Source organism: Blennius ocellaris (assembly GCF_963422515.1).
Source record: "Blennius ocellaris genome assembly, chromosome: 19".
NCBI classification, from domain to species: Eukaryota; Metazoa; Chordata; class Actinopteri; order Blenniiformes; family Blenniidae; genus Blennius; species Blennius ocellaris.
The window spans coordinates 20,984,630-21,128,808 of NC_137668.1; the positions used below are offsets into that span (position 1 = coordinate 20,984,630).

At 40.0% G+C, this 144,179-nt stretch overlaps 2 protein-coding genes across 11 annotated transcripts; one reads left to right on the plus strand and one right to left on the minus strand.

Moving 5' to 3' along the window:
* Nucleotides 1-2,668: 2,668 nt before the first annotated feature.
* rnpc3 (RNA-binding region (RNP1, RRM) containing 3) lies at nucleotides 2,669-33,371 on the minus strand. Of its 4 annotated transcripts, none has more exons than XM_080514775.1 (16): nucleotides 18,993-19,055; nucleotides 17,810-17,972; nucleotides 17,682-17,729; nucleotides 17,452-17,561; nucleotides 17,278-17,364; nucleotides 15,548-15,659; nucleotides 14,842-14,910; nucleotides 13,580-13,716; nucleotides 13,283-13,408; nucleotides 12,788-12,930; nucleotides 9,762-9,932; nucleotides 8,066-8,160; nucleotides 7,910-7,968; nucleotides 4,515-4,647; nucleotides 3,074-3,151; nucleotides 2,669-2,684 (listed from the first exon to the last, which is right to left on the minus strand). In XM_080514775.1, the coding sequence occupies exons 2-15, from the start codon at nucleotides 17,966-17,968 to the stop codon at nucleotides 3,083-3,085; spliced, it is 1,518 nt and encodes a 505-aa protein (XP_080370901.1). In that variant the 5' UTR covers nucleotides 17,969-17,972; nucleotides 18,993-19,055; the 3' UTR covers nucleotides 2,669-2,684; nucleotides 3,074-3,082. The 4 variants fall into 4 exon arrangements, with proteins under 4 accessions (XP_080370901.1, XP_080370902.1, XP_080370903.1 ...); XM_080514776.1 differs by lacking the exons at nucleotides 2,669-2,684; nucleotides 18,993-19,055 and adding exons at nucleotides 2,715-2,956; nucleotides 33,275-33,371; XM_080514777.1 differs by lacking the exons at nucleotides 2,669-2,684; nucleotides 18,993-19,055 and adding exons at nucleotides 2,715-2,956; nucleotides 20,013-20,103.
* Nucleotides 33,372-34,998: 1,627 nt separating this feature from the next.
* col11a1a (collagen, type XI, alpha 1a) lies at nucleotides 34,999-116,999 on the plus strand. Of its 7 annotated transcripts, none has more exons than XM_080515001.1 (67): nucleotides 34,999-35,394; nucleotides 39,988-40,152; nucleotides 40,418-40,631; nucleotides 42,734-42,896; nucleotides 52,491-52,616; nucleotides 54,370-54,462; nucleotides 55,621-55,716; nucleotides 57,439-57,723; nucleotides 58,912-58,977; nucleotides 59,174-59,215; nucleotides 59,340-59,402; nucleotides 60,735-60,809; nucleotides 60,920-61,003; nucleotides 61,860-61,916; nucleotides 62,986-63,039; nucleotides 63,120-63,173; nucleotides 64,349-64,402; nucleotides 64,489-64,542; nucleotides 65,536-65,589; nucleotides 66,032-66,076; nucleotides 66,256-66,309; nucleotides 66,412-66,456; nucleotides 67,139-67,192; nucleotides 68,098-68,142; nucleotides 68,552-68,605; nucleotides 70,019-70,063; nucleotides 70,380-70,433; nucleotides 70,530-70,574; nucleotides 72,287-72,340; nucleotides 72,418-72,525; nucleotides 72,608-72,661; nucleotides 73,557-73,610; nucleotides 74,439-74,483; nucleotides 74,612-74,665; nucleotides 74,798-74,842; nucleotides 77,485-77,538; nucleotides 78,166-78,219; nucleotides 82,025-82,078; nucleotides 82,768-82,875; nucleotides 85,896-85,985; nucleotides 87,148-87,201; nucleotides 90,309-90,416; nucleotides 90,495-90,602; nucleotides 91,082-91,135; nucleotides 91,296-91,349; nucleotides 91,718-91,825; nucleotides 96,271-96,324; nucleotides 96,404-96,457; nucleotides 96,623-96,676; nucleotides 97,205-97,258; nucleotides 100,389-100,496; nucleotides 100,895-100,948; nucleotides 101,036-101,089; nucleotides 102,951-103,004; nucleotides 105,309-105,362; nucleotides 107,590-107,697; nucleotides 108,025-108,078; nucleotides 108,496-108,549; nucleotides 109,133-109,240; nucleotides 110,574-110,627; nucleotides 110,762-110,797; nucleotides 110,895-110,948; nucleotides 111,036-111,282; nucleotides 111,817-111,929; nucleotides 112,371-112,439; nucleotides 114,003-114,236; nucleotides 115,572-116,999. In XM_080515001.1, exons 1-67 carry the CDS (start codon nucleotides 35,280-35,282, stop codon nucleotides 115,716-115,718), a joined length of 5,433 nt encoding a protein of 1,810 aa, XP_080371127.1. In that variant the 5' UTR covers nucleotides 34,999-35,279; the 3' UTR covers nucleotides 115,719-116,999. The 7 variants fall into 7 exon arrangements, with proteins under 7 accessions (XP_080371127.1, XP_080371128.1, XP_080371129.1 ...); XM_080515002.1 differs by having other exon boundaries at nucleotides 39,991-40,152; XM_080515003.1 differs by lacking the exon at nucleotides 54,370-54,462.
* The last annotated feature ends 27,180 nt before the right edge of the window (nucleotides 117,000-144,179 follow it).

A 144,179-nucleotide genomic window follows, 5' to 3' on the forward strand; every position in this document is an offset into this window, starting at 1 on the left:
CTTGTCACCTTTAAAATGTACAACATCAGACAAGGCTTTTTTTTTATTTTATCAAAACCATGGAGGGAAACACAGCCAGACAAAAAGTGCTCAACCAAAAGAGGAAAATATTAAAAATTAGACAACTTTTGTGAGGACGTTTACAGCCAAAGAAAGGCTGCTCACTTCCTTCCTGCAAATTGCCAAATGGACATTCATAAATTTTATATTTACATCGTCTTCCCAGCTAAAGTCTTAGTGAAAGCTGTATATAACATAGTATTAATTCTCAAACAAAACTGAACTGCAGTAAAAGTACAAAGTAAGTAGTAAAAGCAATTGAAGCTTGAGTAAATAGTAAAAAATACTCAATATCAAAGGGACTGCTTTCTAAACAAATTGGTATTATCAAAAGCAGGCATTGAAGTTGCATTTCCCTGTATACAATATTATTTATTGGACAATTCTCAGGCAAAACTATATATATATATATATATATATATATATATAAAATGGTAGTTGTCCCAGCAAACAAATGTTGACATGAAGCATGGAATTACCCATTTTAAAAGGACTTAAACTTCTAAAATTGGCAGCATGTTCGGGAGCAACTTATGATTTTTAAATCTTTTGTACATTTCCTTCAGGATGACATGCATTTCCCTCATAACCATTTAAAAAGGCCTTTTCAAATTTGAGTTCAATCCATGTTTTGCATCAAATATGGGTTTGACTGCTCGAGAGAAATCATGTTCTAAAACATACACCAGGCAAAGGTACAACACTGACAGCCTTATAAATTAAATTAAAAAACTTATCAATTGTTAATAAGTTATTTACCATTGGATTATTTTCAGGAGACTTTAAAAAAAAAAAATAGGGTATTAAGTAGAATTCATTACATATGACTGTCATGATTTTATATACAGAAGTTGGCAACATTACTTGTTATTTACAAAAACAAGAAATATAATAAAATATATTTATTGTATTGTTGGTATGAGTGGAGTAGACAATGGAATGTCTCTACAGTTTAACATTAAAACTTTAATAAAATAACTTTATTATGGCACTAGTAGATTTGAACGACCAATCAGGTGTCTGGTTTGTTTTTACCTCCACGACTGGGCGTCTTCCAGCGGGTCTTCCCTCCTTCCACGAGTGACTCGACAATGTCAATAAACATCACTTTTCTTTTCTTTTGGTCCAGAACGAGAGATAGAAACTTCTTTTCTGTGAGAAAAGTCTAGAAATTTCCAGGAAACAATCCAAATCTGGTCCAGTTTCTCTTCTCATCGTGTTTATCAGCGTGGAATCCACTGGACAAGAAGGTGGAGCTGCATTGCTCCGTCCTGTTCCTGCTGCACACCTGAATCCAATCATCATCATCAAGCTACATTAAGAATGCAGCAGGAAGTATTCTTGAAGGGAAAGGACTCCACACTAAAATTCATCGAGTTAATTTAGAAAAAAATAAAAAAATCCAAAAAATAGTCCACAGGTGGCATAGATACACCACGTGCACAGGTTTCTAAATCACAATTATTTAGTTTTTTGGGGGGTTTTCAAAGGACTGTTCGAACACATAAGCCTATTGTAGTCAGTCGATTGTAAAAAGACAATAGAAAAGGCAAAAACAGAAATCAATCAAACAGCACCCACACACAGAAAAAAATCAGCAAACAAAAGTCTACATCAGTCAGTAATACATATCAAAAGAAAAGACCCAAAATATTTAGGAATTTATTGGATAAATTAATGTCAAATATTTACCAGACGTATAAAATATAAGATGCTTCTTACCAAGCCAGTGTCTTAATCGTATTCTTAACAAGCATTGATCACTGAATTATGTTAATCTATTCTGTAATATATGTACATTCTATGAGGTTCAAATGTGGTTAAATTCTCCTTCTCATGAGGTCAGATGCCAATATTGTTTGAATTTGGCTTGCAGGTTGAAGTAAATAATGCTCCAACATGTGATATCATGGATTTTCTCACACTTTCATCCATCTTCTATATTTATTCCAACAGGGTTGAAAGGTCCTGGAGCCGAACCCAGCTGATGGTGGATGAAGGTAGGACACACCCAGAACCGGTCACAGGTCAAACACAGATATCAACACACACAGTTGTAGGCAATCGAGTTACCAACTCATGTCAAACGTGTTTTAAAACACTTCCAGTGAGTTCAACTAAAATACCCTACAATGTTGTAAGGACTCAATGAAGTGTGAGAACATGGGCCACTGCTCATATGTGAAGACTAAACTCCTTTTAATTTCCAAGTGTTCAGACAGCTGAGCTGCTGAGGGGAGTTCATCCTGTGAGTTTACTCGCTATACTCACACAGAAGGGGACAGCCAGGGATTGTAAAGGTAAGCTAACCCACACCCAGTAATTTCCCACAGACTGCAGACTGTTTGGTTTGTTTGCCGTCTCTTCAGAGCTGTGTGTGTTTTTTTTCCCTCCCCGTTTTGAAAGCGTACCATCTGCCCAGAGAGCCAAGCTCAATTTCATACCTTCAAATAGTCTGTATTTACTCAGCAGGACTAAAAGTTTGGGACGAGAAGCAATCAGTTCGGACGATTTAGCTGAAGACATCGTGTTTGAGTATTAAAAAAAAAATCACACAAGTGGTTATTTTAATAAAACAATTTATTAGTAAAGAATGGATGAAGACAATCTCCGGTGACCACCATCTGAAATTCAGTCAAACAAGGTAGACATCAATGCAAAGAGTTTTTTTTTTAAAAAGGCACTAAAATAGCACATAAAGATGCAGGAACAAAGCAAAATCCTGACTTGAGACTACAATACATGTCAAATTGCTTCAAGTTCCACTAGTTCCACAATAACTACAATTACACCGTCCTATTTGCTTTCATTCGTTTTGTTATTTTTTTCCCCCAAAGGATATGCCACAACAAGGATACAAATGGTTCAGCTGGGTCACAATATCAAGCCTTGGCATCTTGAATAAAGTGTAAACACAGTTGTGAAGAGAAAACAGCATTAAAACAGTTTGACCTCCTCATACAGTTATAGTGAGAGACAGGTATCAGGTTCAATCCATCAGTGTTCCGCTCACCTGTCAGCTTCATCGTTGTTTGGCTCCTCTCTTGGCATCCGAGTTATCTGCTTTTGGCCGTGCAGACCTGGCAAATTGCTGTGAGGCTGCAGTTAAGGTATGTAGGTGGAAATAGTGACACGAATGCTTCATCAAAAATAAATAAAAGAAAAAAGAAAATCAGCTAATCTCCATCTGGTTTCATTACTAAATTCCACATACCATCAGTATATTAGACAAAAACACTCCAAAAAAAAAAAAGTGTATTCCTGCAGAATTACATCCTTCACATTTATAGCAAACTGATTTAGTGTCATTTTATTTTATTCCTAATCTAGCACAAAAGCAGCTTTGAGCCACAAAGGCCCAATTCCTGATGACACTCGCTGCTTCATACCGATTTAATATGAGAAAAAGGTCACAGCTGTTTGTTCATAAATGCCAGAAGACTACTGGCCTAAAAATTGACCTTATAAGAGCCCGAGCCTCCAGCTTTTCCTGCGGTCGGCTCACATACTCAGTGACAGCTCCTGCCAATCACGGACTGATGGAAGTGCTCGGGATAAATAAAGGGGGAGGAGCCTGTTCGTTAATAAACCTCACACTTTACAGAGTCATTTTTCCATTATTTCATTTACGACTTGTAAATGACTCACAGCGGCGGCAGGTTTTAACCCGGGATCGGGCTGCACTGAAAATACAACAGTTTCATAGTTTAGCAGATCCCAAAATGCTCTATATGTGAAATTTATTCAACAGACATATTTTCTTCTATTAATTAGAAAACGCCTTGCATGTTGTAATTGCTGGGTGAGCTTTTCTAATAAAAAATGCTTAAAAAAAAGTGAACATACATCAGAAAAAGAATCGCCTTATTGAGATTCCAACTGCTTAAATTGTATAAATATGACTGCAACGGTAGCGTTTGTGGACATAACGTAATTGAGCAGCTGGTGATAAAGTAAAGATGTTCAAAACGGCTCCGTCACTTTAATCTCACCTGGATCGGAGCGAGACGCTGGACAATACCCCGAGTAAACTCCACCGCAGACGTCTCTGTTCATTCGCCAGAGCTGGAAGACTAATATGCTGCCGGCGAGCTAATTGGCTCTGGGATGCACATTAAAAGAGCGTCAAAATCAATAAGCTTGTTCCATTAGACAGGTTCGAAAGTTGATGCACAATTATCTGTGTTGGGTGAGAGGAAGAGCAGGTGGCGGCTCAGGGCTGCCAGGAATTAGTCCACTTCCTCATGAGGTCCGGAGCCAGCGATGCGTGAGCGGACGGGAGCGTCCAAGTGACGCACAGCGCCACCTAACTGTCGCATTGTCACGGCTGCTGCCGACGATTTTCTTACTGTCTTTTACAACCTATTAAAGAAAAAGTAAATAAAAAAAAACCTCACTGCCTGTATTTACACTGCTTATCAATCCTCGTCTCGTGAGACGGGATGAAAGGATACGACGACGAGGGGTTTGTCGTAGAGAACGTAGCCGTTGGTTTCCCGCAGGGCCTTCTCTGCACTCCGCTCGCTGGGGAGTCCCACGAAGGCCTGGCCTTTCATCCGCCCCTCCTTCATCAACACGACGTCAAACCTGGGGAACGAAGCAGAGCGGGGGACTCGTCGTTATCGCCGCCGGCTCTTTCCGCCCCGCTGCCCGTCGCGTGTTACAAGCGGGGTGAGAGGACAGCCGCCCCCGCCAGCGCGTAAAGCAGCAGCTGTCAATCGTGCGTCTCGGTGAAACCCGACGACCTGCAAGTGGCCGATTTCACCGAGCAGCAATCCAAGTCCAAGACGAGCAGCAGGGGAGCCTGATGGTGCTTTTTATCATTCAGCTGCCCGACTTGCAACTTGTGCACGTCGTCGTGTTTGGGAAAGAGCTCTGCACACACACTTTTTCAACAATCATAAAGGAAACATACAATATGGAGCTGCCATTTCTCTTTCTTCATTCCATCATTTGCAGGAAGGTTTGTTTGTTTTTTTATTTTCCCTGCTTTGCAGGACATTTTATATTCCAAATCTCATCACATGAAGTCTTTATTCTGATGTCCGGTTGAGTTTCACTTTGAACATCTTCACCTGTCTATCATTGTAAATGTGAGAAAACAGAACGGAGCTTTATCTGTTTCATCTGCAATTGCAGCTAACGTGAGCTGGGTTTGTATTCAAATCGATGCCCAGGTTCTGCATGATTTCATTGAGAATATTCTTATTCTTAAAGATGTGATTGAGGAAATAACAAAATATATGTGCAAAACTCCTCCATAAACAACCGTGACGAGTTACTGATTTTCAAAGTAATATTTGAACTCCTCTTTTACTTTCCACATTGTTCATCTGTTATTATAATCCACTCTTTTCTTTTACACCCATATGAATGCAATCAGATTCATATTGCAACGCTTTATAAATCTGTTTTTTTGTTGTTGTTCATGCCTATTTAAATTACATTTTACCATATGTTTAAATATCCCTTATGTTTCTGAAGTGAAGAGATCACAGTGGCTTAAATTAATTTCTAAATTGAAATTCAAATCACATCACAGTTTGGCTCCAAGTATGAATCTCTTTGATTTTTTTGTGTGTGTTGCACAGAACAATAACTGGGACTTTTTGTTTTGTTTTTTTAACTCCCATTGTTTGAAATATTAATTTCCTGTCTTTACTGTCCCATATTCCTCCCCAAAAAAGAATATTCAATTGCTGTAGGCTGCAGCCATCAGGTTCCTTATTGTTATTTTGGCGGCTCTTCTAATTCAGCTAAATAAATAGTATTTTTCCACTTTTCATGAGTTATCTTATCCACTCATCCTCAATGCTGAGTCCTTTCTGCGTTTATAATTCTATAATTATAGGAACTTTGTTTCATTTCAAGCCAAATTGCATCAGTTTCTTTTATCACCCACATTAATATCTGTTTTCATTGAGCAGGCCAATAGTAATATATAATGCATCTCTTTCTCGTTAATTTAAGCTCTTTTCACGAACGTGGGATTTGAACTCGAGTCAATGTGCCTCTGATCTGTTCGCGTCGCAGTGCTTTCCAGATGTGGAGCTAATTTTTAACAAGTTGGTCAATTTGTGGTGGAAAAAACCCACAACAAAACACCAACACATGTTCATGACAACAGCTGCACGATGAGCCACTTAAGGCAGATTTGTGATCACAGAAATCTAATGATCAAACAAAGGCCGTCTTTAATGTCACACAGCTGTCTGTGGCTACACAGCGACTGAGGTTGAAAAACGACAGCGCGAGCAGGTCTCGTCCATGCAAACCGGCTCCCGCTCTCAAATATCAGTGGGAATGAGCAGCGGCCGAGCGAGCGCTGCATTAAATGAGATCTATGCAAAGGACGGTTCGATGTGGCAGGAACATCTTTAGTTTTACGCCGCACCGATCGACTGCCCTCCGTACACGAGCTGCTGTTCAAAGATTCATCCGTTCTGGGGACGCCTTGGGTAAAGCTACTCAAGATGTGAGGAATCTGCTGGTTTAGTGTGAACAGAGAGCTGAAACAAAAGTGAAATTTGACTGTGCTCATGTACAACCCACTCACTGCATGGAATGTTGGACAGAATCAGAATGTGTCAAGTTGCTCCCTGGTGGCTGATATCTGCTCAGGCATTTAATTTTTACACACACAAAAAAAAACCCCATAAAAGATTAATGATAAAATATTGTATTGTTCTAAACTGCTTTAACTTGTATATTGTTCTAACTTGTCTTTTTTCCTGCAAGTTTAAATTGTCTGTCAAAAACCAAAACATCCCTAATCACTGATATGGATTAATGAGGGTACAGAATTACTGAAGCAGAGCCACATTTCTTGCGAAACGAACATTAGATCAATTATCTGCAACACTTTCAAGCTCGAGACGTAAACTGCCTGCTGTACAAATTCCATTTTAGTTAAAAACTTATGTTAAGCTGAGGCTGTTAGAGGGAGAAAAGGATGATCATTACGTGGCTGCATCCAACAGGTGTTTAATAGGATTATCGTCTGGGGTTTTGGTTTCTAATCAGTTATCCGAACGTGATAAAAATAGGATGCGATGCTGTGATTGGCAGCTGCTGGAGTCACACCGAAGCGTGTCAGGCGTCAGGGGTACGAGTGATACTCCCATAGTGGAAGGTGGCCGTGGAAAGTTTGAATGCAGTCGTGTGCATTTATTTCACCATGTATGAGAAACCTTAGCTACTAAAAGTGTGTTAAAAAACAATGACATTTAATTCTTTGTTTTTTCGACACTCCACTGGAAGCCATCGACCACGAAAATGTATGGAAGCATAAATCCACCACATTATTGCGCCTCCATCAGGAGCGGGTGGGTGAAATGCGCAGTTATGTTCCGAGTCACAATGGGATCTTGAGGAATTTTCTGGGAGTATTTATCTGCATGGCCACGAGCGATCCGCTAACAAACTGTAAAAACTCATAAACAACCGTTTCCACCAAAAAAAAATGCAATTAAAGGAGCAGGTCACAAAAGGATAAACTCGTCCTCTGGCACCTTTTCCTGTTTATCACCTGCATCTGTGTTCAGAGTCTGGCCTCCGCATCAACTCGGTTTGATGACTCAGGTGGAATATTTTATTTTGAAGTGCTGCTGATGCGCAAACATTAAAAAAAAAAAGAAAAAAAAAGGAAACGTCCCTCCTGATCTCTCGCATCAGTTTGGATACTTATTAATAACACAAGGCAGAGTCAGCATGAATTACTAAAAACTCTCAGGAGAAAGTGACAAAATTAAAAGTGACAGAAATAGCTGGCGAGAGACGCGGCGACCCCATCAGTAAAAAAAAAAAAAAAAAAACAGAGCCGAGATTGACAAGGAGAGCGTTTACATACATGTTTCTCTCGGCTTCAGACGAAGGGTCGATGTAGCGCCCGTAGATGTACTTCAAATCCTGAAGGACAAATGAGTATTATAATCAAACACACTTCTACGACACCTGGATTCACACAAACACGCAGAAAGGGGTCAAAGGCTATAAATGGACCTACCTTCTCCCCCACTTGCTTTGCGATGTTCTTCACATACAATCTGCAGGTCGGCTCCCCCGGTTCGTAATTTTTGAACACAGACATCCTTTTTATCTCTGTTTTAAAGGAGAGTGAGAGAGAAGAACATTTTTTTGATGCAAGCTGAATTTAAAAAATAAAAACAGTGACAAAGGACCGCTGGCTTGCCGACGCCAACATTTAAATAAATTCAAAGTCACTGCGGCTCAATGCGCGACGCCCAATGTTTTATTTAAGATGGAAGAATGAAGCTGAGAGATGCACCGAGATCTTACAGCAGTGATTACACACCCGATCCCGGCACCTGCAGCTCAGTTTATTCTACCATATTACTTGTATATATCACGTCTGGGCGGTGGCGGGCTGCATTGGTATGGAAAACATGAGCGAGATACAAGCCGCTTCCACCGAGGGAACTATAAAGTAAAGAGAAGGAGGCCTTTTCAGTCGTGTTTGCTGCTATTCCAAAGGAGACACCCCAACCCCCCCATCCTACCCCCCCCAACTCTCATGGTGCACGTTTTGCTGACATCTAAGTTGTAAAACCATGAAACTCCTAGTAGTAACCTGGCAGTTAAATGCTCTGAAGTCTTAGAAGTGTCATACCTGTTATGCCTTTTAACCCCCCCCGCCCTTCATTTCAATGTTGTTGTTTTTTAAACATGCAAAAGAAATAAGAAAATGTTTGCATTTTGATGATTTATTGAATTATAAAAATGTATTCCATTTATCTTGAATGCATTTTGGTCCAAAAAAGTCAACGTCTCTATATCTAATAATTTTTTTTATTAAAGTTCAGATTTACCAAGATTAAGTGGATTCTACAGTGAAACGTTGATTCTTTGAGAGTTTTGCAATGTTGCACATCTTGTTTTATAATTATTCAACTCAGTTCTAAAAATATGTATTAAAATGACTATTAAACGAATAACGTCACACTACAAAAGGGCGTGCTCAGAATATTTGTTACATGGCCAATTGTTTTTCATTATATAGACAAAAAAAAGTTGCCGTCGATATTGTAGTTCTGTGATAAAAGCCCCATATTACCACTTTCATATTTACTGTTTGCAACTCTATTGTCTTTTTTGTCATTTGTGTTTTGTTACACTATTTCACAACCTACATTTTTCTCTTTTCTTTTCTCTTCTCCAGATTAACAATTGAGAACTAGCAGGACCTAAGTTACCTTTACTTAAGTTCATGAAAACTCTGTCATGTTTATTGGCTTATTGGAATAAACTTATGTGGTTGAGGAGTCTAATGCTGCCTTCAGCATGGATGTTTTCATAAAACACACCCTTGCAATATGACATTTAATGGTATTTCAGAAGCAACAAGGGAGCTCGATTTTACTGATCTGGAGGCTATGAGCATCTTCGTTATCAGACGTTTCATTATTTATGGAAACAGTGCAACCTAGTGGACAATTTAAGAGCAGCGGTTACTTTCAATCACAAAAACAGCAATTAATGTTATTTGTATACTTTGTAAGGCCTTTCCGACCCGGACTGAACCCTCATGCAGCCCAGTTTAGGCCCACAGGCCTCGATTTCACACCTAAAAAAACCCAGCTTTTTCTCGAGAATCACCACTTTTTGATGAGTTCTGCTCCTTGCTCAACCCCAAGAGCTTTCTGGTAGCACCCACAAAGCGCCACCTCGCAGGTCATATTCACCATCTCTTGACAGCCGCCCTTTCTCCAGCTCCTTCCTGGAGACGACGTCGGACGGGAGATCGTCGTCGTCGCTGCGCTCCTCCTCCTGCTGCGGTGCCTGGGCGCTGGGGTAAAGCTTCCCGAAGCCGTCCGGCTCTGCCGCGCCGCCGGGGGCCACCTCCGTGACGCCCGCTTGGAGAGAAGATGAGACGGCGTTAAAAGACGCAAAACAACAACGCTTTATTCATTTTGAGTGCGTTTCACAGTGAGGAGACGCTGGATATAAAACGGGAAGCGGATGATCTCCCTCCAGCGTAGAAGTTTTCAAAGTGTCCACCGATAGCAGATGGTGAAATAATCACTTCCAAAATGTTTATCCTCTTTGGTAAATAACGCACGCCGGAGACGGGAGAGTGGAATCAAATCCTCTTAGTCCCAACTTGTTTAACATCTTGATATTCATAAACTTCTCGCTGTGGCACCACTTCTGATCGGACTAAATAATGATGATTTCTTTGTCGGGTTTTGGTACGATAAATAGGTAATGAAAGAGTGGAATGGCGGCGTCTCCGGATTGAACCGGTGGCGCCTTCAGTCCGTCTCAAAGAGCTGCAATCAAAACCTGCGGCTGCTCAGAAAACATGAGTTTGAAAGGCGGTGGGAAGGATAACTCTTGAGTGCACGCACACACATGCACGCACACACACACACACACACACACACGTTGCAGATGGAATTACTAAGAGCAGTGAGCCTCTACAAATCCAAAGAGGAGGGGGGAAAAAAAAAAACAAGCTTGTCATCCACATGAGGTGTGTGTGTGTGTGTGTGTGTGTATATATATGTGTGTGCAGTGGAGCAAGAAGCTTTGCTGATACACTCTGCAGAGAACTAGATCACTGCTTTCAAAATTATCCTCCTTCTTATCTGCCCCACTACCACCAGCAGCACCAGCAGCACCCCTTTTCATTTAAATAGGTTGTTTATCGGACCCCCCTCCCCCCACCTTCCACCCGACGTCCCCAAAACAAGACTAATCCAAAAAGCCACCTGTCATAGTTTATCTTCCCACCGCCTTTAGGAAATCTTTTGTGTTTGACTTTGAGATCTATTTTACTTCTCCGGGACTTGCCGGGGAGTGAAGTTGTAGCGAGGGAGAAGGGAGATAAGGCCAACTGACAAGTAACACAGGCTGTGCCCTCAATGACATTTGCTGGTAAAGATAATGGGAAAAGCTTTTTCTGGTGCAAGTTTCTCCTGTGATATACAACCGTGTGACACTTGGCTCTGACTTCGCCCATGTTGAGGGCTCTAACTTATGTCAATAGGAGCATCAAGCCACCTCCTGCGAGAACGTGATAATAAACATGATGTATAGTAATAATCAGACCCTTTAGTGCCTGTCTAGCACAGGGGGGAGTAGGTGAGCCCCGTTTTTATGCATTTTACAGGGATTCCCCAAATATATCAGGAGAATATAGCACTGGTTGGATTACCTTTTCTTTTTTTTTTTTTTTAAGTTAAATGCATTTTCTATTAAATTAAGTCTATTCTGTGAATGAGCATATTAAAGACTTACCTGTGTGGAAATAATGAAATAACATATTTTTTAGACGATATGAATCTAAAAAGATAAGACAACATCTTTCAGTGCATCCATATTTACGATTGACTAGGTGAGGTAACATTTCTCAAATCTGACACCTGTGGAATTTGTTGAACTTTTTCATAAAATGACTCATTGCTAATACTTAATTTTCTTTGTGTTGAGTTATCAGATAAAATTGAGAAGGAAATTAGTTTTTTTTTGATCAATTGTTCCAATTAGTTTGAGATAAAATAATAATAATAATAATAATAATAATACAGTGCATCTGCTAATTCTTTAATATTACGGTTTTTAAGAGTGCTGAGAAGATAATGTTAAAAATATGACACATTGATGAATCTGTGATTGGATGTTATAAATGTTTTAACTACAGAAGATCTGGGAGCAGCATTGATGACTAAATGAGCTCCTTTCTATGTTGTCTGGTATTTTTTTTAATAATTTTCTAGACATCATAAATTATATAGGAATCTATTTACTACAGACTTTCACTGTTGCACGGTATCTAAAACTTTTCTACCTGTGTGGGGGTTTTTTTGTGTTTTTTTGTTTTCGTCTATTGTGCCAAAGTCATTATCAGTGCAAATTTTTAATCCTCTTTACATGTTAATCTGAAACACTGTGTCACATTGTCACTGAAATTTGCTGTACAAATACCTTGAAGCACCATCTCAGTCATCCACTTTACTTGTAGTTTCACGGGCATTACTTCAGTCTTTAAGTACATTACATATTGTTATGAGTCCGCTGTGTGGCTGGTGAGCCTCTTCTGACTTGGAAAAGTTCTCCTTTTTCGATAATATATCGAAATGTTGGGTTTTACTGGCCTCCAGCAGTTGGAGTGACTCCTGAGCTTGAAAATTGAGAAAGACGTTTGTGTTGCAAAGTAATGCAAGTTAAAGTTATGAATATAGCAGGAATCTGCACTGGTATTTCTAATAAACATAGTTTATTATAAGTGGGTTTTGCACTTGATTTTCTTGTATATTGTGTAATGTTCTGGCCTGAACTCACTTGTTCTTGCCAGGACGCAACGTCCCTGGTCTTTCGAAGAGTGTGTCCACCTTTGCAGGTAAGTATGTTGGAAATAAAACATTTTTAATCAAGGCTTTAATTCCAAGCAGCCGAAAACAATTGATGGAACTGGAGGTGAATTTAAAATTATTAGTTTTATTTAAACATCGATGGAGATTTGTTTAATTTTTTTTTTTAATTCTTCCAGCGCTCAGCTTTCTTTGTCCCTTTACATTATGCATTATGACTAATCACAAGAGAAGCAATTAGTGCGAGTTCTTTAGTTTCTCTCTGTGATATCATCGTATAGCTGAATATTTTTAAAGTTTTGATGAACGAGTTCCTTCGATTATGAAGCATCACCTGGAGGTGAGCAGATCTGCGGCAGACTGAAGTGAAGCGATGTGCAGATTGATGCCCTCACCTGTGCCTTCGCCCTCATGCCGGCCTGGCTCGCTCTCCTCCGCGACAGCTGCCACTTCTGGAACGGAGATGTTGAACTCGATTTTGCGTGGGCCAGCGGCGCCGGGCTGCTCGAACACGTCGGAGGGCTGCAGCACCGGAGCGCTGAGGACGAGACACAATCACTGATCTGCTCCACACAGGCCCTAAAAAAAAAAGAGACCCCCTCGCTAGAACCCGGCTTATAGTTTGGGATACTCGGCACTTGCCAGCAGGAGATATTGCCCAGTCTGACACTCTGGGTGTGTGTTTATAGCTCAGACCCAGAGTTTGTGGGTTGTCATTAAGGGAGCCTGACGCCGAGACAATAAGTCTCTGAGCCACACCGGGCTGTCTTTATGAGGAAGGACTTATTGTCTGGAGGGTTTTTGTCCTCCGTTTTTAGCCGCCTATGAATACTGTCTTGAGATGAGCTGTGCGTGAGGACTGTTGACATGCATGGATGCCTTCGGTGTACCTCTGAGAGTCTGGTTTGGGAGCGAAGAGTAGATCCTTGATCTTGGGCTTCTTTCTCTTTGAAGCAGTTTTTGGTCTCAGGGGTCTCTTGCATGCTTGGTTGACCAGGCCCATCAGACGAGCAATCCTGAAATAAAGCAAGCACGGGGAATAAGAGGGGGAACGTCTGACTCATACACAAAAATAAATTCACAGGCAATTTCGCCACTTTTTCCTTATTACTGAAGAATATTGAAATGAACTATAACTACATGGGTGAAGTCTACTCTAACGAGCGGGATCATCTCCTCTTCCTCACCTCTCTTTGTCTTCGTCGTCTCCACTCTCGTACTCGGACTCTTCCCCGCTGGACAGCTCCATCTCCTCCTCTGGCAGCGGGGGGTAGTCGGGAGGGAAGGGAGGAGGCATGGGGACGGGCGGCAGCAGCTCAGACTGCTGAAAACACCAAGAAAACAAGCTGCGTTGCATCTCCTTCGTTCACGCTGGAATTCGCAGTCACGTATGCTTCACATATTGTGGGACTGACACTTTGCATTGCACTTGGTGAGGTGAGGTTTGGATGCAGATGCTTGGCCAAGCAAACCCTCCACGACACTCTCTAATTGGCACCACATTTGATCGAGGCCTGGGTCTGGTGTGAAAAAAAAAAAAAATCGGAATTGCGGCTTTCACACGGCCACAAAACAGGTCAGATAAGTGTTGCTTGTGAGCAAAAGAAGCGAACTGGGTTGTATTTCCCTGCAGTGTGAGCGAGGCCCTAGTCTGCATCCATGGAAGGAGATTGTACGGAAAATATTTTTGGTAATATAAAACATTTTAGGATGAAGTTGCATTAAGTCTTCAATGCTGATCTTTCCTCACAAGGCTCGATTACTTTATCACCTCAATATCAAACTTTGTTAAAATATATATTCTCATTTTATGAGTGCGTTTGGATTACATTTCATTGTTTGAACACTATTTGGCAAGTATGGGTGAAAGTGTCCATGAAGGCCTCTGATTTGCTCCGATATATTAAAGTGTAAAAAAAAAAGGACAGAACGAGAGTGTGACTCCCCACAAAAGGTCTCTGTAAACAAGGTTTGGGTCTGTTTCGAGTTACATGAGGACACAGAGGTTTTATCTGCCTTTAAATCCACAGAAGGTCTCTGGTTTGCTCTACTACAAAAAAACTATGTCTGAGTCTCTAACAAAGGAAGGCAAAGGTCATGAAATGCAGCTCTTTTGATCCCTTTCTTTGCATTTTGTGATTTCATTGAAAGAAAAATGACAAACCGTAGACCTGAAGGCATTCTTGCTTTACAGCATTTCTGCACAACTGCCGCAAACCTTTGCAAACTTATTGGATGAATATCTGCTGATTGTAGCTTTGCTTCTGCACAATAATTGTGATAAAGCAAAAAGTAGAAAACCAGTGTTCTGTGGGAGTATTTCAACAATATACTTCTTAAAAAAAAAAAAAATGGAATGCAAACAATTTATATCTGAATCATCAATGAGGTATTTAAGTCTTTTATGCTTCTTTTTTTTTTAATATACCACGTTAGTAGAGAAGCTTACCATGGGTGGTCTGGCGGTGATTGGGCCAAAAGGACAGGGTAAATTCATCTTGTTCATCAGATGAAGTACCTGTATAATTCAAGATATGAATATGTAAGCAGTGCTCGTCATATTGGAAAATTCACACTGCAAGCCGGGCGGGAGCCGCTAATATAAACATACTGCTGCTCTCAAAGAGGAAGCCTGTAACTTGGGCTCCATATGTAAAGCAGACTGCCAGGGCTTTTGCATACAAATTCCGAGGATGAAGGTGAGATCGAGGCTGTAGCGAGATACCTACGGCGAGGCTGAGCACCGGCCCCGGCTCCTTCACGGCACACCAGCACCACCAAGATGCTGCCGGTGGAAGTTGCAGCAATGAAAAGCCCGGCTCCCAGGGAAATGTTAAACCCATAACTCATGCCTCCCACTTACGGTTTATTAGTAATACCCGCTCCTCAAATTGTAATTTAAAAAAGGCAAATGTTTGCTGTTTGATCTTTAAGAGCTTGGACGCGGTTCAAAAAAACCTGTGGGGACGCTTAACTCCCGAATCACAGTCACAATACGAGTGTGGAGGCTCAAGGTGCCGCCACATGTGCATCTGTTGGTCTGAATTTCCGCCTTCCCATAGTAAACACAAGAACGGCGAAGAGACAAAAATACAAACGTCTGCAAATGGAGATAATTAATGGAACGTGAAAATGAGAGAAAAGAAGCTACTCACTTGCACATAAAACTTTGGCACGCCAATGAGAGCGTGTGTTATGTTTGTCAGGATGCCATGAGAGGGTGGTGGGTATAAATATTTCAAAGTGGGATTTAATTGAAATTTCAACCTGCAGAAAAGAGAGAGAGAGAGAGAGAGAGAGAGAGAGAGTTATTTAAAAGCTGGAGCAGCAATTCCCATCCCTAAATATAAAATAACCTCCATGGAAGTGGAAATGAGTGCCGTACAATAAAACATCCTTTTTGAAAATAATAGATTAACATGTGTCATTGTTACCATGTTAAATCGATAGAGAATTCAAATAGATTAAGTAACGTTGGTTGGAGCCTGCTTTGGAAGTCAGGTGGAACCGATCTGACCGACACAGATCACATAAAGTCCAGTGAGAAAATGGTTTTAACTTATTTATCACACATACACTGTATCATAACCATATAAGCGACAGCCATTGTTGCTAGTAATTCCTTCTAGAGCGTCTTTCGGTGACTCACTTAAATATATTGTGCTGCACGATATCAGGTGAAACTGCAATATTCAATAATGTGTTGAGAAAATGCTGATTCCACCAGGGCTTCATCAAAAAGCGAGCCTCAAATGTATCGTTAAGGAAAGAAAAAGTAGCACTAAAGAGGTGCAAAAAACTAAGATTGGCATTGTTTAGGCCAAACGTCCACTGTATCGAGACCATTCCGTGTTAGCGCATAAAAAAAAAAAAAAAAAAACTAAAAAGAAGGGAAAACACATTTCATAAGGACATGCAGAAACAATGTAGACACATCAGAGTGTGGTTCGGCTGCTGAGTTCAGCTTGTAGGCTTTTTCTTTATCTGACAAGCCAGCAAAATGTAAAATCTAACCATTAAGGGAGTCTGGGACCGACATGCCATGTCAGCACGGCAAAGCTTGTCCTCAAATAATAACAACCTTCATAAGGCACCAACCTGCACAGCATGAGAGAACAAATCAGGCCTAATAAGCAAAGACTGAAGGCTGGGCTACGGAGCAGGTTATTTAATCTGCTACTCGGCAAGATGGTGATAAAAATCTGTTTGCTGCTGGGACAGAAACACTTGCGTTGGTTCGGACACTGAAATACAGGATATATATAGGAGCTATCTGGTTCACATAACATCACATTCAGATTCCTATTTAGAGTTTCGATATCAGATTGTGTACGTCGATTGGTAGAGTTATTTGGCAACCTGAACAGTCTCTGGTCCAAGCAATCAGGCAATCTCGGATAAAGTCTCAGTCTTGTTTAGCTTGTTTAGACCAATATGAAATGTACGCACTTCTTAAGTCTTGGAGAAAAAAAAGAGACGTTGTCGATGTAGCGGCAGCGAGACAGGCTGTCAGTACGAGAGCGAGAGGTATCAAAGACCACCTGGTGCCACCAACTGGCAGGACAGACGGCCTGTCAAGACGCTCGGCGGCGGCCCGGCCATCTAATTGGACGCGAGGCCTCGTGACAGCTCCCAGATCTCGGATTCTCAACCAGGTTTACTGTCTGCAAGCATCAAGGCAGTTCCTACACAGCGAAGCTGACAATAACCGCCGCCAGGGCTGGGAAACATGTGCCACTCTTCTCATACAACATAAATGGTGAACAAAATATGTAACAAGAAAGTAGACTGTGATCTGTGTCTTTTTTTCACCTGTAGAAGTCAGGGTATTAATGCATTGAATAAAAACATCAGGACATCACAGTGACAAGTACTAAAAGCCTACCCGAGGCTTGGGGCAACGCCAGTTTCTATGAGGGGAATGTTTGGTATTTTGGGCTCCGGTTTCTTCTTCACTTGTTTGACGTCTGCACTGTTGAGGAAAAGCAGAAGAGAGTTGACGTTTCTGCTTCCAGGTTTAACTTTCCACTTGAAAATAACTGACGTGAAATGACATTACCTGTCTGACACCGGTGGGTCTTTCAATACTGTGATGTGATCTTGTCCTTTTGCAAACTCAACAACAAGCGTCTGATTGAGGACTTCTAGCTGATGGAGCCTGCCGAGAGCCTACAGGGTGTGTGGTGAGGAGAAAATCACACCAGAGGACAAATTAAGAATAAATCACATAAACCTAAATACATCTGAAATTCAAGATTTTTCCAATCATTGAGAACTGAGCATGCTCACCTTTGCTGCCGATTTCACACTCCTGAATGTTGCAAACGCTGCATGTTTCTGCAGAGATGGACAAATCTGTTCAGACTGCGTAGCAGCTCACATGAGATCTTTATAAACACTGGCGAGGTGCAACCTACCAACCGACCCCTGGTTGAGAGAATCCGGACTGACTCGGCTCCAAAGTATTTCAAGAGGTCCTCTTTCTCTTCCACACTGAGCTCAGCCGGTAAGTGACGGACAAGCAGCGTTTTACTGACATATGCCGGGTCTTTGTCTGGATCTTCATTATTGTCCATATCTCTGTGAAGAAGACAGAAAAATGTGTGCAACACAGTCAAGCTCAATAGAAGCAATCAACTGTTAAAAGTTAAAACTGTAGGGAGACCTACACTATTTTTTATTTTTTTTTACATGGAACTGGAAGTTTGTGGTCTCAGCCTCCTGCCTCAACCTGACAACAGTGAGTGGATCTATGTGTTTGCTTCTTGCTCTCTGTCCTCTCTTTTTCCTCTTTCTATCCCCTAACTCCAACCGGAACAACAGAAAGTCTTCCCTTGAGCCTGGTTGTGCAGGTTTATTCCTGTTAAAATTTAGTTTTTCCTTTCTACCGTCGTCTATGCTTGCTGATGTGGAGTTATTGGGTTTTTCTTTCTAAGTGCCTTAGGATGCAAGAGAAAAAAACAGAATTGAACTTCTAACCCTGCTTTTGTTGACACAATTGAATAACATTTCAATGCCTATTCTTGCATTTTCTTTTGTTGCTCAATTATTATTACGAGCTGATATTATATGGTGTCTAAAAAAAAAATTTAAGCTCTTTGAACTGTTATATCCGTAAATAAATTATTATGTCATATGAAGAGTAGCATCCTGACGACTTCGCGGAACTGAGAACAGTGAAGTGTCTGAATGTCTTTGCTTTTTTCGACTGAATGTTACACAATACACTGGCTGATATAAAACAAAAAAACGACACATACTGAGGAAGTTCATTCCACAGCCCAGCCTGAATATCACCACAACATAAATGGTACGAAACATCGCGAAACACGCGAAATCCAAATAAAAAATACCAATACTTCAATAACTACAAGAGCTACAGTACAGTGAATTAATCTTTAACATTAAATTGATAAATCTGTAACCAGAAGCCACGCTGCTTATCAATGAGCTAATGACAACATTTTCGAACTGCTGCTAAAGGTAAGTGGCTACACGCTGTTATGGCACTTCTTTAACCATATTACCTCTTCAGGAAGATGGAGAAAATACATATTTTTCTGATTAGTACAAAGGAAAGTTAATAAATAGATAAATTACCTCAGTGGGTATGTTGTTGCAGCGTCGCTATCTAACGGAAGCCTGCAGTGACCATTCTCTTCTTCTTCGTCTCATCACTATGAGTCGAGGGGGCGAACAGCAGCAGCATGACCTCTACTGCCATCGCGTGGACTGGAGTGGTAGCCATGCTTCATGCACGTTTTGATTTGCTTGATATTACTTATTGACGTTTATTAAATTGAATTTACAAGGGAGTGATTATTTACAAAGATGTACTGTTCATTTTGATTAAGTTGTATTTAATCAGAATACTCATACTTGAAAAAAAAACACAACTGAACTGAACTTGAACGGTTTTTCATTCACTAACAAATTTATTGTATTAACAGATGAAATCCCTGGTGGTTTTCAGCATTTGTTCCTCAAACAGGTTATCAGGTAATCTTTATATATTTTATTGTTTGTCAGACAAACATGCTTTGAACATAGATCATTCTTGCAGAGGAATTGAGTAAAATATTGAATATGTCATTATAAATAAGATTAATAATAATAATAATAATAATAATAATAATAATAATAATAATAATAATAATAATAATAATAATAATAATAATAATAATTCCAGACACCTATTAACCTGAATAGGTGCACAGGAGAGCATGCAAACTCCTGATCCCTAAGACCAGACTTCAAATGGGCATATCCCTACTTTGAGGCATGAGTGCTAACTAATACATCTATAAATAAAATAAACAGGAACGTGTCCATGAACAAGGTAGTCTAAAAACCACTCACACATGAAGGGTGTAGCTGTTATTTTTCACCAGCAGATGTCAACCTATCCATGTTAAAATAGAGCCACTGCAGCAACGAGAAGTGTGACTTGTCAAACTACTGGATGTAAGTTCAGAAAGGTCAATGTCTTTGTCTTCCCTTCAACCACCTCCATGTAATTCCAGGTTCACAAATATAACTTTGAGTTCATACCCATAAAACTCATTTGCTTTCCACATTTGGATGTGATTGATATGAATATAAAGTGTAGATTTCTCTGACCTTTAACTTTGCGTTGCTGTTTCATCTCAGGGTTTAATCATTAGCTGAGGAAAGCCTTTCCACCCCATGAAGGCCCTCGGCGTCCGGTCCCCGCGGCCCCCCTGAGAGAATCTCCCCTGCACTTCTCGAGATGCCTCCAAATTCCTGGCCAAATGAAGCCTTTTCTTTGACGAGCAACGCGAGGGCATTCCTCATCAGGGGGACACAATACCCCCTTTCACCATGGCCTGGCTCTGAAATTTCACAGGTGATGGGAGGAACCGTGGACACTCGATCCTCCGTCCTCCCGCTGACGTAACACGTCAGGCCCAGGGCAGAGGGAAAGAGGGAGCGATGCTGACGGAAAGAATTTGATGGAAAAGTGACTCGGTTTTATGCATTTTGGGGGCAAATAAAGCCACACAATGGTCACAAGAAATGTGAGGAGGCTGACAGTATCTCCCCCTATTTCATGAAATCCTCGATCCTGTGAACCTATGGGGCTGAATAAAAAGATGTAAAATATAGATTGGACTATGGAGTGCTGGAGGAGTGGCAAAATAGATAGATGTTAGTGCCTCTATAGGCGGCTTTAGGAACTAAATCTAACTTAAATATCTTGACCTGTCTTGTCTTCTGGTGGCGAGACTTCATGGAGTTCAAGCAGCCACCATAATGGCTGTTGTTTTATTTCCTGCTTCACTGATGCTCTCATGCAGGGACATTTAATTGGCCTCAGAATAAGTGTCTTATTCCGGCCAATCCTCTTTAGAAAAGCTCAGCAGCCTTTAAATAATTCATTAGAAAAACAAACTTGAGTTATTAGACAGAGGCCAACACATAATGTAAGAACAACATGCACCATTCAAACGCAGCAGGCTGTGAATGCTGAGGGTAAGCTCTTTTGCTTTTAATTTTTGTATTCTTCTCCTTGATGCGCACTATGTTTGTAAGAGCATCACACATATAAGACATTAACGTGTGTTTTATTTTTTTTATTTTACCCTACAGTTTGTTATTAAAGACAGAAGGCAAAAATATCGTGAAGAAACCTGAAACAACACAATCTGATATAATGGAAGACCTGTCAGGTGAACTCACAGTGTATAAAAATAATAATTTTTTTTGGACATACATCAAAAGCGAGAACAAATAAAATCTTCATATATTTCTTGGTGGACCAAATGAATGTGATTACGGACACCATCAAATGTTTATTGCAAAAAACAAACCTCAAGCCTCGAGCCCATGTCATCAGTGCCAGATTTATCAGATTTCTAGTACATGGATTAGAATAAACTTTGGCGAAAAAGTGGCTATGTTGGATCCAATAAACCCCCGATGGGGCCACACAGTCGTGTTTTCTCCTCTGAGCATGTGCTGGTTTGCTCCAGCTTCCTACAACAAACTAAAAACATGCACTTTGGGCTAATTGGTCACTCTAAATTGCTCGTAGGTGTGAATGTGTGCTTTTTGTCTGTCGCCTTGTGTTTGCCCTGTGTTGGATTGTGATGGATGGCTCCAGGGTGTATCCTGCCTTCACCCATAACCAGCCAGCATCAGGACAGAAGTTTATGTGTGGAGACACCTGATCAATAGAATTGTCTGGTTGTACTTGCTATATACCGGGAAATACCAGAATTTTTACTTACTGGATGCTCAAATACGTATGTCCACCTACTAGTTGCTATTGTGTCTGTGTCTTTGTGCTGGGAAGTCGTGTAAATATGTCGAACATCCTGCTGTTGCAGAAAACGACCTTTGTGAGAGCAGTGAGAAAGAGACTGAAACCAGTAAAGCTGTGGACCCTAAAACAGAAACAATGATTTTAAAAACACATTAAAATACTCAGCAGGGAGGAGAGGACCTCATCCTGCTGTCTCACCACCACAAGCATCACTTCTGCTATCACACATACACATTTAATGCAGCGTTACAGTAACAGAAGTCGATGAATGGAGTTCTGAAGAAGCATCTCAATGAAAAGTGATTATAGAAAATAGTTGAAACTCCCTCAGTGTTTTTTTTCTGACTGAATAAAGAGGTCCAAAAGTGATCATACAAGACCATTTGAATTTCTGATAAAGGACCGCTGTCGGGCCCTGGGGTCACATGTTTCTATAACTCTTAGTTGTTGTTGTATTTTCTGTAAATTTTATCTGTTCATCTTCATAAAGCCTGTAGATATTTAGATTTAATATCATATTGCTTATTTAATTTTATCCTGTCTTATTCTATATTTAACTTTATTTTCTATTTATTCTGTGTTCTGTGGAGTAATGCTGTAAATGAACATGGAACAATCAACTCAACTCACTCATACACTGCTTTCTAATAGAAAGTTCCTCTTGAGATTTGAGGATTCCGTTTTTTTCTGTCTTCTCAGATCAAGTTTCTTCTTTTTAATGGGACTTATTTTGGTACACATAATCTTCAATAAATTTATAACAATTTGCCATTCTTGATGTTGTTTTGCATGAACTTTTTATAGTAGACTTTGTTTCTCACATGGCTGATCTGGGTGGGAAACCCTGGAATTTACTAATTTAGTCATGCATTTCATTTGTGAGTTTTTACAGTTTGTTTTTACCCCCCAAAATAAACTATATACATTAAAGTGTGACCTAAAACAGCATATCGAAGTTTACTGCATATATATTGACACAGAAAAAACAATAACACATATTTATTAATAAACTATTACCTGCACACAAGTTGTTTATGCTCTGATAGTAAAACTTAAATATCTGAATATGCACATTTTGTAGCATTAAATATCTCCAGCAGGGTCCTATACGTCTCTTCCAGCTCTCCACAGCCTGTGTGAGGCTAACACAACCGAGACAGTAAATTCAGGTGAAGTCCAGCCTCCAGAGCTGTAAATGGACTCATTCATGGTTGGGGCACCGGCTGAGGCAGTGAGGGCCTCTGTGGTGAGATTGTGTGTGTTTCCAAAAGCTCGCATGGAAACTGCATTGAAAACATAGGTTGTGAATATATCATTCTCCCCATTGTGCCTCCATAAATACATCACAGCCAAGCCAGAAACCAGCCTGGATTTGTGGAACTATATATATAGTGGAACTATATATATGTTATTTTTTGCTTTTACATTAACATTCCTGCGCTGCAAAGCCACGTGACACTGCTTTTAGATGCACTATGTGCAGACCAGCCTCGTCAACATCTGGAGCCGGAGCGTCATATTACACTCTTACACAAGATATAACATGTGGATTATATGAGAAAAGGAGAAGAGAAGATTGTCCTCAAAGTTCCAATTTGATCATCCCACCAACCTCCGGTCCCAGCATTACCGTCACTGTGCACATGCTTTATCACTCCTCGTATCTAACGATAACAACACCTAATGTACCCGTTACCACTATGAGCCAGCAGCTACATCCCTTCCTCATCCTGTCTGGCTGTTTCCAACTGTGCAAAACTGTGTGTTTGACAAAGTCCACTTCTCAGATCGGTGTGAAATGCCAATACAAAAGTGACCTGGGATTCAAGCCTGTACTTTCCTTTCTCTTAGAGCACTGATGCTTGTAATCCGTCAGTCTGGGCATTTATTATTGCAGTACTGTGCAAGAATAGACTACTTATATATTAGCACTTAGTAAGGAGTAACTTCCACGGTTACTTTGAGAAAGTCTGAGACCCTCCTGAAACATCGGTCACTGGGAGGTCTGGCTTTTATTGGATTTCTACTGTGGACTTTATTGTTGTGCTAATTGTCTTGATGGGCTCCTGTGACCTCATTTGAATTAAATCCCAGAAAGTAGAACAGGAAATGTGTGCTGTACGTCTTCAAATGGGTGTAAAAATTCCCCTAAAATATACAAACAAACGTCATCAAAACTTCTGGGTCAAAGTCTGGATTTTAAAAAAAGAGTGTGAGAGAGTGTAGCACTTTTCTTACCAGTTGAAAAAAAAAAAAAATGTTATCTCTTAAGTATTGAATATTACAAAGATGCATGTGCAGCTTCATGCTTTCTTCCTTTGCAAGCCTTTTTTAAAATTTAAGTTAAGGGAAATAAATAAGATAAAATACAAACTCTGCTGTTTATTTTAGTAAAGGAAATTTTCAGAACTAAATGCAATATAATATGTATTAAATATGTATTAAATGTGGATATTTTTAACTCACAAGCTTGATTACAAAACAATTAAGTTTGATTTGATTCAGTAATCTCTATGTTGATTGAGCATATATGCTGTTTGCATTATGTTTCATTCTGATTAAATAGATTAGAAAACCATGGGACAGATACTGCATGAAGCCATTTGAAACATCAGAACAGTCACACTCATTTTGCCATCATAGCCTCTGCAATAGTTTATACTGATCTGGCTTCTAAAGAAGAGAGAAGAGGTTAAAGGAGACCACTCATAGACCTTGGGGAACAATAAAATCTAATTTCTGTTTTGCCTTTAAACCTAACCAATGCTTATAAAATGAAGATGTGGTGCAGATACGTGGAGCTGCACATTCTGGATAACACAGGTTGGTAATCATGGCATGGTGGATCCCAGGCATCGAACTAACCACTAATTCTCAGCTGATCTGAGCGCAGGCAAAGGCAGAAATAATATGAATTGGTGCAGCCTTTGTTTAGTTAGCATTTTCCGACAAGCATTTGATAGTCTGTGATATAGAGGAAATGGCTAAGTTCAGTCTGTCGGGTTTTTTGTGATTAGTAGGTTTCCAAACCGACCCAAACAGGCAGTGAAGTAGATTCTCACACCGTTAAAGGTGTGTGTCAAAGCAGCTTTTGAAACTGACCGGACATTGGAGATCTCAAAAAGGTGAAAAACTGCAGTTGCAATCACAATGCTACAAGAAGTTTCCCTGTGATGAAGCTGAATCAGGAAAAAAAGTCGTTATAGGTTTCTGAAATTCTCCACGTAAAGGCGACTTTGATCTGTGGGGCGACGTCTTTGATGGTGACTTACAATCTGTATTCACACGGTGAGAAGGGTTGTCACATATGACCACTACTAGCCTGAAATAATCCTCTCATGTTGTGATAAATTTCACGACCGCACAGCGCAACTGCTGCGAGAAGATGCCAACAGCCAATAGAAATTTAGCAGAAATTGACGCGGTGATCAAAGCGACACCAGCGATTCACCAAAACAGTCGTTTGCAGGGTTGATTTCCATGGAGCTACAAAAGCTGGCACACTTCCACATTCTCCATCGACTTCCATACTTTCCCCTGTACATTACGCTATGAGAACAATAGCTCAGTTCAAACTATAGCTGACTGATATTTTGGCAGTGCTTTTAAACCAGTTCACAGGTTTCCCTTTTTTTGCGAGGCCAGGTATAATGGACAGAAGGTAGGAAGTGTGCAGGGATCAAACATGGTGTCACCCACTCCGGAGGGAGAGAGCTGAGGGTGAGGGGAGGTCAGGATTCCCGGGGTTGAGGCAGAAATGTGAGGAATGTTGCCTCCAGAACTGAACAGTGAGAACCAGTGACCACAGAGCGATACCATCGCCGGATTTGCAGAATAATTGCTCAGGGTCAAAGTTAAAGGATGAGTTGTCTTAAAAAGAGTCCAAAACTGAACTGAAGCCACCTTGTACTTTATCTCTTTGATATTGACAGCAGCTAAGATGCAACTGATCCATCCACGTAATATTCCTCCATATCCTGTTCAGATCCTCCACACAGGCCAGGATTGGAACCCACAACCTTCTGACTATGAGGTTAGACCATCCTTGCAAGCATCTAGCTTGCAAAGCTCATTGAAACACAAATATATACTCAGACACAGCTCTTGTGTTTCACCTCAAAGATCCTTTTTTTTTTTTTTTTTTTTAATTTCCACCATTTTGACATCTTCATTAAAGAGTCTTGTACTCTGTATTCAGTGTCGCCAACCTGTTTGATTTTGATTTCCCAGCATCATCCCGATCCACTGGCACTGCCAGACTCCCCAAACTGCTCATTATCTCTCTAATGCCGGGGTGCCTCCCTGCGCTCCACTGGGCCACGTGGTGAACGAAGGCACACAGCTGGATTACAGCATTACAGCTTCTTTTTTTTTTTCTGGAGCAGAAACTACCCTTTCTGGGGGGTGGGTGGGTGGGGGGGTGTATTTCAAATCCTTTGAAGGCTGTTTTACAAAGAGAGCACTTAGCAGATACAGTTGCATGCATGTGGCCTTCTTTATGTTCCTTTTTCAAGGTAGTTAGAGCACCAGAGATCTAAAACGGCCAATAATTGTCAATCAGGCATAATCTTTTTCTTGTCCAAATATTTGTTTGCAATATCTAAAGTTATTGTCAAACTCTGTGCTGCTGAGGTGAAATTTGAAGGGGCAAAATGATATACCAGACAAAATTGCAATGGCACGGGCAACAAAAGACGGCACATACGGAGGTGATCACGACTCTAATAGGTTCCAGCTCCGCTCAAAACCTGCATCGTGCACAGCGGCTTCGCAATGAGCATCTCATCTTCCGTGGCGATCATTTATATCTTAGCATATGGAGTTATGGCTGAGCTTCAAATAGGCTTTTGTATCATCTCCTTATATACGCCCTTTTCTCACTGGAGCCTCATGTGGCCTTCAAGACAGCCCGCTGTGGTCCGATTAGTATGAAGAGACCTGATGTTAAACTGCCGTTTAAGCTCAGTCCTGTGATTCTGATGCAGGAAGGATTCAGGTAACTGACATTAAGATTAGCACGATGTCTTAACTGCTGGTTTCCACCACGTCTCCTGGCTGCTGGCTACAGTTTGTTTAATTGTAGAGACCTGGCTCAGAGGGAGGGCAAGGTGACACTAAAATTAGTTCAGAAAAACAATTTACTTGCTCATGTTCCTCCATGTGTAAGTTGGACGTTGGTCATATATATAGATATATTTAGGCAGCACAAGTTAGTTATTGAAAAATCTGGCAGACCATGCATGAATGCCTTCTTCCAGATGGTAGAAATAATGCGAGGCATGATGAAGTCAGCCATTATTTTGGATGCGGTCCCATCCAAATATTTTTTTTTTGTTGTATATTTGACAGTTGGGACCATGCTTTAGAGTTTCTATACCATGATTTTACACAGAGTCCTGTGTGTGTGGATGGTTTCTTTGTAGAATGGTGTCATGATGCATTTGGGAAATATCGTTGGAGATAACTCAGTTAGAGAAGTTATGGGTCAGCAGGGAAGACAGAAGTGAGCTGAGCAGACCTCTTGCTGGCTTGTTACAACAGGAAAAAGTATGCAGTAAAGAAAATGAACAATGGCTCCATTGCATTCAAGTATGCAGTATGCGAGCTACAGGTAAGCTGGCATCAGTGGACACTTCACAAGACAGAAGTTTTTGACTTATTTGATACAGAAATCAGTGTTTCCAATGACTTTAACAATTGGTATCTGCCTGAAGATAGCAATAAGTTTAATAGCTTGTCACACCAGTATTGTCTGCACTAATTAAAGATGAGTTTGCACTATGCTCCCTCTCCATTTTACTTATTTTGACCTGCTTCCTCTATAGTATACCTGAACACCGAGGGTCTGTACTGGAAGCCTCGGGGGCCGGTGTTGGCTATCTTGCTTGAGCCTGACAGGGTAAGGGAAGTATAGGCAGCAGCGGAGGGACAGCTCTGGCCAGAGGTGAGAGGATCTGTGACTGGTCTTGAGCTGCACTGTGACCTCTCCACCAAACTCTCTTTTGGTGTCAAAGGTCAAACAGGGCAGCTGCACACAGAAGCACCATGGTACCTCGCCCTTTTTTTACTCACTGAACTGACAGGGAGATAATGAGCTTGGACCAGAGCGGGTTATGTAACTGTTGATTTATAATCAAATTCTGTTCTCGGCATAAAAAAAAGCTGTTATAATAAGTCATGACCAATAAATTTTATTTGAATCTTTCTGAGGGGGTGGAGAAGTAAATATCTCCATTTAAAACTCATATGATGTATTTTAATTTTGATGTATTACAACATGTAATGATTTGACTATTATGACTTAAATATATTTTGCTTCAAGCTAATCTTCTCTTCTCTCTCATGGCAAACTGTTTCTGCATCTTTTCACGAGTCATACTGAGATGACTTTGATGAAGCAGCACTGATCTTTCATTCTGGTCTCGGTGTTGTGTCATGTCCACCACTCCTACTAAAACAGTAAATAAATCAGAAGCTATAGGTCAGAATAGACCTTGTTTGATACCCTATTAGGTTCAAATAGGAATGCAATTAAGCTTCCTTATTCATGTATATTTCTATTTTCTTTCCACAGTTTTGTAATGTTTTGAGAATATATTTACCATTGTGTTAAGGGAATAAAATGTGTATTTGCTGTATTTGATAATATGCAAATTGCATGTACTAAACACCTTTTATATCATGTGTTAATTTGCATCAAATCTAAAAGAAACAAAAACTCAGCTGGCATATGTTTTCATACAGCTGCTGGTCACAAGCTTTGACTGAGTGGTATGAACATCAACTTGCAGAAACATGTAAGCTGCTTGACTTACAGTAAGTAATCCATCAAAGTGAAGCACTGTGAATACTTGGGTTTATATTTACCTTTAGTATCATCACTGCATGGGAAAGAATTGTTTGAGACCATCAAGGACCTCTGGGGATTACAAATAAAATGTTAAACGCCTGTTGCAACAATGAAAAATTGTTATTTTTTGAGAAAATTGTATTATCCTCCATATTGCAGCTCAACTGCCCCTTCACTGTGGACACAGACAGGCCTTAAGTAGACGTGGGCAACTGTTCAACTGTGGGCCATTTGTGGCCCCCTTCCTAGCCTCTGTGGCCCATGAGCCCATTTAGAAAAAATGACTATATTTCTGGTGTCTTAGGTTATGGGAGATTTAGGTCATTTTAACCACACTTCAGCACTCTGGACATGACTAAGAAATTTCTATGGTTCTTCTGTGTCACCCTTCTAAGGTTAGCAATTCATTGAATGCCATGAATGTACTCATAATTTTCTCCAGAATTGGATGTGCTTTGAGAAAATGCTGCCTTTTTGTTAGATGTATTGCATTTATATATATATATAAACGCTGAGTAGCTTACTACTCAAGCCCTTGTGCATTTGGACGCGACCCAAGCCATCATGTATAATGACGGCTTGGGTTTTAAACAGAGCTGTATAAAATGCGCCTTTTGGGCTCTTTTTAATTTGGACTGATCTTAAAAAAGGTTTTTGGAACAGGTGCCGTGTGGCACATGTGACTCAGTACCAGTGGCTTACCGCGCAGACGCCTGTATACACCCTAAATATTGAACGAGACTAGAGGAGATCATGGAGGGCACCGAAACGAGGAGGATCTAGATGAGACGTAGAAATAGCATTTTGAAATGCTTATTTCATCCTGTATGATCATACGCTATGTGGCAGTCGCAGTCAGCCTGGGATCAAACATGCATCCAAACCCTCCCACATCAAAAGGAGCACACACCCTCCCATTTTACAAGGAGAACGGCGAAATACAGTTTACCTCCTACAGTGCATCACTCAGCCCTTCTGCTGTCTTACGGCCCTCCAGTTAGAGGTATTTCATTTCTGCCCCTGTGGGTGCGCACAGTGCGTGCCGTTACAGGACAGTTCTCAACAACCCGGTGACAGGGTGGGAGGAGAAAGACATATGAAAAGGGGCTCTATGAATGAGGCTTGGACTCCTGCTGCCCACAGAGCAAACCAGGAAATGTGTGAAAGAATATTTTAGTCAGCGCTTAGGAGAGCAAACCTCTGCTCTATATTTATAACGTGTGCTTCAAAAGCACCTCACAGCCATCTTAAAGTCAATTATGACTGTGAATAAAATGGCTAAGAAAGGTATTTGCCCCTTCGATCTGCTTCATTTCAAAGGCAGCATTCAAGTGACTCGAAAAAAAAAAAAAAAAAAAAACTGTTTTTGGGATTAAATATAACTACACTGACTTCCAGAGGCCCTCTCTGGTTCTACTTTTGTGAAACCCTAAGTTAAGCTGTGACAGATACAGTAACTCCCTCACTGACATATCAGAGGTGGCCTGGATCTATGGAGACCTGACGGCCACCCACCTGCGTTTCACAGACGCTCCTCTATTTTCCCTTTCAGCCTCCTTTTCCCTGCTTTCTTCACCTCTGCTGCAGCACCAACCTGAGCAGATCTCTGCGTGACCTTGACTCAACCTTTCTCCTGTGTTCAACAACAAATCAGGGTCACGGCCGACGCTGCTCCCAGTATTGACCTCCAGCTTTGACCTCGTGCGCAACATATTTGTTCCAGAATACGTTTGCCCACCCTCGTCTTTTACACAGCCGCGGTTTTACATACCGACTTCATGCAACTCTCTTAAACTTGACATTTTTGTCCCGAGGGCTCATCGGAGATCCGCCCTGACCAGGTGGTGCGAACACAGAGCTTCACCTCTAGCTCTTTTATGATTGACTTTAAGGCAGTGCTGCACACTCAGCGATAACTTCCTCCATTAAGGGAGAGGAAATTGGTGTTGCAGTCAGGTAGCATTATGATACTTCGCTCCACAATCTTCACTTACAAAATCTTTATGATATGGTTGAAAATTGCCACGTCGGAAACTTTTACTGTGGCTGCCTGTGATTTATGAGCAGAAAGTGGACGTCCTGGAGCTCCAAAAACAAACTATACCAATATTTGTTATCTTCTAAAGTAAAAACGATCATTGTCACCGATATGGGGGTCTGCGCCACAGACAATTTAAATAATCAAGTCATCTCACACAGAGGCCTCATAACGACTTTGAAGTTGTACTTTTATCAACTGAAGGCACAAGTTTAGATGCTTCTCGGCCAAAGTGCTCTCAGACAGAAGGACATTCCTGACTTTCTAGGACATATAGTATAAACGGCTTGTTGCATGTCTGGTTGCAATATCACTGCTTTGTCTCATGCGCTAGCCAGACCAACCTGCTTCCCATTATAAACACCTGTATCGCAGGCCATGCTGACTTCAGGCTGACTTCAATTCATGACATAAGATTTTTTTTTTTAACTCTTCTACTCGGTTTTTAACAACAAAAACATACATGGGAAAGTAGTTATGTGTGCACCATACAGCAATCTTATATCTGGATGCGAAATTGTAATTTTATAGCTATGACAGTTGAAATAGTAGTTTGGTAATCTCACCTCACAGTGAGAATATTCTTGGCTTGATTCTCATTAGAGTTTGTTTTTTTTGGACTTTATTGTATTGCCATATTCATCTCAATTTTATCTTGAGTATACCGGGCTGGTGAGATAGTGCCATAATCACCTCTCAATCTAAACTTGAAAGGTTTTTTGTTGTTGTGGTGCAGCGTATACATGATGAAAATGTGTATACTTTCATGAAATCAAACAATTATTGTGAGGAAATGATAATAGTCTCATCAACATGAAATAAATTGTAATGAAACCTTCCAGTTAAAAATACCATGAAAAGTCCCATAGAATGTTCTTATAAAGCTGTTGCATTATGCATGTTTTTACAAACTCTCCCTGACAAGCATGGCTTTAAGGCTCATGCTAGTTTACTATCTTTGGCAGCATCACCGGTATCTCAGCTCGGGTCTCAGTGTTGTGTTGTGTCAATGACACTTAAGAAATTTGTTTTTTTGATTTTTGTTTTTCTAAATAAAAGTTTTTTTTACAATTTGCTTGGTGGTTTGGTTGAATTGGAGGCTGGTTTTGACCCACAGACCTTATATTTCATTGCTGTGATGAATAATTTTAAACTGAACCTTAAAAATGCTGCAGGTGAAGTCTTTCTGTGCTTTGATTCAACTTTAGAAAGAACACCCTCACATCCACTTACTCAAAACCAGCATAATTGAAAATTTCAGGATTGGACAAACCCTTCAAAACGGGAGACAACCAGATGTTATTTCTGATGTTCTACATGGCTGACCACACTGAAAATACATGGTTACCACTGGCAGTGTACAACAATGAAGAGTCATTCGAAGGTTAAAATACATTCCCCCAAAAGAGAAACCTTGGCTTAGAGATTTTTATCCAAATAAGGCAAAGGCTTTCCACCGGTTACCGACAAGTGGGTTGAGCTACTAAAAAAAACCCGATTTCAGTCCAATTCTGCGAACTAAACTCACCAAGTGACACAAGATCACAAGTGTATTAATTCTTATGGAAAATTGAGACCGCCAAAAATAATATCAGTGAAGTGATGGAGCTTTTTCTTGTTTGTATTAAACAGACAGACCGGGTGAGTTTAAAGAAAGACTTCTTTATACTCGGTGTAGTGTGTGTAAACAGTGACAGACAGTTGCTGGTAGTGAGCTCAAGTTTGCCCCTGAGTACTGTTTGTCTTTCAATAGCACGTCATGTAAAACTCACTCTCAGTAAAAGAACGATTTAGATTTCACCACAGCAAGCAGCAAGTCTGCATGTGCTGTCCTGGGATCTTGCCAAGGTGGAATAAAAAAACGATTCTTATTTTAATTTTTGTAGGATTCGTGACTGTAGTTGAGCAGATATGTTTCACAAATGATTTACTTTTGACTCGCCCACTCAGATCTAATTCATTGTTGTGATAGATAGAGACGTCATTAAGATGTTATCTTGGGCGTGGTAGAAAAATAGATATTTTTAGTTTCAAAATCCTTAATTGTCAGCATCTAGATAGAAATGGCTGACAGTACGATGTGCATGGTGCACTTATTCTTGTTTTGTCAGGTGTATTACTGATGGCTGCATTCCACTTTGCGAGGTCCCGTGTTTGCTTGAAGAAAATCCACCTGTTCTTTCCTCTGCATAGTATTAGTGAGGGGAGTATCCAGTAAGCAGCAAATACATTTTGACCCACAGGATGCATTATTGATACACCTGGACTATACAAATCAGAAAATGCTTCTTGGCCTAGGGAATCATAGCAAGAAGGTTCAGATCCGTTTGTCTGCGAGTTTTCTCTCAGTACACTCGTTTCCTCCACGGTCCAAGAACACGTAGGTTAATTGGTGGCTGTAAACTGCTTCTAAATCTGAATATGAGTTCATATGATGTAGACATATCCAGGGTGTATCTGACTTCACAAGCACAAGGCCTTGAGCCTGTAAAAATACAATTTGATAGATGGACATGTATGTTTATTTCATCTTTATTTCCAGCTTTCATTGTCAGTGTTGGGGCTTTGCTGACCTTTGAGATTTCCCTCCAGCCTCAAGGAAATCAAGCCAGCAAACTTCCTGTCATATGCACGCTTTACTAACCCCGAGGCTACCATCTGCTGTCAACTTAGCAGCTTCCAGCATCACCCATTGCTGACTGACTCACCACAACTAATATCTTCTTTGAAGTCCTGTCTGAAGAAAGATCTGGGAATCGTCTCGTGGATCAGTGTGATGGAGATAACTGGAGGAGCAGTGCAACCATCTTGAACCTGAGAAACTCAAACAAGAATGTCTTACTGTAATTATTCATTTTTGGACTGACTTCCCATTACATTAAACATGCAAATCTGCCACAGAAGCCAAATGGCAGAGTAACAGCCCCTGCTTTATGAACCATGCAGGAGAGAGTTGTAGTGTGAAACCCCTTCTGCCCCGACATCACTTCTTCCTAGGGAAACGGCTCTGCTTTCTGCCACCGGGCATCCAAGAGCAGCATCTGATACTATTTGGCAGGAATCAGCTGAGTCGGGCTGGCTGGAAGGGATGAGCTGGCTGACAGACAGATCCTGGTCCGGATCCATGCCTTCACAGGAGTGAGCCAAGAGATATGAAGATCTGACCCATGCTGCTCAAAGGGCATTAGATGAGGGACCCTGAAATCCTGCAGCTCCCCTCAGTTGCTTTGGGTTGTTGACCTACACCAGGAACAAGATAGGATGATTGATTCTTCCATTTGCTCATGCAATTAACTTTAAAGTGCATATGACTAAATTAAACTCAAGTTTCTACTATAACTTGAATCAATATAAATCAAATCAAATCAAATCAAATCATGGACGATTATTATGTACACCTACAGTGTAAATCTTTAGATTCAGTTAGATTTATGTGTAAAGTTTGTATGTTCTTTCTATGTGTATTTGTTCTTGGTCCTGGTCCTGGTCCTGTGTAATGTGTAATTATATACATCTTGTGAGAATTTGTGACTAAAGTGGATGTACTTGTTTATCCCTTTTTGTGCTGTCTTTATCCGAAGTGGGATTAATTAGGAATGAAAAATGGACTGAGGAAAAGATTATAAACACTTATGATACAATAAATCACAGTATGGGGAGTTTCTCACAAACTTCAGTAATAGCTGAAACATGCTTGCAATTTAGTGTTGGCAGAAAATGTTTGCCTCACATTTTCTTGTTTATGGTCATTAGACAGAGCTTTCATCATGTCTATAACAAAATGCACTTGTTATACCTTGATGAGTATCTTAGTATGTCATTTTGCTCCAACATAAGTACAATTTACATCACGTGATTTAGCATGTTAGGTTTAAAATCAGAACCGCTTCACAGTTCATCCATCCATCCATCCATCCATCCATCCATCCATCCATCCATCCATCCATCCATAACTGACTCCTCTCAGTATTAAGAGCTATAATCACCATCTTTGGACGGTGGAAGGATGGAAATTCCACACAGAATTGTAAGATGAGGAGGTTGAGGTAAATGATTAAATAATAATAAAAAAAATACATGTATGTGTCATAAATAATTATTTAATAATAATATGCAATTGAATGTAATTAACGCATAGTTACAGTATGACTACATTCCAGTGCCCACGTTGCATTTGAGTGATTTACTAAATTAAATGACTGTGTTCACAATGAACTGTGCCAGTCCATCGGTGGACCAGGTAGTTATTCGCGTTCTCATAGTTTTATTCATCCACTTTTCCTCTCCTTTCCTCAGGTGCACTCTGGGGAGACTCTACAGGCGCATTGCAAAGCTAATGGGTGGACCCGAAGGAGAATTTCCAGCCCCGTGATTTGCTAATCGGGGGCTGGTTCCCTTGTCAGTTCCCTGTAATCGTGGCTGCGGTTTGTGGAGCTCGCCCAGCCCTCCTGTCCGCGGACGCACCGAGTGTACCGACTGCGCTCTGTGCGTATTTGGTTAAAGCCCGACTACCTTCACTGTGAAGGCTGGGCGCTGGGAAGGAGGACCGGGGCCTCGTTGTGGCAGAGAGAAGAGGCTGAAACACATATGGCTTTTTTGTAGGACCGTTTCCTTCGTGATTTTGGATTGTGGAAGGGACGCCGTTAAAAAAAAAGAAAGAAAATCACCTGAAGTCGCCCAGAAGTTTTGAAGCACTTGTGGGCGCCCAGCACGATGGAGATGCAAAGGTGGTCCACAAGGTGGAAAACGAAACGGTGGCTTATGGATTCCTCTGTAACCGCATTCATCACTTTAACCCTGGTTCTGCAGGCTGCTAATGTCAGAGCAGGTAAGATTTCAGGGACCAGGTATCTCGAATGAACTGTTGTTTGGACAAAAAAGTGGACGGAGCGCAAACCGGATGGGAAATCTCTGTGACTGGTGATGGAGATTGGGGGTGGGAAACTTACCTGGACACGGCAGCCGTATGTTGACATCACAGCCAGATGTATTCTCCCTGGTTTACACACTAAATCCCGGAGATTACCCCGTATAATTCACTTAAATAAGGAAACCATTAAACATGAAACTTAACTACGGGCGCAACTTTAGTATAACGAGCAAGCAAATAATATCATCAACCTAAACATCTCATGCATTCAAGATGTTCATGCAGTTTAGTTACTTGAAGTTCAATATTCTTCTAAACGCTGGTCACCGCGGGTTGCTTTTACGCATGAATGGGAAGCGTCTGCTCCGAAGATGAAACACTTCGACTAATTAAATTCATCCTAAGCCGCTGGTATGTGCTTATAAAGATCAGGAAATAGAGCAGCATTCACCGCATTTTAAGATTCACTCAGGCTGAAAGAGCCCTCTTTGTTATGAAAGGTGGACCAATAGGTGGACATGAGCAGGATGGCTTTCCTCAGCCAGGTGACACTGGACGTGGAGTGAATCTGGCAGGTTGCTTGAAAATGTGAACGCACAACCCATTAAGCCACTCATTTTTTCTTGTTGTTATGCTGTATTTCGCTTTTTGTCTGTCTGTGGAGTGGTGTAGTGATATTTAACTGCGCTGATTGTCAGCACACATACACATCCTCCATCTCCCAGTAGATCTGGGACTCCTTTGTGACAAATTGAAGGCTCTGAGAAGCCCAACATTTTTGGGTTTTTTTCTCTCTTCCAGACAGGATAATGTTCAGTTGTAGCACGGTGATGATAAATACACTCAATTCCAAACGTCTCCGCCTGTCTTGGACCTGTCGTTGCAGAGTGTGAAGCCCGAGTGCGCCTGGCAGCTAAAAGTGGTCAGGCAGGTTCACCCTATCTCCAGACTGCCCTGGTCCACACCAAAGCCCAAAAGCTGACTTGTGCACCCCCCCCCCCCCCCTTCCCCCACTCCACCACCACTGCCACCACCTCACAACTTTGCACTTCCAACTTTGCACTTAGATGTTTGGTCGGCTGCAGGACAAGGCTGTGTTGTATGAGTGGTGGGAATGCTTCCCCTCTAAGTACTGACCCGTTATTTGATGATGGTGCTTGTTGCACTTCCCTATGATTTCAGAGCCTTCAAAGAGCAGGCCTACGTATAGGCCTAGCCTGCAGCTATAATAGCCACAAGTCACAGGGTTAAGGATTACATAGGCCCGACACTCTAGCATATAGACAACTCTGAATGATTTACTATTGTGTACAGGTACAGTTTAGGATTTTTGGATATCCATAGTTTCCACAATAATTTTTTTCTGGTTTTCTTTTCTTTAAAAAATGAGATGTAAAGATTACTTTTTGGAGTGTATAATCAGATATTGCCATTGTTTATTCAAATACTTGTGATTTAAAATTTGAAATTGAACATAGGCACAGTTAGCTCAGTTTTTAATGCATGTTTTGTTATTTTTTTTCCCATTTTGAATTAATTTTCTTTCACATGGCCTAAATCTCCCCTCTTGCATGTCACCTAGTTTAAGCAATCAGCTCCAGCATCGATGTTCCAGCCCTCAGTCAGCTTCTTCTGAACTACGTATGGCAGCTGAAGCTATTTCTGCAGGGTGCCCTCTCCATACAGCACTGTACAGACACGTTTTCTCAGCCCCCGGGGTGCAGGCTCAGATGTGCATTCCAGCAGACAAAGCTAGCATTTTCAAAGTCCTCTCCTTAATAAGCTCAACCGGGAAGATCCGCTCATCAGCTCCTCGCTGGACCTTTGTCTGCAGACGTTTGTCACTGATCACTGGATCATTTACAGACCGTCTTACTGTCCTCCAAACAGTGACTTGTTGTGAAATTGTGCTTGAATTGTGGATTAACAGTCAACTTTTGACATTACCACCGCTGCTGTTCTTAAATGAGCCATTTGGCATTGGAAGAAGGTTAATGCTGTCTGGCATGGTATGCCCTGTATTCCATATGGAGGCATCTGAAAGAGTTAATAAGAGGAAAAACAAGGTGGGGTAGAGTGAAGGGGAAAAAATGCTTTGAAAAACTGGGTAGGTCTCAGTGAAGTTTCCTTGGTATGACACCAGCATAAAGCCGTCTTGTTTTAGCCGGCAGCGTGGTGGAAGTTGAAGGAAGGAGAGAGGGAGAGTGGGAGAGAGAGAGAGAGGGGGGGGGATGTATGGAGAGAGACACACTCTGACTGAAGATGTTATTAGAGTCTCAGGGAGCTGCAGGTGAAAAGGTCCCGCTCCTGTTTCCAGTCAATTTTACCTTTCTGTAAACCTGCAGGGACTGAAAAATGACACAGGTGGAGTGGCATTTATCACACAGGTCTACATAAATCGTATGCGCTCTGTAATAAAGGAAGCGCTCAGACAAAGCTCATTCCTAACAATAGTGTGAGCTTCTCTTGGAACATGTGGTTTACACTGATGCACATCTGTGAACTTGACCCACATCACATCACATGACATGATCTATGTTATATGCTAATGTGTGATGATGCTCCACCCATCCTCCCACGCCTCGCCAGTTAGTATAAAGACGTATTCAAGGAATGAGCCGTCGCCGCTCCCTCCTGCAGACTAAAGGTAGTCCATCCTTCCTCGCCACCCATGTTCCACCGCTCACCCCGCGGACTGTTTGCTCAGCGCGGAGGACAAACACGGGCTCATCAGATGCCCTCTTTTAAAACCTGCACACACTCATTTTGTCCACCTTAACAGACTGGCCGGTGTTGACGTTTTCTCAGCACCTCTGTGTGAGGGTCGCAGCCTGGCCAAACTGCCACATCTGGAACATATGAGTCCCGGAGTTTGGACTGAAAGCAACTCTGCGGGAACTCACAATGAAGTTCTCAGTTCTCTCTCCAAAACAAGTAGCTGGTTCATCCTCATGAGCTGCAGAAATGGTCACGTTGTCCTCAGTGATGGTATTCTGACACAATACCAGATTATATTTGCTCTCTGCTTCATTTATTTTTTGTTTTTTTGTTTTTGGAAAACTTTACTCTTAATCCTCTGGATCTCGTGTTAAAATGTGAGTGCATTAGCTCTTCTTGGTGGTTTGTTCTCCTGGGAAATGGTTCAGAGAAAGGTCTTCATTTCACTCTGGATTGATCCACTTTGCTTGAATTGTGCAGGATGTTTTGTCCATGGTTACCTAAACCCATCCTTTAAATGTCTTTAAGCTTGCTTTCTGTTATAACAACATCCTTCAATGCCACAATGACAGAGAAAGAATATTTGCCAACTATGTTTCAATAAATGCTCAAATAGCTTTGAGGATCCCGTACAAACCATCTGTGTGAGCGATGTTTGCAGCATCTTTATTAGATTCATATGTTAAAACGGGGGATCTGTCCCAAACCCACATGCTTTTCTCAACAAAATCAATGAGGATTTTCATTTTCTTTTCCTCACCATTGCAGGAACACTGACCAGAAAGTGTTGAGATCAACATCAGGCTTTTTTTTCCGACATCCTTTTGTATTAAGACGTTAAATAAATAGAGGAGTTATTTGACCTCTACATGCCAACCAAAACAATGGCTTTAGAACCATCAGAAAAGGCTCACTGATGCTGTCAGGCACCTTGGCATGCTTTTTACCCCTACAAAAACAGATTAGTGTTATTACATCTAACAGACTGCCATTGTATTCCTCGCTCTTGCCAGATATTGCAGTACTCTGAATTGAGGCAAGCCCCAAATTCCCATTTAGATGCACAATCTTTTGACATTAGAGCTTTATTTATAAAACAAACTAACTGTAAAGTGACTGAAAATGAAAGATTTATTTCTTTTATTGGGAGCTTGGGTGGTATAATTTGATACACAATGTCCTGTGATTAGAAGGTCAAAATGTGGCCATGCCTCAGGCTTCCCCCCTAAACTAACGCTTGGTACTGAGAGGTTGTTCTGGTTAGAAGGCATAATTATAATGTTTTCCCATGGGCACCCACACAGGCTCCTTTATGTAAACTACATCAGATTGAAAAGGCTTATCAAGGTAAACCTATCCAGGTGTTAAAAAACGAGACCTCAGATGGCTCACTGTTCATTATTATAGTCGTTGCTATTGGAGCCTGGACATGGTGGCATATCCCAATTTAACCATTGAAATACATGGGAAACTTCCCCAGTCTTGACCTGCAGTTCATATGATAGTTTCACTTCATATAACATTAATTAAGCCCTGCAATGATCTGTTGTCATTTTAATCAAGCAGAGGTGTGTGTTTACCTGAGCAGCAGCTCATATTATCCACTAAAATTAAAACCCAAGTCAAGTCTTCTCTTATTGTTTTTTCCAGCATCTTGAGACCACACGAGAAATAAGAGTCTTTACTTCTACGTAGTGTCTTTCAGATTTTTTTCCCCCCTCCATCTGGGATCAATAAAATCATGTGATGTTGGATGATGCACAAAGTGTAACTATATGATTTTCACCAAATGTTTCTCACACTAACAGTTTATTCCATTTGCTCTTTGAACAGCAGAACCAGTGGATGTCCTAAAAGTATTAGCATTTCAAAATTACCCCGAAGGAGTGACAAAAACGCCCGGACTTTGTGCACAACGAAGAGCATCAAACCCCGACTCAGCATACAGAGTTGCCAAGCAGGTCCAGATCAGTGCCCCCACCACGCAGTTATTCCCTGGTAAGAGCAACCAATCAGCCACAAACTTTAATGTCACCTGGACATTGTTGTGTGTTTTTTTTCATGCTTTAGAAAATGGCTACTCATGACTGCTTACTCAAATCCATACATCTAATATGTTCATCTCAAGGTTTTATGTATTACATTTAACCGAAATTAAAATGAAGAATTCCTTCAATTGATTCCATTTTCATGATTGTTGTATTCAGTGTCCTCAGTCGCATCAAGTCTGACCTGCTTTTTTTTCACCTGATGTTCCTCTCAGGTGGTGTTTTTCCTGAGGACTTCTCCATCCTGACCACAGTGCGCCCCAAATCTGGCCTCCAGTCCTTCTTACTGTCCATTTACAATGAGCAGGGAGTCCAGCAGCTGGGCGTGGAAGTGGGACGCTCACCTGTCTTCCTGTATGAGGATCAGACGGGCAAGCCAGCCCCAGAGGACTACCCCCTGTTCCGTACTCTCAACCTTGCCGATGGAAAGTATGTCAAATCTCAGACGTAACCACAAACCGAGGCACGCAAACTAAATCCCAGAGTCGCAGTTTGAACTGCTTTAAGTGAAACATAGGAAACCACGGCGGGTCTTTGATCATTTGAAACACTGAATGATTGCAATTCGGGCTCAATATCTTGTGTCGTGATCAGCTTTCCAGTAGATTAGGAGTGCTTCTACCTTTTTTTTTATTTCACTAACTTGTTCGTCTTAATAAAAAGCAAGAAAACAGCCCAGATATTTCCCTTGTTGCACCACAGGTGCTCATCACCGGATTATCCACCTCATCAGGGGTCCCTGGACATAGAGACAGGTCAGAGACAGGGAGACACTGGATTATTGGGGCACAGCAGGGCTGCTATGAGCAACCTGACCTCATCCATGAACTCACTGCCTCTGTTATTTTAGAGAGGGGGGGGAGAGGAAGGAGGGGATAGAGGCAGTCCTAAACTTACATTTTACCCCCTTGGATTACCTCACCCAACCAGGAACTGTGCTCCTAACCTTTTAGCATGAACCTGATTATCTGCTCTCAGGTCTTCCAACATGAGTCAAGTGCAGGGCCGACGAGGGGATTAATATACACACACAGGCCGTAGAAAAGTGCAGCTTTTGATGAATCGTTCAATATATATACAGTAGTTATTAAAAGTCTTGCCTTGCCAAATGCGCCGAGTTTGTTTTTTGAACTTTTAAAGATCGTCAGAACCAGGTCACAATGTTTCCTGACCCAAAATAGGCTTAAGATGAGATTTAGGGTGCACACTATTATCACGACAGAAGAAAGGCTGTGAAATCCTTTGAAAGTCTCATGTCAACAATAACTCCGCTCTATGAGTGTTTCTTTTCCAAGGAAGACGCTCTCAGCCAGTTTTGTCTTGTCTTAGTCTTGTCGGCTGCTTCGTCCGGTATGTAGTCTTTGTGAGCCGCTGTCTGAGGAACAATGTTTTCCATGGGGGATTTTTAACACTTGTTGATCTGGATGCATTCCAACTCCGAGTCTTGTTTGAACCTCCAGCCACTAAAGCCCAGGCTGTGTACAGTCTACAATCCCTGTGGATGTATTCAGGACTGCTCAGAAGCACACACAGCTTGAAGGGAGAGGCATCGTGACGATGGTGAATAGGTGAAAAAGAGCATTGTTCTCTTTTTAAATTGAAGATTAATCGTGAGCTGACACATCGCATGCCACATTTCTTCAAACATTTCTACTCCACAGGCATGCCTGTCAATTTTTTTCCATGATATATACATCCTTTTTGAGTGCTTCAGCTCTGACAAATTCTTCAAACTCAACATTTGCTTGTCCGCCACACGAGGTGACAAATAGTCCTTTGTACCGTAGTGCTAAGCTCAGATATTGTCGCAGGTTTATGTTCCTCTGAGCTTCATTGGCCTGGAATGTGTCAGTGTGATCTGGATGTGTTCAAATATCTTTTCACACATTTCCCTCCTCCACCCCATCAATTACTAGAACTTCCAAAACAGATACATGCGATATACTTATAATAATATCCATGATAAACGGTTCTTATATTGCCATCTTGAACTGCAGCGTTGCCAGGTCTCTTCTTCCACCTCAGTACAATGTTTTGACTGTGTGTCTCCTGCTCTGGCAAGGCAGGCCTTCCTGGATCTTGACACACACTTTCTACAATGTTCACCATGTCTGTCATGCCGAGTAACCCAGAAGGAGGATTAAGTTTGGAGTTTAATGAGTGTAATCCCGTGTTAAACAGGGCCAAAGTGTGGGGGTAAGAATGTGGTCCACTGCTGCCTGGTATGCAATAGCCTTTAAGTGCAGTGGCAAATGGTCCATAAGCGAGGGAGGTGTCAGACTCACGTGTGACCCCGGTTAACCCTTTACATCTGTGGCAGTTGTCGATCAAAATATATCAGACGTAATGCGGGTGTTCACGGGGCATTTGCTTATGTTGAGAATTTGTATCATACAAATACCCTTGGGGGTATTTATGAAATGCTATTTGCACACGTGTCGTTTCTGTTTCATGCAATAGCAAAGCTTAACGACGCGGAAGGATTTTATGATACACACCGTCTCCCTCTGTTTTCTGTGTCTTTGAACCAGGTGGCACCGGGTGGCCATCAGTGTGGAGCAGAAGACGGTCACGATCATTGTCGACTGTAAGAAGAAAATCACCAAGCCTCTCCTCCGGAGTGACCACGCCTCCATCAACACCAATGGCATCACAGTGTTTGGCACCAGGATCCTGGATGAGGAGGTTTTCCAGGTTAGTTTCCCGTGGAATACCTGAGCCACTTAATTCCGCTGCCCGGCTGCAACCAGGTATGTTTTATCTTGTAGTGTTTATCCATGCAGATAAAGCAACCAGCTGACTTGAATATATCAGACTGTTGGAGAGACTTGACCACATGAAGCCAAATTAATTAGCAGGAAGAGGAAGGTAATTTCAACCACATTTAAAGCTAATATTACAGTGTTTGATGATTTTTTTCAGCAAAAATTTCAAACATCCATGTAATAGACACGCTCGGTCACTATAAATTTGTGTGGCCGTGGCAGTGATCACAGTTTCCCTGTTGAGAATGTAGAAGTTTTTAATTCTGTTTTCAACATATTCATTCAAAAAACATTATATTTGTATCCACTTGTCTCTGTCCGTTTATCAGATATTATCAAATATTGCTCCATGTACTTCTGTCTAAAGGGGATTATTTTAAATCCTATTGACGCAGCTCTTGAATCCTTTTAAAGGAATGTGGAGTTGATAGAAACCAGAGCATACAGAAAAATCTCCAATTCTTTTGATGTAATGGGTGACTTCATGCAGAAACCATACATCAGACCCACATCATAGAAATATTTTGGACTTTCATCCTGACTCGTGACACTATAGTGTAGTTTTATGACAAATTTGAGGAGTATTAGTACCATTCTTGTTTTTGACCTACCACTTGACCAGCTTTGTGATTGAGTTGTTGCAGCTATTTAGGTGTTAAAAGCAAAGATTGGAAACAATAGTTATGTTAGGTTCAATAATTAAAAGGGCTGTAGAAATCTAGTGGTCAAACCAGCGACTTGTGAATGTTGAATGTCGAGCATCATTGTCATTATCACCAGCTAATGTTTTAAAACTGATTTTAGATATAATTATCACCAGGATCCTTATATATATTAACTTTAAACACATGGTGATGCAGGAGTTCCAATTTTAATATGTTGTTGGAACTTATTGCTATAGGTCGCATACAAAGCCTGAGTACAAAAATGTAGTTAATAATTAAGGTTATCCAATAACCAGTTTACCCCCTTGCTCATCAAAGACTGTCGATATTGGGAGAAAATAAATAATTTATAATGCATATGTTACCCATTTGTGGAATATGTCTTAAACAAGAAAGGAAAAAGAACGGTTGTTGCTGTTCTCATATGGCAGTTTTTTTTGTTGTATATTCAGCCTTGTATATGCTGCTCATCAGGTGATATTATATATAGTTTCTGTGTCTATTCAGCCTATACATTGCTTTTTGTTTGATATTTCACAAAAATTTCCCAAAACCCGAAGTCGTCATGAACCACATTTGCTCTTCCAGTGTAAGGCAGCCAGAGGTGCAATTATTTCACTCCCATGTAAAAGATATGAATAAAAACAACGGGGCATTAAGTTGGTAGTGTCTTCGTAGACCACACCTTTACATAGCTGAAGGTGGGACAAGACGAAGGACTGACAATTGATTTTCCGTTCGCAAGAAAAATAAGAACTATGGAAGAAGGCTGCGCCATTAGTTCTAATCAACTTTTCTCAATATAATAGAAAGTAGTTTGTTACATTGTTTATATACGCTGCTGTTCTTGCTCTGCATCAGTAGTAGTAGTATTCCTTGAACACAATGATCTACACAGAATAAGCACATGGCTGCACCATTGACTTTAGTATTAGTATTCTTGATTTCTCACTGGCCAAAGGGCTGCATGTGTGTTGCATTTGGGTAAAGTGAAATCCAGCGCTATAAAAGGTCTGGATAAAATAGGCATTGCATTTTGTTCCAAGGGAAACTGAGCATTTCATGGGCAACTTAGCAAGTCCAGTATTTGGGAAGAATATGTCATTAATTTGCTGAATACTTGCCGAGCAGACTTGGAGATACTCATTTTGCTGTTGTTTTTGCAAAAACAACTACTTCTGACATCTTTCTTCTGAATAAAATGTTGGATTTTTTGATGCTTTTTAAAATGACCAATGCCCAAACTGTTGAGTTACCAAACTAATGAATATGGTAACAGTTTTCTGGGATCTTGGGTATGGAGCTACCAGCTTCGAGACCCCATTCGTCCTGAGGTTGAGAGGTTGGCGCTGGCCGTAGGTCAGGCCAACGTAAACAATGACAATGGCTGAACTGTCGTGGCATTCAAGGCCGTCACTATTGAGATGCAAAGTTCACTGAAGGGCTATGTTGGACTTGTGTTTGCTTGTGAAAGAGTGCTAGTTTGTTCAAGTGCTGCAGGAATGGCTAGTCATTATTCTGACACCGCAGTTGAAGGATTGATACTTTCACTCATGTCTGAGAGCCATATTTTTGGGCATGCCTTGTCATCGCCCCGGGGACACGGTACTGCATTTTGTCCATGTACACAAGATTTTTTCCTCCTTTGTACCCTGCATTAGTCCTCCTACTTGACACCTTCTTGGTGCCTAGTTGATTTATGACGTCCCTGTTTAATGTGGAGGCGAATGAAGACATGGGTATCATTATCAGGTATTCATCAAGTATTAATTGCATTTTCTTACGAATAGTTGTACTGTCACTTACCCAGTAGGTTTTTAATAAATTCAAAAAAAGAGGTACTGAAGCCATATGTGTATCAAACACTGTGTCTAGTCAGAGGTTGGAGAGCTGAAAATAGGAGCCATAAAGTCACCTAACAGGGTCTTTTCTGTGTAGTTTTTGGAACAGGTCTCCTGTCTGTTCTCTGTCTCTGCTCCCCTCAGAGATCCACAGGACTGCGATGCTGGGAATTCCAGTACAGGGGGACTACATACCTTTAGCCTTGTGTATTCATGCCAGTGTCTAAAATAAGGTGGATTTTTGATTTACTTTGAAGATTTTTAGGAATTTTAATTGGAATGTTCAAGTAAATGAACATTTGAAATAATGTGGAAAAAGTACTCTTTTTTTTCACACCTCTTTCATTTTAAAAACGAAAAACAGTTTTTTCTTCCCTTTTCAGCAGTTCAATGATCATATGCAAGAATAATCAAACATTGCAACTATTTGGTTTCTCTGGCATTTATTTTTACAACCTGACCCGCATTTTTCATAAACGTCCATTCATACCATACCTGGCCAGGTTGGAAGAGACCACCGTTGCTAAGGGATGTGGGTCGAATGAATGAGAGTCTTTCATTCGCCCGGTCAGGCCTTCCTTATTTCCTCGTCTCCTCCCCTGCCTGTGCACTCTCCGCTGGCTCCCACCTCCTCCTCCCTCTGCACCCTCCCCACCTTGAGGCCTCTCCGCTGTGCCAAAGCCATGAGACTGTCTATTCATGCCTGGCGGACATTACCTGTCTGAATTAAGTGCACACATTTACAGTCGGCTCCCAAATTATGTGGACAGGAACACGATTTTTGTTTCTTTGACCTAAAGCAATACAATCAATGTCTTAATGAAGCTATGGTGATAGAATTGAAGTGTGAACCTTCAGGTTTATGTTAAGAAGTTAGAATGATGGATTTTTACTTCTATAACAATGCATGGATATTAAACACTGGTGATCTTTCATTGATAGACATACTGTACATGCCCATGCTTGAACAATTTCTTTTTCTTCTCTACGCATGTTTCCTATTGTAGAAACAAAGAACAATATTTTGGTGTCATCTGACTGCAGAATACTTTCCTTCCACACGCAACTGATTACCTACACTCACTGGTGTTGTCTTACTTTGAATAGTTGCCTCACAGATGACAAAAAAAAAATCCCATCTTCTGCTGAAGTTGTGTAATTTGATATATGTATTTTTTTTTAGAATTGCAGAAAGAATGCATGAAGCCTACTCTTTAATTCAGTTTTCTTTCCTTGTGGTTGTAAGGAGCACCTTGGCTGCTAATCCAATGATAACGCCACAATTGTCAGGATTGAGCTGATTTTGAACAAACTCCAGTGTGGGTATAAATGCTGCCAGCTGTGGGCACTAAACAAGTGAACGAAAACTAGTTGAGAAGCAAATCTAGACGTGACCTCTGGTGTAATTCGACTGAAGTGTGATTGCAGCAAGGACCAAAGGAATCTAAACCAAACACAGTGTGTCGGGGGCCGAGAAGGGCCGGGGTGGGGAGGAAATGTGTGAGAAATGAGCCTAAATGAGACACACCTGTGAAGAGAAGGGGGCTCTCACATGTAACAGGGGGAGTGAACGAGGAAGAAAAACATTGTAATTCAGGTTCTAGACATTCTCCAAAATGTCTTTCAAAGAGAAAACAGTTCTGTGAGAGAGCGAGAGAGAGAGAGAGAGAGAGAGAGAGAGAGAGAGAGAGAGAGAGAGAGAGAGAGAGAGGACATGTGTATAGCTGAGAAGCAGCTGGATGGTGTTTGACATAATTGCTGAATATTCTTGACCTGTGAGCCGATCCCTGGAGCTCAGGTGGAAGTCAAGTGACCCGGTTCACCTCATAAATCTTGGTGGCTCGTCACACAAAATGCTTGTTTTGTGGATTATGTGCTTTATGTTTTGAATCATTCGAATGTTTGAATTTAAGTTGATAATTTAGCTTATGATGTAACTGGAGTGGTTTCTTGGTAATAAACCAATTTTAACAGAATCTGAAACATTTTGATTGGCTTTTCATCCTGTTTGACTCCTACCAATGTATGATACTTTTCCTTTTGGAAAAGTATACGAAACCTCGAGAAGCGACAGAACCATCATCTCCTTGCCTCGGATTCTTAGTTGCGCTTGCTTTGAGTCTTCCATTGATTTTACCCTGCTGTTTTCTCAGCTCGTAAAAATGCCACCACATATTATTCCCACATGTATTGTTGAACAAGTTATATGACGACCCGACGGCTGTGCATCATGCCTTTTGTTTGCATCTTTTACAAACATTTATCTTCTCTCTCGGCAGCAGCAGGGTGGCGTCTCGTGAACCCTGCGAGACGCCACCCTGCTGCTGCACATCTGATTCAAATGAATGAGTCATGAGCAGAGTTCTGCAGATCTTAATGACAACCCATTCAGTTGGTTCAGATGTGTGGGTGCACGGAGATGTATCAAACATGCATGAACTTGACTTTCTCACACCAGATTTGGAGAACCTTTTCATGCTGATATTGAGTATCTGGAGTTACTCTCCCCCGCCCCCCCCACCCACCCCAAAAAAAAAAATCTTCAAAACTCTGCTGTGATCTGATCTGATCTGCGTTTGTTGCTTAAATCCTTGTTTCATGCATGGTTGTTGTTTTAGGCTGATTGCAGTTGTATCGATTGCGAGCGAGGTGCTTCCATGTTGTAATTGTTGCATACGGCTGTGCAATTACAGACAACATGAGTGAAGGTATGCTGCCCGGGGCAAAGGTATGTCGGAGGATTCATGCCGATGTCTGCTGGGTTTTCATTTTTGATGCCATGCTCTCACCCTGTAATTACAACAAGCAACAAGATTCCTGTACGGACCTTTCAAAAGAGAAGTCTATTCAAGCAAAGCTAAATATCAGGATTTATGAAGATAATTCAAACTTTGAACGCTACTCTGCAGAAATCTAACACTTACTCGTGGTGACCTTTGAGCCCTTCGAAGGTTATTTATGGTCTTTGGTGACTTGTGGTCAAGATGGGGTGAAAGCAGATTATATATAGATAACTTTATACATCTAGCATTGTCAAAGTATGGCACTATTTCAGTGGTATCAAAATATTTATTCTGCAAAAAGTGTGGTCTGATCCAAGTAGTGATAACTGAGCTGATCCATTGCATTTGGCCATTTGCGGTCAATATTACAGAATATGTAAAAGTGTTTTTTTTTTGTAAATCATTACAACTTGCTTGGTCTTTACACTGGATGGAGTTCCTGCCACAGCCGGCATGTAAAACTAGATAGTTGAGTGAGAAATGGAGAGCAATACATGCTTGAATGGAAATAATGAAGTTTGGTAATGTCACGATACTGGATGGATGTTTTGATGTGTTTCAGAAGTCGCTAAAACCTAAATCCTGTGTCACTTATTAAAGGTCAACAGGAGATCTTATTGATCCTAACACTGTCTCTCTCCTTTTCTCTCTGACCTCTCACACTGCAGTCATTAGGACAAGCTCATGGTGCACCGTGCTAAGCTATAGAAAAAGAGGAGCATATTTCAGGGCTCTGGTTTTGCTCCAAGATACCAGAGAATTTACACCCCCTCAAAGCAGCACACAATGAAACACATGCCTTGGTGTAACTCTCCCCAGGTGCATTTTAGCACAAAACATCTTCTGCCATGCCAGCTGCCCACTTGTTGTTTCCCTCCCCGAATTGACAGTTTCTTTCTCGCCTTGTTTTAGTTTTGCATGTTAAATAAGATTGTCTCAGACTGTTCAACCTTGTCAAGCTTTTTATTTTTTTTTATTAAACTTTGCCTTATTTGGCTTCTCACAAACATCATAATTCCATTATCACTGGCCTCAGCTAAAACAGATGTTTTGTGATTGTGCTGATCTGGTCCGGGGGTCGGACGCCACGTCTCTGCAGTCTATTTGCGCGGAGACGGGTGGCTGTCAGACCCGGACTAATTAGAGCCGACTCGAGGCGGGGTTCAAGCATTCGCTGTTGGTCTTAGGGTGACACATGAGGTAATACATGTCAACTTGACTCAGGTCGAGGCTTGATCTCTTGCTCGCTCTCTCTCGCTCTCTCTCTCTCTCTTTCTGTAGAGCCTCCTCAAACACACATGGACACAGACACACATCAGACCTGGTTCCAAGCTGTCAAATGACAAATATTTTCAGTTGATACTGCAGAAAATCATTGGTGTTATTTTGCTTAATCTAACTTGGATCTATGATACTTAGAAATCACCTGTTTTCTTGTATTTTTGTAGGGTGAGCAGTCTTAAAGTTGTTTAATGAATTTTATATATCATACATATTCAACTGGCAGTCGAAATCCGTTATTTAAGAGATCAATATTTGGGTAATAATAAAATATATTACATATACATATACTTACATATACTTTCTATCTATCTATTTATTGCTTTTTTCCCCCCGTGCCATTGTCTTCTGGTGTATTTTGCATCAGAAGATTTTATTAAAATTAGTTTTATGTTGAGATCCTAGTAATTTTTGATTTTGTGAAACAAAAGACATTTTCATCACGTATACTCTGCGCTACAACCAAAAACAACTCTTTAAACTTTTAATGTAAAGGTTGTTACGGCACTATTTTACCAGCTCGTCCCACTCAAGCTGAAGTTTCACTGTATGTGGCCCCTAAACCAAAATGGGTTTGACAGCCTCGGTCTGGAAATTCCCTCCAATCACCTGTAAGTACAAATTGTATCCTACATGTGACTCGGGGATTCAGTTAAACACCCTCTAGTGACCCGCCACGGTCAAATTTGTCTTACTTCAGTTCCCTGAACCTGAAGTATTGTTTCTCCCTGCGGCTTTGACAAAGCATCTATTTCCCAGTCCGTGTCTTAATGCACGAAATTGATGCTTTCAGCTTTCGAAGAGCCAGTTTTCTCATGAAGGGATATGTGCATGGACACCCTTGAGGATGTAAGTGAGGTCCACCCACCATATTGTCTCTTAATCCTGCTGTAAACCCTGTCCTCAGACTATAGATGAGATGTCGCACCTGTAGTGTAATTGCTTGGTATGAGCAGAAATGTGTGTGTGACCGCACCAAAACAGAACATTTAAATTAAGCTTTACACACAACAGGTACTTGACAGTCTGAGAAATGGCTCAATTTAGAAGAGGGGAAGAGTACGGCTCTGCTTTTTAAAGTTTGATATACTTCACAAATAAGCAATGTAGGGTTTTATTGTTAGACAAGCAGTCCAGCAGGAAGAGAAGGGCCACTTTAAAACACTCCTACATCCAACCAGGAAGCCGCACAGAGGAATCTCTGTTAAACTGATGCTGTCAAACAAGATGTTGATGGGTGGTTGTAGAGAGAAAGTTTTTTAAGAGCCACATTTCGTTTTCCTATAAGACAAGCCTTAGCACAGGGGTGTTTATACTGTGGTACATGCTAAAGATACATAGGCTTTTTTTTTCCTCCCTTGGAACAATGCACACACACACACACGCACACACACACACATTCTCCTGGCGAGTTTCAGCTTGCTCGATCTCTCCCGTGGTTCCCTGCCAATCCTCCTTTCTGCCTTTCGATGTATAGTGTCACTGCTAAAAGTGCAATCAGGGTTTTTTGGGTTGTTTTTTTTTACCTCTGGGCTCCTCTGCCAAACGTTCTAACCAAAGACATGCCTGTCACGTCACTCCATCTTTGAAACAGCCCTCAGCTATCTTCAGCATGAGCATTCAGACTCAAAAAATAGCCTGCAGGAGCTGAGATCGGGCAATTACAGACACCAAATACAGACACTTTGGCTGCAGGACTGATACAGACCAGTGCTGGAGAAGCATTGAGCTCTGTGGTGTCCTGTACCAACCGTGATTAGAACACTGTGGTTTGAATGAGTGATGGAGGTTTTAATAATAATAATAATAATAATAATAATAATAATAATAATAATCATGGACAAGTACACTTTGGCTTGTAGGCATTCAGAGATAGAAGTCAAACCTGCAAACTTCCGATTAGGAAGATTAGGAAGATTAGGCTCTACCAGCCAAGCCATGACATCCCAGTTTTTAGTTTTATTCTTCCCTTTGGCCATTTATAGGGATTTCAGACAAAGCCTTTGTGTATTGAAGGATGAACATTGTTGCTATTGTCTTTGTTTGAAGGGACTTTTGCAGTTACACATGTTTGCCGTTGACGTTCTTTTCATTGCTCTCCTGTTCTTATCAGCACAATCGTCAAATTCAAAGTTGACTATTGAGTAACATACAGGTTTTAGATTGACTTATTTTCAAGGCAGTTACAAGATTGTTGCTCAAATGTGAGAGAAAAGAAAAATGCATGTTTGTTTCAGTGTTTCAGATTGAATTTCATATAGTTTTGGGTGTGATTTGGCAGCCTCTGGGGGGAATATACTCTCAAATCTACAACCTAGTCACAGAGGTCAAACGTGCATCACCAGAAGACCAAACAAAACATCACAAAAATCACATAATTGTATTTGTATGTTGTGCAGTATTACAATTTAGAAAGAAAAACTCTTTGCTGACCAGCCTGTTTTACATTACATCATTGTGCCAGTTGCTTGTGTTTAATGTTAATAAAATGAAGCGTTTAAATGTCTTTTACCACTCGTGGCCATGCCAGGTGTCTGTTGCTTGTGTTTTTACAACCATGTTTACTTGATTTCCTGCGGAAAAACAAAACAAAACTCAGAGTGGATAATGATAATGTTTTCAGTGTCTCAACTTAGTTTCCTCTCTGCCACCTTGTCTATTTCATGTTTAATCACACATGCAGGCAGAGTCTGCCAGACATAGTTAAGTGTATGGGTACCAAAGAAAACTGTGTCTGTAACTTAAGATTTTCATTTACGCTCGTATGTGTGAGCATGGGAGCAAGATGAGACATGATGTCTGTGTGCAGCCTTGTCTGATAATAATCTGGTTTGATCAGCTTTTGGCAGCACGGACATTGTCAGTAGTAGCAATATTCATGCACAACATAGAAATTAAAGTGATTAATTTCTGAGTCGTGTTAATGCTTTTTTTACTTTTCTGTTTTCGACAGGGCGACATCCAGCAGCTTCTCATTGTGGCTGACCCCAAAGCAGCGTATGACTACTGTGAACACTACAGCCCGGACTGTGACACCCCCCACAGCGAATCCCTGCAAGCCCAGGAGCCGGTGGAAGAGGTCAGCTAACAAGGGAGTCGGGGGGGGGGGGGGGGGGGGGGGTCCGACACAATACTAAATGAATGACCCATTCAAATCAAGTTTTGAAATAGAAGATTTGAAGCCTCACTGTAACCTGTGTTTCAGTCTTAACGTTTATATTGTGTTGTACCGCTACATGTTTTAACAAAGAGGAGACATTCATTGTCCTGCTGTGGATAAAGCAGGTAGAGAAAGTGGATGGATGGATGAACACATAATTCTGGTAATACAAAGACATGAATCTACACATGTAAAGATATTGAAATACAACACAATTTATGACATTCAACACGTCTTGCATTATAAATGCCAGATGATTAGACACTATTGATTCATATTCATTGTCATTCACGTTTAATCGATGATCATAATGAAGCTCATTTATTTCTCTTTAAATAAATAGTCAAATCTATGTAGGTGTATGACCACATCTTATAACCTATATCATAGCAGTTGATTTCAGAGGGAAAATGTGCTTAATGTTTGAACAAATCCACAGAGAGAAGCAGATAATCAGAGATTAAATCACACACTGATCATTATTGATCAAGTATAGATGATGACAGGACTGACAGGACAACACACACACCGTCACTCTCTCTCGCTCTCATTTTGCTCTGCAAACTTACAAGATGCTATTTTAACTGTTACTAGTTCATATTTTAACATGTCAGTGACAACTGCTTTTCCCACGGTCCACAAATCATCCCAGTGATGCTTATGTGGTACAAGTGACACAGAAATTGCTCCTTTAAAAAAGTGTAGTGTGAGAAAGTGTAAATACATTCAATGTAGCTGCATTCAATTCATTTAATAATTGGTAATGCACACTTGCCTTAAATTCATTACCAATTATTTCTAATAATTTCAGCATGGCTTCATGTGCAGATTTTTCTAAATACAAGCTGCTGCAGGAGGTTTTCAAGTTAAATGGCCACAAGTCCAAGTTCTTCCCTGTGTTGAATTATATTATCTTACTATACTTCATACATGCTGCATTGGTTCCCAAATGAGCAAAATGCAGAATATTTTAAAGAAAACCTTCCCTTCTAAAAGACTTATTTAATATAGGTGAACTCAGAAGTTCTGCAGTGGATAATTTACATCTCTTTTAATGGCAAAGTTCCATTAATTAAACTCTGATGTGCAGCTGATTTTCTAAAGTTTTACGTTGCTTTTCTTTGTTTTACTATATGTATAAATTCCCGTATTTGCTCAGATGTTTGCAGTTTAATAGCCAAAAAGAAAGTTTCAGCATATTTTTTGTGTGATTATTTTCTCACAAGAGGTTAATTTAAGTTTGAATCCTGAATTTTAGACGTTTAAAGCCAATGATGTAACTATTGTCAACAAATCTGATTAATTACATCTAAATATATTCACAAATTATAGATAACAGCATTATATGGTCTGACAATTGATATGATGCTATGTGTATAATTAGTATGTCACAGCTTTTTTTGTTTAATGCTTAACATTTTGCTGGCTTAAATTATTGTATCAGTGTTCCAACATGTGGAGCGGTGATGGAAATAATGTGAACATTATTAGTCCCTTTCTGCTAATATTTGCAGGTGCAATAATATGTTGGCTCTAATGTTTGAACGTGTAGGATGCAGAAGATGATATGTGTTGTATGTATCATCCTTTGTGCTCTGCATCCTTGAAGCTGCTGCTAACACAAATTATTCTTTTTTTTGCTCTCTCTCTCTCTCTCTCTCAACCTCTCCAGTACAATACTGATGATTTATATTACTCTCAGTTCTATGATTACTCTGAGGGAGCAACAGACATCATTCCCACTGATGAGTATTCTGAACCACAGGTAAATGAAAAAAGGAAAAGAGGAATTTTATTTTTTGTCCTTAATGTCTCTTTTTCGTCAGTCATCCATCCCATCTCTTATTTATTTATGTTGTGTGTTGTCTGTGTGTCCCACTGAGCTGTTTACATGCACGACAGGACTCTGATTTGTGTTTTCATCCAGTTTTGGATTAAGTTTCAGGATGTCAAATTTAAATACGTGATATCTATGCATCCCAGCCTTGTTGGTCATGCTCACTCTATTAATCGACTACATCATTGTTCAACTCTGAGTGTGCATGTAAACACACAGTGTGCCACTTCTTTGTGTTTGTTATTGAGTCTTTTCCCTTCTACGTAAAGTATGTTTGTTCTTGGGGTTTTTTTTTGCATTCCAGCATGTCTTTAAAACTATTGTATATTGTACATTTAACTACTGCAATAGTGGTAAAGAGCTGCTGAAAGGCAAATCTTTTTGTGTGTTTTTGCAATTGTGTCCAGATTGATGCATTTGTATTTGTTTATATATCTTTCTTTCAACCTCTCTCCTGTGTGTCACATGAACAGCTCAGTCCTGGATTGTTGTACAGTGTCTCTCTGCCCAACTGTCACATATTCAGATGATTAATGTTTACCAATTGCAGTCCTCCTCATCGATGTGCTGATGTGTCTAATCACTCAGTTGTGTCGGAGAAGATTCTGTACACCGTTTGAGTCGTTTCCACTTTTCGATGTTCCATGTTTGTCTTGGTGTTCTCTGTCGCCGTCCCCTCTTCCAGAGAAAGAAACGTAGTGTCTCCATGAAAAAGAAGAGGACCAGAAAGTCCCTCAGTAAAACTAAGACCAAGCCCTTTAAGTTTTTGGCTGCCAAAAAATCGCCAGCTAAAAAGTTTGTCCCTAAGAAGAAGCGGCAGATGCCTGGCTACCAGGCCACAGCGCCGGCACGACCCAGAGGCAATTTTAGGGTAAACTATCACCGAAAGAAAAGACCAGATCGCATCAAGATCTTCCTGTCCTGACCTCTACAAGGAAAATCTTTGATGGCAGACTTAGAGCTCCCTAACCTCTTCTCTGTAGAAGTAGCAGAGTGCCTAGCGAAAGGACCCCTAGAAAATAACCTCAGGACCGAGCCTCTGTTTTTAACCCTTATTTCTTCTTTCCTTTTTTCAACATGACTCAGATAAACAATGTAGGAGATTACAATACAGACATTGACTACGGAACTGTAGATGATACTCAGTCTCAGTCCTCCTTTGCCACGAGTGGACCCAGTGAGGTAAATTTTCTTTTCATTCTCCTCTGCTTTCTGAAAAAAAAAAAAAAAGAAGAAGAAAGAAACAGTGCTAAAACAGTGCTAAATGTTTTGGGAAACGTGAGCCAGGAAGATTTTACCTACGGACGTGTACCTGGTATGATATGAAAAAGACACAATTCAAATGAATCAGTGTGTCTTTTGACTTGATAAAATATTGGTGTGTGGACAGTCAGGTATTGTTGATACGTTGGATAACCTCTTATAGAAAAGTGTGATACGTGGAAGCCATTTGTGTCCACATGCTGTGAGATTCAGTTCTGGTTGAGGCTGCTGATTTTGTTTTTCTCAAGATTTCACGCACTGAACTCTCAGGTCGCATGAGAAAAGTCTTGTGGATTTGATCTAGAATGTGTTTGACACCCCTGAATTTGGTTAATGGAAATGACATTTACAGATGCATTGCAAGTTAAACCTCCATAATCTTTCTTCTTCTCTGACACATCAGATTTAAATAAGTGGGCCTCTGCAGGGCTGTATGACTATCTAGCTCTTGGAATCAGCTGTGTTGGAAAGAAGTTCCTCTAAAATAGGGGAAGGGTTCTTGGAGATCAATATTAACACTGGTTTCAAACGTGAATATCTGCAAGTAATAATGTACTGATGTTTCTTCACCAGTCCTTCTGCAGAAAGTGAGTTTTCTCTTTTTTTTTTTTTAAAGAGTTCTGGCTCATAATTGATGAAATCACCCCCACATAGAGAGTTGACACAATCCGCAGCCTTATCCAGGATTAGAAGTTAACCCATCTGATCCAATTCTGCAGAATGTGTTTGAACAATGCCCTGCTGTCCATCACACCATAAGCCTGGGTTTGATCACTAGTTCTGCTAATTACCTTGAAAAGAACTATGACAAACTGGGCTCAAGTCTCTTCACAGTCACCTCTGATCCCGCATTGTCTTGTGCAGCATTTTTGCAAAGACAATGTGATTGTACACGCTGCTCTTAAAATAGGAAATTTGGCAAAATGGAGAGCTGCCAGTGATAACTGTAATTGCATGCACTTTGTCAGACTATGAAGTTAAATCCAGAATGATCACCATTTGTAAAGAAAGCAAACACGGTGCCAAGCGATTGCGGTTGTAGTACTTGTGCCAAATACTGTGAGCGCACCGGGGAAACTCACAGGTGGCTCGGAAGCATTAAAACCGATTTGCCAATCCACAAACTTTGATTGCGTTCACCGTATTGCACAGATGCTACAATCAAATTATTGATTTGGTGTTAATGCAAACTGCTGCTTCTGCAATATTTTTTTTAATCTTCTCTCATCTGTTTGTAACAGTTTATGAGGGGAACAAGAGAAGGCGTGGACACTGTAACACCTAGCCTGTCTTGACATTTAGGATTACCAAATTTTGCAATGGTTTTATAAAATCATTATGATAACACTTTATTTATTCTGTGGCCAAAACATGCCTGTTGTTGATGTAAACTACATTTTTAACAAATATATCAACTCTTTTATAAAATGTATAAAAAAAAAATTCATGAGCAATGTGACACGTCACATAAGTAAAGTGTTGTCATTATTTTGCATTTTGCTTTCAGCGTTAAACACAGAATCAATTTGCTTTAATACCATCAAAAGTAGATTCTTTGCCTCTGTTGCTTAACTAACAGTCCTCTTCCTCTGGTTGCTCACCATTTCCTTCCCTCTCCTCGGCTTGGATAACACCTGAAAGGCTGTGGAGGAGGAAGTTGTTGGTGAATATGTCACCGAGGCCACTGCCATTGCTCTGGAGCCCACCGCTGTCCCAGAAAAGGTGGACGGCCTGGAAGCTGGTGCAGAAGCATATGACTTTAAGGAATATGACCTAAAGGAGTATGACTTGGGCGAGGTTGACAACAGGTTGTATGATTACGGGGCGTATGATGAGTATGGCACGGCTCCACCCAATCCCGGGGCGGCCTATGACGATGAGGTGGGGCCCGGGATTGCAGCTGAAACCGGCGTTTCTGAGAGTACTGTAAGTATCGCACCCTGAACCGGCGACTGCAGGGTGTGTGCATGGACTGCATGCGTTCGGGGGTCGGCGCTGTATCGTGGACTCACTCAAGTCTTTCCACTGCATGTCGTTCCAGTCGGTTGCTTGGCATGAGAAATGCGCCATTGACAAGATGAGTGTGGAGTTGGTCAAAGTATTGCTGCTGCCTCACCAGGGGGCGACTGGGGATTTAATAAGTTAGGGAGAATGCATGCATCTGCGTTTTAATACGAACCGGAGTCACTCATTTCGTTTTGTAAGCTAACGGACCTGTGTCTGACATACGTTCTTGATGACATTTCATCCTTCTGCACACAACCTCCAATCAGTGCACTTCAGTCCAACCCACAACACACCCATAGATAGATAGATACTCTGCACCCCCAACACCCACCACCCGCCATCCACCCCACCCAGATCTCATCCCACCTTCTCCTCCTCTGCTATTTTAACCAGCAGGCTGTCTGGGAGACATACGTAGCTCCTCCCTTCACAGAATCACTCACGCAGATTTCCCTCAGTTGTTTTAATTCATCTCTTCACTATTCAACAATCCAGACATTGACCACAGCAAACCTCCCTACATACATTGAACCATACATTGAACTACGCTCTATTTAAATGGCCATAACATCATCCAGGACCATTTTGTGCCTGCATGCCTTTGGGGATTGTTAGCATGTGAAGACACTGGATTTATTGGCCTTGTATGATTTTAGTAGCTTCCAGCCCACACATCCCTTCACTGTCAAGCACCTTCCTTTATAATTCAGATTCCTTTTTGATCTACCGAGTTGCATAAGTAATAGTTAAAAGTGAGAACGTAATCTTTTATTTAGGGACTATTAATTAGCCACACTCCTCAATGGCAATGCCATGACAGCATTGCTCCATTTCAAGCATGTAGAGTAGAGGTCCGTTCTTTCTCATTAGGACTAACCTATTGTCTGTTCTGTCACACAATGTAATCTCATGTAGCTACAGTAGTTGTAACTGATTATATGATGAGATTTTTTATTTTTTTTTATTTTTTTTTGGGAGGCTTCACACAGCTTTCCCTGGCTGACCTTCCTCTTCAATCACCCTTGCTCATCCTCAGTGCTATTTTCACCTGTGGCGTATTACTGGTGTGTGAAGAATGCCTCCTCTTCTCTTGGTTTGTACGAGCAGGTCGCTGGTGCTGCGGGAGCGTTCGCCCAGAAGGGAGAGAAAGGCGAGCCGGCCGTGATTGAGCCTGTAAGATCCAAAATATCTCAAATATATTCTAAAAATTATGAACCGCAAGAGAAATGATGTCACCTATGACTGCTCATAATAAATCTTTGAACAAGTGAACTACTCTAGGACAACTTCTAAATTTGATTGAGTCATCTTGAACCTGACAAAACGGGGCAGCATTCGTGATGTGAAATAATATATTTGGTTTTTGAAGGGGATGCTGATTGAAGGACCACCGGGATCCCCCGGCCCTGGTGTGAGTACATTTAAAAATGCGCAAACAATCTCTATTTTGCACATTGTCATATTTGTACACGTTTTTAGTCAACATTTAATTAATCCTTAGACAACAGTGACAAGTGTAATTTCTTTCTTTTTAGGGTCTTCCAGGACCTTCGGGTCTACTTGGACCCCCAGGCGTTGCTGGAGATCCTGGTGACAGGGTAAGCTATTTCTTTTCCTTTAATGATGATATTGGTCATTTGTAGACTCCTAAACAAGAACTCATTAAGTAATCATAACAACTTGGTTTTGAATAATCTGCATAGAAATAATTCACGTGTATAAATAATACAAGTGAATACAGTCATAGCATCTTTTCCTGAAGAGCTCCATTATGGAACTTTCAGTTAAGATGATATAGTCAACAAGAGTGGGACCACTAGCTAATGATTATATATGTTGTCATAGTGCTTTATTTTCCTTCTGCAAAAGACTAAATTATTGCAATATTGTCCTACAGCTGCTTAAGTACTTTTCTGTCAATTGAGATCCATATAGCTCACTAGCTTTACTTCATCCATGATATTTTGTTTCTTTTTTTCCTTGTTAAGTTCCAAAAGTTATCATTTTCCAAAATGCTTTTATTTAAAATTTTGGACAAGCTCATAAATCTGAAATATGGATGCAGTTTTATGCTCACTGGCATTCATCTCTAGCTGATAATCGATGCAGCATGTTGACACAATGAGTGTGGGGGACCTGGTTCAAATCTGGGATAAAAGCTATCTATTTGTAATGAAAACATAAGATGGTGAAGCGTGTTGAAAGATACACACGGGTAAGTCATTTCAACAAAACTGATAGTAATAATCCGCTGTGTCAAAGTCGAAGGGCTATTCAAACTTGGAGCACAGACTTATAGCATTGTGCTCAAGTGATTTCCAACCACAGTGAGTGGGATTCAACAGGTCAAGTATTGTCGTAAACATTCCCAAAGGTTAAATGAGGAGGTTTTTTTTGTCAAGGCCTGCTCTTTGACCTTTTTCTTCTTTCAGGAGGATGAAGTGTTAAACTACCAAAAATACTCTCATTGCCGCATCTGGGTACTTAAATATGCAGTGTGTGTGTGTATATTATATAAAATAAGCTAAATTCATCATCTGGGAGGACTGAATTTATGTTCCTATTATGGCTGTGAGTGAGAGCTTCTCACCCTTTTCTTTTTACATAAATTTCAATTTGTTTGTTTAAAGATTGATATATAAGCCAAAACCTCTATTTATTTCAATAGAATCTTATAAACACTGTAGAGCTTATTATTTTTGACAGGATGTGAATATGAAGCTTGCTTCTTATTGTGTTTTTTTTACATCCACTTAGCAATGCATTTTTAAAAAGACATACACTGATTATACACAAAGATATGCACAACTCATCAGCTTATTTGGTCGCTGTTTCAGCTTACATACATGCTTAACAATTGTGAAAACATTTAAATGTCATGTGAATTTTTTTTTTTTATTTGGTCATTTTTTCTTTGTCATTGGCTTCAGGGTCCTCCTGGTCGGGCTGGTCTGCCTGGTGCTGATGGTTTACCAGGACCTCCTGGTACCATGCTGATGTTGCCAGTAATTATTTATACCATATGCTTTTGACATTTAATTCCCAAACAAAATTCACATTTTGAGACGGTCACAGAGTGACGATGAAGACAACGAGCTGTCTTTGTGTCCAACAGTTCCGTTTCGGTGGCGACGGCGAGAAGGGTCCAGTGGTGTCAGCCCAGGAAGCCCAAGCTCAAGCCATCCTCTCCCAGGCCAGAGTAAGTTAAAAAAAAGGACATAAATACACCACTGGAAGGTTAAAAGGCTGCGGACAACCTCTCCGCTACCCCCTCCGTCCTGCTCTTTACACACAGCTGTAGGGGAAGAGAGACGGACGCAGTATTTTGGGTGGGAGGGGAGGTCGCACTGCGTTTCGTTGGCCTTGCAAGGCTAAAAAGAGAGATGTCGAGCCGCCTGAAGAGCAACAACATAAAATGACCTCTTTGAACAGATGGACAGACAGGAGAGACTGTTAAAAATACTTTAGTGGCTCCCCATCTGCGGGTGGGCTCCACTAACAGGTGCAGAAAATAAAGTGTCTTTGTGTGTTTGTGGTTCAGGAGCTGAGCAGTGAGAAAAAAGATTAAAAAAAAAAAAAAAAAAGAGGACTTTGAAAATGATTTGCCGTAGTTTTGTTTTTGAACAGCACAGCTTCTGGTGCTGATTTTGTTGAGTGATCCACATGATATCATTTGCAAATTTCTACATTTTCCACAAGGTTAAACATCAGACTGCAGGTGCACAGTGACGTTTAATGAAGAGTTAAAGTATGAACTGGCTGCACAGTGCACACAATACTCAAAGCAAATTGAGCAAATACACACATGCAAAATGTACGTGCAGATGTACAGTGTAGTTCTAGCATGTGTAAAATCAAGAAAAAGCATTACCTTTCACTCAAATCAACAATATATTGACATGCTGGATATTAACGAGGGCAATTATAATATACAACCCTATACATATACAGACACTTCTCGGTGCTTCATTTAGCCAAAATTAAAGGATGTATGGTACAGATTGTTTTACTGAGTGGAATTTGACCTTGGTCTTGTCTGTGGCTCTGCCCTGCAGCTGGCGATGAGGGGACCTCCTGGGCCGATGGGCTTGACAGGACGATCGGGGCCAGTGGTGAGTCCTTTTCTTTCAGGAAGTATGCAGTTTAATCTTTGGGCAAGACAGTTTTTTTATGTTTTTTTTTATTGTCTGATCTTTATTGTATAATTTCTTCAGTCAGTCAGTTATCATCACAAATTCAATTTGATCAATAGTGAGGCCTTTGTGTTACATGCTTTCCACCAACCATGCAGACGTTGCAAGTTCTTCCTGAAAATTGAATCAATGCATTTGCCATTCCTTACGAAGAAAAGTGGAACCTGATGTTTACTCTCCACCCCCCCCCCCAGAATCTCACCCTCTTCACCACCCCCTTTCCCACTGCCTCCCTCAACCTCTTCCTCTCTCTTTACTTTTCTTTTCTTGGGCTTGTTGATACATGATCCACCACTTAACTCAAGGAAAAGATCCATCAAATAACACAGATTTACCCTCGGTTAAAGGCCCCATATGGTGATCTAAATACACACATATTCATCCAATATTGGCACCAAATGAAAAAATGCAATAGCGCACACGCTAAAATCCCCACTACAGCTTTTATTTCCTGCAAATAGGCATGATTGTATACATTATGTGGCACATAATTCGACATATGTTAAAAACTGTTTTCAGTCACTCTTGCAGAATTTCCTGTCTGTAATTTATAGTGGAAGACGTTCTTGTCTGCAGACAGATGATAACACATGCCACAAATCCCTTAAACAACAATCAAGCCTCACATTTTTACAAACACACCAAATAACACCCAGTTGTACTGCATATATAATTTCATCCTTTAGATGTCAACATTTAGTTTGAAGGACGATTCCAGTTATTCAGATGCGGCAAAAAGCAGAAGATCATGTATTTTTTTCTTATTTCAAATTCATACATATCTGTAGATACTTTTTTGGTTTGTTTCCAGATTAATCATTCATTTGCAGTAAAAGGAAAGTGTGCATAGCCATGAGATTTGCACTTAGAAAGCTAAACGACGCCATCTGCTGTTTGCCACGCGTTATTTGTAGCCTCCTGTCCTGGGTTGCTTGTCTTGAAAGCATACTGTAAATGGTAACGTTTGCTTTCCGTTCTCTCTCTTTAGGGTCCTCCTGGTAATGGTGGATTGAAAGGTGAAGGTGGAGACCCCGGTCCTCAGGTGAGTAAACATTTGGGGGTTACGACGTTGCAGGTGAGCAGAGCAGTCTGTGCCTAAAAGGTCCTCGTGTCTCTGTGCAGGGTCCACGTGGCATCCAAGGACCTGCAGGACAACCTGGCAAAGCTGGCAAGAGGGTGAGTGAACTCATTTACCCCGAACGCCCACACTGTCCTCTGTGTGTGCGTTCACGTTGTGTGGTTGTTTGTACTTGTGGCCACTCCTCAGATGCTGAGAGGCTTACTTCCACCTCAACAAACAAAAGCTCGATATGTGCTTAAAGGCCTGTGCTCACTCCAATCCTTGGATCAATGGCTGTGGATGTTAATCTGTCTGAAAATGCCAAAATGGGGAAAAATGAGCAGCGATGTGGGGCACAATTAGTGTCGCGGTGTAATCAATCTGCAAGGTCAAAGATATTGACCTAATTGAACACGAAACCAATCCAGAGCAAATTAGGAACACAAACATGGCTTTACTATGTAATTTACTGTCAATTCTATGGCTGATTAGTGTGTAAACATTCATCTATTGTTGCGTTGGATTACTAATCTCTTGTACTTTTTGTTCTCCCATCAAATATTTCGTAATATAGCTAATGAGGGCAAAGAGAGTATAAAGCCAATACAATGGCTCAAGAAAACCAGAGTAGTGTCAGAATAACAATACATTATTGCTCACTTCTTTTTATTGATCATTATATATATATATATATACACAAATTTCAGTCCAGTAGCAACAGAAAAAGAAAATTATATTAAATGCATGATAGAACATAGTACTTATACGGTATAGTTTATAGTACAATTTGCACATTTGAATCTTTCTCCTTTTTCTCTTCTACTCGCTGTTTGGGGCAAACAGTGCTTAACGCAGCATAAAAGACAACGCTGTCTGCAATAAAGACGAGGCTTTTTAGAATCCAATAACCCACCTGGACCCAGAGAGGGGAGCTGTTGCTGTCGCTTGAGAAAAATTGACTGTCAATATGAGTGAAACAAGCAACTGAAGCATTTAATGCAACACTTGCTTTGAAATGGCACTATTTGTCGACCGAAAACACCACTTGATAATTAGACTTAGTGGTTCTCTAGACAAAGTCACAAAGAGGTTTACAGCGATATACTCAACAAAGAAAGAATAATAGGATTACGAGGAAGTAGAAAAACAAACAAACAAAAAAAATCTAATTATCTTTAGCATGCTGTGATTTTCCACAATTTATTAGCTGTTTTCACGCTGTAAACTTCTCAGTCTCTGACAGTATGGGAATCTTGGGGGGAATGTACTCAATATTTCTGCTCTCTTTAAGGGTCGTTCCGGAGCTGATGGCGCCCGTGGAATGCCCGGAGAACCAGGCTCCAAGGTACAGATGCATTTCACACTGCACACTACTAATGAGTGGAAGCACTGGGGTGTAATGAATAAACCTGCACATCTTTTTCATCGCAGGGTGACCGAGGCTTTGATGGACTTCCCGGGCTGCCCGGGGAAAAGGGACACAGGGTGAGGAGGTCACAGTGGATGTCACCTACCCAGCTTTTAATATATTTTCAAACTTTTGATATTATATTTATCAATGAGTTAATCATATATGAGAAAGAACTCTTTGAAATGCTTGTGAGCAGCTCCATCATGTCACAAAGTTCCCATTATGAAGGAGCTCTGACTAATTTGGGATAATTTTTTTCCATCATTTAACTCCAATTCATTAAAGGGTTAGAAGTCTTGCGTCGATTTGCAATGGTGAAACCATTGGATTTAATCAGAAATGTTTGGCTGCTGTCACTGGTAGAGTGTTGAATAACAGCCTCCGTTTAACATTGTGCCGTGTCACCCTCAATTTCAGCTCGATGAGTGAGCGACTGCAAGGCCACCAGAGAATTAATTCGATAGGAAGTTGTAATTGGTTTCTTGTCTCCCACTGATATCCCTGCATTAATCAAACTACTTGAGAAGTTGCAATGACAGTGGTGCACTGATGCCAGGTAATTGCTTTGTAGAATGCAGAAATCACTTCTAAACCTTTATCAATTAGACAGTCGGATGTTTTAGGAGCAAAGTGTTAGATTTGACTGGATTTTTTAGAAAATGTCAAAGCAAGTATCAATATACATAATATTAAGATTACAATGCATTATTGTCATCATTTATTGAGTGAAAGATGAAGGAGGCACTGGTGGGTGCATGCAAGAAGGCTCAAAAGGTTAAAGTAATAAACCAGTGATGTTAAAATTGTATTGAATATTCTATTGTTATTAGTATTTTTGCACCAGTTCAATAGCAGTCCTGACAGCCCACTCCTTATATTGATTACATTTTAACAATTACAAACCAAATTGTACAAAATAATCAAAGTTTGTAGCATTTGGTTTGACCATCATTTAGAAATGAGGACTAATTATCAACTTACTTAATAATAACAGGTTGTCTATCTCTTTTAGAATATAAAAAAAACGTGCCTTGTCCTTCTCTCTCTGACCTGCCTCTCGTTCTCAGGGTGAGCTGGGCCCAATGGGACCGGTAGGGGCCCCCGGAGAGGATGGACAGAGGGTAAGTGCTTCCTCTTTAAAAGCTCTTAAAATCTTGAAAGAAGTAACCCCTCACTGGGGTGCATCGCTACCACGCTTCGGCCGGGAGCAGCCGGGTGGAGGCTATGTGTTTAACCTGTTCTTCCTTAGAAAACCTTCACCCCCAACCTCCCCAACCCCCAACCCCCAACCACACCCCTCCGGGCTGTTACCACACCCAGCAGTGTTTGGTTTGCTTGAGATTAAGCCTCGACTAATACCGCTTTCCACAGCTTATGATTATAGGTGTTGATAGTTGATACCTAAATCAGGATGCCAGTGTTTGCTTCAGAGTGTTGTTTGTTTAAATTGAAACGCTTAAACAGCTACTGATCTTTAAAAAAAAAAAAAAAAAAAAAAAATGAAAGAAAAGAAAGCTGAACTCATTAAAATCAGCCCTGACTCTTGTCTTTTCCCCCCTTCAGGGTGAGGATGGAGAGATTGGACCCAGAGGATTGGCTGGTGAGAGTGTAAGTGTGCCATCTATGTTGTTTCACCTGTGTGACACCGTCAAGACCCTCTTTCTCTCTTGCCAAGCTAAGCTATGGAGAGAATCCACTAGGGGACGGGCTTCACTTCCTGTGAATGGTCCTTTGGCATTAATGAGCCATGAATTAATGGAGCGATTTCTCTGTCTGTCTCGTCTCAGGGCCCTCGAGGTTTGCTCGGACCTCGTGGTCCTCCAGGCCCCCCTGGATCACCGGTAAGTACCGTGACATTTACCCTTTATTAATCTGTTATTGCTTAAAAAAAAAAAAACATATCTGCTTGTGCCTTTGAGTTTACGTTGATCGTCTCTCCACAGGGTGTTGCTGGAGTCGACGGACCTCCAGGTTCCAAAGGAAACATGGTACAAACACACTGTCCTCTCAGGAAATGGGAATAAAATGTTGCTCTGTGGGATTTTAAGGTTGTAGATTTTGCGCAGCTGTGAGTTTAAAGGTCATTCATACATCACTGTGAGAGATAGAGACAGTGTCAAGCGCAAAACTACTGTAGTTCCGCACAGATAAAACAGTACACTCATGATTTTCTGCAGGGAAACAGTATTCCCTCGACTATTTCAACACATAAGCAGCCTTATGTGTGTTTTAAATGTTTTCATTGTAATCAGTAACTTTTAAAACGACCTTCTCTTCTTCGAGTTAATTCAACCAAAGCTTCTCAGTGGAGTTTCTGTTAAAAAGCTAAGGCAAGGACACAGATCCAGTTGTGTGTCCTGATTTCCTTGGTAGATCTTAATCAAGCTGCAAAAGAAGCTTTTTAATCGAGAATATATGAGTTAATTATCGGTGCAACTGGAGTTGATGCTGCAGTCGATACATCACGATACGAAGTGTTGCATGAAAATAACTCAATTACAATGAAGACGGTCTTCCCCACCTGTCATAATTCACATTGTAATTTTAATCTGAATTTTTCAAGGATCATAGTTGCTCACGTTGTTGATATCTGATTGTTGCTATTGACATTCGTGTGTTTGATTTTCTTTCTTTTTTTTTAATATCCTTTTTTTTTCTTCTTCTTTTTAGGGCCCGCAAGGAGAGCCAGGTCCACCAGGTCAGCAGGGCATCTCTGGAACACAGGTGAACAAATCAAGCAAACACCATTTGTTACAGAAACAAAGAGAAGGAGTCATGTTGAGGTTTGGACCCTGAAATTAATCTACAGTGACACTGCAGGGAAGAACCGTGAAATGCACCAACTTCCTGTGTCATATACAATATACACCTCAAATTTTGTATGCATCAAAAGGCTAATTTGTTTGTTTGTTGACAGGTTGCACAGAGATTAGTTTGATTAAATATAATATTCAAAACATTTTCACTGACAATGTAGATGTTTGTTTTGTTTCTTCAGATGTTTTCAGATGCCCGAACTAATATGTCGACATAATTAATTTGCTTTCTGTAGTATTTCTTTTGTCTAATTATTAGACAGAAATCATTTCCCGACACGCACACAGATAGCTTTTGATTTTAGGAAACAATCTTTTGATTGATGATCAATGTTAAACCGTAATCATGTTTTTGTTAGTTGAATGTCTGCAAAGCAGTAACATCAAGATTCATTGCCTCAAATTACCCTGTGACTTCTGCGCATGTGCATGTGCACACGCACACACACACACACACACACAGGCACGCATAAACACTCTGAAACAGCAAAAGGGAAACACATGAACAAATATTTGTGCATATGCAGTTCAGCAAGCATGCTAAATGTTAATTCCAGTTTGCTCACTGACAGCACACACACACACACACACACACACTGGATAAACTGGTTTGTTGGCGCTGTAAATAGTTGAGCTGGTAAAGGAATGTAAAGCGCAAACGTGTGTGTGTGTGTGTGTGTGTGTGTGTGTGTGTGTGTGTGTGTGTGTGTGTGTGTGTGTGTGTGTGTTGTGTGTGTGTGTGTGTGGATGTGTGAGAGAGCATGTTTGTTGCTATATCAACAGGCTCATTTCTATCTGTCTTCTGTCATGTAGGGTCTTCCTGGTCCTCAAGGTCCCATTGGTCCACCCGGAGAAAAAGTATGTTTTTGCTTTTTTCATGATGATGATGATGATGATGATGATGATGATGGTTTATTCATAAAACATTAATAATAATATTTTTTAAAGTACATATGAATTTTTCTTCAATTTAATACACACATGTGTAGGGAATTACAAAAACAACAGCTAATTTAAAGAGTTTCAATTCTTTTTTTAAATTTGTACTTTTTCAACTGATAAATAATTGTATTATTTTCATGCACATAGAAAATAAAACACACATAAAAACAAAGCCCTCCCACCCCAACCCATCAGACAGAAATTTACCTGTTTAAACAAGACGTGCCATTGTATTTTGAATTTCTGGAGATCACAATTAACATACGTGAACGGTGACGGATAATAATGATTAGATTTGTTTTGTCCTTTTCTTTTCCTCGTACAGGGACCTCAGGGCAGGTCAGGCTTGTCTGGACTACCTGGAGCTGATGGACCTCCTGTAAGTGCTACTGTTACCTTCATACATGAATCACGTCGCTCACTCACATTACACACTGGCACACGCAGCAGATACAGAAATACACATAGGTATAGACGTCACTGAATCCATTACCTCAAACACATCACACGCACATTCACTGATCACTATAATTGAAGCACATTGCATAAATGGTGATATTACAACCACTTGTCTACTCCCAACACAAGGTCTACCTGTGATTTCCTCATTAAGTAAATTACATAATTCACTGAAGTGTGATTGAAGTCAGGTAGCACACAGTTTCTTTACTGCCTTTCCAGTGAGGATTCAAACTGCGGTATATAGATTTAGTGTCTTGAAGTAAAAGTTGTAAAGCATTTCATACTTGCAATTAAATCAAGCATCCACGCAATGTTTTAATATATGCATATGAGTCTGTTCGCGGCTATAAATATGTATATCTGTCTAAGATATCCAGGCTCAGTGTATCCGGCAAATGAAATGCAGGTGCAGTATTGTGACGGATTTGCTCCTGTGGTGTGGGAACTGTGAAATACAACAGAGCTCGATAATCTCTCGAGGCATTTTTCATCAGCAGAAGTAAAAGAAAAAAAGGCCTGCGAGATTTGCTATTCCAGACTTGCAGTCGCTCCTCATGCCTCCCTCTCTGCCCTCACAAGTAGAGGTGTGTAGGTTCAAGAGGTAGGCAGCCCTCAGCTGCCCTCAGGCCGCAGAGCTCGGTGATTTACAGCCCTGTGCCTCCGTCTCGCGGCTCAAATTGGTGCAGCCAGGTGTTCACAGCTGAAGGGTTCCATATGTGTGAGGGCGTGGAGCAGGCAGTTCATAAACAGGCACGTCCATCAGTCCCATCACCCTGACATAACCGGTGGCCACCAACAAGCCCTCGTCACCTTTATTAGTCATTTTATTGCAAATATCAACACGTGGACACGTGTACATCATGCACAAAGGATGGAGACAGATACAATTAATATTATCTGATAAGCTTTAACATGTTTTCTTTGAATTTTCTTCGACTTTAATCTGAAAAGGTGTTTGAGTATTTCATCAGTCTGAGATTTGCTGCAGATTTTGTCCTGAATCAAATATCTGCTTGAACCACAAAGAGACGTGACTTTGATGACATTGCAAATTCAGGAATCAAACATGAGCTTTTTGCCATTAAATATACCAAAAAAAAATGATTGTATGATTTTTAGAAGAAAAAAAATCATTCAATCGTATGCAATATTAAAAAAAACAACATTTTATATAATTCAATTTCTATGTAGCAAATAAAAAAAAAACCTTCAATCGCAATTAATTAATGGGGCAAGTAATTTTTTTCTGTTCTGTTCTTCTATCATTTGAGTGTGTTGACATTATTTAGCCGTAATCACTTTTTATACTTTGTGTCATTGCATCCTGCAGGGTCATCCTGGTAAAGAGGGTCCAGCTGGAGAAAAGGGAGCACAGGTCAGTGCATTTCGCTTATTTTACAAGTGGAAAGTATTAAAATCTGACGTAAGTAAAGTACTGACGAAGTTCCTCGAAGAAAGAAGCAGTTTTGTCAAGAAAATCTGAATCCAGTTTGTGTACCTTTACAAGTATTATGGAGTTGCATTGTATTCATTATGATTTCTCTGAAACACCAAAAACTACAATCTGCCATTGTTGACTTTGATGTGTGCCATTGTTCAGATTCTGAGTGTATTGGAGTATCGAGTATTGGAGATATTGACCCTCTAGAATATCAGTTTGATAGTAATCGTGCACGGTTATATTTCTCCAGGGTCCTTCAGGTCCACAGGGTCCTATTGGCTATCCTGGTCCCCGCGGTGTCAAGGTAAGACGCCTGCTTGACGTGCCAATTTAATTCAATAACATTTTCGATTATTTTACCACCAGTTTGGAAGTTTAATCTGTGGTTCCCATCTAACAGGGCGCTGATGGTGTTCGTGGTCTGAAGGGGTCAAAGGGAGAGAAGGTACACAATTCCTATAATATAAAATAGATTTACCACTTAAATTTGGTCCTCAATGCTCCCAGAATGGCTCAAAAAGTAAATATATGGGTCGTGTTAACAAGAGGAGCAAAAGGTTGGTAGTAAATACCGATGTGAGCAAAGTTTAAACAAACTTTACTATATTTAAAGGCAAAACTATTTCTATAGTACTGTTCAGACACAAAATATTTACAGTGCTTTACAAGGAAATAAAGGAAATACTTTAGCAACTAAATACCTTTAAGCAATTGAGATGATTAAATACAATAAATCCAGGCGAGTAAGAAAGGCATTAAGTGAAAGTAGAGCCGTTTAACATGACCAAAAGTGACAAAAACCTTAAATAGTTTTGAGAAAGGAACTTTTACTCAAGCACCTTCACTGATACAATTTAACCAATGTAAAAATAGAAATTGGCTGTGGAAACAATTCATGCAGGTATTTTTTTTTTTATATTTATTTTCCAACTCATAATACATTACAATGTGTTTATCATTTGTCTTGTCATTAAATCAATAACTAGTGCAGTTTGGAGTTATGGAGACTATAGGATGCTTCTGCGAACAATAAAAAATAAGAAGCTTGAAAGAAAATACATTCATGTCACAGATTGTCGGTCTGCACCTGCAGTTTTTTAGTTTTTTTTTTTATTCGACTGTTTTGAGGTGTAGCGGACTGAATGTACCATGTGGAGGTCAGTCGATAGCCATCTTCAGTGGAGACAGACACTTTCATGAAGTGACCCTCAGTCCATTGTTGAGCGTAAAGCCGTCTTGCTCCGAGCTTTTGTTTCAAAGACCGCCGCAATCAATCTCGAGTACTTTTGAAGTGTTGGACTGTTCTTGTTGCCGTGCAGAATTTAAACTAAGGTTGTTGGGGGTTTTTTTTGTTGTTTTTTTTCTTTTCTCAATATGCATGACTTTTATTGAAGATCAATACAGTTATTCCACTGTATATAAAATCTATTATTTGAGTGAGGGGTGTTGTTCTCACTGCAGTGACAGGTATTCATATCATTTCTTATATTGAATTATTTATAGTGAGAAATTCAAAAGCCAAAACCTTGAGGAGAAGGTGTTTGTTATGAATAAAAAATGTGCCTTACTTCAGGTGTGTGTGTGTGTGTGCGTGCGTGTGCGTGTGTATGTGGTCTTGGTGAAGCGCGTTGTTGGCAACAGACATGCTCAGCCCTGCATTATGCATCAGATGGGGTTGAAATCATGGACATAAGACAGACTAGACAGACCAGATGGGAAAAATGGAAAAACAGAATTTAATAGTGAACTTGACCATCCTCAGATTTATGTTGCTTATTTATTAATAATGGGAAATTAACTCTCCATTTAAAGTCTTTAATTAACACTCTGCATATTTTAGATATGCTGTTTTCAGTGTTTTCCACCTGAGGGTTTCCAAGCTTGTATATTACATCATCATCTTATGCAAAACTCCAGTAAAATCAATTGAAGCTCTTTATACTGAACGCCTGTTTGACAATAACTAAGTACGTCTTTGCATGTGTATTCTGCTGTTTGGCCAGCAGATAGCAGCATCAATCCTGCGACCCACACAATGAAACAAAGAAGGCAGAAGTTTCTAGCTTAGTCAGGAGGTTCAACTGGTTTAAAACTTGACAATAGTTACTTTTCAAATGTTTTTGTCTGATTAATTCACTCCTATTTGTGTCTTTTCAGGGCGAAGATGGCTTCCCGGGTTTCAAGGGGGACATGGGAATCAAAGGAGACCGGGTCAGAATCTGTTTCTATCCATCGTATTATCCATTTCTATTATTTTCAATCTCATTCTGATATGTTTTGGGTTACAGGGGGAGCTGGGCATGCTCGGGTCGCGTGGAGAGGATGGCCCAGAGGGTCCTAAAGGCAGAGCTGGTCCCACAGGAGAATCCGGACCTCTTGGTCCAGCTGGAGAAAAGGCATGAGGGATCTGTTTCTAAACTCCTCGCTTTGTGAAAACTGGGATACCCTGCTAACTTGTGTTTTGGGGATATTTTTCAGGGTAAACTGGGTGTCCCTGGATTGCCTGGTTATCCCGGAAGACAAGGACCGAAGGTAAGCTTATGCCATTTTCAACAAGTGTTTAAGAGCCATTGAAACATCTAAGAGACAAATCAATTGTGATCCATTTTATTTTACGCTGCTAAATAATGTAATAATTAGAAATTCCCACTAGTTTATTTAAATTCATGTACATCTTATTAAAACAGGGCTGCGAACTCTCCAGCATAATAAAACATGTTAAGTTGTCATGTTTGCCTGAATGCGTTGCCCTTTGTTTTTACTATTATCACAATAATATATTGAGTTATTAACTGTTGGAATCTGTCTTTACACGCCTATCAGAAGCCTACAAGAGGTTTTCACTGTAAAAAGTGAGCGGTATCTTTGTACTGAAACCCGACAAACACCTGTCACGCTAATGGTCTCATGTTGAACTCTTTCTGATTTCATCACACTCTAAATTCATGAAACAGAAAGTTCAACTCTGCATTATCACGTATTAAATATGCAAAAATCTCACATTTGGCAAAGATAAAGGTTAATCATTGATTTCATTCTAATTGAATGCCCTCAATGCAACGTGAGGTTCCGCAGAACAGGTAAGGTGTGCTTTCATTTCCTGTCAAGCCATTTTGTGCATTACCGTAATCCGTTAGCAAAATGTTGTGTCAATGTGTCTTCTTCAAATATGTGTGAAATTGGCCAGTAAAGTAGACAATATCGTAGACTAATGAAGGAACAAAGTGTTAATATCATGTCAATGGTGAGTATGTTGAAACCACTCCCATGGCTGAATTCATGGAGTTTCACATCATGTGTGTACTGATACTGATGCCCCACAGTTGTGCAAATAAACACAAGATGAAACCTTTAATACTATGCATGCGCTGACCCACACAGCCTCCCTCTCATTCCCCTCCATGGTAATTCCCTCTTCTATTAACAGGGCTCGAGCGGTTTCCCTGGGTTCCCCGGAGCCAACGGCGAGAAAGGAGCCAGGGTAAGAAAGCTCACACACGTGTAGGATGCATATCGTTTGTGTATGAAAATCACTGTGCCATCATATCCCACCACAAAAGGAAATTGATTCCTTTTGTAAAAAAGCTTCTCGATGGTGGCTTAGCACAAAAAAAAAAAAAAAAAACCCGCAGCAAAATCGATGTTGGGACGAGAACAAAAGATGTGGAAACAATCACGCTTTCATTGAGCCCCTTTCCTCATTTGTAGGTTTGAAAAAGTGCTCCTGCACAGTTTGATCTTTTTCTTTTTTAACTGTTTCGTATGAAGCAGCCAATTTTTTATTTTTTTTTTACCCATTCAGCTGGATTCACCTTGACGGAACAGTTGATTGATGGAGATAATGTGGGAAAAAGCATCCTTTTAAAAATGATCTTAAATCTATAAAGTGGCTGAAATGAGTTATTTCCTTTGTTAAATGCATGACAATCGTTTAATGGACACTTTGGAGTGTATTATATTACTTGTGCCAAGTGAACACGCCAAAGTTGAAAACTAAGTACTTCTTTTTCTATGAGATACAAAAAAAATTCCAAACTAGAAAGTCATTGAGGATATTGAAGATATTTCACAGCACTTGCTGCTTTTTTTTATATATATATACATATATATATATATATATATATATATATATTATCATTTATTGAGCAAAGTTACCGTGCTCATACAAAGTAAATGATGGAACGAAATCCTACAAGGAGAAGGCAACCCTTGACTCCCAGAAGCCCTCGGGCAAGAGAGGACTGACCCATACTGTGAAAACTGAAGTTGTCGGATGATAACACAAAAGTTTTTTTTGTTTATCTCACAGGGCATCGCTGGTAAATCTGGTCCAAGAGGGCAGAGAGGTCCAACAGTATGTACAGTATTTGCTTCGTTAACAACGAAGCGGTGAATTCATATCCGTTATGATCATCAACAAACTGTAGCTGGCTTTTGTTAACACTTGCATTCATTTGTTTTGTTTTGCGTCTCTCTCTTCAGGGTCCTCGCGGGGCTCGAGGAGCTAGAGGACCAACAGGGAAACCTGGTCCCAAGGTACAAACACTTCACCCTGTTGAATCAAAGCACAACGCATCACAACTGTTTCTGAAACTCACCAATGGTGTCCGTGCACGCTCAGGCCAAATACACCATGTAGGCATACTGATGTGTTGCTGTTTGTTGCAGGGCACCGCAGGCAACGATGGTCCTCCAGGCCCCCCCGGTGAGAGAGTAAGTCTATAGCACACGGCCAGGGGCTGCTTTTATACATGCTTATTAAAAAAATTCTTAAAAAGACGATCGCTTCCACTTTAATGTAAAAAAGAAAAAAAACGCCAGTCTTCACGATTAAATTAAAACACTTTTTACCATGCAGGAATTGAAGAGCACACTTACATTCTTGCTGACTTTTTAAGATCCAAACAAGTTTTCTCATAAAGGAATGTGTGTAATTCCATCCGAAAATTCCATCTGAGACTCTATAGACACTCTTTGAAAATCAGCTTGGGGCCCAGACAGTTTCTTCCATAAAATGTTCTTTACCTTTTAGGTAAGTTCCTAGACAACAGATGCTAATAACAACCATTATGAAGAGCTGGCTTTAATCATCGGCTCCCATTCTCACTGCGATTTCTGTTCCACTGTTGTGGAGTGTATTTCATTTCTGATATGTATGTAGCAGATACACAATAAAAGAAAAAAAGTCCAAAACTGAATTTTTTCGCCCGAGGTGACAAAGTCAGCAGTGAGTCCCTGCAGTTCCAGCAAAGTAAAGGTTTTCCAGCAGTGGCACCTTATTTAATATCTTTCATTACATCGTGTTCGGTTTCCAGCGGTGCAATCAGTTTCTGCTGTGCACAAAAAAAAACAATCTTCGACAATGAAATGTCAAAGATTAGCTTTAATTAAATGCAGCCTGAAAAAGTGAAAAACAAACGGCGATGAAAATATGAGCCAGTTTAGCTTAATATTCACCTAAACTCAGAAGTGGGAGTAAAGAATTACACATATTCATAATACTGTAGTGGTTTGGGCTGCTTGCATTTATTATTTCTGTATAAAGTAAAGTACAATTAACACCATCTAATCTATCTCCTCGGCTTTCGCTTCTATTCAGTTTATCTGCAGCTGCCAATTAATAGTTTAGATTTGGAAATGTATTTTTAAAATAAGAAATATTGTTTATTTGACAATCGTGCTTTAAAGGAAGCAGGTAAAATGTAATCAATTAATTAGGATTTGCATGTTATTTTTGCTCTGGGCTGAATCCACAGGAAGTGGAATTGCTATTCAAGTTTATCAGATGAAAACAAAAATTAAAAACTGGTCTGTTAAGGCTCCGATTAAAATCCACCAAATACTGTGACTCACTGGAGACGATTCATTAAAAAAAAAAAATAAAGAAAAGAAACTTTCAAGTCTTAATCATTAGATAAAACTTTGCATTCTTGCTCTTGCGACTGTTTTTTTTTTAATGCTCATACTGCTTCAGCCACCAGATGTTCCTGTATACTGCAGTGAAGTATAATTCTGAGGTTCAAAGTTGTAATGTTAGCGCACACAGAAGAGATAAAGTTGTTTGCTAATTCAGAAAACTTTATCTAAAAATACCCAGGAGATGATGATGATTTAAATCTGATCAGTAAAGATTTCAAACAAGAAAATATGCTGAAGATCTTGCCAAAAATTAAGTTGTTTCTTTATTTTCCAATTATATATTAGCCTGCCAATTTTGTATTTATTTTTTAATCAAAATCCATCCTGAAGCAGTGTAGTTATCCTGTTAACCACTAAACCAACCAACAGCACTGAAAACGTTTCCCTCCTGGCAGGGATACAAGACTAAATGAACGATTATTGAAAATATAAATGTGGAAATTAATTGTTGCCAGATTCATTAAATGAAAAAAAAAATGCTTGTTTATTTTGATTGGAGAATAAAACCTTTCATTTTATCATCCCCAGAACAAACTAACACATCCGGCTCATCAATAGGGGCATTTTTATTAATGACACTGGAAGTGGCTCCTGTGTTGACCTGTTTCTCCTTTCACTGCAGACTCCCTCCATTTATCTCACATTTCTTATTCATTACATGCTGATGTGGTTCACGCTTCCCTCTCTCCTTGTGTCTCATTTCTCTCTCCCACTATATATTTCTGTTGCTCTCAGCCCATCATTGAATACACAAATAGAATATTTAGAGCACATGCATGTAATTCACTACAGGAAGGTGTTACGATGCTCTGGCTTAGTCGACTTGGTGACATATAAAGTGTTTACGATTATCACCAGTTCCCTGGAATATTGACAGTATTAGTAAATAATTTAAATGAGTTTATCTTACAGAACCAAGCAGTTTTAAAGGAACGATCATGATCAGAGCCTGTGAAGTTGAGCGAATCATTAATTTATGGTAAAATTAGAGGAAGCCTCCAATCTGTCTCGCGACTTTATTTGACAATTTTACATTTTTAGATGTATGTTTATACATTTTATCTGTTGACTTAAAACTCCTTTCTGGAGTTTGCATATTCTCCCTCTGCATGCATTCCAGGTTAACTGGTGCCTTGAAATTGCTCTTAATTGTGAGTGTGAGTGTGTTTTTTTTTTTATCATTGTTGGCCCTGCGATGGTGAGATGAGGTCGCATTGGAGATGAATGGATGAATATAAGAGGGCTAATTGTAGTACTGAGCTTGTGAGCTCGTGAAAACTCACTCTCCTGACGTTTGTCAGGTTTAAATTTTCTACCTTTTTTTCTATTCATTGATATATTTGTTTTTCCATTTTCCATATATTTTTACAAGCTAAGCCACATTCATATCCATTTCTTATTATTAATCGCTCTGACTTCCTGTTTGTTGATTGCAGGGACCTCAAGGACCACAAGGGCCAGTGGGCTTCCCCGGACCGAAGGGCCCCCCTGTAAGTAGTTCCCCTCTCGAGAAGCATTTGACAGCTCAGGGTAAAGCCATCCACTCTCAGACTAAACAGCTTCCAGCCGACTTTGTGAAGTTCTGCGTCTAAACTCCTGCCTCTTTCCCTTCCCCGTCTGTCTCAACAGCAAATTAGCCCAGTTTGCAAACATTATGAGTCACAATTGATTCAATTTGAGGAATTCATGGGGTGCAGTAATACATAGCAATATCCCTAATTTTGTGCGGAGATCATTAGTCTAACTGTTATTGAAGCAGAACCCATTTTCTCACTCCCCAGTCTCGGCAGCAGACAAGTGGTAATTTCCACCTATTGATTCTGGTTAGATTCATAGCTGGCTCTTCGCCCTCAGCCAGCGATTCTGTGCCTTGCGCCCCCCAAAAAAAGAAAAAAAAAGAACCTGTTATTTTTTCATTAGTGCTCTTGTACTTTAACTGTGGTTATTTATTCTCTGACTATTTAGACTGTATAGTGTGCTTATAGAGCTTCAGCTCCAATTACAAAGGCTAATTTCTAGTAAAGCTAATGTTTCATTGACACAGTTGGATGCTTTCATTCAGATACGACTGTCATGATAGTGGTGACTTAACCTGTTTTTTTTATCCTGACTAACAGGGGCCGTCTGGAAAGGATGGGCTTCCTGGACATCCTGGTCAGCGTGGAGAAACAGTGAGTAAAACAGATGTCATATTCAGTCCAAGCTGTGTTTCATATGTGGCGAGTGTTGTTTTAAATTTTTTTTTTTTTTTTTTTTTAAACTTCTCAGATGTATTCAAACTAGTTTGGGTGACCAATGAGACCGTTTTTAGTTTTCATTCTTAAATTTAATTCCCAATCAGTAGCAGCACTGAACCCCCACCATCTCATCTCCACTGCTCTTGTATGCAGGGGGGGGGGATAACAATCTGTGATACAACATCTCGGTAGGATGCCCAAAGGGGGTAGACATGTCTCGCAAAAGACAATTCACTTGTTAGCATCATCAGAGTTTACTGTCTCTCTCATCTTTATTCACACACACACACACACACACACACACACACCGAGACAGACGGCATCCTGTCTGTGCAAATCCAACTCAAACTACTATTTCATAGAGAAAGACACGGGTGAGCTGGGGATCTATTCTCAGTCCTGAGGTTTCCTCCAGCATGTCCGCAAGTATCCACTGAACGGATGTGAATATTTCAGACTGTCCAGTTGCACCACGGAGGCACCGGGGATACCAAGAAGTTTAACTTTTTTAATATTCAGACGGCGAAAGTGAAAATAAACTTTTTCGACAGTTCAGGACGTGCATTTATTTATTCATGTTGTTTTTGTTGGCTAAATGAATACAGTCATCACATTTCTTCATTTTCCCACTGTCGACATTAATTTTATGTTGGACATGTCTCTGTAGTTACATCTCTTTCTTCAGTGCAGATAAAAAGTTCAACAGAATCCAACGTGGCCTCAAATAACAACACTATTATAGCATTGTGATGTAGCACAGTGCCCCCCCCCCACACACACTCTTGCCACTCTGTCCTGTACAATTAAAAGACAAGTTGAAGGAACCTCATAAAGCCCTATATGTGAAATACCGTCTATTTGTTATATTATGTTACAATGACTTCCTTTTCACTGAGGATAAACTATTTGGCGCGCCATTTTCAGGTATTTGGTGGACTGGTGCCACTTCAACTCGCACAGTTTAAAACTTTTATTCACCGCAAACGATGAGTTCACCTCTAATTTTGTCTATTGCTTGAATGATGCTATATTTTGTGTAACTCTTGGTATGCTGCTTTTTTAACCTTTTGACTGATTCATCGTTCCTCATGTTTAACTTTTAATTAGCAATTATGATTGACTTTTAATATAAACACATACAATTTTATTATTATTATTATTATTATTATTAACTTTACGCAATCATATAGAACCATAGTTAATAACATTAAAAAGGGAGATTTCGCCACCAGCCCCAATTGAAGCTCCTCCCCCAGGTGGCTCCAATGTGTCGTTATGTCTCTATGAAACTAATACACCAGGAGTAACAACATAAAGCTTGTCGCAGCTGTGTACAACAATCCTTCATGCTCCCTTTTTTCTTTCTTTCTTTTTTTTTTTTCAAAAATGAGCTTAATGACAAACAGCTGTACTAAATCCAAACCGAGCACCCACTGAGGCATAGCCGGAGCATCCCGTGGAATATTAAATTTACCTCGCAAATTCATAGACAACAAAATAAAACAAAGCAAAGTTGGATTTGATCGCACGTATACCTGCAACCCATCGCCTTCATCTTTGATTCCCCGGTACTTGTTATGCGTCAGTGCACCTTGGTTTGACGAGGCCCCGAGGGCAATAAATTCTACTAAAAGCTTGACAGATCATCGCCTCCATCATTAAAGCTTCCTTTTCTGCCTGCCTCCTTCCTATAGATAACGTAATACACCACACACGGCTGCCTGCCCAGCCCTCGCTGCGACTCGAGTGACAACGATAGAGTCTTCATTAAGGTGTTTATGGCTGCAGATTTATGTGCTGATGAACGGGCGCCACAAGCATCCAATATGAGAATGGATCGCAGCAATAAAGATGCTAGCGGGCATCCGGTCCCGGCTGCACAAGTCGCATTCGAGGAAGTGCGGATTTGAGCCGGTGTCACGGAGTCAGGTGCTGCAACAGCATGGCCTAAGGGCTGCCTTTGAATAATACATCATCGTAAATCACAATGCATAGTGATCAATAGGCTTGGAGTCATGCGGGAGGCTTTTTTTTTTTTGAAAAGCTCAGCCTTGAAACTTTTGTTGCGGGATAAATCGCAGATCAAATTAGATATGATTTCAGTGCCTCAGTAAGATTTGGTTATGAGCGTACTTTTTATGGCTTAAAGATTCAAAGTGATTATCCACCAACTTCAGCTTAATATCACTTTGCCATTGTTGCCTCGTGTTGTGCTGTTTTGAGGCAGGATGTCTGGAAGTAATCCGGCATTAAGGAGCTCAGAAAATGATGCCAGATATCTCTCAAACAGATTATGGAATCGACGTTAGGCATATTTTTCATACTTTATAATCACACACTCGCTGTATTAATGCCGTTAACAGCTGATTTGTAAGCATCTTAACGGGTTAATATTTAAAGGCGTATACTGTGGAGCACTTGGAGAAGAACTCTTAGAGATTTCGCTCCCCGGAGACAGAACTTCATCTAATTTGTGCTGCACTGTTGGAGTCCTTGGAGTTATATGTTTTTGGCTTGTCCTGTTCTCTGGTTTAAATCTGCTTAAGTATATCCATAGGGGGTGCAGCAGCCACACACTGTGAATGTAAAATGAATGCAACAAGTTTGTTTTTTTTCCCTCAAGAGATCATTCCGTGCCAAATGTGACCCGGTGAAGACTTTGAGTGCTGCATGTAATAGTTGAGGCATACCAATACGCCCATGTCATTCTGCAGATATGCAGCAACATATCAGCTTTTAAGTTTGAAATTTGGTTCATCAAAAGAGTCAAAACTTTTCTTGTGGAAACTGTGTCAAGAGGACAATTGGGGAGTTTTAAATGACCAAAAGTGTCCTTGATGTTTCAAGCGTCTGATTTAGATGTATTGATGTCTAAACTTGTTTTGGTGGCTTTTTGTGGCCTAATTATCCATTCAGCTCCACAAACAGGTATACTCCACAATGAGTAATTCTCATCATTGTCAGTAACATGTCAAATGTCCCTCGTCTACTTTGCATTCATCTGTTGCCTGTGCGCTTGATGAATCCAAATGACTGAATCCGGCCTAATGCAAAAACGTCACCTTTGCACAGCACTTATCTCCTAAATAGAAACAGTGTTCGGAGGGATGCGTCGCTCTTAATGAAATAAAATGAAAGGCTGATTCAAAACGTCTACCAGATAGTTTTGGCCTGGGTCCTAAGCTAAAGTAATTAATTGAATACTTTGCGATTAAATTCACTTTTTAAGAGTAGTGTGGTCCCTTTAACGTGCAAAACGATGAATGACTTGGCAGGCTGAATTTTCACCCAAAGACAGAGATTTGGAACAGGAACGTAAATGATCCTTGAGGTACTATTGTAGTTTTGCCTCTGGTCAGGCAGATCTGCCGTTTATCAATATATGAGTTCGTAACACTGTTTTTTGGAGTTGTTTTTTTTGCTTCAGACTTCTGCTCTGCTGCAAGCTGTTAAACCTCATCACACACACTTGTTTACATAGATCAGTGTATTCAACACACTGACCATTGTTATTTATGATCATTAAGTCATCATGGCAATGTAACACCATGTCTTGATTGTGTGAGAAAACTGAAAGTCCTTTTTGTTCCTTCATTTGAAATGACAAATCCCAAATCCCTTCTTATCAGCACAAGTGAAATCACCCTACTTTCTCTACTTGGGCTTTGATGGGTAAGCCGTTTCTTTCCACTGTTGCTATAAACCATCCAAATAAGGCTTTGTAATCTTTTTTTTTCAGGGTTTCCAAGGAAAAACAGGTCCACCAGGCCCAGGAGGTGTTGTTGGTCCCCAGGTAAGAGAAACGTGCTTTAAAGAATAAATGTATTTTTTAACAACAGCACAGGAGAACAAATCTATCCATCTGACAGGCGATATTAAAATTATGAATGCATGTAGACCTGAAGCGAGCAATACATCAGCCGTAAGTACTGTGGACTAAAACCCTCAATGATTAGTATGTTATTTGTGAAAGAATTACTGTCGGCAACTAAAATAAAACTGGAGCAAGTCAGTGTTGTTTATGTCCATTAATAGTACAAATTTGCCTTAAGGGATTTTGATTATGTGTGAAGCGGAGCGCAACCTTCTTGTACTTCTCAGACAATATAACATTGATGATGATTTGTCATCTGGGATGGACAGACTAGATGTGTAAACAGTTTAGAAAAGAAGAACCATCATGTTGTATTAAACCATTCAACCCGGGGAATTCCTTTATTTGTACTCACAAAGGGTCAGAAAAGTAAACTTGGCTGTACGTTTGTGAGGAGCAGTGGGTTTGAACTGCCTTACTCAGGGAGTAAGGAACTCCTCTGTTTGGCTGTTGGACTGGCTGAATATTAAATGATGGTAGTTACAATGTTAAGGATATGAATAGGTTAGGCGATAGCAATATAAAATACATAACAATGATTGCATTAGAATGAATGAATGAACCACATTTCAAACTAAATAAGATCCTAACGTGCGTTGACCTCATAGGGACCGACTGGGGAAACCGGACCTGTTGGTGAACGAGGCCACCCTGGACCTCCTGGCCCTCCCGGAGAGCAAGGTCTTCCAGGCGCCGCTGGCAAAGAGGGAGCCAAGGTAAGCATCTGGCATGGTCCAGATTTTACATTTCCTCGGTGGTTAAAAATAACAGCTGTTCAAGAATATGGGCTCAGACTTTCTCATGGTCTAAAACTATGTTTGTTACACGAGAGAACCGATGCAAGGCCATAGATGGAGAGATGCAAATTAAACAGTTATTATTGTACATGATTTGATTTTGCAGATTGAGACAACTGTGTCCACAAGCAGAATTTTTCTTTTTTTTAAGGTATACATTGATAGATTGCGACATGTGTGATTAAAGCAGAGCTGAATCTATAACGCTCTCCAGCATTAATCTCGGTGCAAGACGAGGCTGAAACAGACTGAGGGGCTGAAGATACAGTAGCTGAGATTTGGGGAGTGTCTGCTAACATCCATTCCTAGACCCCCCCACCCCCCATCCACCTACCCCCCCCACCCCCGGCTGGCAATCGAGCCCCCATTAGGAGCAGACAGCAGCCATTTTGCAGAAGCATGGAGCTGCTCCGGAGCAACACCCCATGATTCCCAGAACCGCTCAGCATCCCACTGCACCCTCTTCCCCTCACTCAAACGTGCAGGTTCGTTTGCGCCCTGCCTTCCCCGAGCAGACAGTTTAATCAAGTCTGTAGGCTAACTCCAAACCAACCCCCCTTCTCCCCCAACCTCCAACCCCTTTTCCCCTCCGCTCAGACCTGTGCATCAGTATGCCAGGGACACTTTGTGGAGGTCTTGGCAGCCGAACCCAAATCCTCTTATACCTCTCAAGCCCGCTCTTCTGTGCCTCCCCTGTTTGCAGATAAAGTCAGCCTGCCAATACAAAAGAAACAAGAGGGAAGACAGAAGTAACTTTTTGTGAAGTCGAACGTCCTTGTTTCAAGAGATGTGGTGTACAAAAATCAGGCGAGGAAGTAATGAAGTCACCCTGTAATTATTGTATTATTCGTGCACCGTGGGTAGAATACAAAACAGGTTTTAAAGTTCTCTGAGGTAAATTCAGGGCTCAGATTATAGCTGGGGGGGTGGGGTGTATCCATGTTATTTTTGTTTTTTATTCTGCTTTCAGTGTTTTTCAGTAACACAGTGTTTGATGTTATGTGCGCTCACACCTGGTGTTTCAATCTCTAAGCTTATTAGCCTTTAAGCTGTGTTAATTAGTGTTATCTCATCCTTTCTGCAAAATATCTCTGTTTGATATTGTATAGGATTTTCCTGCGCTGGCTGTGTGTTGAGCTGAGGCTTATTTATTTATTTTTTGATTGATTAAGTGGTCGCAGTGCAAATGAAACCCACATGAAATGTACAGGATTTAATCTGAATGCAAGTAATGGTCTGTAACAGTCGTTGTCGGCTGCGAAACAGGAGCAGAGAAATCAGTACATGTTATTTCTCCTAATTGTGTGGTTTACAATCCATTCTATTTTACTATGAAACTTGTCAGGCACTGCTGTGGAGTTTATAGTTCATGTTCAAATACAAAAAAAAAAAATGTTTTGCTTGCATATGCGTATTTCACCAGAGGGGCCTCAGAGGAGATTCTTGTTAAACATCTTCAAGTAGGCTGACCTTTTCTTAAGTCCTGATTGCAGACATCTTTCCGGGTGCGTTCCTCAAATACGAGATTTCGCTGCAATGTGCTCTGACTCTCCAAACCAATATCACCAGAACAAACGTTTAAATTAAAACTCTCAGGTTGTGACTCATTGACCAATGGCCTTTTCTGAGTAACCCAGTGTGAAGGCGCACAGGAATTTTACTTTGTTCATAATTATAACTCCTTTACTGTTTTTCATATCTAAGCAATTAAAACACAAACAAAAAAGCAAAGAGAAGAAATACTTAGGTTCCATTTATAGTCATTCTTAGCAGCATCTCTTAGGATTTGTTTTCTTTAGGCTTAATGCACATGATGAGTGTGGTGGATGAGTGAGACATGACTACAGTCCAGATATAGCTCAATTTAAATGTTTTATACAAATTGTACCAAAAACTTGTTCTGCAACCTGAATATTGGTTATTGTTATAAAGCCATAATATCTAATAATAAAGCCGCTCATTCAAATGATGAAAGGGTTAACTGTGACATTCACAGAACAATAATTTAAAGTTTAAACGTGGTGCTTTTTGTAAAGTTCATGATATAGCAGTTGTCTGTCCAAAGCCCGATGAGTCTGCAGTGTCCATCCAAACACGAGCTGAAATCACATCTGACAGTCCGGGCTGTAATCACGACTCCTCTGGCAGCCACAATCGCTCGCCTTACGACCTTGACAAAAGACAGTCTGCCAGGATTTAATCTGGACTACAGACGACTACAATCACTTAGTAAATGGCGCCGAGTAAAAGATGTTTGACCTGTTTGAGAAATCACTTAAAAACCTTCACTGATTATGCCTTTTTGACTACTTTTGGCTTTCTGTGGGGAGTTTGAATGATCTCCCTGTGCATCCGTGGGTTTTCTCTTAAGTTTTCTACCAATGTCTAAAAACATGTCCGAGATCAATTGGTTGCTCTAAATTATCTGTAGATGTGGATTTGGGTGCATGTGATTTCTCCCTATCTAGAAACTTTATGACAACAAAAGACATTTTTGCTTTTCAACCAAATACAATTTTTCCAGAGCCACAAAACATGCCCATCACGTATAGATTTGCTAGATATACTAAAACTGGATGTTATGTTAAGTTTCATGAGAATGGTAGATATTTTACAAAATTTTTAAGTATTTTTTGGTTTTGTTGCCTTTTTTGTTTTGTTTTGGGTTTTGTTGGCAGTTTTTCCTTTTCGCGTTTTCACATGGTTAAAGCTGTTTTCCACATTTCAGTAATTCCAGCTGGGTTTTTTTGGTGGATCTTTTTTTAAACAATTTTAGTTTAAACAAGTTTATTAATAATGTCTCTGATCAAAGGTGTGTTGTTATCTCTGGTTTGAATCTGTTCTAACGGACCTTGATTTTTGTATGTTTGCATGTCATTTTGTATTTAACCAACTGAACCTCCACAAACTAATATAAGAGTGATTGTGTGTGTTTCTAGGGAGATCCTGGGCCTCAGGGATCCTCCGGTAAGGACGGTCCGCCCGGCCTGCGTGGCTTCCCCGGAGAGAGAGGTCTACCTGGTGCCACGGTAAAGAGCTCCATTCCACCTGCAGCGATTCATCATAGTTTCTCTTTACGCGTGTTTGCTAGTAGAAAGTGACAGAACACTGCCCCCCCACCCCCCAACAAATGAACCAGCATCTATCCAGAGCCATTCACTTCATTAGAGACACACCGGCCTTGGAATTCACTCTGAGCAATCAATCCGGTACAAAGGAAATCCAAAGCGACGTCTTAACAAATGAACAGGCGTGCCTCTGCATCGCCCCACCGCTACTCACACCACTGTTTTAAACCATCGCAATGAATCATGGGCCTCCATTACAGAATTTGAGCACTGTCTGTAAGGGATTCATTTTCAAAATCATTTACCTGGTTTAACTCAAGGACTCGAATTGTTTTTCATATTTCAGCACGGACATTTTCGGGAGGTTACAACAAACTTTTTTTTTTTTTCCCCAATCCATGCATTATTTATTTAATAAATTATTAAGCAGGAAATGTCAGCAATTAGACCGGTGTGTGTTAGAAACGGCTGGACTGGAGGAAAAGGAAGTGTTTGTCTTCCTCCCTCCTCAAGGTCAGTCAAACTCTGCAGGACGGCGGCTGCGCTGATTGTTTTTCTGCCATTGTAATTTACTTTAGCGCACAGCAAGAGCCAGCAGAAACTCATTACCCATGCTGCCATGTGCTCTTTTGTAGCCCACGAGGGAATTGTGCGCACACATACACACAGAAGAGCACCTATACACATTTGTGCAAAATGAAAGAGTGCACACGGGAGTAAACATCCACATGTGTGCACAAGCGTCCATCTCCTCTCCATTTCATGCACATCTTATTTATTGTAATTGAGATGTTGGTTATGGATGTTAAACACTTTCTCACGCGCTTTGTTTTTTGACCTCCGATTCATGCTGGGGGTTACCGGGATCAAAATGCCAATAGCAATGCTGGTTGTTGAAGCAGCGCTCGGCGCTTAAATGCACTCGAAGCACATTTTTTTCTGGTGTCTGGGTGAAGTGACACCAAGGTAAACGAAGGCAGACACTCTTGGCCGGTTCGGGACGTAATGGCGCTGCTGTTGAAATGCAGGGCAGTGGATTGTATATGCCGGGTGATGTAAAGTGCCAAATGCTTTAACAACCGTGTCAATGAAGTCTTCACGTTGCTTTATTTCTTCACCTCAGGGCCCGGCAGGTCTGAAGGGAGGAGAGGGACCCCAAGGTCCACCTGGTCCTGTTGTAAGTACACACAGCTATTTACTTCTTTTACTCTCCGATGTTGGCGCTCTATGATAGTGATATACTTTCATATTTGAAATCGTGAATGTCGCACAAAGTGCATCATGCAAATACGCAGAGACTAATGTGGCTAAGTCAATGCAATGTTTACCATTTCCCAACCAAACAACACACCCAAAGTAATCAAGCAGTATGAAAATATAATTAATTGAATCGATAGCATTCAATACATTCCAATACCAAGGCAATCTCTTTCAAGCACACAGGCATGTTCAACAACCACCAATCCAACAATTACACCAATAATTAGTTTTCCTCAACTGCTCAGCAAACAAACGAAAGACTCAGAGTCTCATCGCTTCACCAACTCTCTGCCCTCAATGATGTCTTCAGAATGAACAGGGCAACTTGGAATTAAAGAAAAATACAAAAAATCATTGAAAAATCTAATAAACCCTTTTTGCTGTGGTCACACCAGCACTATCAAACCTGCACTGAAGGTGGTTGTCCTTGTTAAAGATGTGGCTGTGCTCCCGGACAATCATGCAGGTGTTCCTCATAAACCACCCAGCGCTGTCTCAGTGAGGCGCAACCCGACCCAGCTTCAATCAGAAATTCTCTCACACAGCTTAACAATTAAAGAAAAGAGTAATATTGGGATGAATGGTCGGTTTGTAAATTAGTATTACTGTCCAAATAGGCAATCAAAACCACCACTTTGTTCTTCAAATGTTTAAGGACGAAATTTTAGAGCCTTGAATTTGTTTTATTATGAATTCTGCAAAAAAAAAAAAAAAAGGGTTTTAGTAAAACAAATAGTATTATATCTATCTAGCTATCTGGATCTTTTTAAAGAAATTAAAATGGATAATAAGGTGCAGAGGAAAGCCATTCCCCTGTCCCCCTGATTTTTTTTTTTTTTTTCAGCGAGGTATTTTGTGCCCCCATCGTTGTTTGGTAACTCAATGGTATAGCTGAAATATTCTCTGGAAGCTCAGTATTACTAACTGCTTTGCTCAAGGGCATCTTACCCGTAGCTTCAAAATGGCAATAACACAGAATAAACCTAATTTAGTCGACAGATTTGTTTTTCAATAAGTGCTCAAATATATGTGTCACACGGCTGAGCTGATAAGCCATCGTGGTCATGTCATTTATGAATTATTTATCACTTTTCCAATGAAAGTGTTGAAGAATTGCATCGTGTCCCGCTGCACACAGCAGTTTTCAATCTGATCCTTCAATACAGTACAGGTATCAGAACTCAGTGTTTATTTGCCTCCCGGCACACTGACACACTCACACACACACACACACACACACACACACACACACACACACACACACACACACACACACACACACACACACACACACACACACACACACACACACACACACACACACACACACACACAAACAGGGAGAACAGCATCCACATGGTGGGTCACACCGTCTCGTCTTCTTCTACACATGATATGATGCTACCTGGGGAACTGATCTAACACTACATGTGTTCATGTGTTATGTTCACACAATGTCCATGTCTAACGTTTATTTATAAACTATGCGGCACATTCAGAATAAAGTCATAACACTATCCCCAAGAGGTTTTAGGATTTTTCTTTATCCTGATATTATTATTTTTTATTATTATTAATTTTACACGTCCTCCAAATATGCATTTTGTTAACCACAGACACAAAATGCAAGGTTGTAAAAAACTTTCTTCTAACACTCTTTATAAAGAAATACATTGCACTGGAGTTGCAATATATTTTTAAAAATCTACAGTGAATGGTAAACATCATATTTTCAATTGTATTCATATGTTTGTATGTGGTGAAAAAGTGAAATCTGCAATAAATCCCCAACAGACCATTGATAGTAATGATCACTAGTCAAATGACCACAGTAAAAGTAGCTGTATGCTGCATTTTATGCATTGATATGAATACAAATGTACTCAGCAGCTAAAAGTTTCTGAATTTTGTATTCCCTAAATAGATTATAAAGTAAATACATTTAATGGACCACATTTGCAATGCAATATTAATAATAACTTTGCAATTATTATACTTCATACAACAGCACACCTAAATGATAACAGATTTGAGAGCTTGGATGGACACACTATTATAAGTGTTTTTTACACATTTTGTGAACTAGTCAGGCCGAAAAGTGTTTGCAATGATTTCAAAATAATTAAAGTAAAAAAAAAAAAAAAGAACTTTCATTAAAATACAGTCCCATTTAAAAAAAAAATCATGTTTGCTTTTTTGACCAGCTTTTTACTCCATTAGTGTTTATAAATGATTGTTTCTGAACAGTAATTACTTTCCATGTTTTGGTTCAGGAAGAATGGATTTTATTTGTAAGTGTTTCAGAATTGAGAAGGTGTTTACGGTTGCTTTATGCTGCACAGCAGAAAGCACTCAGGTATTGAGAGTGGAGTCCATCTATTTTGTTTTCATGGGCCTTTTTTTTGTGTAAAATGTAGTTGTTTATAGAGTACTTAAACATGATTGATCGTAGGATGATATCATAATTAATTCTCCCTGATTGTTGTTTTAAAAATCTTATGAGAAAGGTCCACATTATGTGTCCGGGTCTTTCACCATAATGTTAAGGATTCAGGTGAACGCCGAATTCCTGTTCCTTCTACCCAACGCACGGCAGCAGCCTGGATCACTGGGACATGTCTTTTCAGCCGAGGGAGAGCGAGCCGCTCTGCGCTCGGGAAACACGTCAGCTCCCTGACAGCAGATAATGCTGACTGCTTTCAAGACGCAGCGGCGCCTTATTAGAACTTAAAAGCCACCTGTTACACTGCGCCGCTCCGTTTTCTCACTTCCCCCCCCCCTAAAAAGGCTTTGAGAGTGTAGCTTTGTGCGTCTGCGTCTCTATTGATCCATTAGTGCAGAACTCAGCTGAGTGTTGCTTTGTCGATGTCTTAATGTTTATATATTTATTTATTAATGTTGAGTGTACACAGAGGCTGGATTTATGGACCAGCAGAACTGTATAATCATCCAGAAGAAAGACAGTGACTTGTTTGTGTGGGCTTCATGTTTTTTTTTTTTCTTTAACACGTCTTATGCATGCAGGGTTCTCCGGGTGAAAGAGGTCCTGCAGGTCCAGCTGGTCCGATTGGCCTGTCGGGCAGACCCGGCCCACAGGGTCCTCCGGGCCCCGCCGGAGAGAAAGGAGCCCCCGTACGTATTACTTCCTTATCTGTGTCCTTTCCTCCGACCTCCAGGCTTCAAAATATAATTAAAACTAATGTCTTCCAGGGTGAGAAAGGGCCTCAAGGTCCAGCTGGTCGTGACGGTGTCCAAGGTCCCGTTGGTCTGCCCGGACCTGCTGGACCCCAGGGACCACCCGGAGAGGACGGTGACAAGGTCAGTCAAGAACACTCAGGTTCCCCCCCCCCCCCAGTCTGCTGTGCCGGCTGCAAGTACTCTCCGTTTCTAATTTGTGACACTTTGGTGAGCGAGCAAGAGCGCCAATTCATCTTCATCCCCGTGTTCACGCTCAAGACATCTGCCTCAAAGTTGTAGAACCCTGCGTTCTACTAGTCTTCGTAACCCTGACGAGCCGGGGAAATGCAATTAGACGAGACGTAAACATGAAACGCCGTCGCTCATTTAATCTCCTGCAATTATTACGAGCCTTATAGTGGCTATGAGACGTTCTGCAAAGGTCTGAGGTGAACCCGAGGAAAACATGTACATCTGCACATAAAATGCTGTCGGGATTAGAGCTGCAGATGATGGCTGTTTGTATAAAGATCCGGATTTTCAATGGATTTTTTTTTAGTTGTTGACAGTAATGGAGCGAGTAAAGCCGATGTGAGACGCTGAGCGTGTCTATTTTTCAGGGAGAAGTCGGAGAGCCCGGTCAGAAAGGAAGCAAAGCTGACAAAGGAGAGCAGGTGGGTTATTAAACCTGCACACATCAGATGTTTTCCACAGTATTCTCAAAAAGAGTCCCACCTGTACACCGCATGCATACATAACACCTGCATGCTTTGATACTTTGTCCACAATCTTCTAATTTATTTCTCTTTTTTTCTTCCACGTGTTTGTTTTCAGGGACCTCCCGGTCCTGCCGGCCTCCAGGGTCCCATCGGTGCTCCGGGTCCTGCTGTGAGTGCCACTGTTGTAGCTGACAGGGAAATTGGTCGCCCCCCACGCAGGCTAGGAAGTGTGGAGTGTTTTCTCAAAGTTATCAAGATGCATCGTGTTCCCTCCGAGTCAGACGACCTCTCCTGATAAATACATGAAGTACCGAGCTCAAGATCTTCTATCAGAAAATTGAAAAGGCTTTTCTGCCTTCAACCAGAACCTTTAAAACCTACTTTGTGTCATCTGAGCAAGCATCATTTATATTTATGAAGGTTTCAGTGCCTGCGATGAAAGAATTGTCATGCTTCACCATCCTCATGCAAAAAAAAAACAAAAAAAAAACCTCCGAACGAGGATTTCATTGAAAAAGTGTGTGTGTTGTTCTTCAGGGAGCTGATGGAGAGCCGGGTCCCCGAGGTCAGCAGGGTATGTTTGGACAAAAGGGAGATGAAGGTTCCCGAGGTTTTCCTGGACCCCCTGGTCCTATCGGTCTGCAGGTCAGTATCCTACCTCTCGCCGCTTTTTGATAAATGGTTATGCGTTTCATAGGGTGGATGATGTTTCAGTGAGCAGGTGTGGAAAACATAAAACCTGTAGTTTGTGTCATGGACCATATTAAAGTTAGCTTCTTCTGGCCGAGCCGACCTCCTCAAAGCCGTCTCACAACAGACACCACTTTCACTGTGCTCAGAAAGGAATCAAGTAGAAATGTCCCATATTTCACTCTCAAGCTGTTCTGTGCTGATGACATCCTGTCTCAAGGATCACCAATTCCCACTGTTTTTGATAGTCGTATCTGTGCAACGGCTCGTTTGAAATGAATGAGATTTGATTTCCTCGGCAATATTTGATATCTCTGATAAGAGACATGCGTCCATACAGACATCCTGACCGTTTTGTACATTTGTTGAAGATACTGACGAGGTTCTCATCGTCCTTGACGGACCTATGCCTTCAAGCTACCGTCTAATTTTGGAGCTGGCTTAATGAAATGTCAGGTTCTGTGTTTTTTTTTCTCAAGTTTGTGTTCTCAGTACTGCCACTGCTCCTTGCCCGTTTTACCTGTTTGGTGGTGGCATTTCTTTCGTGCATTGGTGTTGTAAAAATACCCGGTCCAAGATGAGCCATAGTCCTGGTTTCATGAAAATGAGATTGAGAAAATTCTTCTTCTTTTTATTTTTAAACTATATATAGCTAGAGAAATTGAGAAGTAACCCTGACAGTTCAGTGTAGTAAACTTGCATTCCAATGAAAACGTGTGCTTCATTTTATATTGTGGATCATGCTTTGTTGTGTGCCGTCAACATGCCAAGCATTGCATTTGATGAACGAGCCATAAAGAGTGTGCGACTTTGCTGCTGGGGTATTTGGGCCCTTAATATGTGGTAAATCTTGCTTTTGGCAGTGTTGCTGAAAGACTGAGTAAAAGTACAATTTAACTACTTCAGTAAAAGTAAAAAAAAAAAAAAGAAAGTCTGCTTTATATTCAAGTACAAAAATATAATATAACTTTATTGTCTTGTTTTAAAGACTTGTTAAACTTTGTTGTTGGTGGTTTTGAGAAGAGGTTACGTGCTTTAATTTACATTTACACACAAATATTGTGACCCTATATTGGATGCTAATCATTAGCAATAACAATGATTCAACTTGCATCGATCTTTTGAGTCAGAAAGATGAATTACTACAAAAAGTAACAGTTAAGTAGTTGAGCGGACTTCAAAGAAAAACAAAGAATCTCATATAAAGTTTTATTTTTGAAACAGAAACTACATCTCTTGGTGATCAACCTTCAATGATGCAACTCAAATACCCTGTAATTTCACCGACTCGCCTGAATAGAGGTTCAGAAAGTAATGAGCCATTTTGAAGCATATAAAAAGTCATCAGTAAATTGAAACCTCAAGAAGAGCACAGACACCTAAAGAGTCCTGAAAAAGGTCTAATAGTGTGTAGAGTGTACAGATTCATTCATCTTTTAAACCCTACATTTATCTGAAAGTAGTACAAAGACTGTGTAAGAAATGTAATATAGTCTTAGGAGACAGGTGGGACGTTTAAATGTGAATCACTTTTGTCATTTTTGCTCGATAAAGGATTTCAGATGCTCGGCGGTTCAGGTTTTGTTCCACAAAGTGCAGCAAATGGTCTGTTGTAGCCTCGCTGCAATAAAATCTGCTTTTCTGAGACAAAGTAATCCAGACGGCAGCAGCAAAAGTTTCTGCAAAGCCTGTAAACACTGATCAGCAACAATGGTGCCGTCAGAGGAGAGGAGCCACTGACAGAGGCAACGATTCCTGCATTGCATCAAGAATAATAAGGACTTCCCCAAAATTAATTACATTTTTGCTCCTCAGATCAGTCTGTTCATTTTAAATATGCCAAAATAAATACAAATGCTTTCCTTTGTCTTGTTTATAAATGTCTTTAAGTAAGATTTTAGGAAGTGCTGACAAACTGTGTTCACAGAGTGGTTTTGAAATTGATCTGGAGTCCATACTGATTTTCTTTTTCACTGAAGATTTGTCTCAGCTTTTAATGCAAAGCTGCTTGAGGAAGTGAAGGTCAATGCTAGCTCAGAGCCTTTCTTTTCCTGGAGTTTTTAATACACCATGCACTGTACATAATAAAATGTTTTGGCAGTTTTCTATTGAGAAACTATATTCTTGAATTATTGCACCATATCCCCGAGCAGAGTATAACACAATGGTGACCACTCACTGTAACTTTTAAAGTTCTAAAATGAAACACGGTTGATGTCGTGACCTATTAATGGATTGCAGTTAGTTGTTTAAATTATGTTTTTGTACTATAGTTTTTGCTCATCTTCCCTTTTCGGAAGTATGTTTTTGCCCCAAAAGATGCAATTTAAATTGTTTACATATAATTTATTTTTTATTAATTTATTCATCTTTCTATTTATGTCCAAGTGGATCTAATAAAAAAATAATTAACCATAGAAGATCTTTCTATCAGTTCATTCAAACAATGAAACTGCAAACTATCTTTGATTAATTTCACATACAGTGAAAATTTCTCTAAATATCTGAAATGTTAACGAGATTTCCTTTCACTTTTAGTACGGTAACAATGATTTAAATTTTTTTTTAAAAAGGAACATAAAACTTGCTATTTATATTCAAAAAACAGTGGGATATTAAATGCTCCAAAAAAATCCTCAAAAAGTAGGTAACTTATTGCACTGGGATACTTTGAAATATCAATTTCTTCCCGTCTTGAGCATCTTTAGAGCCTGTCTCTGCAGTAGCGATGACATGGAGAAAAAACATCTTTCAGTTCTGTTTTTAGTTTCGCTCTTCATTGCAGTCCCTTCCCCGGTCGAGACAATAGTTTCGCTCGCTCATGTGTCCAGTGTTTGTGACACGCCGTTTTAATTGGCTCTGTGGTGCGCGGCGTGGTGACCGAGCTCTGACCTGCGATGATTACACTTCTTCGCGTCTGCTCGCTGGCAACGCTCGTTCCTCTTTCATCACCTCCGGGGTCGTCTGAGCCATCTTCGCTGAATTCATAAACACCAGCGTGGTTTTGTCAAGTGTGTAAGCAGCAAAGAGAATCATCATTTGAGCTACGTTTTATTGCCTCCGTCAGAGACAGTGACAACCATGTCTGAGGGCAGGATTTCTTTGTTTTTTTCCCCGCCGTCCATCTGTCTCATTATCCTGAAGTAAGTATTTCGTGCAAATCTCCTGACATTCGACACAAAACTGTGTGTGGAGCACGGATGTTTTACTAGTAGTCACTTATTCTATCCCTTTTTGTACCTCCAGCATGCATATATGCAATAAGCTCCAAATATAACACAGACTTACAGCACTGAGGCAGGAAGCTCAAAAATAAACATGTATGCATGTACGCATTGACAAAATGAGGCTACAGCCAACTCTAATGATGTGAACAATCTAACAACGTGGGATCTCCACTGCAGCAGAGGCCCATTGGTTCATAATCATCTATTTATTAGTAATCAACTTCCTAAACTCACTGTGTTGGGAGATTATGCGGAGACCGGGGTCATTTTCTTGATGAAATTACACGGAGTAATGCTCGTCATTGCAAGGTGCCATCCCATCTCCACGGGATTTTATTCAATGGACTTTTAATTGGGAGTAATTCACTTCCCATCGTGATTCCATTAATTGCACAGAATGACCCGCTTCAATATCCGTTCCTCGTCAAGCACATTCACTGCGCTGCATATTTAGCAGCACGGCTAACGATCTCCAAGGAGAGGAGACCTTTATGCAGATGATATTTCTCAGCATGGATGGAAGCGGCGCACATCGTCTCGATTTTTAACACAGTGAAAGCACTTGCGGGCATGCACATTTAGATGTAGGGTGCGTGTGGACCAAATGACAGCAAGCGATTATTAAGCAATTTATCAACATTCAAAATGCAGAAACCAGGATTCATCAAATAAATCCATGTCTTGGGTTTTAGTTGTTTTCTTCCCTTGGGGGAGTGGAGGTTTGGTTCAAAGTAGAAACAGCTATTAACACCTGCGCGAAGTGGCTGGAAGGAGGTGAAGGCAAGGTGGGAGGATAAAAAAAGAGGCAAAAAAATCAATCTAATGACAAATTAGCTGGATGAGTTACAATTGTAAGGTCAACAATGTATTGGTGAAGAGTGGAAGAGTCCTTCTGCTGGAGCAGGTGGAGGCGGCAATCACTGCTGATTGTCTGCAAGTGTTTGGCAGAGGAGGGATGCCGGAGTCGACGCCATCCAGCATGGCACACGCCATAAGACAGAAAAACACAAACCAAAACATAGATCCAGGGTGCACAGCAGTGGATTCTGTGATTGCCTCAATTGCAACCGAACACTTTACCAACTTCCATGCAAGACAGTCACTAATATAATTGTGTTATTTTCTTTTAATTGAATAAAGAGAATTAAATGAGCTTTTCTCATCTGTCTAAAGGGGCTTCCTGGACCTCCAGGTGAAAAGGGGGAGAATGGAGACGTCGGACCGATGGTGAGAGACACACCTGCTTATTTCCTACTTCTTTTTTAACAGTAGGGCACATTTTTAACACTTTAACTTATTTTCACAGGGCCCTCCTGGTCCACCTGGCCCCAGAGGTCCTCAGGGTCCAAGCGGAGCTGATGTATGTATATCTTACCTGTTCACAAAGAAAATAAAATTAAAGGACGCCACGTATGTGTGTGATATGTTAACGCCGTCATAGCCTTTCTGTATGTTGCACTGCGAAGCCTGGACTCTCCCAGGGTGATGAACGATGACTCATCGCTTTCTTTGTGTCCTGCCACAGGGTCCACAAGGTCCTCCTGGTGGGGTGGGCCCCATGGGGTCTGTGGGTGAGAAGGTAAGAGTGGGAACTCGGTGCCCCAGAGTGTCGGGTAATGGGAGACAAACACTGCTCCCTCACACCATCCAGCCTCACTCTAAACTACCAAGCTGCCGCCTTTTGTTATCAGCTGAAGTCAGTTGGTTTCATATCGCCGGGCCCTTTTTGTCTGAGTTAGTGCTCTGACACTATTAGTGTCTGTTTTACAACGTTTCCAACAAGACTGGTCCATTTTACTGTCATTTGGCAGACGACCGCACTATAAATACTTCCTGCTTTACCACGGTTGTTAAAAATTACCCTGGAATATAAAACATTGAAGGGCTCCGAACACTTGGGATTCAGTCGTTTTAACATTCCGGTAATCAAGCACACTTTCAGATTTCATTGAGACAAATGATCAAATAGAAGTCGTCAATTGTATCACATTATCATTGTTGCCGTGGGTTTTTTTTTTTTTTTTTGTCTTTAGTCTGACTGAGGAGACTCTCCATGTGTCAGATTGAAGGTTTATGTGTACAGACACTGACATTTCTCTCACCGCAGGGCGAGCAAGGTGAAGCTGGGAACCCGGGACCGCCTGGAGAGTCTGGCACTGGGGTAAGTGAGCTCTGTTTCCGTTTTTTTTTTTTTTAATGTGTAGGTGTGATCTTAACATATCACCCATCTTTATTCAGCATGAGTGTTCCCAGCACTGGACCTGAGGACAATCCAAAAATATAACCTCAAACTTTTTTTCTTTTTTTTTTTTCTGTATTACTGCCGCAGCTGGTGAAAGTTCTATGTTTTAGAGAGGTAACGGCATCAGCAGCGTGTATTTGTAGGTCATCCCTGGGTAAATAGCGGCATTAGCTGATCGCCTTAGGTGAATACATAACGAAATCCAATCTAGGGACAAGGTTGTTTTCAGAGTGACAACGTGTATTCATCACAGGGAAAGTAATTGCTCCTCACATTTAGGCTTGTTGTTGATCTCAGCATGGCTCTTTTCCTTTGCACCCCGTTGTCCACATGGCCTGCCAAATTGAGTCTCTTTCCAGACTCTTAAGGCGTAATTACCAGGAGGATATGCCTGGTGATTCTGCCCTAAAGAACAATGATCGCAGCCACCGTGAAGCAACTTGGCATGAAAACAGCAAGCACTTTGCTGAGCAGGGCTTCAACGGAGGTGGTCCATTTTTTGGGGGGTTTCTTTTCTTTTGGGGTTTTTTTAGGAGGCAGCAGCATAAGATATAAGACATGTTTTTAGCAACAATATGTTCACGTGTAGCTGTTTCCTCAGTGAAACTTTATTTTAACAAACATTAGAGTTCATCTCAGAAGATTTAAAGATGTTGCAAGCTGCTTTTTTGTTTGTTTTCTTTTTTAAAGCCACCACTGATGACTCTATTATCTCTGCTGCACCATTTATCATGATTGAGATACAAGAGATTGAAAAGATGGCCTATTTCCAGTGGGACAGATACATGAGCATGATTAGAAACTTTTTATATTATCTTGCAGTAGTCTCCCATTTAAGCGCTGATATTATTGACGTTTGTAAGGTCGGCATGCTCAACTACATATCAATCATTTAATGTGAGACAACATTGAATATTAAACATAATATATGTCCACATACATAAATATGTATACATACAATGATACCAAATACTATGATAAGTAATCTGACAGTGATTTCAGACCACATGAAACATGGAGTTAGGAGGAATAGGAGGAGACCAGTCAAAGTTGAGCCAAAAATGTATTTGTAATTTGCATTTCCACACAACCTAACAAGATAGGTTTTGCGCTCCGTTATGAATATAAAACATAAATATGAAATACAGCAATAAATAAAAGGAATACTGGAGGATATTTAGTTTTGAAATGTGTCTGAATCGGTTGTATTTCAGCGAGAGCTTATGAAATCCTGTTGATACATCTCATCCAGTTCTACTCTCCTACAATTTAATCTCTTATTTGCATAAAAAGTTGCTAAACACGTCCCAGTTTGTGTGAATACAGTGTCACCCCTTATCATAGTTGGTTTCAATTTCAAATGACAAATATTAATCAGGTGGGATTGCACAATAAATGGTTGTCATTCACTCTGGAGGGAGTGTGTTGTAATACAACTGTATAGAATTGTAAGATATTACTTGTTAATCAAACTTATGAGCTCTTTGTGCAACACAAGACAGCCATGTTACATAAAAACCTGTAAGACTTTAATATGGACTGCAAAGTCAAACTATCAAAGTTGATCTTTGAATAAGACATTGATAAAACCTATGACACTTTACAAGAAAGCAACATGAAATGGCATGAAACCAAAAAAAAAGTGAAACAAACTGTGAATGTAGAAAAGACAATGCAAATCAGCTGGATCATAACATTGATAAAATATTGGAATGTTATTACAGGGAAGCTTCTGGTCATTCCATAGTTGTTGAGGTATGCAGAAAAGAAGAAAAAAAACTGACTCGATTGTACGTTTCAACAAATCTCTTGTGTTCGCACAAAAGAACACACCCTCCATGTCACAGTGGGAGCGAAACCTGCCATAAGAACCTTCAAATTTAAACTTGTTTGTGGTGGCGCAGAGTATACATGACGAACATCTCTATATTTTCATAAAACCAAGCAATTCATGATACAAATTACAGCAATCTCAACATAAAGCCAATTTCAAGTTTTGGCTTGAAGTTTTGGCCCACAGGCCTTATGTTGGACGCCCCACACATATCAGCTGTTAATAGTAATGTGTTAAATTTTTTTGGGAAAAAAAAAAAGAAGAAGCAAATTGTAGTGTGTAAAATGCCTGTTAGATTATAGTTACAGTAGTTTTCACACTATGCCAGTCTTTTTTCTGCGTTTTGTCCAGCGTGCTGGCGAAGTAGCTTTAACCGTCATGCAGGCGAGACACATTTGATCCCCCTGTAAAAGGTAATTAAGCAGGGGGGTGGGGGTGGCTGCATCGAGCAGACAGGGAGGGTGTCCCTCCATCCGAACCGACAAATTGCACCCTGAGTGGTGCTGTAAAATGTTGCCTTTAGCTGAATGTCGGATATGATGTTAAAGCGATACGGCAGATAAAAGTAATTGATCCCCGCTGAACAGTGTTTTGTAGCAGAAATAGCTGACGAGCTAAAAATCCCCCCCCAAAAAAAATCGAGGACATGGAGGACGGGGCCTTGATTCAAATCTGGAGTGCATTTTCTCATCAGATGGCAGGATTTCTTTTATGCTGCAAAGATAAAGAACGAGTCGCTCATTCAAGTTGTATGATAGAATACCAGATACTGGGGGTTTTCAGTTTTCTGGAAGAAAAAGAAAATCATGCCCTGCATATTCTTTTTCACAAGTGGGGTGTAGTTTATCATTAATGTTGAGTCATTTTAAAAATGACAAGACACTTTGACTTGTTTCTCTCCTTGTGTGAACTGTGAAGGGACAGTAAAATCATATCTGAAGGTTTAAAAACACACTTTTTTTTTTTCTGGCAGTGTTTACAATCTATGCTTGGTAGTGGGGTCACTGTCCTCATCAGGATTATCTTCAGGTCCTATTTCTTTCAGCCGCCCCCTCATTGTATGTCTGGTTCCAGCTCCCCATTCAGCTCAGTGTATACCCTTGAAAAAAAAAAATAAAGAAATAAATACTGCCCTTTGTGGTACCTGATGTATTGAATACACACCCCCCCCCCCCCCCCCCCCCCCCCCCCCCCTCCCATTTTCTATCACTGCAGGGGCCCAAAGGTGAGCGAGGAGAGAAAGGAGAAGCCGGCCCACCGGGAGCTGCAGGTCCTGCTGGTGCCAAAGGACCCCCTGGAGATGACGGTCCAAAGGGCAACCCCGTGAGTCCAATGAACATTTTCCAAATCTTCAAGGAGGGTTTCAACTTCTTCATTGTTCACGCTCCAATGTCCTTACTTCAAAAGGAAATATCTGCCGCAGCCCCCGAGGCGGGAAGGTTTTATCTGAGAACATATTCAAGTGCTAAAAAGCCTTTTTATTGGTGAAGATTATATTTTATGCCGGCATGGTAATGGGATGCATTGAGGCCTTTTCTTGGGAAATTGCATCATCATCAAGTCCATCAAATTACTGTGAGGTTTGCGTGCAGGTACATCAGGGCTAAATCACGACCTAAATGACGAGTCCCGTCCCCGATACTTCTGCTCAGGGAACTTTTTAGTGTGAGTACATTATAATTTTTTTTCCACTGATGGTCATAATGCTCTCTCTCCCAAAGGGTCCTGTTGGATTCCCAGGAGACCCCGGCCCTCCCGGAGAGCCAGGTGTTGCTGTGAGTATGAAACCTTAATATAAGCCACGGGAGAATAGAACATTTTGTAGATTAAAAGTGTATTTACTGAGCATGTTGATTTGGCAGGGCACTGACGGAGAAGCAGGAGAGAAGGGAGAGGATGGTGAATCCGGACAACCGGTGAGTCTTTTACGCATGAAGGTTACGAGCTCGTAATGTAATCAGACGATCTTCACGAGTGTTGTTTATGTTTATTTCATAATGTAACAGTCGACCACAAGTTCGCCTCTGGTAAAAGCTATAATTTCATTTGAGTAAATAATTTACAAGGCAGCGTTTTAATTGATTTTACTCTTGGGTGTCGGGCAAACGGACTTGGCTGCTTTAGAGATTCGTTTAATATGATTAGACTTAAAAGCCAAACCGTAATCAACTCAGCCCGTGTGAAACGCCATTGAAAGGCACTTATTTACATTTTTCATTCTCTCCATGGACATTTTTTTTCCTAAACCGGAATACAAAGTATTACAAAGTACATGCAAAGTAGTCTACAGTATAAATGTGGTTAGATTTGTGATCAGAAACAACATATATACCCACTCATTGAATATATATTTTCAGTGTTATCAAAAAAATAATTATAATTATAAAGTAGCTTATAAAGTAAAACCATTGGGGTAACAGGTATGACAGTTACAGGCCTGTTTATACAGTAAATGAAATTATCATGAAAAATACTCTTATCTTATCTACATTCAAAGCACATAATTCAGACAGAAAATATAAGAATACATTGTGACAAATAAATGGAAATATGATTAGCATTTTCTTTTATAGAATAATGCTGCTGGCTGCAAATGTTCATATCAAAAGGGTATATTTTCATTTCAACTGGGTTGTACTTTAAACAAAGTACGAGTGAAAAGTACAAAATTACTCAAAAAGACACATAATCATACTTCTGACTTTACACTGATAAGATCTACTTGTCTGACTTCCACTTTCTTTTATCGCCGATGAATCCCAACAGCTAAATACCACTAAGTATTTTTAAATGAATTTGATCTTAAAGTCTGACATTTACCAGTTTGCTACTTCGCCTGAGATACAGTACATATTGCATTGTATTTTACGGTCGATAACGTGACTTTTATCCTTGATACATTACACACCTTGCATGCTTAAAACAATGCAAGTATTGGCTGGGTTTCATCCACTCTGCTGGTTAAGTCGCTTTGATCACTGAAGAGGGATGACCTCTCTCATCCCTCCTTTATTATAGCTTTCCATGGTTTGAATATATTTCCTGACATTGCAACAGATTGAATTTGTAAGTTAACGTTTTGACATTTCAATATTTATTCAACTACAGTGGTTGGAGTGTTGTCGAGGAATATAGATTGTATACCCCCGTGGGAGTCGCCACCGCAAAAACACATCCTGCATATATCTTATTATTTGCACTTATCATCACTAAACAGTCATCCAGAATAATAAATAATTTCTTATTGCTGTGTTCAATTACCATTGCAAACTATAAAAAATGCTGTTGATTCTTTGCATTTAACTCAAAGATGATTGCAGTGTGCAACAACCAATAAGGTAAAAATTGCGCAATAAAGCCCATATATAAATAATTGTAATCACATGTTTGATCCATTATCACAATAACATTTTGCCAATGATGTAATAAGTCATTACATGTCTGATGTAGCATTTAAAATATATTTTCAAAATGTTATAACTGCAGCTAATGTAAGAATACATACATATTTTAGAAAATAAAATATATTTTTTGCAGGTTTGGGGTATTTTTCATATCGAAAATGGGTATGGTGGATAAGATACATAGTAAGCAGCTCTCAAATAAGTTTTTGTTTTATTTATTTTATCACATTATTGGTAAATGTTTACATTATTGGCCATTTATAAGGGTTCTGAGTCTGATGCCCAAATATGGATATTACTGTTCCTTTTATCAGATTTTCATGGGTTAATATAAACAGTTGTGCTTTTTTGTAACGTCATTGATTGTTTTCAGGGACCTCCAGGCCCATCGGGAGAAGCCGGCCCACCTGGACCACCTGGCAAGAGAGTGAGTCGTCCATTTACCAACATGGGGGTTCTTTTTTAGCGTGTGTGTGTGTGTGTGTGTGTGTGTGCGTGCGTGCGTGCGTGCGTGCGTGCGTGCGTGCGTGCATCCTTGGTGTCCTTCCAGCTCTAATTCAGTATTGATCAGTCTGATAGGCTCATTGTTGGTGTGAGTTGCTAAACTTCTAAGTGCTTAAAGCTTTCTCTTTTTTTTCACAATGACTCAATAATTTCTAGTTAAACATTTCTGCAATATTATTTTTTTTTAAATGAGAAGAGGCGGTGTATCTGTTCACCAAGTGACCAGTATTCCTCAACAACACAATTTTCCCAGTCGGGGGATTTAAGAGGTCAAGACATTTTTATTTCTGTGAAGAAAAGCCTACTGAGAGATGAACATCAGGATGTTAAAATTATGAATACTTTTTTCTTTCTTTGCAAGAAATTGAAAAACGCTTACTCCAAAAATAAATAAATAAATAAAAATGCGAGGAAAAAGAAGCTGCGGGTATCAAACTCATTTACGTCCTCGCGGCTTTGGGAAGGAGCCAGAGATTTATAGCAAGTCTGACACATTATTGATCCACGAGTGCTTGACTGACAGCCAGAACAAAACAAAAACATAACATGAACGTGGTAAAGTTGTTAAGAGGTTATGAGGAAAACAAGGGATTGATTTTCAGAGGTGTACATCAAAGAAAAATGAAGGAGATAAAACCCTTTAATCCTTGAATGTGGTTATTTCGAAAATGATATTAAATCTACTGCATTCAAACTTAACCTCTCCTTGGGTAAGTTGCTTTTTTATAAACAATGCAGTTAATGAATATCAACATATTTTTCAATGTGGTTGTGCAACAACCATAATCCAGTGAAAATGGAACCACAAATATCCTAAATTTGAGAGAAAAGTCACAATTGCGAGTGGCGTATTGCATTTTAACAGAAGTCACCCGGGCTCAGTCTAATGGGAGAGGAAGACATGTCATGCATTTTCAAACCAGGGTTGATTGCTTTTCTAATGTGCCCAATGAAATTTATATTCTGAGTATTTAGTATGGTATCAGCATATGCTGAACCCAAATGGCCCAGGGATTAGCGTAAGGGAAAAGGCTATTTTATCACACTGAGGTCTTTCACTGCTTGGGGGAAAAAAAAAAAACGATGATCGCAGGTAGTCTCCAACAAGCCGCTCCTCTGAATACATAACGCCACAGCTATAGTCATTTAGGACACCCTTTTTATGTCCTCTCTGCATTCCTCCTGTTGGAATTTTCAGCCATCCTGATATTCTGAATAAATCCACAAAGCAATGCAACAAATTAAGTTCCGCCTGAGCAGTTCTGTCTTAGTAGTGCCAATGAATTCAACTTTGCTTTATGGGAAAAAGGCCATTAACCTCATCTGGCTGTGTTGTTTTTGGTTGTTTTTTTTGTCATTATAATTATTAAGTTCAGGTCACAACCTAATTATTTTAACCTTTTCTCCCAGCAGTCTTGTGCAATTAGAAACGGTAACAATCAGGATGCGGAATTGCATCGCAGATCCGACTAAATTACTAAAAGGTGCTCCAGCAGCAACCTTGACATGAAGAACCATCCCCCCAACCCATTGACTCTGGCTGCTGTGTATCGAGATATAGCTGAATTGGTTCTTTGTGCTGATCAAGAGCCGGCCTCTTCACCACCAGTAAGAGGAAAAGATGAAAGCTGCCAGACAGGAGGCGAGCTCACATTATGGGCTCTCAGTCAATAGCACTCAGGTTGGAGGCGGCCAGATCAGAGAGGAATTTGGACGGAGAGTGGTTTTGAAGAGGGCGACTGGAGGTGGAGTTGAAAGAAATTGTTGTGGGTCTTGGATAGCCTGACCAGAGTGAAAGGACGACCTACCAGTGTGTGTGTGTGTGTGTGTGTGTGTGTGTGTGTGTGTGTGTGTGTGTGTGTGTGTGTAGGTGTACATGGATGTATGCTTTTATGGTCAGGCTGAAGCAAGTCTCTCAAACAGATCTTGACATTATTGAAGTATTGCACATCTGATGACATTGGATTGTCTTCTATGTTCAAAGGCACCAAGTATTTATCAAGCGGGGCACTTCTTCAATATGGAATTGAATAAAATACCATTAAGGCCAGCAGATGATCCGTCAAACCCTCTCGGGAAGATGATCTTTTCTTGTTTGAAATCCAAACATCTACTCTCTTGTCGATGGCCAACTTTGCTTCCTTTAGGTTTCTCGCGATATTTTTGGTACATTTTATGTGTGATGATGTTACGTTTGAATGCTAAAGCTGCACTTTGTCCTCCTCAGGGACCTCCGGGCACTGCAGGTTCAGAGGGCAGGCAAGGAGAGAAGGGCGCTAAGGTAAGGAAATCGATTCATCCTTCGCACAGTAGAGCCATGGAGCCATCTCAGCAAGTCCATTCAACGGCCCCCCTCCTCATCTGCACCCACATTGTGGAATTAAAAGTACAAAAACACAGACGTAATTTAGTTTCCATCGCAAATTAGATGGAAATTTATGGACACAGCTGATTTCAGTAAAATTAAGCTTCAGTTGTTCCGTGCATTGTTCTGAGGCTTTATTTCAAGGCTGATGAAGAAGTCAGTGTTATTTATGTCCAGCCTTCAGGTATTCAAATGACCATATTTTTAATTTCAGGTTGTTGGGGTTTTTTTGGAAAAATTAAACCTCATTGCAGTTTTTCTTGAATTATTATATGTTTTTCTTCTAATTATAATGAGTACAGATGTTTTGATGTTTTAACATCAACCACCATTAGAAGAATGTGTTTTAAAATTATTGAGTTAATGTTTCCTTATCTATTCAATGTGACAGACAGACAGACGGGATAGTATAATAATAATGATATACTAATATAATCAGAATAACAAATATTAGAGTTCTAACTGAAGGTAGTTTTTTTTCAGTTTCAAATGTACAATTGTAATTGTTTTGGCTATGGGAAATGTTTGAAAACCATTGTTACTTAATATTGTATGTCAAAGTCTGGGGCAAGCCTCCTGTAGGGGGCACCATGGAGCGTAGATGAGGGCAGAAGCAGGAAAGATCCGGAGGTCAAGGGCATTGTTATTTTCTTTTAATGTTTAGAAGAAACAAGTGGACAGCAAAACTATTTATCTTCACATATTATATTCATCGATTGCATCTAACTAATGCAGCGTGAAAACCCCTTTTATTGGGACATTGAATTCTCCGCTTAGAACAATGATGTGACACGACTTGACCATAACTCACATAGCTGATGTTCTTGCATTGGAGCTTTCAGGTTCCTTCAATACATTTGTACAAGTTGATCATCGGATCAAGGTCACGTCATAAACCGTGATGTCACAAATCATGCTCGTACCCCGCCCCTCACCCTGGAAATTTGATTTGCAAGCGACCAGTGAGAGAAACTTTCCCCTTCAGTAGATAAATATTAAGAAGGCCTTGTAGTGTCGAACGCTGAGCATACATCATTCTGCACGCTGGAACTCAGACATTAAAGGAACAGGATAACACACCGAGTCGAGGAGGAATTCAAGTCTGAAGCGTCAGATAGAAAGCGTTGCAACTGGAATACACAGTGGTTATGATAAATCTGGGTAAGTAGTTCTTACAGGTTTGCAATAAGCCTGTAATCTGGAAGTACCTCACAGCTCGGAGTTGATGTCTTATTTCTGTCGTCGCTTTGCATCCTGATGCGATTCAGATAAAAATTCGGCCAGGGTGCAGCTGTCGAATAAGGCGACTTCGTAGCGATCCTGATTATCTGGAGGAGTTGAAGTGTTTCAGGATTTACTGTCATACATTCCTTGTACTTTCTTGAACCTTATTTATAAGGATCGGGAACGCTCAATAAAACAGACTATCAGTCCATATCCATACACTCCATCCCATTGCAGCATATATTAAAATGTAAAGCAGTCTGCAGCCAACTTCTCATATAGAAGGTTATTCACATGGCACAGAATTCAGAAGCTGTTATATAATTTGATTCTTTTACATACAGTAGATTATTTCATTTGGTTTCAGATGAGAAATCAAGGCTCTATCCACATATTCTGTAGTTCGCAAGTCAATGTCCAATATTTCTGTTTTAATTTTTTTAATTTCTTTGGTCGAAATAATGCTGACAAAGAAATAGATGAGGCATAAAACTAATGATTGTTATATTAAATCACATATTTTCACAACAAAATTCACTATGTGTCATGGAGACGACATCAAAGTGCAAATCCTACAGATGATTTGTGAAAGCTTCAGATATTTCATATTAAATTTCACATCACTATGCATTTAAATAGCCATTTTTAATATCTGTTATTGTGAGAAATGTTTTCAAGTCAGGCTTTCAACCAATTGGGATACGGGGGGTGGTTGGGAGTCATACGAGTGGAGTGAAAGCTCTCTGTGGCAGGACAGGGTTTTTTTTTTTATTCTTTATTAAAATCCTCTTTTACAGTACCGGAACCCAACACACAACCTGATAATCTAAAAATTTAGCATTATTAACAGGTAGTAAATGATGCATTTTTGTATGCAGTTCAAGCAATGCATTGATATCGTCTCTCTCTCCTCCTGCAGGGTGAGGCAGGTGCCGAGGGCCCATCAGGTAAAACTGGACCTGTCGGCCCACAAGGACCTTCAGGAAAGCCTGGTCCCGAGGGTCTGCGTGGAATCCCTGGCCCTGTTGTAAGTTATTTGACCCTAAACAATTACACCCCCCTGGCCGTGCATAGGTATTCAACATTACTCCGAGAGAGACATGCATGCTAAAAGGAAGCCACACACACACACACACACACATTAAAGAAAAGTACGGCCAAGGCATGATGATTGACTTCATGGGATAATCAATACTCCCATTTAGCTTATACTTTAGTTTCTCTTGTTTATTCCAGCACACTTTTCTTCCCTGTTTGGGCTATTAATCATCATGCTGGGCACAGAAAATCAATGACAGACCAGAGAAAATACAGCAGCCTATAATGCTCACAACAATTGAACGGCTCTTCACAGGGTGAACAAGGACTGCCCGGGTCCTCTGGACAAGACGGTCCACCAGGCCCCATGGTTAGTATGCAGCATATCTCCTGCTCCTTCTCACTAACTCCAACCATCACCATTTTTCTATCTAAATCGGTTGGGAGTTCATTGAAGCAGTTTTTTTTTTTTTTTAATTCTTTTTCTGAAAGAGCTAATATTGAAAATTATATTTTTCAAAGTTAAGTTCGACTGATTCAGTCCGGCATATAGATTAAATGTGATTAAACATGTCATTCCTTTCTGTTTTTCCCCTTGAAACTCGAGATCACAGTTTAGTTTTTAGGTCAAAACATTCTCGGAAGATTTTTATAATTTTTTTTTCTGTAATAAAATGCCTGATTGGTAAATGTTGTTTGATTGTTTCTTCACACTACTTTTTTCACTTCCATTAAACTTTCTGATAATAGTCATCATAGATTTTTTAACTTCATCTGTGTTGTTCAGGGTCCTCCCGGTCTGCCTGGTCTGAAAGGTGACCCAGGGTCGAAGGGTGAAAAGGTGAGTAGTTGTCTTCTGTGTGATTGCAAGCTGGATTAATTCCTCAAGTTTGAAATTGAAGGGACGAAACTGAAAAAGAAAAATAACTGTGCAGAAAGATTTGGTTTTAACTTTAGACTTTCCAACGATATAACTCATGACTTTTAGTCATAGCTGCTGTAAGAGAAAACATGTTAACAGGATTGAATGAGCTGCTGGATTTGATGTATTACTGTAATCTATCACGTTCTTTTGTTGCCATTGTCAAATTTGCTGGTGAAATATATTTGCACGGGATATTCAGGCAGCGCACATTACTCTATCTGAATTACTTCCAACCCACATTAGCATGATGGCTCGAGAGAGAGAGGACGGTTTGAAAAGCACACAATGAATTCACCGCGACGCATGTTGTGGCTTTTTAACGAGAGACATTTCAATTATAATCCCGGAGGATTTGATCTGTGGCGAAACTTTAGCCAGTCGTGTGTGTTTCTGCTTTTGAGCAAGAAGATATTTTTTGCCTTTGACAGAAACGCGTGCCGCCTTCATCATTTGAGTGCACAAAGAGTCATTGCTGTGTGTTGTCCGTTTCATCCCGCAGGGTCACCCCGGTTTGATCGGTCTGATTGGGCCCCCTGGTGAGCAAGGAGAAAAGGGAGACCGCGGTTTGCCCGGGCCACAGGGTTCTCATGGTACCAAGGGCGACGGCGTAAGTGATCGATGACTCCATTCCCACACTGGCCGACAGGCCCCTTTCCCTCCACCTCCTGCCATTTTCAGCTCATTTGCCCTTCCGACGTGGCCGCGGGTCTCGCTACAGTCGCTTGTTGTTGACGAGTCTGAATTGAGAACGACGTTGCATTACTGTGCAGCCTCCACTGCCTCGAGGCTCGTAACTCCCAGTCAGGACTCAGATAGCAAAGTCACAGAGGACAGAATTTCAATTTCAAGATGGCTGCATTAGAATAAGCAGTGTCGTAAAGTTGCTTTTACAGCACGTGGAAGCCTTTCACCTCTTTTAAAGACTAGTGTATGTAGCGCCGCTACAGTAGACCCTGTGAAGATAAAGTTACGCTGCAATGTTACACAATGTGATGGAACATTTATATCTCAACTCAGAAAGAGCTGCGTTACTGGATATGTATATACGGTTGTCTGCCTTTCCAGAGTCAGTGACATTAACATTAGCTTTGCCATGCTCATAACTACTATATCGAACAGTGGCAGAGTCTTGGTTTTTAAGCATTAGATTACTGATATTGCTTAAAATGTGCAAAGCAGATTAAACATAGCTCTTGGGTCAGAGGGTCTAAACCGGCTAAAGCAAACAGCTATAGTTTTTTGGGAGATTTCACTGTATTTCGCATATGACGTTTTCATTAAAATTGGCTCTATGTTGAAATTGTAGTCATTTTCGATCTTAATTGTTTGGTTTTTGTGAAAATACAATTTTCACCTTCAATACTATGTGCCAAGCATATATATATATATTTTCTTTTGTACGAGGGATTCTTCCTGTATATTTAATGCCAATCGTGATAATGTCAGCAGATACCATTTCACTTGAAGCCCCGGCATTTTTTTTCTCCTTCACAATCTTTCCTTTTAAATGAGTCGCAGTACTGAAAGAAGGTCCCAGCTCAGCTCTTGATAAAGGACTGCCGACAGCCTCCATCCATTTTTAAATAAACATTTCAGAATGACTGAGTAGCCTGTCCTGCTGTAGCCTTCATCCTGCCCTGGCCAGTGATTTAAGGCAATGTTTTTGATGGAGATTTGGCTTAATCAAATCATAATGGCCCCCTTTTGTCAGAGCACAAGGACTTCAAAAAGTTTCCTCTGGTCCTATGATGTCCATTAGGATTTTGCGAAAAGATGAAAAAAAGAAATGTTGATTTGAAGAAGTAGCCTCATCTGACACTCATAAGTATTCATAATAGTCCAGCTTTTTTCCCATTGATTAATTACAGCCCCTAATGATAGCTGTGTTGTTTTTCTTTAAACTTTCAGTTCAAAATATTTTTTTTTTAAATGTTTTTCAGGGGGTTGGTGGATCTTCAGGTCCACTTGGTCCTCCAGGACCTCCCGGTCTGCCTGTAAGTATTTTATTTATTAAATCATTTTTGGGGGATTAAATTAATTGCCTGGAGCTTAGATTGCTCAGAGATTACTTTAGTATTCTACTCTGATTACATAGTGATTTTGTTTTGCTGTGTCCTGTGCTTCTCAGGGTCCTCAAGGCCCTAAAGGAACTAAGGGTTCAAGTGTAAGTAATGTCTCAGTTCTCTGAACATTTATGGATATATTAATGATCCTCCGCAAGTCCAGCTTGGATAATCTATATCTTTCTTTTTGTTTTCCAGGGTCCTGCTGGTCCTAAAGGAGACACGGGTTCCATCGGTCCTCCAGGTCCTCCTGTGAGTACAAAGGGAACGATTTCATGGTAACTGTGAGTGTTTTTCGATATAGAAAACTATAACTGTTGTTCCTATCACATCCCACAGGGCCCACCAGGTGAAGTTATCCAGCCACTGCCCATCCAATCCCCCAAGAAGACCAAGCGCTCCAGCGACATGCAGTCCGACGCAGCCGGCACCATCATGGATTACGGCGAGGGCATGGAGGACATCTTTGGCTCGCTCAACAACCTCAAGCAGGACATTGAACGCATGAAATACCCAATGGGCACGCAAAACAACCCCGCCAGGACATGCAAGGATCTCCAGCTCTGCCACCCCGAGTTCCCCGATGGTACGATGAAACTCAGCTGCTCGGTTGAACTGAATGCGATCATCAGATTGAAGATGCTCCGTGGACTTACTGAACACCAGTGGTTCTGACAAACTCATTCTTCAGACGCAAAACAAACCAGCTTAAAACCAATTATTCTGATTCAGCCATGTTCCCTTCTGTTCCCTTTAAATTCTTTTAGACTAAACATGCTCCCTAACCACTCCTCCAAAGCATAACGAAGACATGACTCGTGGGCCTTATGTCTTATTATCATCATGCAAAGTGCGCTAATTAATCAGACAGACTAAGTTGTCTGTGAAGAAAGAATTGCTTTGCGTTCATAATTGCTGCATTTTTCTCCCGTTGAGGAAACAAATTGTACCTTCCTTCAGGCCTATTAACGCTTCTTTATCCTGGTATGCGAAAGCCGTGGAAATGAGCGGCAGAATTTCATCAGGAAAGCCTGCGCATTGAAATTAGCAACAGAGCTTTGTGTCATTTTCCACGGACATCGCTTGAACAGGATGTTTGAGTCTTCTTTGTTTTCCCCAGGCGAGTACTGGATTGATCCGAACCAAGGCTGCTCGGGGGATTCTTTCAAAGTCTACTGTAACTTCACTGCTGGGGGTGAAACCTGCATCTATCCCGATAAGAAGTCCAATGGAGTAAGTGACTTTGGATTTATACCCTACAGATACATCCCTCCGCATTTCTAATCATGGCTTCTTGTCGAAAATGAAGCCATCATGTTTTAGTGGCACATCGACAGAGAGCACAGCTCAACGCTGCAGTTGTTAAAGGAAGCTTCTAGATTTGCCTCAGGACTAAACTTGTACACATCTGATATCCACTTTTTCGGCAGACAGCTGAAATACCACCGAAAGGCAAATATTGCAGAACGGTTTAACTCTATGAAGTTTGTGGAAATGATATTTCAAAGATATTAAAAAATCACAAACAGGTTTATCTGCTGCTCGCGGATGCTAAAGTTTGAGGCGACCCTTGAGGCCCGGCTTCACACAACAAACTCTTTTTCCATGTGCTGTGCATGAATCAGAAGAAAATAGCTGCTACTAATATGCAGTGTCTTGTTTTGTTTTCCGCAGGTCAGAATATCTTCGTGGCCCAAAGACGTCCCGGGTTCATGGTTTAGTGAATTTAAGCGTGGTAAAATAGTAAGTCTGATGTTTTTCTTTTTACTTCTATCATTTCTCCTGCATGTCCTATGTACCCGTTCAGGATCTGTGAAATGACTGCACTTCCCATGAAATAGTGAAGGAGTGAGCCAAAGTTGCTCTCCATGAAGAAATCTAAATAGACCCAAAAGTCATATTCATATTTTAGACACAAATCCCAAACAGAGAATGGCTTTTGGGGACAATATATTCATGATTCTGAATTAGTGCCTCATTTTCGGCTTTTGTTCAAACTTTAAAATCCTTCAAGTGACATATATATATAAAAAGGTATCAATAAAAGATCACAGAGCGTTCAAGCAGACTTCCTCAGAGTTTTAGCATTCCACTTGTTCTCGCTCTGCCCTTGAACAGTTGAAACCTCCCCGTAAACATCAGATAGGTCTTGTAGAATAAGGAACAAGTTTGTCCTGCTCCATGAAAAAGGTGTCACGCTGTATAAGTTTTCACGGGGGATGCGTCTTCAAAGAAGCGACTGTGACAGACCGCTACCAGGGATTAGAAGTACAGTGTATATCTCCCGGCTCTGAGCTAAGACGGCCTTTAATGCCCATGTTCAGACCGGGTTCACACAAAGTTAATGTTCCCTCCAGAGTGCCGTGTGGTGTGTAGGTGTTTCAGTAATCTGTACACAATAGGAAAGGGCGGCCTCTCATGGAGGAGATCCATTAGCAACTTCTTTAGTTTAAAGTTACGTCTTTGAACTACCAATCACTGCCGGCTTAATATAAACAATATCATAAATCAGTTCCCTTATACTGAAAACTTCCCTCAATACCTTATTTTACATGAATTCAAGTATTTCATGCCTTTTTCGGATTAGTCCATTAATACGTTGTTGTAGTACAATATTGGCAAAGAACTGCAAAACTACCTGAGCCATTTGTCAGATTGTAGTATGTATAGTAGTATATTTAGACCAGAATAGAATAGAATAGACAATGAAATTAAAAAAGCTCCAACCGATCTGTGCACCGTAAAATCAATCAATAAAATGTACAAATGAGAACTGTTAAAAATATATAAATACAAACATAAAAACAAACAGATACTCATAGCTCATTCCCACACAAGCACACATATTCCATTGCACTGGTCCGCTTAAACAACATACTGCACATTAGTTGTCATTTGTTGTGACTTCAGTTGGATAACGAAATTGAAAAAAGTTCGAGGATGCCTTTTTTTCTAGTCATAGGTTTTATTGCTTGAGAAGAAATCATTATCAATAATTGAGAAATACACCATTTCTTCTACAAATATAACAATGATAATAGTTATAGGAATAATAATGTAAATTAAAACTATAAGTGAGGCAAATGCTCCTTTTGAGAGCTGAATATACAGACAGTATATTTTAAAGTAACTATGAAAGACTTTGTGTGTTATAATCAAAATTCACTTGGCCATATTTTGTTTGTCTCGCTCATTTGATTCATGTCAGCATGTCGTGTCTGAATAAAAAGTGGTTATTCTATCTCATTAGTAAAAAACTAAAAAGACACCTCTGTGTGTGTGTGTTTGTGTGTGTGTCCTTCGCAGTTTTCCTACGTTGACGCCGATGGAAACTCGATAAACATGGTTCAGATGACCTTCCTCAGACTACTGACGGCCTCGGCCAGGCAAAACTTCACCTACAGCTGCCACCAGTCTGTGGCGTGGCACGACGCCTCCAGCAACAGCTACGACAAGGCCCTGCGCTTCCTGGGAGCCAACGACGAGGAGATGTCATACGACAATAACCCGTACATCGTGGCCATCTCGGACGGATGCGCGGTGAGCACCGCCGATCAATACGATTAAATGAGCCGAGAGAGGATTGATTCAGGCGGGCATCATTTAAAAATGTGGCAGTAAAAGCAATGCAAATAACTGAACTATCGAATAATTCATTAGAATTTTATTTCGCTGTGGTTATTGGCAGATTCAATCCTGTGCTGATTAAAATTCAAGTTGCTTATGGAATTTGACCACAAATAGGAATATTCTAAGTTAGTTCAGACAGCTTCATCGATCCCTTTTCGCCAATCTAGTTAGGTAATAAGGATTTAGGTTTCATTCAGAGAGTTTTGATCAGTTTAAAAAAAAAAAACAGATTTGTTTTTTTGTAAATGTATTTTTTTTTGGTCTTTAATAGTATTAGTGTAAGATTGATTTATTTTTGAGTGATTTCACTTGCAGTATTCAAAACTGCCGGAAAAAAGTATGGATGATAGAAACTAAAAAAACATGTATTCACAAAAACAGCCATCTGTCAATGAAATGAAAAAATGAAACAGTGCAGGCGATAGCAGCTTCCGAGATTAGATTCACTAAGTGTGTGAAAGTCAATATAGTGAGGTTATTCATGAGCTTAAGCTGAAGCCATCATTGTCACATTTCTGAAGCGGAGATGCAGCAGTTTTACTGAAAACCACCGTCGCTGAATAACAACGCAGAACCTGGCAGGTTCGGCTTGACGACATAATGTAGATACAGGGAATGTATCAGACCCTGAACGTGAAGATTTATCTGGTTGAAAATAAAACAGAACATTCAGCTTCTTCTTAGTTGGATGCCTTATATGTGTAAATGTAATTATAAACGCAAGACAAAAATAAAAGAAATGTGTTCAGTGTCGTTTGAATTATAATACTGATTTAATATAATCAGAAAGTCTTTCCATGACTACATTTTAATCAGATTAGCAATTTAATCAGATTGCTGGTTCAAGATGTGAGGAGTTTCTGCAAATGTCACACCTAATAAATTTATAACTATAACTCATTATATCATTTTAATTTAATTTTATGACACTAACATTTTATTTTTCAATCCCACGCACAACACATAAGAAACGTGCACCCTGTACTTCATTAGTCTGCACTCTGAATAGGGCTTTTACTCCTCAAATGAAATATCTGGAATGAAACTGGAATTAATGGGCAGCAGTGATTGCAACTGATTTCAGATAACTGTGAAAAGCTCAATTTCTCTCAGCCACTTGTCACCAAATATTCACCAGGAGCCACTTGATTGCACTGTGAGCACATACCAGAACATTTTGAGCTGCGAGAAATCAAATTAACTTCATTTTTGTGTTAATCTTCATTTTCTTGTTTCCTCTTGCAGACAAGGAAGGGCTACGGAAAGACTGTGATGGAGATTAATACTCCGAAAATCGATCAGGTTCCAATTGTTGACGTCATGTTGACTGACTTTGGAGACCCGAACCAGAAGTTTGGATTCGAAGTGGGGCCCGTCTGCTTCCTCGGCTAAATTAAAAATGAAAAAGATCTTTTTTTTGTTTGTTTTTTTTGTTTGTTTTTTTTAAAGGACTCTATGGGGCCAAGCAAAGAAAGTCAAGTTCAGACGTTCTGTTTACCACCAAGCCCCGTTTATAGCCCCCCACCCTTTTCTATGCCACATGCAAGTTTTGAATAAGAGATGGTGTAGCAAACATGTCTTTTCATGTATGTACGTGTAACCCAGGAAAATACTTGTTGCCCTTGTAGGGCTCGAACCACATGACTTAACCACGTTATGGAGCAAAGGTGAAGGACATTCGAATGCGTGGCAGAGGAGGGGGAATTGGAGGTAACCAAGGGGGGGGGGGGAGGGGGGGAGGGCGACATAAGGGGGCACAAATCTCCTCTCTGGATTCTCCAGGTGCTGTATGACAACAACTACAATGGTGCTTGTTCAAAACACACACAAAAGTATAAAGAGGTGCTAAGAAAGAAGGTGTATTTTGATAATTATTAAGAAAAAAAAAACTGTAATTATTATTTTGTACAATACTGTTATTTCTGAATCCACTTTCAAAACTTGCATGTGTATCAGATTCTGCTTTTGGCTCTTTAATTTTTAATGTTGGTTCAAAGAGATTTGCAGTGTAAAAAAAATGCATTATTAAATCTAACAACAAAAAAAACCCAAAACAATCCTGGTATTTCTTCAACACATACTGTGTACATGTCATGAAGCAAATAAAAGTGAACGTTCAAACAATTATCTTTTGCTAAATTAGACTGTATGCCCTTTGTATATATTGACAGTCCAAAGCTTGAGGTTATTTGCTGTGTTTCCCTTGTGACCACAGAAGAAACAGCTGGAAGAATCACATCAGCACGAATATGGAAACATCTCCCACTAATGTTGTGATCCTGTGCTACTAGGACACAATCATGGCATTCATTTTTTTTCCTTTATTTAATTCTATTTGTTGTTTTTTTTTTTTTTTCTGTTTCCTTTTCTGACAGGCTTTTTTTTTTTTGGTTGTATACCTCAAACTTTCTTGATAACCTTTAAGATGCAAGGATGCTTTGCCCTGTATATACCTTGGTTAAGCAATTAAGTTTATATATTTTGGGTGGGGAAATTCTTCTTTTTTTTTTTTAAAGAGAAATATGTTAACTGTTAGACATCCACTGTTCAAAATCCTTCTGTGAATGCAATGAGAAGCCCGTGCGGTGACCCATTTTTGTAACTAAAATGAGAAAATGTTTTAATGTGCTTTTTATAGTTCCTTTAAATATTAAAAACTGGATTCTAAACAACGGTGGGCTGAATGTCTCAATGGTTTGTGTAAGATAGTTGTCGAGTGGCTCTACCTACTGTACATGTCAAATGCTTTAAATCAAGGATATGTTCAAAGATTCTGGGCTGGTGCAATTCCATCTCTTTTGAAAGCAATAAAGTACCATTTTACAGTAATTTCCTTTTATTCTGAGTACATGAATACAAACTTGAATAAGACATCTTTCTTTTTTCTTTTTTTTGGCATAGGATGGATGGGGAAATAACCTTACATACCTTCATATTTAAATGTGCCTCTATCTCATGCTTAGTTACCTCCGCTTAAGAGAAGGGTGCACTGTGAGCCATGTACCTGACGAGAAAGCATCTAACTATTTAAGAACCACTTACTCTCACAGAATCACTTCACTAAATACACTTTTTTTTCCCCACATTCAGACGGGGGAAAAACATCAAGGCTCATTATACACAAAAGATGTAAAAGCTGGAGCGAGTGGGATGTGAGATCACATCATTATCTTAGCTTATGTGACACAGAGTTGCATGTGAAGGAAAAAGCTAAGAAGTACTTTTAACTCGTAACACCACATCGAAAGCTGTATGTCAAGGATTTTAAGCTGTATTTCAAAGCAGGACGCCATCACAGCAGGTCGTTGCAACTTAACACCATAATCATGGTTAGTAAATTATTCTAATAAACACAAAAGTTCATAAATCTATTTTCTGATAGAAAGCCGGTTCACGCACGCTGAATCAAAGCCTCATTGTATTTTCTTCTAAAGACTTTTGTCGTATAAAATTGAACCTCGCCATACTACAAATCGGGAGTCTGGTTTATCAAATCGAAAAAATGCTTTGAACAGAAAACAGAGATCCACTTAAAACCTTGAAAATCCTAAATATCTTTGAGTTTTGCAGACATTTATCCAGTGTTTTTGCTGCCAATATCTCCCCAATGCGATATGAATAATAACGCATCCAGACTGTTTCTGACGTTGAAATGTATTTTTGTCTCTTGTCTCTATTTCACTTATTTGGACATTTTCATTTACTTTAAACTTTTTAGCTGTGAAATTTGATGTATTTGTGTTTGAGTTGCTGAATTAAAGTCAAGCTCTTAGGCAAATCTAAAATGACGGCTTTGAATCTCACCGAACACACACTTGCAGCTTGAATAAAAGTTATTTTAACTGCCTCCCTCTGCTTATAGTCGGATCATCTTTCAGTTATTCTCGAGGCAACACGGTACCATGAGCACCACAGAGGCTGTTAACTAACTGAATCACCAAAATAGGTGATTGGAAGGTGTCAAAAAAAAAAGCCTGATGTGCTTCCCAGCCGGTTGACGCGTTGAGATTTCCACATCTTTTCCTGAGGATTGCTTACAGCGGATAGTCAGGTTTGCTCTTTAAAATGATTGCCACTCAGTTCCTGGTTGTGCTGACCGAGCACACTGCCTGCATGCTTAATGCTCTGCTTTGGGTTGGTGCGGCATTGAGGAATAGTAAAAATGAAGTGTACATCTGGCGATAACCCATCTGTCATATAGAGATGCTCCCAACTGTATATGCTGCGTGGAAAATTTGTGGAGGCATCAATCTTTGAAGCTTATACGGACTATTTGCGATTTGGGAAATACACAAATTGTAAATCAGAGCTCAGAGTTTATTTTTAGTTTGAAGAGAGAGGTGGGGGTTGGGATTTATCTTTCTTTTTGTACAGTTTAAGAAAAGGCAACTTTTACATATTCAGAACATGCAAACTCCCCTTCATACTTGAACTAGGGACATTTAACCACCACATCACTATTACTTGATTGCATATTAACTGTTCATTTTTGCGAACATCCAATCAGCGAAATTGCTAAGATCGCAGCGAATTTAGTTGGATCTGGAGAAATTTGTCGGTATTAAATGTGAAGAACTTCCAGTGTGCTTGTTTACCTCATTTAAACCAGAGGAGCTGCTGCTGCTGCCGGGGGGGCAAATCCGAGTCCACCATTGAGACGCTGATAACTCCCAGACTTGGAAATGTTTTCAATTAAATCCCTTTCAACTAAATTGCATTTATTTGCGGGACATCATGGAGAACATTAGTCTTGTTATACTTGAAAACAAAATTATGATAATTGAGTAATACAAAACATGGTGTGACTCAGTCGGCCATCAACCACTAACTTTAAACCCTTGCAGTGTGTGTGTGTGTGTGTGTGTGTGTGTGTGTGTGTGTGTGTGTGTGTGTGTGTGTGTGTGTGTGTGTGTGTGTGTGTGTGTGTGTGTGTGTGTGTGTGTGTGTGTGTTGCTGACATTTAGGCTTTGTTTTCCACCTGCTCTTTATCGCTAATTGCAAATAACCAAAAATTACCTCTCATATAGGTGACATTAGAATACAAAAATGATGATACCATAATAGGAGAATATAGTTTGAGTCGAGTCACAGTTAGTCAAACGTGGTCAAAAAGTATTTTCCTGCAATCAGATGGTGTACTGCCAGTACAATCAGACTCAGTTTTAAAATATGTTTGCAAGAAAAGCATCAAACAGCTCTGAAGATACACACCAAAAATAACACCTGCGAATATCTGACTTTAAATACATGCGTGACAAGATTTCATGTAGTCTACATAAGAAGAGGCCTGTTATTTTGGCCCGTAAAAAAAATGAACATTGAGCCGTAGGCTTTTCACAGAAAGAAGACGAAGATGAAGAAAACTACAGCCCAGGAGAATGTGAGGTGAGTTTCATTGCTGCTCTCTTGTCTCAAATGAGTATTTCAGCTCCACTTAAAGCCCGCTGTGACTCTGAGGTCCCTGTGTGATCCTCCGATTGCTGCGTAATCTGTTCACATCCACTGATCCCGAGGACTGGAGGTGCAATTTGGACAGCCGGTCATGTTTTTTCTTTCTTTCTTTCTTTCTTTCTTTCTTTTCTCCCCTCAAATGTTGGGACACTGCAAGACGAAATGACCCCTGAGAGAGAGACCTTATGTGTAAACCTCACAGAAACACTGTCAGTATAGACAAGCTTTTCTGTGAAAGAGCCTGAGAACTAAACTGAGCAGCAACTGCTTACCGGTATATGCATTTCCAGTATTTATAGATATTGGGGATCAAACTATTCAAAAGACACATGTTGTTAAAGGACAACAAGTTTGTAAAAACATGCATGTCATAGGCTGCAAAATGCAACAACCATTTGAGTAATTGCTTCTGGGTATTTCACTGTATGTTGCACTAGAAAGTAAACATTGACATTTGCTTTATGTTGAGTTTGCGGTTATTTTCGGTACGACTTTTGACAAAACCCACACATTTTCAAAACATACTCGGCACCACAACTCAGAAAAAACTTGGTTTAAATTTAAAGTTATTATAGGATTATTTTACTTTTCCGGCCCACTTGAGATGATTTTAGACTGTATATGGTGCCTGAAATATAATGAGTTTGACACCACTGCTCAAGGCTCACCAGTTGAGCTGAAATGTACATTCATAGACATGAAGAAAACTTGGGGAGGACGGGATATCTCTACATTGAGAAACCAAACCCTTGCTGCGCTAACCACTGCACCTGCATGTGACTGCTCTCAAGGACAGTCATGAACTGGGGCTTCCATTGAAGTCAAAGCAGGTTTCGACTTGACACGTTTATTGTAACTTATTAAAAGAGTGACAAGGATACAAGACATTTTTTTTCAAGTGGAAAACTGTATCTTCTGTTTTACTATCATATTTCTGTGCTCTCACTTGGCATCTATTTATATTTTTCTTTCATCTGTTTCCTGTTAATAAAGAGTGGCGGTCTGTAGGTTGTGCTCACCGTTTTCCCTCATCAATCATCCAAAAGGAATTCACGAATGTAGCAAAAGTGACATTTGTATGACAATGTAGGAGATTATTACTATGATCTCTCACAACAGCTCGGGGAAGTTTGATTGCTTCATTTCAATAAACAGTGTGTCCTGAATATGTTAAAAGACCTATTAAGAATGCAAGTAATCTCCCGAGACAAACATGGTATTTTTTTAATGGGCGCAAAAGCCACGTTGAAAGCGTGCATTGTGAAGCGGAATTCTCTTCTGGAGGCATGGGGTGCGTTTCTTGATTGTTTTTTTCCTTGTGTCTGTGTGGTTCCACATGAGTATTCTCTTTGGTTGATACTCTACAAAGACCCCCACTCAAACGAGAGAATGATAAAAGAAAATACAAAGTCCATTTCTTTTGCCACTCTACACAGACATGTCAGTTGTTATTATGTGGATTTCTTGTGCACCTTTCAAGGAGAAAATAAAAAGACTTGGTCGTGGTCAGTCCTTTTGAAGTGACACAGGCCGTTTCAAACAGTTGTTTGAGCGGCGAACAGGAGCACAGAATACTAATTAGTAGTATTTGTTCTCCATGAAACTTCATACAAACGAAAAAGGGGGGGTGCAACATGAACACAGTTGTATTACAATGAGCTGTTTCAAGACATTAAATTGCATTTTTAAGTTTGTACTCTTGTCAGACATTTATTCTCTCTGGTGTTTTAAGAATCTTGTGCAGAATGGGAGAAAGCAGCAAGGAGGTGACAACATTTATCGACAACCATTGACTTTGAATTACTTAAAACAGTGAATGTTTCCAGAATATAAAGTATGCATATACTACTTGATCCAAACTAGGATATGCTCCAGCACATAACTCCAATTTAAAATACTAATCAACTCTTTTAGGATGACAGTTGTACACAGACGAATGTCATCATATCCTAATTAAATGACCCTTGGTGCTGAATTATCTTTGGATTGGAGGCATTTTTCTCAATGAGAAAAATTAATGAGAAATCCATCAAGCCAGTCTCTGTTCTACTGTATTCAGTCTGTGGTTGATGGGAACAAAGTCAATCCCAGCTGATTGTGGGCAAAGAAACGAAGAGACACACTTAACGCAACTTTAGAATTGCCAACCAATCATAATTCTGCCCTTTTACTGTGGCCACACACCAAGCAAATATTTGTTGTTGTTGTTGATTGAATACACAAATTTCTGAAGTTTCAAATGAAAATACTTTGCATTTGAGTTTGACTTATAACATTGAATACATTCACATAAACTTTAAAAGTTTGAATAAAATCAGTCCCATTCTTCTTGTTCTATAAAATGATGATAATTGTCATAGTTAGTTGGAAGGTGGGCTCAAGATGCCAGGTGCGTCTTGATCGATGGAACTGGAGCTCATTTCATTGGAGTATAAAAAAACAAACAAAGAACAACCCAAAGATCTAAAAGACCAAAACTCTCAAAACAAAGTCCTACAGATCATAGAAGCTAACCCTGAGACACTGGAAAGCAACCCACACAGCTCACAAGAACCCAGACAAACAAACAACCAGAACACACAGACGACGCCCAAAATATACCACAGCCGCCAGGTGAAGACGATCACACAGTCAGGCACAGGTGAAAGACATCAGAGAGCCGCAAGGGGAGGGGGAGTCCTGGAGTCTGAAACCAGAGACAGAGTCAGAATCTCAAACTAACACAAGACACAAAATATGACAGATAATGTTTGAGAAATTAACTCATTTTCTGATCTTGAGCAGGTGGATGAAACAGTCTATTTTCATCTTTCAGTAAAATAGTCCCATAAAACCTTTTCAGTTGGCAGAGCATACATGATGATACGCGACTGTGGCATTATGCATGTTTTTTTCAAACTCACCCTGATTTTGCTCACACTGAGCTCAGTGTTCTGTCACGTCTACTACAATTTAGAAATTTGTTTTTAAAAAGTCAGTCCCATCTTTGAAATTTCTACCATTTTCTTAGTGGTTTGGCCAGATTGGAGCCTTGTGTAGGTCGGTTTTGGCCGACAAGCCTTATGTTTGGCACCCATGATCTAGATGATTATATTAGAAAATATTTGATTCCCACGTCCATTGACTTCACTCAGACATTTAATTAATTTGAATGTAGAAAAATAAAGGTGTCTCTTGAAGATTTGTTTGTGAGTTAGCCTGGAAATTATTCTGTGCTGAAGCTGTATTTCGCGCTCGATACCATTACAGTGGAAAAATCAAAAATGTCAATCTTTTCAGTTCCCTGCATTAGTCAAACATGCATTTTAGTTTAACAGGTGATTTTAAACAGTCCTTGTACGCTTGAATGTGAGTATGTGTGTGGTTGTCTGTCTTTGTGTTTTATCATGTGACCTCTGTCAGGCTAATTTCACCATCTTAAGACTTTTTTCTTTATAATTGTTTTTAACAAACCACTGAGCTACGGGGAGGCATTTGATGATCTTTACAGTGTCTGTTGGGAGGATTTAGCTTCCTTGGGCCAAGTTTTCCTGCTTCCAGTCTTTTGGCTGGAGCTGCATAGGAGCCATCTAACCAATGAATGAGAGTGGTATTGATTGGCTCATCTGACATTTGGCAAGGAAACAAATGTGTGTATTTCTCAAGGCATTGTACTTCTCCTTTCGAAGGAAAGCCACTGGCGTACTTGTTATCAGGTAGAAACATCATCAGGTGGTTTATTTATACCTTGGGGGGGTTGAGAAATTGTAATCGTGTGATAGATAGCAACTGACAAGAGGGAGGTGTATTGGAGTTTTCTGAATCCGTTGCAGCGGTCAGGGTGGACTCCAGGTATCAGCAACTTCTTCGAGAAAAAAAAAAGAAAAAAAAGAACCTCAGACTGCTTTTAATTATTCAGTGGACAAAATGACGCTCCTCAGACAGCACAGGACCAGGAGCTACTGTATTTGGTCTTGTTCCATTATTGCCTTTTTAAAATCCTCAAGTGAACTTCAAGGTCACAATTAAAAGGCGAGATACAGAAGTGAAGGGAGTGATCAGAGAAGTGCACCAAGTGATTGTGACTAAGCCCGAAGGCACATGCCAAGGCTAGCCTTGTTGGAAAACCTGAGAGACTGTCAACAGCGGGTCCTGTGGGACCTATAACAAAGCTCACCCCATGCAGCGCTTCAAAGACACAATCTCATTTGAATAAGTTCAGATGAGCCCTGCTCCGCGCTCTCTCTCAGCCTGTGCACAGGGTATTGTGCCTGGGTATGGCCATGAATCTCGAACAGGACAACAGGCTCTCTGACCTCGCTATCAATAAATTTTAGTGCATCTCCTGGGAAGTAGTGAGCCGATGCGCTCTTAAATAGCAGGTAAGGGACAAGCGTGAAGATTGTGTTTACCAGCCAAGGACAAGGGAAGCAAATCTCCCTGGGCGGGGAAGACAGGGCAGAATAGATCTTGGCAGCACCTGTTAAAACATTTAACAGGTAGACTTTTCAAAAGGCATTTCTTTACTTGAAAGGAGGAGTGCATGCTGGAGGGAAATGAAAGTAAGGGAAGATGAAGGGGCAGTGCAGTGCAGGGATGGGTTTCGGTATGTATATATAATTAATACTGTCAAAATAGAACAAATCTCTGTAGACCAATTGCATCTTAAAGCAATGCTTCATGTCTTAATAATAATTTAATAATGTGAGTCAATCAAAGGACTTTGTCTCCACATGAGTAACTGCACAATTGATCCAATAAATTATTAATTTTCTGAAAATGTTGTGGCTAGATGATGAGTTAACACACTCTTTGCAACACCAACGGTGTGTGTGTGTGTTTGTGTGTGTGTGTGTGTGTGTGTGTGTGTGTATACTTTCATGTCACAGCAAGATAATCCACTGTTCAGCCGCAGGCTTCTCTGTGGAGTTTTGCCAGACAAATGACATTAGCAATCTACGATTCCTCCTACAATCAGGTGCAACGATCAGCATAAATCACCTGTGTTTTAAAAGTGCTCAGTACCAATTATGGCTATAGTTATGGGTGATGAATGGAAGAAAAAGTAAGCTGATAATCAGGATTTATGCATAAAACTGAACTGAGTTTTATAGAAGTCTCCCTTCTGACACACATTGTCTGAATCTTCAACCATAACATTTTACACCAGTCAGTGCACAAACTGATTTTGTTGCAAAAAAGAGGAAAAAAGAGACTATTGAATAATCCTACCAGTGAAAATCAGACAAAAGTCAAAGCGAAAAATATGAAATGTATTGTAGAAAACCTATTCTTTTGTGAATTAGTGTAAGAAAGAAATAAAATGTTATTTTCATGTTAAAATTCCTCTTAAATGTAAATAGACGTTTGTTAGAGTTTATCAGTCCAAGTAGTAATTTTTGATTCAATGCCTGACTTCCGAATGTTCTCAACAGCTTTGGGATCTGTAGGCAATAAAAAGCATAACTCTAATTTTGTAGTTCTGGTAAGTCTTTATTTGGAGTTTGTCCTTCTTCGGTTTGATACTCAATCACATTTTAACGAATTTAATAACAAGTATGCTTGGAATTAATCCAGTTCAAAATTTTTGGCAAAAAGGTGATGGGAACAGGCTCCTTGAAGCTTCATAGCACCCCCAAAGAAGAATCCCACCCTGCACGTTGAAAACCACAGTGAATGCCAGCCAGTCAGTCCAAGGCTTTCCAAATGTTGTTATACCAAAAAAAAAAAAAATGAAATTAAGCGTTCTGTTGAAACATTGACTTGAAAGTATTTATTCCAGCAGTAGTTATGTAGGTATGTAATCATGTCTTTGTTTCTGTAATCACACTCAAGGCCAGAAAACAACCCTTAAACGTTTACTTTTACTTCCACTACTTTTACTTTCTAATATTGTTGAGCTGCTGCAAGGAGTATTGAGGAGTGTTCACATCATGTTAGTGGTGATTTGAAGGGACGGTGTCATTTGTGAACGAACCAATGAGTGTTTGTTTGTTTTTTTAATTATGACAAGATCATGACAGTATATAGTTGAAAACTAATATGTATTTGGTTAAAAGGTACATTTCTCTTGTATTATTGTAATAAAGATAGATCTGATTGATAAAAACTGACAGTTACAGGTCTGTATATAATGACCTTGAACCCACACACATCCTGTGCTTCCAGTGAATGTAGTAAGACTGACACCAACTTAAAATGTTCTGCATGGAGTGAGTCTTAAAAATAAATATGTGATTTTTCACTTTGGAATCGGCAGTTGTACTTCACTACAATTATAATCCACAATGATTTCACATGTTTTTTTTCCAGTCTGATGGTAGCTTTAATCACTGTGAGTAGCAGATAGATTTTATCTCCTCTCGATGTGAATAATTCATCAGAAGAGGAGATGCGTCGAGCACAAGCTGGTGTCCCTCCTCCCTGTCAAATATCACCCTGGTTAAAGGTGTAAAAGTCGTTAGTTTCCTCCTCCTAACCCTTCACAGATAAGACTCTACTCGACAAGGTCACACTCATATCCACCTACTTCTGATGAGTTTGATATCTAACACAGCTCTCCTCCGCAGCCTGACTATTGGAAGTCATGTCACACAGAATAGTCGGCCAGCAAGATTGACATTTTCATCGAGAAATAAACAGCATGGCACCAAAGTGCCGTCGTCCTTTTTGAGCTTTTAGAGCCGGCTCCTTTTTTTTTTTAATCTTCAACACTAGTGGAAATTATTAGCATTTCTGGGTCCTATTACTATTTTTCATTGCCCCTGAAATTGTGTGTGTTTGTTGAATAGGTGACCTTCAAATCAAATTCAGAATAAATAACATAACAAAACAGTGGCTTCAGGATAGCCCGTCTCACACTGCCTCTTATTAAAAATGCATTTTAAATCCATAAATTTACATAAGACAGAGGTGACATCACACAGAGGCATCTTTTGTGCGCTTCTACTTGACCAGGCATTTCAGTTCTTATTTCAGCAGAATCTGTTGTTTGAAATGAAAACTGATGACGTCTCACAGCATTGGTCTAATCCGTGGGGGTGAAATAAAGCCCTGCAAAGCAGGACAATGTGCATTGTATCTTAAGCTTTGTGGTTTCACTGCAAAATACACACAGTATGTGTACTTTTTAAACATTTAGTTGTTGGTTGTTTTCCAGTTTAAGCTCCTGCAGCGTAATACAATTGCTCTCAGTGGCTGCTTCTGTGGTTTGAAAAGCCCACAGAACATAATTAAATGGCACGAAATAATCTAATCCGTTATCCCTATTCAGACTCAGTGTTTCTCACATCCAGCAGTAATGTAGGGCATGCATGTATGTTCTCGGATATAAAACATTTTTCTGGTTCCTGCAGAAACCTTTCGCATTTAAGATCCACCTCGAGTTCAGAAGTGAGGACATCAACCCTCCTCACACATTGTGAATTTCAGTTAACAGTCTCATCAGCTCTGCTTATGTTGATTAAAGGCGGTTGTAAAGAGGCAGAGGCTTCTCCCAACGACTATGCCTGCATTTATTGATGATAAATTCCAGTACGAATGAGGAGGGAATGAGAAGGGAACATTTCTGAATTAAAATCTGCAATATTTCCCACTGAGACTCAAAATTAAAACACTCAGGGACTGTGGTGAGCAGAAAGCTTGAATTGCAGAGAGATAAATGGACTATTATGAAGAATTTGAGTGTGAGCCAGCCAGACTGACATTTTAATGACACATTCTGGGGTAACTTTACATCTGTTTAGTTTTGTCATGCAAGTAGTCACAGCACAGTTCTTCTCATGGCATAAACTGAACCTCACTCTATACACACACTGTAGGAAATAACATATAATAAAGACGCCCGCACTGTATGGATATAAAAATCCATTCTATGACTAAAGATTATATCTGTGAAACCAAAGACATAAACTCAGATCCTCAGAGGTTACACAACACGGATTATTATGCTTTAAATAAACTAAAGATAATTAAAAAACTAAATAAGACAGACAACCTCATAGTTATATCCCCAGCCTTAAATGGACTTTCCTCTGTTTCTGGCAAGAAAGCATATTTGCTGTGTTCTGCATTATTTTGCAAGCCTTTTAACCAAGTGCTTCTAGTTAAACATTCTTCACCAATGTACACCAACAGACCAAAATAATGTGTGCTAGACTTTTGTTCTCCAAGCCAAACCTAATGAGTGTGAGCCACACCGTGCTGACAGCTAAGTTAATGTGTCATTGCAACAGTACAACAATACAGCTCTGCATACACTACAATGACATCCTCATTAGGAGAGACAATTAGAAAGCTGGAGAGCTCATTCTCTGAAACTGAGTTTTGATATCATGCATGCTGGTGCAGGTTCAAATGAGAAGAGATATGAAGGAGTGACGATAACGAGTCAGTGACTTGCAGTGAAGGGCAGGACATTGAGAGGAGGGGAGGGCCAACAGAATCTCGACTGCACAACGAAACGATATTCATTTTCACTGAAAATTGCTGTTATTCACTCCATATGTACAACCGGAGCCCGAGCAGTAGTGACAGAGGAGGAGAGCCACAAGGTCTTGCCCATACATCAGCCTCACCCATTGAGGAGTGTCACTTTACCCAGAGCACCATTTATTCATAACGCCATACTACATTAAATGCCTCTTGGGAAAAAAATGAGCTGTTGAACAAACATTGGTAATGTAAGAACTAGGGGAGATGGCAGAACCCATTCATCCATCCAGATATTAATTTTCTAAACTGCTTTTACCGAGGCAGTGGTTGTCTTGCGCTCTAAATGTGGACGGTTCGATCTCCCGTCTTGTCCTGACCACGTGTTGCACGCACAAGCCCTGCAGATTGGCGCATGAATATGTGGGTGAATGGGTGACGGATCATGTAAATGGCACTGAGACTGCTCAAGCAATAAGATGTGACATAAAAAATAACTCCATTCACCATTGGTGGCTCTCTAAGCCACGAATAAGAAATCAAGATATTTTAGCTTCATGTGTGGGGAATAGTCATGTCTTCTATAATACATTATAAACAATGCTTTGAATGGTTAACCAGTGTTAACCCTATAGAAGTTGTTGAAATGATTTGTTGATTTGTTGTTGAAATTCATACTTGTTCTAAATTGCCAACATAAGATAAAAATCTTTTGAAATGTATTGTAAAATTGGTCAAAATACAAAGAGGTCACACACACACACACACACACACACACACACACACACACACACACACACACACACACACACACACACACACACACACACACACACACAAAACTCCAAGAATTGTTATTCAATGGCAGCCGTGATTAACATAACAAGCTGTTAAAAACAGTGTTGGAAGTGAATCTGCAAAAGAAATTGTATAATGCTGAAGGAAAAAAAATCACATTCATCACATTTATTCAGCTGTTATAAGCCTCCATTTAATTCTTCAGTTAATAATTCCCTATGTTTTCCCAGAAGGACTTCCAACAACCCCCTGAGAACCGGACTCAATCAGTTGCAAACAGCCCCCGATTCAAGTGAAGCTGCAGGAGCATGTATGGGTGTGCTAGGACGAGCGTGATAGGGAGGAAGCAGCAAAATGTTTGCATATAGTTTGCATGTCAGTTAAGAGCTGCATCGACACCAGAAGTTGAGTGTCAGACTAATATGAAATGACTATTAACTGCTCCCAGTGACGCTAAAGAAAAACGGTAGCTCCAACACAAAAATGTGAACTTTCACTGGATTTTATTATGCACAGGCCCTCTGACTCTGCTTTGGTTCAGCATGAGTGAGCTGACATTTCCCTAAGACTTGCAAAGTCATGCAAGAAGGTAGCGAGATTGCTTGTCTGGGCACCTCGGGAGACGTTGGTTTTTTTTTTTTTTTCCCCTTCTTCTTCTTCTGAGGTTTCGTGTCCAACATAAGAAAATCGTGCATCAATGAGATAACGGTGGGCAGCAGTGGAGAGATTACAAGGGTTACAAGCCCTTTATACTTGTTGCAGTATTTTTGCAGACTGTTATGAATCACGTTGAACCACTATTGAGTCAGTCTGCGGGAAAATGAGTGAGTCACAGTTAATGTGGTCCTTCACAGGCGTGATAGGAAAGCAGAAGGTCCTAATTATCCTGATAGAGTAGACAGCAAAAAGGCAGGAGTCTAGTTATCTTAGCGTGGCGCTGGCTGACCCTCAGAGAGCCAGAGAAATCCGGGGGTCATGACTTCACCCACAAGACTCTTCAAATTTTCATGATTTCTTCTCAAGAATTAGGGAAAAAAGGTGGACAATAAATTTCTGAATAATGTTATTTGAACACACATTACTTAAAAATATACAAAAGTCTTTATTATAAAGCCATATGTGTAACAGTTACAACAGTTAATTTACATCAGTTTATTAGCAGATTATATACAAAGATTTACCAGATATTCTAAATCCACAGCATCGAGCAAGAAAACAGTTTCATTTTTTACTGCCTCTGGATCTCAACAGCCATTAACATGAAATACATGGTGATATTGTGAGAATATCTTTGGGGTTGCAGTCAGAAAACTGCTGAAATGATTTACTGTGTTCTATAATGTGAAAATATTTAGAGAGCCTTTTATTAACACTGAAATTAAAGCATGAGTGTTGGCGACAATGGATTTGATTCAAACTATGAGCAACATTCCTCATTCTGAAATAACCATAACCAACTTTGAATCAACTCCTTATAGGTTCTGTTCGGTGGTGACATTATATTTGATTTTGAGTCTTTCACTTTTGCAAGGAAATTAAATACATATATTCCGAGAGCTTGGTGTTAAAAGCAAATGGTGTGGAAGTGTTCCTGTTGGTCTGACTGATTTCAACCTTAGGCAAAGATTGTCATAATGCACATTGGGGAAACAGGTTTAAATCATTAAAATAGTCCACTTCTATTCTCAAAATTGAAAAAATAAAAAATAAAAATACCGGATGCATTCTTTCGGAATGTGGCTATACGCCAAAACCGTATCTCAGCAGCAGATCACAAAACAAGTAATTAATTATTGGAGGTTTTGAGAGCACGCCTTTTAACATGCATATGACACTAATTCATGTTAATTACTTTCTTGTGAAGATCTCTTTTCACAGCAGAAAGAGTATTTTGCATTCCCTCAAAACATATATGCAGAGAAGGTCATTACAGTACCATCAAGAAAAAGGATGAGTATTAAATATTTCTTTCTGAATTGATTCTCAGTTAATTGCTCTAATCTTTCTTCTGAAGTAGTATAATCTTGGAAGTGCCAGATCCAAAAAGCAGGATGCATTCTACTTCCTATTCAGATCTTAACTTTCTTGAACATCAAATGTGACTAATAAGCAAAGGCTTATTTTATTATTGAGGATAATAAAGAGATCTATATTTGGTTCAAACAAAGGAGGAGTCATACACAAGAGGCCACTCAGCTTTCAGTAATCAAGACCCAATTATATAAGCATAAGCTAATTGGTGCGCTGTACATTGTAATTAGACCAGCACCCTGGGATCAATGGGCTGCTTTTGGAAGTTCCCTAATTTCATTTGAAGAAATAACTCTGTGTGTAGAATTTCATTTTACTTCTTCAGAAATTCTAGCTCATCTGACGCCAAGATTGCAAATCACAGTACAATATCCAATATGGGAATAATCCGCCACAGGTACAGAAGTATATTTATATTGTATTTATGTATACATGTGGTCTATAATGTATAATTTGTAATGAAACTGCTTTGTGATCATCTTTTTTCTGCTGTGACAAATGTTCCTCCATTCACAGTATCGTACATAAAATGAATGGCTCTGCATCACAAGCATGCACAATAATGAGACTGAATCCATGGCAGCAGGTTTGGATTCAGCAATAATGTATTGTTGCACCTGTACTTTTTTCCACCCGTGACATGTGAAGACATTTTTATGTGAAAAGCCTCCCCGTATTTATCACTGAAGGACATGCATCCCCACGGTAAACCCACACAGGTGGGTTAGACTATTTTGAATGATTACACCTCTTTTCCAGGCAGATCTCGGTTGATGTTCCCCCGATTCTGCCATCTCTCCACACTTACATGAAAACGCTGAATTGATATGAACTGATGCGCTAACGGCAGCAGATGTTTCTTCAAACAGAGACGGACCAGTACATTTCCTGTGTGGGTTTTTATGCGCCATGTGTCTATTAGTCCGTGTTGTTAATGAACCTGGATGAGAGGTGTTCTGGCTGCACAGAGGAAGTGATGAATGCTTGTCGGTGCAACAAACCACACACAGACTTTAGATTGTTTAGAAGGCATCAAACAATTGCTGCATATTCCTAGTTGCACCTTCAAATTGAGACAGGACATAACATACAGGGGTCATGTACACATGTCTCCCTCATAAGTGCTTTCCTCTTTAACTATTTCTTATAGACATGTTGTGTGCAGAGAAAGTATTTCATGAAACAGTATCTCTGGCCTTCCTATATTTCTTTTTTTTTTTTACAGTGGATTGCTGCCACAGACTGGTACCCATTACTGACGTCAGCAGTTCAAAGAAAGGTGCTCATTGTGTGCCTTGAAGTCCATACACAATGGAATCAAAGCGATGCAGGAATACTGCCCGTCAAAACATCAGCCCCGGTACGCCACAAATGGTCCAAGAAAACTCAACGGGGTGTCGTTAATTAGTCATTTATTTCAAGATGTTGTATTTTGAAATTAACTGGCAAAGTGTTCAATCGCTAAATGACAGGCTGAGTGGAGCTCCAATCAAAGCGTCCTGTACTTTTCAGAACCACCAGCTTTGTAGAATGACAAAAGACACCTCGGGCTGAATCTGTTTCTTATTCTACTTGGGGTTTTTTTTTTTATTTTGTTAGTACCAACAAATGATGTTGCTGAGCAACTAAGAAAAAGAAAAGTGAAGCAACCAAGGCAACGAAAAAGGGAATAACATAGGAGAGGGAATGACAGTGGAAGGACAGCACAGGCGTCGCGGATAAGGTTTTCAGACGAGTACAGCAAAAGGGCAGGAATGCAATTTTGGAAGCAAATTCTAAGGAAACCAAGACGGGAATAAAAGGAAAATGGAGCAAGGAGTAATGGAACGATTTTAATAAAAATTGGATATTGGTCTGTCAGCGGTGTCAAGGGCTGACGTGAAAAACATGAGCCACATGTATATTTTTTTTCCCAGTGGGGATGGAAAACTAATGTCCATCAATGGCCTGTCAGCCTGCATTTGATAGAGTAAGGAGAAGAGGGAGGGAAGTCTGAGACATCAGAGTGCATTAGAAATCAAAAGTTTTTATTGATGAAATTGTATAAATCGCATTATTGCACCTGCAGACAATTTCTCATGTAGAGCCCAAAAAAGTAATATGTTCTTTACATTTAAATGGTCCAGAGGTTTTTCTAAAGTTTTCATTATTTTTTGTTTACCAGTCTTTAGTTGAAGTATTTAAATGTTGTGCATTGTACCTCATGCTTTCTCCGGTTTACTCTTACAGTTTCTGTTTTCTTTGTGAATCATATTGTTATGGTTTTAGTTTCTCTTTAATGTTTATGTTTTGTTTCTGTGTCTTATTGCTCTGCTTTCATGTCCTCTTCTGTCCTCCTTCGGCTATTCTGCCTACCATCAGTGTTGTCAGCTGTGCCTTATTGTCTCTGTACTCCCACTGTGTATCACTGTGCATTCACAGGCTTGTTTATCTTTGCTTGTTTGTTTGTTTTTCCCCCTGGATTTTGTTGGTTCTTCATTGAAGTTTCGACTTGGGTTTTGTTTTCTCCTTTTGCGAAGTTGCCTTTGTGTTTATTGAAATTGCTCATCTTCATTAAAAATCGCCCTTTTCCAGACTTTGTGCCAGTGTCTTCGGTCTTTTAGCCACATCTTCCAAATTAACCAGACTCTATTTGTTCAACATGCTGTCCAATGCATTGAATATGTGAACTCACATGTTAAAACATAAATATTCATGAAAAGGTTACCACACTGCACGCTGGCATTTACATGGTCAGACTTCTAGTTTTTTTTTTTTTTTCTATTAATGTTATGACCCTGGCTCAGTGTGGGAAAAGAATATGCAACAAAACAACCAGATTGAAATTATTTTAACAGAAACTTACATGTTTTCTTCTCTTCTGAACATCAAAAATGTGTTTGTTTTTTAAAAATTTACAAATAATATGATGAAAAACTGCCTCAAAAGAAACAAAATATGATAACAAAGATAAGCAGCTTCCAATAAACACAAAAAGCAACTACTGAGTGCTACGGTTAAAGATTTAAAAGAGCTAAGAAAGAAGGTGCATCGTCAGCAAACAAATGGAAGGAAACTAATCAGGAGGCAATCAACTGGAAAGGAGAGAGTTACAAATGCAATAGGTTCACAATGTATTTACTCTTCTACTTCAAAGATACGGCACAACTATCACTAGTTTCAGCTACAAACACCTCTGCAACCGAACCACTGACACGGTTTAAGAAGGGAGTCAATGGCCACACCAATCACTGCCTGGTTCTCCTGTAAAGTTTCAACACAAGATAAATGGAGCCTGATGAGGGCAGCGCTCATAAAAATTAACAATGTTAAAAAAATCACAATTTGAAAACAATATCTTCAAAACTTTTCAATTTTTCAACTTCAAATCAATTCCAAGTTTTAAAATAAATACAATTTTAAGACATTGTTCCTTGATTTACTTCACAGCAACCACGTGGCCATTTAGCCTGTTCAAAACTCTATCTATCTATCTATATTTATTTCTACTAACCGTTAATAATCTACAAATGTACTGTGTGTGGTGAATACATTCATTTCAGAATGTCGTGTGACATGTTCATATGTTCAGATACTAAAGATTGCACATACCTTGGATACAGGAGATATTGATATGATCATGCTTCATGTCAGAGAAGAGCACTTGAGTAGTACAAGTACAAACCTCTAATTTAATCACCTCAAAGCCCAAGTGCCCCTCAGCTGGCTCAAATATCCCTCCGCTTTGCACAAGAGCTGCTGCTTCGTTGCAGCTTTGTAAAAGCAAGATTTTTATTCAAACTGAATGAACTCTAAAACTTGTCAAGTCTTGACAAGCAGAATTTTCCTGAGAAAGCAAATGTATTCTTATGCAGCTCTAAGTATGGGGATTTTGCCTTTCTGCTTGTGTTTAAGTCTTATGTCTTAAACTTTATTAACACTTTTTCACTCTTGATATCATCAAGCTGTTTCTTCTTTGGATTCTCATGAAAGTGTTCGTTCTGCCTGTGGTGGCTCAATGTTTTTGAAACTGGCTTGAAGAAATCCCAGCAGGTCCTTTGCTTTCATGCTATTAGATGAAATGTGCTTCAAATATTTTCCTCACTGTCCCGGTCCAGTGAGTTTTTATTTCATTTAACAATATTTGTTACATGACTTGCAGTGAAGGAGGCTGTATCTTGATAATCTTGGATAAGGAGTGATTTGATTGTGCTCTGTTGGGATCGTGACTTATTGTTTCTTTCCGTTGTGCTTGCCATGAGTTTCACACAGTATATACATGCCTCTGTGTGATGCCTCCTATTATTCTATATTATATCTCATCTCCATTCGTCATAGTCAGATGTTCTGTAGTCTGGTGTCTCCTTGAAATAAGAATAGAAGTACAGACTATGACATTTGGGTGCCAACAAAGTCTGAAAATAAAATTGATATAGACTCAATCAAATTAATTAGAGCTGAAACCTATACTCTAATAATTATAGCTTGGTTTTCAGATGCAAAATAGCTACTTAAATGTCAGTTATTATCAGACTGATTATTTCTGATAATCAATCTGAAACTTTAGAGTTATTTTTATGTAGAAAACTATTCTATATGATGTACATTTTTATTGGTCACAAGCCTTTCATACAATATGCAAGCCGAATGCTGTGATTCCAAAGCAAAGGTAGGAGAAATCATTTCTGTGTGCTTTCTCCAAGACTTTCTGCAATAAAACATGACGAGCATCTAACCCACCTTTAAGACAACTTTTGCCTTCCTTCAGTGTGGTGTTGCAGCACTTTTCCCACCAAATAACCACATATAGAATACAAAAATTGTTTGTTGGTCCATTTTTCTATGTGAAATATTAAACATTATCCTCACATTTTTGGTAAATGTGCCTTCCTTTCCACTATGTGTAGGTGAGGTCAGCAGTCTTACCTCAAATGTAAGTATGGATCGAAATGGTTCAAAACGCACAGAAAATATCCGTATTTGTTTGCTGGTCATGTTTACGGTCAGCTTCCTCTAAATCTCTGGAGGCTGTACGCATACCAGCTGCCCCAGGAGAGATGGAAAGATTTTTCAAATTGCCATGTAGATGGAAAGTCTGAAATGTAAATCCAAGTGTTGAGAGCGTTCATACTTGGATTACTCCTCATCAGAATCAGATTTCATTGTTTCAGAAAGACAATCAAACACTCACGTTGAACTTTGAGGAACACGTTGCAGAAGCGACAGGGGTTTAACTTTGCGCTCAAGTCATTGGGAGACTCTGGCCAGTATTTGTACGTTTTGTTTACCAAGACTCCTACTTGACCACCTTGTGACACTTTCCTCTCCCCAGACTGCTCATTAGATGCCCTCGAGATAAATTAATGCAGATGAACATGCGAGTACCTCACACGTATGCCTGTGTACACCCACACAAAGTAATTCACCCCCGCAGCCTCAGTAATGCATTAACCTTTAACTGCCTGTTCACAAGTGATAATTTGATACGCAGACATATGCACACAGGTTTCAGCATATGCAAAAAAAAAAAAGTGGTTTGTATACCACTTTATGATAAGCCCAGAAAGGACCGATAGTGTTAAAGTGTGCTTGAAAAAAAAAAAGAAAAAAGGAAGGTTAGAAGGACATTCTGTAGACTCTGGGCTATTTCACCGAATGGAGCAGCGAGAGAGACAGAGACAGATTCTTTGAATTAGCTAAACAAATAGCATTGTCCATTAAACAGCCTTTCACGGACTGGTGAATAATGCAAAAGCATTATATATAGATATGTGTTAACACCATTACACATGACAAACAGCAAAGCCTGGACTTTCCAAACACAATCTTCTGAAAGAATATAGAAATAAGCCCATTGGTCTCCCAGCAGTAGCAGGTCTGTTTAATTTTAATTACTCCAACTTAACCGTCTGAACTGGCTCCATTAAAACCTGCTCCATTAAGACTCCATTATACTGGTGTGAATAGGCATTGCATCATTCCTCGGATCGTGCTTTTTTTTCTTCTTCTTTCCAATCAACTTTATAGATAGGATTTAATTCCTTTATCCATTTCATCCAAAACTAGAGATCAGACTTGTCTAATTAAGATGCAAACATGGATATAAATGCTTTTTTTTACCCCACCAGAGTCAATGTGTCTTTTCTGAAAAATAGGGCTGAAAATGACTCGGTAGAACTCATTGGTAAGCAGTGCTCAAAGTGGGGTGCTGAAAAAGCAGCTTCATTCCCTGTTGCTTTAAACTATGACAGGAAATTTCTATCTGCCATGGAGGAAACACCGTGCAGCAGTCAGAACACAGCAGGTCACCAAAAACAGAGCAGACTGTAGAAAAGATGCCAGACGTTAAATTGGAAAATGCAATGAAAGTAGGAACATAAAGTATTTAAAAAACAGTATATTCTCGACCTGGTACAAGTACTTGTGGTTGGCGTCAGAGAACAGTTATTAACAAACAGTTTGGAGAAAATTCAATTAGACAATTCGGATACTTTGTTCTGTCGTACACCCTTTACTGACTGCCGCTGAAGTTACTGTGAATTTGCTGCTCATCATTTGTCGTAGATGAACATTTGGAGAGCGACTGTCTCTTTTCTCTGTAGCCTGCCTCCTGAATACTGAAGATGTATTCAACTATAAAAATCTGAACGTTTCTTAAGTTTATTGCTGTCTGCATGTCAGTAGTTAATCTCATCTGTTTTTTGCTGCTTCATTAATCTGTTACTTCCTTGAACAGCTGTTGTGCCAACATCCATATGACTGGTGGAAAAATGTACCCCGCTCATGGGAGAGCATGAAAGAGACCATTTTTATAACGCGGTGACTATATTTTCATTTCCAGCTAAGAGGACACTTGCCTCAGCCTCAAGACACTTAAAAGAAGTAAAGTTTACTCAAAGATATATTTTAATAATGGTACGTTCTCAAAGTTGGTTCTTCTCTGTGGTTATATAACAAAATAATATCTTACAGCTAAAAGCACAAATTAAGACAGGCAATAAGCGAGAATATTTCACAAGAGCAATTCTTTGAGAGACAGAAGTTGTTCTTAAATATACTGTAATAACACAATAATTGAACTGGCATGGTGAAATATGTGTCATAATTAAATTCAATATATCCATCTTTTGAATGGTCTCAGTACAAAAGTTTTAAACATGTTCAACTTACATTACCAAGAATGAACAGTAAGTAAAATATGAATATGGATTTTTATATATATAGACTGAATAGCTCTAAGAGGGTAGTTTTAATATTTTTTTTTATTTTTGTGTTTATTATATTAAGAGCTGCTCCTTTTTATCTTTGCCTATTACAATGCTTCATAATCGTCAGGAAGTGTGGACAGAGGAGCAGATCGCAGGTGATAATCCAAAGAAAACACAATAATCACCCTGGAGAAAAGAAGAACGCAAAACCCAAGCAGAATAGTTCAAAACACTACAAAAATCTACACTCATCAGGTTATCTAAGCATGTCAGGTGGAAAGGGCTCCATGAGACACAGTTGGAAACGGTAAAACATTAATCCAGGAGGAAGAGGTGCACATGAGGGCAGATCAGAAAGTGCACAAGAAGGAAAGGAGAGGAAATTAAACTGGTCTTCTGTCTTTTATTCTGTGTCCATATGTGCCTCCGTCTCATGTTCCCAGGTGTTGCAGGTACACTGCTGCATCTGTTGCTTTCTGATAGCAACATCAACACATTTTTTTTTCGGCTGGCATAATAATTGGTATTTCAGCATAACTTTTTTTGCTCTCTCATACAATATCAAAATGTGGGACTTTTTCAAGGACAGCTTTAAACAGGGACAGGTCACTTAAATCAGAGGCTGTCCTCTAAAAGCGCCACACTAACTTAAATATTGGTTAATATAGTCCCTTAAAGAACATTGAAAACTGGACATTTTCATCTATTCTAAAACTAGCCAGTACACCTTGGACAAGAAGAAACAGTGGACATTTCCAGGCAGAAGAGGATGTATATTCACTCCATTCAATATGTTTTTAATTATTTCAAAGAGAACAAAATAATGTGTGCACACCACAAATGTAGGCCAATCCTGGCTGAAATGTGATGAGTTAATCTATGTATGCAAAATATTTAGTCCTCTTAAAACAGAGACAATCTACTTAATGAATGCTCTAATTCCTTGTTTTTATTTGAAATATCAGAACTCTTCGTTAATGGTGTGTGATTTTTGTCTGTTTGTGATATTTGCAGAAACCCCTTCTTATTATCTCACTGATGCATCCGGAAGTGGAGTCGGGAAAAGCTTCAGTGCTCTCAAAGCCTCCGGAAACTGAAATACGTTGTTTCTGTTCGTGTTCAAGTGGGTGACTAATTTCAACCTACTTCAACTGCTGCTGGTAGGGGAGTAGGTAGATGGTGGTACAGTCCTTAAAGTAGCAGTCACAAAAAACAACAACAACAACATGTATCACATGACTGAAATGCATGAATTATTTTTTTCCCCACTGAATTCATATTTTAAGTTTGAGTTCTATGTTATGAGGGTATTTGCAGCCATCTGAGCAATCATTTAATGGCCTGTGACTTGAATGATTTGCATTGCTGAGTTCCAAAGTTTAAAGAGAAAGTGAGATGTTGTAAAGAAAGTTAGAAAAATCCCTAGTAATTTAAAAGGAGCTCAAAGGTTTTCAAACCTCTGTCAGAATGGATTGATCTTTGAGCAGTGCTTAACATCTCATCTTATATATCATGCCTGAAAACCCACAAGGTTAAGGAAATGGGGTAGAAAATAAAAACCGAGACTAACCGGCAATGAGACACAAATTCAAACAAGCAGGAGCCATGAAGAAGGAAATGAAGATGTTGAAATTGTTGTGAAATTTGAGGCCGGCTGCAACGTCCAAAACACATGTCACACATCAACATGACGAGATTATCAAGAGCTCCCTGGCATCTGCCAGCCCTGCATATGGTGGCATTATACCGCTGCATTTCTCGAGGCTGCGTCGTCACAGTAGCCTGCACCAGCAGCTCATTTCTCCACCGCTGCTCCACTGATGAATAGTTTCATGAATATCTCAGGCTTGAGATATTCATGAAACTATATGAATGTAACTACGAAGCTGTGCGGAACCCAACCGTCAACCTTGTAAATAAAAACCTCACAGCTCCGGCTTTGAATAGGCGTCATAAAGAACCAGATTCCCTCCACTGCTTCCCCCACTGAAGGAAATGCAAGCCAGCCTAACTCTTTTCACAGTGAAGGGGTTTCGTTGTCGCTAAACCTGTTTTACACTTTCCATTTTCTGTGATGACCTTGAAGTTTGATGTGTTGCAAAAAGGCTTTCAGTGGGGACACACTTTGAGATGCATTTTCATATTCTGGAGGCAAAAAAGAAAAAGAAAAAAGGAAATCTCTCAATCGCTGCCAAGCCATCTCAACAGGATATTGTAGAAACATTTTTTACAGAGCCTGCAGAAATAACCCAACTGGAGACACAATTCACACTATCAATTATTTTGATTACATGTTTTTTTTTTTTTAAGTTCCAAAGACAGGAAGCTATTTCAGTTCAGTTACATTGTGTTTTCTTTTTTATAATCTCTAATAATACACAGTGGTCTCATCAAAATCCCTTTACAAATTCAGATTTGTTTGATAGGATTCTGTGTGCATGACGAATGTGGACACTAAAGTCAACAAGCTCAATGTTGTTTCGACGAATAAAACTTAAATGTCTGCATAGATATAAAGTTATGAAGTGACACAGTTGTTTGGAAGTTGTATTATTTATGTCTAACCTACTCCACCAAAAGTCCATTAAAGCTTCATTCAGACATATAAATTAGCATGTGTGCTTCAAATATTGTCATGCCTTATGTTGGTGTGGGCGTTAAACAATATATCCAATAGGGGGCAGTGCAATTCATTTTAGTGTAATATAGAAGATCAACAGTGGGAAGTGGCAAATCTTTGCATCTACTCTTTCATCGAAGAGATTCACCATTTCTATTATACATCAGATGCTGAAATTGGTTTCACTGGTCGTACATGAGCTATGCTGTACAACACCGCCCTTACAGGTCAATGGTGGTATTACTTTAATTGGATACAAAATAAATGAGTACTTAATGAGCACAGATGGGCAGAAGGTTCTGTCTGCATATTGAGCATTGGGCTTCAATGGGCCTTAATCATTTGTTGTGTTTTTGATTAGTTTTACATCTAAAGAGAGGGTATGGCCAATTGAATTTCACACCATCAATTTGTATACTTTAGCTTTCACAGTGAACTTACTTTTGAATGTGGACCAAACTGCTGGGACATGGTCAGACAGTTACAACATGTGCCCTAAACACATTAAAAAGCACAACTAAGACAGGTCAACAATGGGCTAGGACGAGAAATGACAACCTATGCGTTGTTTTTTTACCAAAACGAACAATGAGAGCAAACAGATTCCTGCTTTTTCAGGGGTTTTTTTTTCTTAACATAATTTTTGTATTCAAACCAATGAACTTTTACAGGAGAAACTGCCCGGTATGACCACCAGGTGAGGCAGCGAATCGTGTCGTCGTGAACACGAAAAGAAAGCACCACTGTTAAAAAAAATATACAGCGGACAGCTAGAAACTGCGGTGTTGCCATGATTACACACTTCATTTCCTGTATTTGGTCGACCAGCGTTTCACAATGTATACAAACCGCACGAGGGTTCATTTGCAAATGAAGTGAGATGCACATTTTTGAGGTTGACTCGTGGTTCGCACTCTTCGTCTCACAGCAATATAATACTTGGTTTGATTCTGGATTTTGTTCTCCATTCTTCTCTGAATCCTCTTCTCTGAAAAAACAACAACAGCGATAGACGATCCCAGAGCCACATTCAAACTCTTTCACCTGTTTGCTGTGATGAACTGATGGCCTGCGCACACTGTACCCATCTTTTCACCTACTATCAGTTTTGATTGGCTGCTGTCCCTCCTATGAGCAGGCAATATAAAAGACACTGCAGCATAGATTCAAAACACTGGAGTCCTGACAAAGCTCTGATGTGATATTGCTCAACTTAGACAACAGCGTGCACATTTTTTCATGTTTGTTGCGACCGCAGCCCATTGTTCATCTCAGCTGCAGCCCAGTGGAGGTGTAATTCAAAAAGTGTCAAAGTGCTATCACTGGTGTCAGATGAAACAAGAAAGAGCTTCTCTCAACAGACGAGAGAGAAAAAGCTGGAATAGCGAGAATTCATTGGGTTGTGCAAGGGCAGCACCCCGTGCCCTGTCCTCGGAGGAGTGTAGTATTTCTTGGTGGCCGTCTAATAGAGACATATTTCAGTGGTGTAAGCCGGAAATAAACAGATCTACTGACTTGACTTCCACTCCCCAGAATTCCCATCATCAGGAATTTGAACTTTAGCGCAGTGAAAGATGTGGGTCACGGTGACAGAAGGGGACAGGTGATAGCCAATCTCTCTTCTCACGTGACCTTCCATACTCACAAGCAGGAAGATGTGACAGGAGAAAATAAACCTGATAATCAACCAGCAAATACGTTTTCACGTGTGGAAGTAGAAGAGCTGTATGGGCTAATATTAGAAATTGAGGCGGGATAAAAAGTGTCTGCGTGTGACATAAGTACTTATTATTTTTCTTAAATTGCTGGAGAAATCAGAGGACATTCATACTTTTGGCTTCAAAGGAAATGGCATTCACTTGATTTAAGATGCCATTTCTTATAGATGAAAGCTTTTAAAGGCGATTTTTTTTTTTTTACCAACAATGCTGCAACGATTACTGGTCTTGGATCGCAAAACGCTTGTTACAAAGACGTTGTCTCAATTGTATTTTGATTTAACAGGCACACAGCTCTCACTGGATTTTACAGGTGTCTGGCTCCACAATACACCAACTTATATCTGTTTTTGTCAACTCCATTCCTCCCTTTTTTAAGTTGGTGTCAGTGTCTGTACAGTATTTTTGCCGACCATTAAATACATGATATTGAAGGGGTACCATGAGTTCACACATTATCCTGCTGTTCTTTGCACAGGTGATATGCTGTTGATCTTTGGTTGGTTGATATAACTGAGGACTGTCAAGGTTTCAGGGTGGCTCTGAAATGCTTGAGTGGAATTATCAGCTACTTTAGCTACCAGGAGCACAATGGTGTCTGATCCCTTTCTCCTGGGGTGTAATCTCTGGAATTCCTCTTCGGTCTTTGCTTTGAAAGTCTGAAATGTGACTCAATGTTTCGGTCTGTGTTGCTCTCTGCAGTGGCTGCTGGAATTTTTCAAACTAATGTGTCAGGGTGTTGAAGAACAAATGAATCTGTAGGCTTAATATGCCAGCTTGGGTTTACAGTGTATGTAATACAACGCAAGATAAAGTACAGGAAAAAATACAATTGCTCAATAGTAAAATGTACCGTATGTACTGTAAAATAAATAAAGATAATACATAATACAATTATCTCTACGGTGAAGGATCCAAAGCTTTGTTTTCTCTTATTGTCATAGAGATAGAGGTAGAACATGACCCAGAGTTAAAATATTTCTATCCCAATGGGATTTTTTTGTCGTGAGTGGTAAAATGAGTCAACTCATATGCACTGGTCTTTACAGCATCACGTCTCAAATCATTTTTCTTTTGCGGGAGATTGGACTGAGATGTCAGACGGCACTCTCCATCAAAAATACAGAATGAGGAAAATGCATTATAGAATGACAAAGGCATTCTCAGTTTCAGAGATTTTCGAAGTCAATGCAAAGATCATCTAAGCTGCTCTGGCAACATGGAGCATTATCTATATATTTTATGTTGATTTCTTTAAGATTTATGACTTTGGTTGCAGGGCGCTGAAACAGCTGACTTTCTATGAAGGCAACTTGCACCCTGCACATGTTTCCAGTTCATCACAGGGCAAATGCAAACTCACAAACTCATAGGCAGAACATGCACATTCTACAGAGACAGGCCAGAGGCTAACACAACACAACAAAACATGTTTTGTTTTTTTTGTTCATTGCTCATGGAATCACAATGTACAAAAAAATTTATGCGACTGAATGATTGTAAATATAAACCCTATGTACTGTTCAGTGGCATCCACTTTGCCACTCAGTGGCAGAACCTTTTTGTGTTCCTGGAGATGAATATCCACAATCTCACTCTCAAGGTTGTGCTGTTGGATTTGATATTAGAATGGTTGGCC

Coding starts and splice junctions, on each gene's coding strand:
- rnpc3 (XM_080514775.1), bottom strand. CDS start 17,968: ATGGACAATAATGAAGATCCAGACAAAGACCCGGCATATGTCAGTAAA. Junction 17,365..17,451: donor GACCCACCGGTGTCAGACAG/GTAATGTCATTT, acceptor TTTCCTCAACAG/TGCAGACGTCAAACAAGTGA. Junction 3,152..4,514: donor ACGACAAACCCCTCGTCGTC/GTATCCTTTCAT, acceptor GCAGCCTCACAG/CAATTTGCCAGGTCTGCACG.
- col11a1a (XM_080515001.1), top strand. CDS start 35,280: ATGGAGATGCAAAGGTGGTCCACAAGGTGGAAAACGAAACGGTGGCTT. Junction 40,632..42,733: donor CTCAACCTTGCCGATGGAAA/GTATGTCAAATC, acceptor TCTTTGAACCAG/GTGGCACCGGGTGGCCATCA. Junction 63,174..64,348: donor CTGGCAAAGCTGGCAAGAGG/GTGAGTGAACTC, acceptor GCTCTCTTTAAG/GGTCGTTCCGGAGCTGATGG.